The sequence below is a fragment of the Protomyctophum bolini genome (genome assembly GCF_963924005.1).
Source record: "Protomyctophum bolini genome assembly, chromosome: 5".
NCBI classification, from domain to species: domain Eukaryota; kingdom Metazoa; phylum Chordata; class Actinopteri; order Myctophiformes; family Myctophidae; genus Protomyctophum; species Protomyctophum bolini.
In genome coordinates, this window is record NC_137866.1 from 32,582,843 (window position 1) to 32,727,021 (window position 144,179).

The 144,179-nt window shown below is 40.1% G+C and overlaps 3 protein-coding genes across 3 annotated transcripts in view; 1 reads left to right on the forward strand and 2 right to left on the reverse strand.

Moving 5' to 3' along the window:
• LOC308315066 (transmembrane protein 26) overlaps positions 1-4,140 on the reverse strand; it is a gene marked incomplete at both ends in the record, with an annotated part of 8,176 nt that extends 4,036 nt beyond the window's left edge. Inside the window, one exon of the mRNA XM_080762894.1 lies at positions 3,947-4,140. Within this exon, the coding sequence (XP_080619020.1) occupies positions 3,947-4,140 (194 nt within the window). The remainder of the gene's footprint in view (positions 1-3,946) is intronic.
• A 5,878-nt stretch (positions 4,141-10,018) lies between these two features.
• gabrd (gamma-aminobutyric acid type A receptor subunit delta) lies at positions 10,019-31,260 on the reverse strand (the record flags this gene model as incomplete). The annotated part of the gene is made up of 9 exons (XM_080763874.1): positions 10,019-11,235; positions 12,360-12,574; positions 13,552-13,707; positions 14,102-14,239; positions 15,144-15,226; positions 15,619-15,839; positions 17,099-17,166; positions 20,479-20,594; positions 31,190-31,260. The coding sequence occupies 9 exons, from the start codon at positions 31,258-31,260 to the stop codon at positions 10,909-10,911; spliced, it is 1,395 nt and encodes a 464-aa protein (XP_080620000.1). The 3' UTR covers positions 10,019-10,908.
• Positions 31,261-36,015: 4,755 nt separating this feature from the next.
• On the forward strand, positions 36,016-99,129 carry cfap74 (cilia and flagella associated protein 74; the record flags this gene model as incomplete). The annotated part of the gene is made up of 41 exons (XM_080762895.1): positions 36,016-36,157; positions 36,861-36,936; positions 37,893-38,042; positions 40,033-40,131; positions 40,736-40,840; positions 41,535-41,708; positions 42,112-42,222; positions 42,519-42,621; positions 42,960-43,117; positions 43,292-43,517; positions 44,462-44,604; positions 45,615-45,705; positions 48,174-48,359; positions 48,682-48,800; positions 54,295-54,361; positions 54,828-54,917; positions 55,192-55,422; positions 55,948-56,071; positions 57,158-57,214; positions 58,210-58,304; positions 61,571-61,693; positions 61,819-61,940; positions 68,837-68,965; positions 77,956-78,043; positions 80,147-80,320; positions 82,031-82,164; positions 82,638-82,914; positions 84,856-84,999; positions 86,825-86,982; positions 88,489-88,716; positions 90,447-90,614; positions 91,077-91,186; positions 91,315-91,370; positions 91,647-91,766; positions 92,264-92,428; positions 93,200-93,323; positions 95,438-95,592; positions 96,369-96,501; positions 97,312-97,445; positions 98,060-98,194; positions 98,995-99,129. 41 exons carry the CDS (start codon positions 36,016-36,018, stop codon positions 99,127-99,129), a joined length of 5,559 nt encoding a protein of 1,852 aa, XP_080619021.1.
• Positions 99,130-144,179: the final 45,050 nt, after the last annotated feature.

A 144,179-nucleotide genomic window follows, 5' to 3' on the forward strand; every position in this document is an offset into this window, starting at 1 on the left:
ATCATATATGCAAATCCCTCTTGACAGCGCAAAGCCTTCTCCATGAAGAGAGAACTTCAAAGTAAAGACTCGGAGAGGGAGAGGGAGGGAAAGAGAGAGAGAGAGAGAGATAGAGAGAGAGAGAGGGAGAGAGATGAAAAAGGCTTGTGTCAAAATGCTCCCTGCATGTGTGAGTGAGGCAGGCCAAGCCGCAACCAAATGATTCTGACAGAGGAACCGTTGCTTTCCGAATGAGCTCTGGCGTCACACTGCTGTACCTTTTTGAAGTATATGTAATGACGGTTGACCTCAGTTCATGTTTATTCCTCTAAACGTCCCAGGGGCAGAAATATCACGGACCTGGCTGTTACAAATAATATTAAAAAAATACTAGAGCCAGTAGGTATTTCCTCCAAGAAAGGATGAGACTCAGACAGACAGAGAGACAAAGAGAGAGAGATGTAACGGAGGCGATATGGTGCAACGTAAGCAGACAGAGAGACATAGAGCGCAATAACATTTCAAAGGACTAGCTTTGGTGTTGATGGGGAGAGGGAGGCGGGAGAGAGAGAGAGATGTTTTTCTTTGGCTGAGAACATAAAGCGCCTCACAGCTCACACAGAATCTGCCTCTCACCATCTTGGACGGGCAGTTGTAAATTGCTCTTCCCGTTACAACTTACAAGGTCAGAAGTTATTTACTTGCCTCGCAAAAAATGTTTACGTGGAGGACTGCTACTCCTCAATCCTTCCTTCGCCAGCCATGTTTATGAGACAACAGCGTGACTCGCTCTTGTTGGTTGGTTTCTGTCTTATTTTCCTTTATTTTTTTTATCTGTCAGCCCAGCAACAATTTTTCATTCATCCCATATAGGGACAGGAGAGGGACAGGAGAGGGAACCATTAATTGAACAAGCTCATCTGTGTTGTCAAATTATTGTTACATTTTGCTTTGAATTACCTCAGTCTTCTTGTCACACGTTTTTAATATAGCTGAAAATGAGTTATGCCTTGGAGGGTGTGCGTCTCACAGTGTATACAGAAAAGTATCAGTGTTAAAGGGACACTTCACCCCTTTTGCAACCAGATCTTATTTTAATGATGTTTGGGAGACAAGAAACACTTCCCTGTGTCTAAGTGTTTTTAGAAGTTTTAGTATTTCCAAGTGTCCATGATGTCATGGACACTGGCCTCACTTACTTCCTGGACTACATGTTGTCTCAGTAAGACAGCCCTCCCCCTATCCACAAGGAGGAGCAGTGCACCAAAGCATTACGATACTTTGAAATACTAAAATGTCTAAAAACACATATTACCCACATAAAAACCCCAGGAAAGTGTTTATTGTTTCCCAAACATACCGGTAACTAAAATAAGATCTGGTTGCAAAAGGGGTGAAGTGGCCCTTTAATGTATAACATACGACGAATTAGACCATTCCTCACACACGTCAACCCAGCTCCTAATACAGACAACAGTCTTGTCAAAACTTGACTATTGTAACTCCCTCCTTACTGGCCTACCAGTATGCGTACTTAAAGGTAGAGTAAGTGATTTCACTTAATTCAAATATCACTTATTTTTTTGTTTTGTTGTGATAATCCTCTCTACTATAGAGTGTGCTGACCATATAAGGAGTTCCTCCCTGTCCCCAGTTAACCCCTGGGGGTCAAAAAACCTTAGGTTTCGTTTTTTACTCTCTATCCTGATTGGACGAAGGCTTAGGTCCCACAGCCAAAAACGAAACCTAAGGTTTTTTGAGTGAAATCACTTACTCTACCTTTAAGCCTATCCAACTGATCCAAAATGCTGCAGCTCGCTTGGTCTTCAACCAGCCAAAATTCTCACATGTCTCCCCCCTTCTCCGCTCCCTCCATTGGCTCCCGGTTGCTGCCCACACAGAATACAAAACTCTGATGCTGGCATTCAAAGCAACCAAAGGTATGGCTTCCCCATATCTTGAAAGTCTGATCGAACCCTACAAACCCTCCCGCGCACTCAGATCAACCAACGCAGGGAAGCTGGAAGTACTTTCACTAAAAACGCCGGGACAACGCTCCACACGTCCCAAACTCTTCTCCCTTCTGGCTCCAAAACTATGAAATGCACTTCCCATTGCAATCAGAACTGCAGCCTCACTCCCAACCTTCCGCCGTAGTCTGAAAACCCACCTCTTCAGACTCCATCATGGCCCGTAACACTTGCCCTAGCCCCGACATTTTTATGCAGACTTAGATAGCATTTTATGTTGACTTATAGCATTTTTAAGTATACATGCATACAGGTAGTTCCAAAATATTCTAGATTACGTCATAATAGCTACTTTTTATGTATGTTCTTGCTTAATGTAAATCGCTCTGGATTAAGAGCGTCTGCTAAATGCCTAAATTGTAATGTATTCATTGGTATAACTCTGAGAGTGTAATATATGTAATGTAATGTAACCACATCAGAGTTGGATTAATACTGAGGATCTTCCCCCCTGTGGTTAAACTCAGTGTCCGCCTTGAGATTTGGAGCTCGGGGGTTCAACTTCAATCCCCTCTCCAAAGACTATAAAAATGGTACGCAATGCCTCCATGCTTGGCACACAGCATCAAGGGTTGGATTGGGGGCAAGTCCCTGTGACATACTATAGCGTCATGTCCAGGGGGCGAACTCAAGCTGCCTCACGCTATACAGCCTATAGGGGCCACATATATTGCTCAGGAGCCATTTGGTTCCTATGAAGGCTACTCATTGAAACAGCTGTTTCCCTGATGGACATTCCGCTACAAACATGACCAGCCTTGACATCATAATAGACATGCTTTCAAATGCTTCTGCCTACCCATCTGTAATTCCGAAGCTCTGAAAAAACTGATAATGGAAAACATACGAGTCAAGGCCTATAGCTAGTTTGCTGCTTGGCAGAAATGGCAATTCAAAAAAACATGTTTTGATTCAGCTCCTTCCTGAAATGCTGAACGAAGTTTTCTCAGCTATTATGGCTATAAGTAAGTATCCACCAAGGTGTTCTTTTCCCCCCAGAATAGAATGTATAGCCTATTTAGAATTTGTGTCAATACGAGGACCATGTACGCTATGCTGGAAACGCCAGTGTGACGTGAATATTCCGTTTTATATCTGGTGATATTTTCTGTGAGCATTTTTAGAAGGCTTGAGACCCCTTACTTGGTCACAGAACAGACCCCTTTCCCAGCGGTAATAATAACATTACTTGTGGGTGTGTTTCATTTAGATGTGACTGTCATGACATGATTTCCTTCATGCTTGCCCATAGAAACTCCTAAATGATTTAACCCATTCTGGACGGGAACCCCTTTTGGTGTTTTAAGCATTACGTTATACTTTAGCTGTTGTAAAATAACAGCTCTACAAGCTCATAGTGCGGCACCGAGTGCTGCGCTACGAGCTTATAGATCTGCTATTTTTGAAAATTCGTGAAAATATGGCGTAAAGCTTTGAATGTATATTCTTTCAGAGCGAATGTTTTAAACTCAAATATTTGCTTCAGGGGGGGTCCCTGGAACAACATATTTTGAGATGAGGGTCGACGGCCAATTACATATATTTCTGGGGGTCCTTGACATGAAAATGTTTGAGAACCACTGACAGTTTTTCAGAAAACTGTCAGGATTTAGAAGACATTTGTATAGAATCGTCCTCAGGTCTAAAACAACGCGTCACGCTGCGACACGTTGTGAGCTTGTAGATCGGCTATTTTCAGCAAATGTAAAAACAGTCATTATGACGGCATCGAGGCCCGCCAAAATACATTTCAGTCGACTAAATCAACTACATTTAGTCGACTAAAATCTCATGATATTTAGTCGACTAAAACTAGACTAATACTAAAACATTCCAGGTGACTAAAATGTGACTAAAACTAACTGAAAACTATTCAAGAGGCTTATATGACTAAAACTAAAATCGCTGCCAAAAACAACTCTGATGCTCTGTTATACCATTTCCACTCGGCGTTCCGAGTGCACCTGAGCGTGACGGCCATCTCCACGCCCAGCAGGGCCACGCCCGTTAGCAGCAGCCAATAGAGAGGCTCGCCCTTGACAGCCACCACCCGCCACACCGTCACCATGCCGTGCACGGCAAACAGGAAGCGGCTGAGGAGAGCCAGCAGGATGTTCAGGATACGGCACATTTCGATCTGTCCCAACAGTGAGCAGGCCTGTGTGGGGAAGATATAAAGGGCTGTCATTCTTTGTTTACATCTAGAATTATGATTTATCTCTTTGATCCGTGCTGTTGATTCTGATCGAGGTTTCACAATTACATGTTAGAGACAGTCGCACTCTAGCCCGACAGATTGATGCTCTATGCTTTACTTTGACAGCTTCACTGCACGTGCTCGAAGATCTAGCAGATCTACAAGCTCACAACGCATCTGTGATTCAGCAGATGAAGGTTCCTTGATGTCTTGTAATCATGAGATTGTTTCCCTGCTCACTGAGCTAGTCTACCACTCTATTGTTTTTTTATTTTGTATCTTATCGCATACCCCATGGGCGATGAAAGGACAGAGATGGTGATAAGCTTGAGCATGTTGAGTTGGCTGCCTTATCTTTCCTATGGCAGCTGGTCAATCAGCGCAGTTATTTTATTGTACATGAGACACTTTGGAATTATTTATATTTTATTTATTTCAAGTATTAAACTTGTAAAAATGATTGCACTAGGAAAAATATTAGTCCTCTTGCTTAGGTTAGTACATGATCTGTATGTGATCAGCTTGAATTAACGGAAAAGAGTTCAGTTGCAGTCTGTGCGTATCAAACACCACAAATACTGAATGGGAACACCTTGAACTCCTCAATGCATAGACAATTAGGTGATGATGCTATGGACTCCATCACTCTCCTGTTGGTGAGATAGGATATTAACAATCTGTTTTTTTGGTTAATACTACTTGGTTAATTTGACTTTAATTATGTAAATCTACTTCAATGAAGAATGAAGCAAGCAGACCTTTCATCTCAATGATTTATGCTGAATTTGATTTCCATTTCTCTGCATTTTAACATTGAGTGAGAGGCTGTTGTTCTTAGATGGGCCATATCCCAGATCGTGGGAATTCATTCTTACATAAGGTGGTACTCTAGGTGGGGGTCCGGGGCCCCCCAGGGGTCCTTGGGGATTTTCAGGGGGTCCCTGTAGTAGGATGGTTTATACAGACAGCATCACCATCATTTCAACAACTTAATCCATGATTTATACGCTGGCTATTCAAGAATAGCAGATGTACAAGCTCACGATGTGTCACTTCGTGCCATGCTGCGAGCTTGTACATCTGCTATTTTTGAGCATTAGTGCGTGGCCAAACAACAATTTGGGAGTCCTTGACCCCCACATTGTTTGAGAACCAATGCTATAGGCCTACCTATATACAGTAGGCTCTGTGCATTCATATTCACAAATGTAAAAAAATAGCAGACATACATACAAGCTTGTATTATAGGGATATTATATGGATGTTAATAGTAAATCTATTAATCACCGTTAATAAATTAGTCAATTAAACTTAACAGTTAATAACTAATCAAATGAATGCTTTTGCATGTGATGTGTGATTCTATTCCTCATACAAAGATGCCATTGCCTGGCCCTGTATCGCAAATGGTCAAATAACTATTTGATTAAGGAATATAATATGCCCGGCTTTTGTATACTTTCTGCAAAGTATAGATTTTTATGTTAGACATTGAGGGAAATGAAGATTCTCAGATTTTTTTAAGCTTATCAAAACGTATCTATCAATTAATGCATTAATCGATAATTCCCATCCCTAGTAGCTTGTATAGATCTGCTATTTTTGAATCGCCAACGGTAAAATCTAAAAGGACCTGGTTGGGCAACCAATTAGGCTCTCCAATTAGGCCCAATCTCAGTGCAGGATGAAAATCCCCTGTCATAAGGCTTTTTCAGAGCAGAGCAGATCGTTCTTGCCCGGGGGGACAGCTTTATTCCCTAATTGGTTGAAAAGAGCTTGCTGCTTAAATCAAGACCAAGGTTGTTATTTTAAAAATGAACCTTTTGGAAGAAGAGACTGAACTGAAAATTATGATCCAAGTTACAGTAATATAAAAACAAATAATCTCTCACAACCACACGTTGAGCAAGAGAAGAAAGGGAATGAAATTGTTTAAATACCGGTATCTGGAAAGTAGGCTATTAAAATGTTTCTTATTATTTGGACAATGGTTGCCGTCAAAATACTAAGGTATACATTTAGATGTTTTGTGTAAGAATCAAGTGTTTGTGTGATTTTAGATATACAGTAGCCTACATTAATATGCTGCAAGGGGAATTTTAAATTAAACTTAATTTAATTATTAAATAATTTTACATAATGTTGCCATACAACATGTGGAAGTGAGTAAAGTGACAGGCCGAGAGAAAATTGAAAAAAAAAGAAAAAGGAAAAAAAGGACAAATCATATACAGTACAGTAGTGCATTATAGCCCGGGTCCATCCTTATTATATATTTGTCATTTACCATTAAAGTGATGCCAGACAGCGAGAGTCTCGTTCAGCACAGCTGGCGAATCAGAAAGACAACATTCACCCAGCCGGAACATTGTGAGTGAAGCATATGTACTCTGCCAGTACTGATTAGTCAGGCACTGCTACTGTAATGATTCATACAGTATGTATACAGTAGCCTATGTATACGTTGCTTGCCATAAACATCAGATCTGCAAGCTCACAATGTGTTGTAATGTGACGTGTCGTGAGCTTATAGAGTGTCCATTTTCGCGCAACCATCACGTGACAAATTATACAACCGCATTTAGTCATCTCTGCCCGTCAGAGCCAATATGGACTGCACCGGCAAATCAAAAGGAATAAAACAACGCTCTATATACTGTATAGGCTACGTTTGATCGCTTGACATTTTGTTCCTTCAATTTGAAATGTTTTTCATTCCAGGTTTAAAGTTAGCATTAATGATCCGTGCTGTAACCGTTCTTGAAGTTTGTCGCAGTCGCTAGAAATCCAACTCAAGCCCCTACAATAATGAATCTAAAAGCCTTTAATAACGCCAAGGCCTTTAACAGACTATATTTCAAACAGAGTAACACGTTGGAGCACATTATTAATTTAGTAAATTTACTGATTGCACTTACAGAGGTAAAAGCCAGATGCTTAGTTGAATGACCCTTTTATATCTCCCAAAAGTTCCCAGCTGTCTTTGGGGATGGAGTTGATCAAAGCGGGGTCACGGTCCCATGCATGCGTATGTGTGTCTCTTTATGAAGTGACCACTGGTTCTGAGTGAGGAACCTCCAACCTGACCGCCGAGTCCTGACTGTGCAGGGTAACCCCATTGGATGAGTAGGCACTGCAAAAGTCACTGTGTGTGTGTGTGTGTGCGTGCGTGTCCATGCCTATCCATGCAGTGTGCGTGATCATGACCTTCTTTGCTTGTGTAGTTTTACATACACCATTGGGGGGGGTGTATAAGTGTCGGAAGATGTACTGTACTGTGTAGAAGCGGAACTGTGTGTGTGCTTCCATGCGTGTGTGAGTGCGTGCGTGCGCACGCATGCACGTTTGTGTGTGTGTGTGTGTGTGTCCGTGCCCGGCCGCGCGGTGCCATTGGAAGTGAAGGCCCGGTGGATAACGTGTGTGTGTGTGTGTGTGTGTGTCCGTGCGGTGCCATTGGAAGTGAAGGCCCGTTGGATAACGTTTCCTGCCCCTGCTCCCACATCTTCATCCTCATCCGTCATGATGTCATCTCTCCTGGCCCAGAACAAAGTTATCTCCCTGGTCCTGCCATGGGGCCACGTTCAAAGAGCTCTCAACCCTGCCCTTTTTCCCACCCATGCCTGGTCTGCTTCTGCACTGCTTGGCCTGATAAGAGCCTCGACGCTCCCCCACAGTCCCCCAGCCCACACACACCAAGCAACACGGTGCAGCCAGGCAGGCGGGCACGCGGCCCCGCAGCACCCCTCGCTTGAAGGCTTTGGGCTTGTAAATGTGTGGCTATTGAGGCTTTTGAAATTGGATGCTGTGTTTGTTGATGTCAGGACTGTCCAGGGACTGTTGGGTTTATGTTCCTGGTTGGCAATATATTGTAGTAAGCTTCTTAACTTTTTGAAGAGTGCCTTGGTTTTTCTTTTGTATTGTTGATGCTTCGATCCCCCATTCCCCCCCTTTTTTGGACCAAAGCAGCACCTTCCAACAACTTTGCTTCACTCTTTTTCAGCCTATCTTCATATAACTAAGTTGGCAGCCTTTCTTTACTTACTGTGTCTCAGAGGAGGGGCATGGAAGTTCAGAAAAAGTGCCAAACAGTGACATCATTGGTAGGCAGGTTTGGTATAAAACATTTTATTAATGCAAGAACAATGGCCTCGGGACTTCCGATAGGCGGCTGACTAAGATGGCAGCATAAACTGTAGCTCATTACAACATGTAAGAACAATGGCCTCAATTCAGCATGCTAACTTTATGGGGAGAGACAGGCTGTAGTTTATATTGGCTTGGGATCCCAATCGATTATGTCACTGGTAGACAGTGGTGGAAAGTAACTAAGCACTTTTACTTAAGTACTGTACTTAAGTAACATTTTGAGCTATTTGTACTTTACTTGAGTATTTCCAATTTCCAATACTTTTACTTCTACTCCAGAGCCACAATTTCTACTTTTACTCCACTACAATTATTTGAAAACTTTAGTTACTAGTTACTACTTTGGAGATTTTAATTTTGATTAGAAAACATCCATTAACCACTTCAACCCTATACATTTGATTAGAAAACATCCATTAACCACTTCAACCCTATACATTTCGGATCTACAAGCTCTGCGACGCGTTGTGAGCTTGTGCATCTGCTATTTTCAATAGATTTTGTACACAATTGAACTTGTAAAATGGCACATTCTGCACAATGAGTACTTTTACTTTTAGTACTTTAAGTAGTGATGCCGATGCTTTTGTACTTTTACTCAAGTACATATTCAATTCCGTACTTTTACTAGTAGTTCTAAATGGCAGTATTGTTACTTTTACAAGTAAAACAATTGAGCACTTTTTTCACCACTGCTGGTAGACAGGTTTCTGGACTGGCCACAGCTCATGAGATGAGAGTGAAAGACACCGGTGTGGGCAGACATTTTGAACGCTGTAGCCCACCTCCTTTTCTGTTTATTGTAATAAGCTTAATTGTGATGTTGGTTTGAAATATAACATGTTAACTAGTTTCAAAGAACGTTTAATTGGTGGTGGTGGGGGGACTATTTTAAGTCAGCTGAAACCATCATTTTACCATTTGCCACTAAGACACGGACAGGAAACATTAGATCCTATTAAGAATGTATAAATTAACATTTCCACATGGTTTTAGTCTGTGGGAGTGGGTCAACTTAAATTATTCAGAATCCTAGAAATTTGTGAATTTCTTAAAATGTAGTTTCTGTAGCAACATAGTCGATTCCTGGAGAAACCCATTTACAGCTGCAATAAATACATTTGCTCTAATATCCATATCTTTGCATAGACCAATACATCAATCTGCAGTCGTACTGAACATTTGTGAGAAATGTTTTGATTACATTATAGCAGTGCTATAGAGGATCTTAACTTTCAGTTTAATCATGACAAACAACTAATTAAAGATAAAGCATTTCCATCCAGCCGAGAGTGAGACACGCGCGCACGCACACGGGCAGTGGAGAAAGTCTTTTAATAGCCAGGAAACAGGCAGAACTGGCAAAGGAGATAAGACAATCCACTCTGCATCCTAAATGAAAAAAATGTATTGGAAAAATGGGTGGAGGACAAAAGGCGAGGGGTGAGTGAGGTATCATACAACCGTGTTGCTCGCAGATGACTGATTTTCATCTAAATAACTTACTTGTCTCCCTGCGTTGAACATCAGATACTGTATGTACGGTGAGCAAGTATTAAAGTATAAATCAGCCATCAGCCATGCAGAATAGACCCAGGCCCACCTATAGCCCCAATTATAGATTACAGTCCCAACCTGGGCCCCAGGGGTGAGGATATTGCAATTGGGCCCCCAAACAATTGGCAAAACACTACAATTTTAATAATAATATAACATTAATATAAAATAAATGTACGTTTAAAAAAAAAAACCTTGGAAAAAACAGTTTTCTTTGTGACACCGATGAATAGTAATTTAAAGTATTCTACGTTAGTCCCATTGATCCAAGCGAGAACACAATCGATTTATCGATTATTAAAACACACATGCTCCGAAAATGCACAGCTAATGTTAATTAACAGCTGTCGGATGGGTGGGCCTGATGGGTGGGCCGCATGTACGCTTTCCAGAATTCCAAGTGGGCCGCTGATCCAGAAAAGTTTGGAAACTGCAGAGTTGAGCCAACTATACACAGCAGGTTTGAACACAGATAAAGTGTCATTATACTGTATGTGTTCAAAGTGGTGTGTCTGAGGTGGTGAGTCTCTTTACAGTAGGTGTGTGTGTAGTGTGATGGAGTCGGGATGGTGTCCCGCAACTGTCTGTGCATGAGCTGTACAGTAGTTGTTGGTGTCTGCGTTGTTGCGGATTGGCTGATGAGAGCTTCCAAGCTGATACAGTGAACCTGAAAATCACCATTCAAGTAGAGTACAATTATGTATTTGTACTTGGAAGAGGTGCCCATATGTTTAATCTGATGCCCTCCTGTCCATATTAGCTTTATCTTCTATAATACTTCCTTTAATTACCATATTCATAAGCCATAGCATATACTTCATTTCTCTTGAAGCTTTCTTTTTAATGTTCTTTTTTTTCCGAGGCCAGAGTTTTGATCTCCCACAGTTCCAGGATTCAAAGCGGAACCGTTCGTTCCGCCCTCATTTCCTTTGTTCCCTACATGTATATACAGCCATGAGCGCTGGCCATTTGCAGATAGTCCTCCACATGGTTTCCCGCTCACATGGTGTAGGCCACCCAGTAGATCACATTCACCACGGCGAACGTGAGGGGGAACATGGCCCTGGCGTAGACGTCGATGGTGTCGGCGTCGATGGGCTTGCACGCGCAATTGGAGCAGCACTTCTTCTTCTCCTCCTCGCTCTCCTCCGTCTGCCTGGAGGTCCGCCTCCTTCGCGATGGCTCCGCCCCCTCCTCGCCGCCGCCCTCCCCCGGGGGCTGGCCGCCGCCGCGGCAGTGGCGGTTGGAGATCACGACACCCTGGTTCATGCCGGTGACCGACAGGGAGAAGAGCACCATGGCCTGCTTGCCGTTCTTCACTATGGACTGGAGGAGGACGAGAGGGAGAGAGAGGTATGCCATGGTTTGCATTAGCGTGTGGGATAGGTTCAGTGGTGGAAGAAGTACTAAAGGTTTTGCTTAAGTAAAAGTATCAATACTGCGATATAGAACTACTCTGTTACAAGCAAAAGTCCGGAATTCAAAATGTACTTGAGTAAAAGTACAAAAGTATTGACATCAAAATGTACTTAAAGTACCAAAGGTAAAAGTAAGAAATGTCTCATGCATTTCAAGTTTTCAAATGCATCAAAATCTTTAACATAATTGCAGATCTACGAGCTTGTAGATCGGCTATTTTCAAATGGCCAACATTTAGTACTTAATATTTGCTTTGTAATAATAATAATCAAAATCTAACTAGTAACTATAGTAACTCAATTTTTCAAATAATTGTATAGTGGACTAAAAGTACAATATTTGAATCTGAGATGTAGAAGTAAAAGTATTGTAAATTTGAAATACGCCAGTAAAGTAAAAGTACCTCAGAATGTTACTTAAGTACAGCACTTGAGATAAATGTACTTAGTTACTTTACAGCACTGGATAGGTTGAGGTGTGGGTCAGACCTCTCTGCCTACTATATAGCAAAAGGCTGATGCACACCTCAAAAGGCTGATGACAGGTGCGTAGGGCAATAGAGTATAATGAAAAGGGTATCTTTGAAAGACAAAGAAGTGCACACTGAGCACACTGTCAGACACTTGCCAAAAGAAAATTGCTCTTTATTAGGTCGATGTTTCGGTCACTTAGACCTTCATTAGGACAGACAATTGCCTACTATAACATCATAGACCCACAGCCTCATGAACCCACATCCACGCTCATTTGGCTGCCCGCATAAAACTATTTATATCCAGGTATGAATATTAAAGGTCAAAGTCACAACTCTTTGCTATAGCTTCCTCTAGTAACATTATCCTAAGGACCGTGCAAAAAGGCAATATCCAGTCTAATATCGTGATATGGATATAATATTCATACTAGGGATGTCCCGATCACGTTTTCTTTGCCCCGAACCAACTCCAATCATTTGAAAATGACGTGATCGGCCCCAATTTAAAAAAACATATTTGATAGTTGCAGCCGGGGCTGAAAAATGTTCTCCTCACCTCAGATTTCATCTCTCTCCTCTCCTTCAACTTGGCCTTCTCTTTGAGTCTGTAGTCGGCGTTGTAGTGAGCGAAGGCGTACTCGATGAGAGCGGCGAACACGAAGATGTAACAGATCCAGAAGTAGACGTCGAGAGCCTTGATAGCGGACGCCCGAGGCAGGGAGGAGCGCGCACTCACCATCAGCGTGGTCATGGTAAGAACCGTGGTGATCCCTGCAAAGTGGTGGGGAAAAAGTACTATTTTGTTACTTAAGTAAAACCATCAACACTGCAATGTACTGTCCGGAATTCAAAATGTACTTGAGTAAAAGTACAAAAGTATTGGTATCAAAATGTACTTCGCATCATGACACATTGCAAGCTTGTAGATTGGCTATTTTCAAATGGCCAAAATGTGTATAGGGCTGAAGTGGTTAATGTGTGTTTTGTATTAATCAAAATCTACAAAGTAACTAGTAACTAAAGTTTTCAAATATTTGTAGTGGAGTAAAAGTACCATATTTGTCTCTGAAATGTACTGGAGTAGAAGTATAAAGAACTGAAATTTTTCATGCTCAGCCTCAAGTATACCTCAAAAAAAATTGGACCATTGGTCAGTGGTGGAAAAAGTATTCACTTGGTTATTTTTTTAATTTACTACGTATCAATACTGCAATGTTGAAATACTCTGTTACAAGTGAAACATTTACCTGAGTAATAGCAAAAAGTATTTGGTATCAAAATGTACTTTAAGTACCGAAAGTAGAACGCACTGGTTATGCAGAAGGTCTCGTTTCACAAGTTGTATAAAATGTACAAAGATCTTTTGAAAATATGTGTGAGCATTGTGAGCTTGAAATGGCCGTAATGTATATAGAGCTGAAGTGGGTTAATGTCTGTTTTGTAATAATAATCCAAATCTCCAAAAGTACAGTAAAGTTTTCAAATATTTCTAGTGGAGGAAAAGTACCCCTGGAACCCTCCCAAGGACCCCTGGGGCTTTCAGAACCACTGCCATTGACAATCATTGTACAGTGCAGGGATCAGGATGATGACTCCAGCATCAAATGTATGCATAATTCATAGCCTATAGAATACTAAATTAGGTAAAAGGTACTGTAAAGGGTAGGGAAGTTTTGGGGGCCGATGGATTTAATCCACACGATGGACAGGGACATAAATTCTGTCTTTGGTGAAACGGCACTCATCACCTAAGGACACCCGAGCTGGGACTGCTGTCTGGCTGATCCAAAAGGACACCCAGGACATGGCAACCAATAATATAGAGGGCATGTATGACTGGATGATGTAAACGCCTCGATTCCGTCTCAGCTCGAAACGAAGGCTCAGCCTGGGGAAACGTCCCGCTGCATGGGGGAAACAGAAGACAGAAAAGCACCATTACTTTTCTGTACAATGACCACTTTGTATCCATTTCACAATGTCTCACTTATGGAAAATCCAACTGTAGTTCAAAGGTTTTGGCAAGCCACTTTACTGCTCCTACTGACAAAATAACATTATTTATATGCTGTATATACTTCAAGTGTAGTTATTTTAAGAATGATGTCCTGTCATCTTCTTTGTATTAGGAAGTATTCTAATGATGCATGGCCTTTGCGTACATTATTATAACCACACAGATGGCTTCAAAAACTATTCGGAGGTCTTTGTGCTCCACTTCTCATTTTTCTCAATGCACATCCAAGAGACTTTCAAGATGGCTGCTCCAACAATAACTTGCGGAAAAGAATATCTCACCAGACTTGAAGTTCATCATCTCTGTGACAAAGCTATAGTCAATGATGGTGAACTGGGAGAGCTCCAGTTTGTCCAGGCCGTGAATATGCTTCTGACTTTCCGACCAGTGATACACAATGTCCTCGGACGAATAACCATCTGGAACAAACAAACACAGCCAGACATTTTAGTACCAGTGCATGATGCGTCCTGTAAAAATGTATATTATGCTCCCAGGTCTGCTTGTGTGCTTTGACGCAGTCATTTTTTATCTTTGCATGGAGGGACAGCTGAGCTTGTAACACGGCTCATTATTCTGTGTGATTTTCACTGCAGACCGTTTTTCTTCTCATCCAGAATGTCAGTGGCCCATTTAACAGCGAGTGGGCTGAATATATTTACATTGAGATGACCTCTACAATAACACAGTATGATATTTGTCTCCGCCAGACCGAAGGCTATGTTTTGCCCCCTGTCTGTCCGTCTGTGCGTTTGTGTGTCCGTGTATCCGTCCTTCCGTCCGTCCGTATCCATCTGTGTGTCCGTGTATCCATCATTCCGTCTGTGAACATTAAACTGTGCACATACACTCCCTTGCATGATAGAGCAGAACCTCTGATACCAATTGACATGTTATAGTGCCACCAGGAGGCTGATTTTGGCTAAACACATGTTTTGATATTAGTCCTACAGAAACATCACGCAAATCGGTACACAGTATCTCAATAGCCATGTGATGAAGAAGGATCTGTTTTCATATTCCATCTATGACTGGCTAAGATTGGCATCTAAAGTTTTTAACAAAATGCCTCAAAACATGAATGCAGTGTGTTTGTGCAATAACTTAATCAACATCAATCCCTCAACTTTCCACTCGCCTCTATGACGACTGAATTTCGAACATTGCTGGCCCACCCATTGCTGACCTGGCGGAGACCTGTGCTCAGCTGTACCTTTTCTAGTTTACACATCAAAATAACCGCTACAATAACACCTTATCTGCGTATGATGGCCGCTATCAAGTAGTAAGATTATGTCCAGAGGAAAGTATGACCACACTCACAGCTTTCCAGGTCCAGCGTGCACTCCTGTTCATCCATGGGGTACTTAGTCAGGTCCATGTCACACGCCACCGTTGAAGTGATTCTACAACCGAGAGGGGGGGAGTAGTTAAACAACAGCCGATGCATTCCATTAAAGGAGAATGCGAGTGCCGCCCTACGAGCTTGTAGATCTGCGATTTTTTTTAAATTGCGCAAATATGGCGCAAATCTTTTAATATATATTCTTTCACAGTGAATGTTTTTAACTAAAATCTTTGCTTTTGGTGGGGGGGTCCCTGGAACAACATATTTTCAGATGGGGTCTGCCCCTCGCCCTCTAGAACTCTTCAGTTCCCTCCCTCCCTTTCTGCCATTGTTTCTCTCTCTCTCTCTCTCTCTCTCTCTCTCTCTCTCTCTCTCTCTCTTTCTATCTCTCGCTCTCTCTACTCTCTCTCTCTCTCTCTCTCCCTCCCCCATGCCTGTGGCACCCCCTACCGGCTGCTGTAGAGGATGACCCCGTCAGGCTGCAGGCGGATCAGCTTGTTCTCCACGGTGACGTCGTGGAACCAGGCCGACTTGGCGTTGACGATGAACGTGTCGGGCAGCCAGAGCTTGTCCACAAAGCGGCTGTCCAGGCCCAGAGTCTTGTTGGTGTGGTTGTAGGACAGGCGGTCGTCACGCCAGCTCTGGCGCAGGAACACGGTCATGGTGTAGTCCTGCATGCCAGACGGCCAAAAATAAAGGAACACACGCACGTACACACACACACGCGCGCGCGTGCACGCATGCAGACAGACACAAGCATGACAAGGACATGGTGTGTTCATTCACATTGAATGTGAACGCGCACACACACACAGACACACAGACACACACAGAGAGAGAGATAGACCACACGCCGGGATACAGTTGAGCCAAGGACATTTCTATGGGCATTTTGAACACATTGAAGAGATCAGAGATGATGCGGTCTGGTTGGCTACACATTTAGATCCTGGATCAAAGTCAACACAACAGGATAGATAGGCCATACTATATGTTTCTGTCAGCAGGCCAACACACGTTGCATCCATAATCACCGGGATTAAAGGGCAAAGCCAGCCTACACCAGAATGGATTTATACAGACTCAGACAGTGTGGATCTGCAGGGGCTTGCATTTTCTCTAAGAGCTCAAACAGAGACGTGACAGTCTCTTGACGAGGTACGGACGGTAATCACGACAAATCCCAGAGTTGTCGTCCCACTGATAATGGGACACTGATATTAGGGCCAGTGACAATATAGCCAGAACAATTTCACGCGAATATGGACACATGCTCTGCTCCATAAGTGCTCAAACTACTGAAATAAAACTCATTCGGTCAGAACCACTTAGATAAACATCATAAAATCTGTCTCTATTTCATGGTCAGTGGAGTTTTAGCTTCCATGGTGAACACTTAGGCATTGATTATCTGGTGCCTGACTTTAGGAATGAGATGACCATGATTACCTATTAACAATAATTGAAATTCTGTCTTTTTTTGTCTGATTTTCTCATTTTTTTCAGAAAGGAGGCACTTGTTTCTTATAAATATGAACTGAATACCCCCAACGCATATTCTGTAAAAGTGTCAAATTATTAATACAAAAAACTGAATTGATGTCTCACACAGGTCTGTCACTAAGCATGTTTCCAAATCCTCTAGACTCATACATCTGGGTTATGCTAATCTTTGATTTGCACCAATGCAGAATGCATGGGAGAAATATGGAGAATCTCTCTGTGACGAAAAGCTAAACTAAATCTTTTCAATAGATACAAAAAAGAAGCCTTTAAAAACAAGCCTTTAAAAACAATTTATAACTAAACAGACATTGAAAACAAACAAAAAACTAAAACTAAATAAAACAAATGAGAAATCCAAATCTATAATAATAATAATAACCCTGAAAAAGAGGACAGTACTGTACAACTCTACTGTATACGTTACCATGTTGGCCTCTGAGATGTGGTCAATACTGGCCACTTCGATAGCCATGGCCACGTTCACCGGAGGGCCTGCAGGAAGACAAGTGAGAAAAGAACACCCGACGACCCCCCCCCCCAAAAAAAACCTCCATTCTTTCCCCAACAGTGTTTCTCTACACATCACCAATTTCTATAGCTGCTGACCCCCCCAACCCAACACTCATGCAGCGCATATAGATTACGCATCATCCTTCTTACCCAATAACCATGCTATACAGTATGTCGACACAGCACTTCATGGACATTCACACATGTGACCTTGACCTCGAATGGAGTTTCATGGAGTGAGCGTATGCATGGCTTCCATACACACTACAGCTTGTTTTGGGTGTGTGTGTGTGTGTGTGTGTGTGTGTGCGTGCGTGTGCGTGCGATTTGCATGGATTGTGCCACTGCTATGAGATGCTTGAGGCAGAAATCTAGCAAGAGTAGATAGGAGGTCGGTGAAGCGTAGCAGAAAGGCTATTTATATTGAACATTAAGGAATCATACATTACCGTTCCCCCACCACAGCTCAACACTTATCCCATAACCATTTATGGCAAATCGTATTCTATAGCCCATTTATTGTGGGCGTAGAGGGCGAGGCAATTTGCAGTGTGTCGAAGCTGATTGGAAGTCGAGGTCAATGGAGCTGACTTTTAGAGGACGTTACGGGAGCCAACTTTCTCATCCCCTGATGCAATAACTGTCAAATTTGAACTGGTAACTCCTTTAGAAGACACAATAGACATTCATAATGGATTTGTATCATGCATTATTAACAAATTAAGGTTAAGTATTTATCATGAGAAATGATAACGGAGGGAATGTTTCAAGTCGTATTTTGTTTCAGTCTAATGCTTTTAGAATAACAATACCTCTTGTGATTGATGGCTAATATGGGATATGAGCCGGGTAAAGGGCCATTGTGCCAACTGATATGATTCCCTAATGGCCATGCATGAACAACCTTTTGTTCCGAACTTGTCATCCTAATGCTTAAATTATAGTCTGTCGTACAGGGATGTCGTGCGCCGAAAATAGGGCTATTGTCGGCACGCGCCACCACCGTACGACGAGTATAAAACATGGCTTGTATCACGGATATAGTTTCATAGAACATTAGCAGGAATGTCAGTTAAGGGACCATAGGATGTCTCATACAAAGCTGTGGCGTTTGGTGATATAGTTGCATTGCATCCCTGAACAGCATTTGTTTTCACCTTTGTTAAGCTGTGAGATTGAGAAATCTATTGCTGTGGACATTGGATGTTTCACATTCTGCAGCCATTCTTAACAAGGTCTCCATCACAGCACCGGAGCACCCCCCCCCCCCCCTGGCCCCTCCTTCTCCCCGGCACTTAAAAGGTGTCATTTATGTCAGTATTCCCTGCATGCACTCAATGGTGGAAATAGTATACGCATTCTTTACTTAAGTAAAAGTACAAAAGTATTGGTATCCAAATATACTTCAAGTACAAAAGTAGAAAGTACTTAATTTCACAAGTTTAAAAAAAAACGGGTCGTATCATAATCGGGGACTAGACTATTGGACATTAAATGTTCTTTTTCCACAAAAAATGAGGGTCGTCTTATAATCAGTCGTCTTATATTCGGGGACAATACAAGTAACTAAAAACTAGTTTCAAATAATTGTATAGTGGACTAAAAGTACAATATTTGCCTTCGATATGTAGTGGAGTAGAAGTAAAAGTACTGGAAATTGGAAATACTCAAGTAAAAAGACCTCAAAATTGTACTTAAGTGCAGTACAGAAACTTCCTTTCCACCACTGCATGCACTGAATCATTTGTGTGTACACTCATCTCGCTCAAATGCTCAGCGTGATTATTGAAGTACTTTACTGTAGCTTTTGTACTAGATATTTAAAGCTGCAATCCGGAACCTTATTTTAAAGATGCAAGAGTGCCGTGATTCTTTTCCCACATGATCATGAGGTATTATTATTATTTAAGGAGGAAGATTATTATTATTTTTTTTAAGTGTAAAGTATTTGTTAAGATATCGTTTTTGTGTGGACACGCCCACCAGTTTTGTGTGGACACGCCCACTCAAATAAAAATGTGACTCTTGTTGATACAGAGACAGGAGAGGAGAAAAAAAACGGATATTCTTTTGATCCAAAATGAGTTAATAGCACAATCACGCAGACTGATACCAGAGCATGTCTGAAATAAATGTCAGTTATTTTGCTCCCGATCCAATTCCGATACAGATTTTTCCCAATCCGTATTTTTTTAGAACACTTATGCCATATCACAATAGTACAATATCCAAAATCACAGACAATATCCAGTCCAATATCATGATATGGATATAATATTGATACTAGGGATGTCCCGATCAGGGTTTATTTTGCTCCCGATCCGATCATTTGAAAATGGTGTATCAGGCCCCGATCACCGATCACGTGATCAGATCGGGACAACCCTAGTCAGAGCTGTAAATCTGAAATAAATGCTTAAACATGTAGTTACAGTAGGTGTAATGTTAGAGACCACAGAAGTGAACCTTTCAAGCCTGTTTTCTCAACTCTCTGTTTTCTAGTAGTTTAGTAGGCCTACCGGTACTTAGTCACAGTTTTCTGTAAGACATTACTCTATAAGACATATCTCCAAAACTGGTGGGTCAAACTGAACAACTAATATGTCAATTTGAAGCTATGATTCCCTGCTTTCATATGACATGAAAAAACGAAACGAAGAAAAATCCAATGACTTACTGTGTGTCAAGCTTGGTCACAAATATTGATGTGACGCATTGTGAGCTTGTAGATCTATTTTCAAAAGATTCCTATACAAACTTGTGTGAAATGGGACATTCTGCATAACGAGTACTTTCTACTTTTGGTACTTTATTCTCATTTTGTAAATACTTTTGTACTTTTACTCAAGAACATTTTGAATTCCGGACATTTACTTGTAACAGAGTATTTCTACATTGCAGTATTGATACGTTTACTTATAAATGTACTTTTTCCATCATTGGGTGTATAGGACGCCTATAGGCCTACTGGTTGACAAGTAGTACTGCCCGGAGTGCATAATCACAATATCTCCCCCAGCCAAGCATCTTGAAAGAGCCGTAGAAAGACCCGGGTATGAATCTGTGGGATTGCAGCTTTAAATCAAACAAAACCCTGAGAAATTAAAGACATTCAGCCAGGCAGTGACATAATGTTCAGGCTTATGGAATTGAGGAGCGAGCGAGCGACAACTAAATCTTAAAGCTAACCCCATATACAGTCTGGGGCTTGAGAGTTTTATGCTAAGGATGGCTGTAAATGTGAGGGGGTGAAATGCAATCCAATGCCACGAAGCCGTAGATCTCATTACTCACCTCCTATCCCAGGGCGAAAATTTCTGGCATAGCCCTTCATTAACTCATCCAGATTAGGCAACCAGGATATTTCAATGTCTGTACCTACATAGTCCCCAATGTCACTCAGCATGGCCCTAAGGGAGACAAGTACACAGCAGACGGTGAGCCATTTTCATCCTCTCGCACACGGTGAGGGCCGCGGGGACAAAATCTGGAAGAAACTCCAGCACAGAGAGGACAGTGAGTAAACTATCAGCAGCAGCTGATAGTTTACAATTTAGGCATTTAGCAGACGCTCTTAATCCAGAGCGATTTACATTAAGCAAGAACAAAAAGGCATGGGAATACATCACATATATAAAATGCATTTATCATGAAACATGCGAAAGCTAAGAACGTAACTAGAACATATCATATAATGACACTATACAATATAAACTATATACTATACTATGCTATACATATGTACTATGAAGTGCTATAACTACATACAATGCAATTATTGTGCTGTCTACATGACATGCTATAAGTCTGTTTCAAATGCTATCTAAGTCTAAAAAGTGCTATCTAAGGGGGTAGGGTAAGTGCTATGGGACATGATTGAGTCTGAAAAGGTGGGTTTTCAGACTACGGCGGAGGATTTGGAGTGATGCTGCAGTTCTGATTGCAACGGGAAGTGCATTCCACAGTTTTGGGGCCAGAAGGGAGAAAGGTTTGGGACGTGTGGAGCATTGTCCCGGTGTTTTAGTGAAGGTACTTCCAGCTTTCCTGCGTTGGCTGATCCCCCATATCATGCTTGCAAGATATGGGGGAGCCATACCATAGTTTACATTTGAATACAGGAGATTGTCATATACCACATAAATAACGTTGTTCATGCAGCTATTGACAGTGGTGGAAAGTAACTAAGTAGGCTACTTTTTAGTACAATTTGGTGGTATTTGTACTGTACTTGAGTATTTCCCCATTCCCAATATTTTTACTTCTACTCCATACATTTCAGAGGCAAAAATTATACTTTTACTCCGCTACAATTATTTGAAAACTTTTGTAGTTACTTTGGATGATTTTGGAGATTTGAAGATTTTGGAGATTTGAATTTTGGTGATCGCGACGCATTGTGAGCTTTTAGATTGGCTAATTTCAAAAGATTGTGTACACACTTTTTTGTGAAATAGGACATTCTGCAATATAAGTAGCTACATTTTGATGATGATACTTTTGTACTTTTACTTGAGTACATTCTGAATATGGGACTTCTACTTGTAATGGAGTGCATCTACATTGCAGTATTTTATACTTATACAAATAACATTTGAGTACTTTTTCCACCACTGGCTATACTGTAGATCATACTGCACAACATCATTGTCATCATTGTACCCTATATATATATATATATATATATATATATATATATTCTTTGTGGGTTGTGTTTCTTCACCATCTCTGACACTGACAGATTGTTTGTCAGAGATGCTCCAGAAAGGCGAGGGGAACAAACTGGATCGATTTGTCTGACAGCTGATAAATCTACAGTAGGCCTAGACAGTACATCTCGCTGTGTCTTGAATGTGGTTTGGTTACAAACTAATACAAAGCAATGCATGTACCACCAGGGGGCAGTGTATAATAGTATATAATAGCAGTGTATAATATTATTTTTTAAGTTGCTGTATACAGTATATTTCATGCATTTATCCAGTAAATTAATTGCTTTGTCCACACTAGGTCAATTATTCTAGTGCACACACTATTTTACAAGTCAAGATTTAATCGCTTATCTTTAGATCAAATAAACAGATTTGTAAATGAAACTTTTACATTCATTAATTAAATCGTCATTAAAGGTCACAAAATGTTTCTTGTTAAAAGGTAAAATCACTATATTCTGATTGTAATCATTGCTAGTATAGAGTGTTTGTGCAGCAACAGAGGTCTCCCTGTCTCTCCAGCTCTTTAATAAACAGAAAATACATTTTCAGGTTGTTTTCTGCCAATCAGAGAGTAGCCCCTTTGCCACACAGGCGCAGGAACTGCGCCTTTCTAACAAAAGAAAATAACTTCAAACGGTCAGTGGTTTTGGTAACCTTGCTGTGCATGATGATGATGACATAGTAAAATCTTGAGTGATACTATATAGTAGAAAAACATACAGGAAAAACAACATGACATTTCCTCACTGAAACTGTTTTTGATTTTGCACAATTTGTAGCTGTATTTTTAGTATCATAATCACTGCTGTGACATGGATAGAGGGGGACGCTGAATTAATGTATTTATGAATCAATGTGTGACACTTTTCTTTCCCAACACTAATTTACAGTTGCTAATTCTGGGAAGAGCTGTTTCTTAAAGAATCTACAATAGGCCAGTGGTTCTCAAACAATCACCCCCAAACACGGCCACCCGGTTTGAAAGGTGTTTCGTGCCAGCTAGGGACCAGGGACATGCACACATAGACATCAAAGGGGGCTTCAGCCCCTGCCCTTTTACCCGTCTGTAAAACAATTAACCGCCCTTTCCAGACCACGAATGCAGCATTTACTATAGTGAAAGAAATGCAAATGGCACTCCTTTTCATGCCATGCCAGAAGCCAAGGCAGCATTCAGGAGAATTGCTTTTGAAATCCATGTTGTACACAGCATCTCCACTAGCTAAGGAGTGCTGGGTTGTGCCCTGAAAATAGCTGATCTGGCCTGGGCCATGGCTCAGTGGTCCAGGCACCTTGGCTGACAATCCAGTTCGGCAGTGTGCCGCGGGCTCGACTATCGATCCTGACGGCCTTTACTGCATGTCTTCCCCACATCATCTCTCTCCCCATTTCCTGTCAGCCTACTGTCTGTCCCTCCATAAAATATACAAAATAAAGGCGAAAGCCTTTGCTATTGAACTATTTTCACAATTTTCATCCAAAAGTGCCCTCTTACGGGATTTTGGCCCCTGCCCCTCTAACACTCTCTGCACGACTCCCATAAGAAATGATCTGTCAAGATTTGCTTCCCTATAAAAATATATATATATCCCACGATTTTGTAACCCATCCTTTCACTGTCGGTGTCCTCCTTTCAGTGTCAGTTATCGAATGTAATCCTGGGCTCTACACTCCCTCCGCCAGCCAGGGGGTTCCAGATCTACAAGATATAAAGACATACACACGAGCCCCCCCCCCCCCCCCCCCCCCCCCTGCTGTTCCGGTTGGGCTCTTTTTTTTCCTCCACCCACGCAGAAGGAATGCGTGGAAGAAGTGCCCTTTTTTATGCCCAGACCAACAACCCCCCCATACCCCCACCCAAAATATGCCGTGCTTCATTCTTATTTACACTTCCTCTGCCAACCTGTGGGGGGGGGGGGGGGGGGGCAGCGGACTGACCTCATGCTTCCTTCTATGCATGAGGAGTCCAAGCTGCTTCTTTTCACCTGACAGGGGAGAGTTTCCCTGGCCGGACGTAGCGCATGGAAGGAACACGTTATTCCGACCATTTCCTTTCTCCTCCATCAGGCGCCCCGGCTGGCCATGCAGGGGAGGTAGTTAGAGACCAGGATTACGGCATGTTTTTGTGAGGGTACCTACCCTAGGGGACATGGGGAGAACATGCAAACTCCACACAGAAAGGCCCTTTCGCTAACCCCGCCTCGGGTATGGGCACTGATGACACAGAGGAGGGAACACGCCCCCAGTGCCCACTACAAGTGTTTTGACAAAAGTGTTACTACTGCTCTTTCACATTCACTTCAAAGGCACATCAGAGACAAATGCAATGTATTTAAAAAACACTAACCGGGATTAAACATTTCATTGGTTGCCTGGGAGATTCAGTAAGCAGTCTCACTTTATGATACTCTCAAACTTTGCTCTGTTCAAAACAAGTGCACAAGTACATTGATACGATGCTCGTTCCAATTAATATTTTATTCTACTTCATTAGGCTGCATCTCCCGAGGCCTCGTTTTGTCAAGCATCTTGTTCTAGTGTTCTACAAAGGCAACACAAAAGACCCATCTCAGATTTACAATGTCTTTGGAAACAAGCTTAATTAGCGTTGTACGGTGACATCAATTTGCACCTGTTCAAAGGGAACATCAAACCTCCCTTGGTATGTTGCCTGACAAAGGCGGTCAGCAGAAAGAACTAATTAAAAACGTGCTTCCAACTATAGTAGGCCTACAATTTCTAAGTGGAACTACATCATGGATAAACAAACAACCATCCATCTGATTTAGGCTATACTACAAAGAACAATTTGAGAAATGTCTATATATAGGGCAAAGCAGTGGCGGCCATTTTTCCCATAGAGATATCTGAACATACATTATTTTAAGCCTGAAACCAAGCCATCCAGGCTAACTCCATGTTTCATTAAAAGGATCCCTGGCTAATAAGACAAATATGCCTTAATACATTATAATTGCTCTATAATTAAAATAAAAAATTTAAAACACCGTAAATATTGTATCTATTTTAGAAATAGTTAATCTTTCACTCAATAGGAACAACTCCCGTTGCATGAAGTTGATGTAATTTGTCCATGTGTGGTCCAGCCCTATGGAATAATGGAATGCACATGCTAATAACAAGTATAAAAAATATTGCTTTGATGCTCATTATGCTTAAGAAGTATTAAGCTGTTTTTTAATAGCATTTGCATTCCATACATTCCATAGAGCTAGACCCGTAGTTGTAGACGGCAATTATAATATATATACAAGGCATATTTGTCTTATTAGCCAGGGATCCTTTTAAAAAGTGCTTCTGACAAAACCAACTAACTCCATTGTCAAACTGTCTGCTGAAGCATGCAGCTACACTCCTCTCCCCTCTCATGCAAGTAGCCTACAGTATCTGACAATATAACGTCCCCCCACACAGAATCAAATGTTTGTTCATGAATCACCAAGAGCCTAGCCTGGGGTCCTATATGCTTTCTATGGCATAGGCAGCTCCCGGCAGGATCCGCCGGGCGAATGACGCAGCTGCACGGCATGAGAGTAATTGATTGGAGCGACAGAGAGAGACAGGAGTGTGTACGTGTACGGGAGTGCGTGTGTGCGTCAATTTAACAAAGGTGCAGACGATCAGAAATCGAGTGATCGAGGTTTGCGCTACTCTATGCCGAATTTAAGTGGACTTTTTTTTTCTTCTCCCTGGAAATAAAAACGTCTGGGTTTCCGAGGGGGAAATGAATGGACATCTGGGCATCGCTGTACCACTCACTGTTGTGACGAAAAGAGAGTTGAGCCAGAAGGTAAAGCACTCTCCTGCGCTGTACCGCACTGTTGTGACGAAAAGAGAGTTGAGCCAGAAGGCAAAGCTCTCTCTCTCTCTCTCTGTCTACCGAGCAATCTTCGTTCCTACTCTCACCTATGGTCAATTAAAGTGTGGTCATAAAGTGTGGGTCATGACCGAAAGAATAAGGTCGTGAATACAAGCGGTCGAAATTAGTTTTCTTTGACGGGTGGCTGGCAGCTCCCTTAGAGATAGGGTGAGAAGTTCAGTCACACGAGAGAGACTCGGAGTAGAGTTTCATGCTTCTTTGCCTGGAAAGGAGGCAGCTTAGGTGGTTCGGGTATCTGGTTAGGATGCCTCTCGGGCATCTCCCTAGGGAGGTCCTCGAGGCACGTCACACTGGGAGGAGACCCCGGGGAAGACCAAGGCGCAGTTGGAGGAAACACATCGACTCACTGGCCGACTCACATCTCGGGATCCCCCATGAGGAAGTCAATAATGTTGCTCTGGAGAGGGAAGTCTGGAACACTCTGGTAGAGCTGTTGCCCCCGTGACCCGACTACGGATAAGCGGTTGAAGATGGATAGATGGATGGAATGGACATCTGTAACTGTGGCACCACAAAATGCTGGCCACCACTACAATATCAATTTATACTCACACGATGTGTTGCTTGCCGACATGCAAGATTAGTTATTTTCGGCAAGTGACACCATTGTTCAATGGAGTATATAAATAGAGTTTATTTAGATATCTGATAGAGATGCAACATACTGGGTGTAGCATACTGTAGCCTACTGAGAAACTGTCAGTCACTCTGTAACACTTTCTATGAAACCCATGTGGTTGCACTGTCATGACGTGAGACGTGAGGAATCCACTGGGAGCTGAATTCCGTCTTACCATTTATATTGTAATGGCATGTGAAGCATGAGTCATCACAACAGCGACACAACAGTGTGTGGAGCATGACCAAAAGCTTCACTTTTCTATTGTGCAAAAGTTAACAAAAAGCAGGTTCACTTTGCTGGCAGAAAAGTCTCAGAGCGAGAATAATATAGTCTGTTGCCTATAGCAACCACAGTATTGTGTTATTCCGTAAGCACTCATAAATAGTCATCATGCTTTATCATTACACATTATGAAGCATCTTATATGTTGTTTTTTTACTGTGATATGGATTCCCCCATGAGTCTGAAATAAAGATTGAATTGATATAATTACTTATACAGTATATTGTCAATACTGTATGGTCCATTGTTTTGTGTGACCGCCCTGAGACTGGGAAGTCAGCTACGGTTCAATCTCTGGTCTTGTCATACTGTACCAAAGATTTTTTTAAGATTTGTTTTTGGCTTCTATTGATAGTATCAAGTGAAGACGGACAGGAAAGGCTACTCTAAGGTGGGCACCCACTGTCGTTAGAGGAACCTTCCGCCACTGGTGAACGGGACTCGAACACACGCTGACAACACACGCTGTCAGGCCTATATGTGGCATGCGTCTGGACCACTTGGCCAGCGGGCACCCTGGTCCCTGTACCAAAGAATATTAAAATTATACCCAATGCCTCCCTGCTTGAACACACACCAGGGTTGGATTGGCGGTACAACGGTGTGACATACTAGCGTCATGCCCAGTAGGTGTGTACTTGTACTACATCAAGCAGCCTCACATTATGGAAACAGAAGATAGGCTTCATATGAGCCACATAGGCTACAGTTCATGCTTTATAATCTGTTGTTCTAAGTGTCATGGATATTTATGAGTGCTTATGATTATAAAGCATTATGAGCAGATTGAAATGCATTTTAAGTATGCTTTGTTTGTACACATATAGAAAGTGTTACAAATTGGGCACAACGCTTGTGTTTTCAGAGTTATTTCTGGCCTCATGAGACAGTCCTACATGATATTGACTGAAATAATTATATTGCAGTGCTTACGGTGAACATTCTGGTTGCAATACATCAATTACAAAACACAGGAGCAGCGTTTTGTTTATTTTATTCCCAGCATTTCAATGATGTAGGTACTTTCAGTATGTAGTTTACAATGACAAAGGCCTACATTTATTTCTAGGTCAATGATTATCTACACTACAGCACCAGGGAACATTTGTTCATTGGTAGCTTCTTGCGATTAGGAAATTGCTGTATTACTCCAATTTCAATCATTTTGTGATGAATCACTGGCACAGATCTACTCTGAAGAGTGTTACCCACAACCCACTATAATAAAAGCTTCCTGCTGACAGTACAAATAAAACAAATGAGAACGCCTTAATGAGACTGCCTGATTTATACTTTGTCATACGACGGTGTATACTGAAAATAGCCAATCTACAAGCTCACTGGGTGTCACACAGCAGCATCTTTTGAGCTTGCAGATCAGCTATTTTCAGCATAAATAAAGCATGCACGCGCGCGCACACACACACACACACACACACACACACAAACACACGCGCGCACACACACACACACACACACCCCCCCCCCCCACACACACACACACCCACACACACACACACACACACCATGCACTTGACACCTACGCAGCGAAAGTGTTCATTTTACTCTCAGCATGTAACCAAATGGACCCATTGGTACAGTCTGATTTTCCACTTGATAGATTAACACAAAAGGTACAAAATGCAAAGTCTTGTGACTTTCTATTGGTAGGCTATACAACACCATGAAGTAGCCTATAGTTGCAGGATGTACTGGGTAGTCTGCTGGGTATAATTTGTTGATTGTGGTTCATGCCATTTACTCTGATCTCGAATGTGTATTTCTCTCTGGTCAAGAGCCAATGTTAAATGCCTATAGGGCCTACACATTGTAACATATTTATTATTTAAATAAAAATAGATTAGAGAGAGAGAGAGAGAATTAAGTAGGTTATATATTTAAAATTCAAATTTGATTTCTGATTCCAACAATTTCTGATTCTGTATTGTGTAGAGACGTGACATCCTCCACTTCATGCCCATTGTGTTTGACAGCATTTGATGCCACACCAAAGGTGATAATTCAATAATTAAATTAATTGAATACAATTAAGTTATACTGAAACAAATTTATATGAGCTTGCAACACAACAGAAATGTTTGATTAAACCTGATACATGCACTTGTCTTGTATGTGCAAGTAGCCGGCTATACTGTAGACATATTCATCCATTTGTATAACTGAGAGAGTATGAGAGTATACGTTACATGTAACCAATGGTTTGCCCTTAAACATCCAAGTCTGTGCATACATTTACCAATGTAACCATTGGTTACATCTATCTACTCAACCTCTACAGTTGAGTAGAGTCATTAACAAAATCAATACCCATCATACCCATCACTCCCTCTACTGGTGGATGACTGAAGGTACCGTTTTTGTCCAAAATGCACAAAGCTTAAAAGGGTTCACCCCTTGGCCTTTTCACCAGAAGCACTCTGTGGCATTTACTTTCCGCACATGCGGCTTTAGAAAATTAGGGATTAGTGGTATACAGGCTACAGTAGATGTCGGCTGCGCTGAGAATTGAAATAGAGCATGATGAGGCAAATGGAAGTTTACCACACCTACTTTATATAGTTGAATATAGCTACATTATATTCAGCCTTCAGGAGATGTTGTCCTTTGTTGTTGATGGGGGAAAAAGAACAGAACTTTCAAAAACCTATCGTTCGTATTGTTGGCTGTAAACACAAACACACACACACACACACACACACACACATTTACTTTGTTTTATATATATATATATATATATATATATATATATATATATATATATATATATATATATATATATATATATATATAACAAAGTAAGTCTGTCTATAGTGGCTTGAAATAAATTCAGCAGTAATAGAGGCCTACTATATATTGGGCACTATATAATTTGGCTATGAAAGACATTTTAAAAGCATTGAGCATGTTTTCATATACAATAGCAAGCTAATGGTTATTTTCCTTATCTGATAATGGGCCGCCCTCACCTCACTTCACCCAAAGATGTGCAATATCAGCTGGATTTGGATAACTCAAATGTCAGCCTAAACAGAAGCAGACCTCAACAACATTGCGTGTCATCTGTCACAGGCCTCCCATTGATAAAGCCAGTGACTTATCAGCCTACCAGCAATCACCCTTTGGCCTTTGCCCTTAAACATCCAATCCAAGTTTGTGCATATAGCAGCTTATGATCAGTGTACATCAGAAAAGCGGATTGTTCAGTCAACTGTAGCCTATACTGGTGTGGTGAATACAGTGCAGTATTCTCTTCATTAAATGAGACCTGATTATGCAACCGCGGCAAGAAGTGTCTATGCTAAATTGTGCATCGTCCATCACGATGATGGCATGCACACATAGCAGTTCAGAGTGTAAAGGCTCATACATAGTCTGGAATCTGGATTTTCGGTGGTGAGGTGACCACCGAACTACAACATGACGTCACGAGCCGCGGTGAAGAGCAAGCCACCGCTCCAGCCCTTCTCTCTGTTTTTACTCACCTCACCACCGAAAATCCAGACTATGAATAGGCCTTTACTAAACTGAACCGGAATTGACTCTGAACTTGGACAGCTTTTTTCTGTCTATTAGTCTATACACCTTAATCTCTTCACCAAAAAATAGACTATAGGCTACAAGCTCACCACATATGTCACACAACACAAACACTTAATTCGTGAGCTTGTAGATCTGCTATTTTACTATAATGTTCTCCCCAGAATACGGATTCTGGGGTACAAGACAAGTGGTTATAGTTCAACTCATGAGAGTATACAAATGGAATTGAGTTAGCCTATAAATGGCTAAATCAACTGAGGATGTTAGTGTGTATAGGGTGGGTGCATTAGGCCGATGCCACAGAAAGAAATGCATCAATATACCTAGAGATGAGATGGCACACCTGCATGGTCATCTAAAAAATAATTGCCTTAAAACCAAAGCATGTTGGCATTATGCAAATTAATCAGTAAACAATAGAAGAATAAAAAGTGTGAACACTCTTGAGAAGACATTAGAGATGGTTCGAAAACTGATCATGCATGGCAAAGCTGGATTGACTTGACTGATTTGTTTTGGCCTAAATTGAAAGCTCCTGCTAAACTTGAGCTAAATGACGCCATGCATGACATGACCTCGATTATAAAAACAATGCTAAATCCAACTTAAAAACGCAATTGGAAGAGAAATGCGCGTGTCGTGCCGCCCATCTCTCACATCGCACGCAGAGTGAGACAGCTATAGATGCTGGAATCGAAAACCATGGAAACAACTCACCTCCTGGAGAAATGCAAATGCTCTAATAAATAAATAAGTAAGCTAAATAAATACATCACAAAACCCATTAGGCTATATAGAATAGGCCTATATAGGCTATATTCTCTATAAGCTACAGAATACGGGTACCGAATTACAAAGAAAATATCCTTAATTAATAGGAAACAAACGGGGAGGGGGGTCATGGTATATGAACAATAAACTTCTCACCTTGTGAAAAGGTTCCCTCCGACATAAAGCAGGGCAACAAGGCTAGACAGGAGAAAAGTTACGACCTCCATATTCCACCCGCTCACCAAAAAAGTTTCCCGAAATCAGAAAGCTATTAAGCTAAAAAACCAAATGTTTTTTTCTTCTTCACAGCATCGTGTTCTTGTGATTCTGCGCTGCGACGAAGAAAGTAAACTGGTGCGGTGTACGTGGTGGTGATGATGATGATAATGATGATGGTGACGACCCATGTTCCGCGAGCTCCTTCAGGCGTACGCAAACTCCTCTCACACACCGACAAGTTTGCCGAGCCAGGCTCGTTTCGTTCACTCTCGCCTTCGCTGTGGCATCGTGCTGCGTGCGTGCACGTGTGTGTGTGTGTGTGTGTGTGTGTGTGTGTGTGAGAGAGAGAGAGAGAGAGAGAGAGAGAGAGAGAGAGAGGAGGGAGGGAGCTGGAGAGAGAGACTATAATCGCTGTGTTGCACTCGGTCTGCAGCAGTGTCAGATTAAATCGTCCAACAGTGTGTCTACAGCGTGTCTACAGTTGAACCATGCTATCACGAGTCACGACTATAGGCTACAGAAATACAAAAGATTACTTATTTTCTTCACATTTCAATCCTTGCCATTAACTCAAGTCTCTCAAATTGACAATATATTTTAAAGTAAAAGTAGACCATGGACAGCGGCTGAGAGCAGCCGTGCCTCCAGAACCGTGGAGAGCAACACAAGTTACACAACACATGCCACCAGCTTCATAGATTAGATAGACCTGCAGGAATGTATAAAATAAATAAATAAATAAATAAATAAATAAATAAATAAATAAATAAATAAAATAAAATAAACATTTAAAGAAAACATATTCCCTCATTCGGTTGATCTGGTGACTGTGAAGGTCATGTAGTAGACTACATTTCTTGAAGATCTTAATGTGAGGAAGGCACTTGCATGGCCATGGCCAGTGGAACTCCAACCTCCCCCATCAAACCAAACTTAGCTTCTTCTATGTAATGGTATAGAGTCTGTTCTCCTATATGGCATTTTAGTTTTAGTCATAGTCTCTTCAATAGTTTTCAATTAGTTTCAATCACATTTTAGTCAGCCGGAATGTTTTAGTGTTAGTCTAGTTTTAGTCGTCTAAATATCATACGATTTTAGTCGACTAAATCTACAGTTCAGTTAGTCGACTAAAATGTAGTTTTGTGGGCGTTGATGCCATCGTAATGACTGTTTTTACACTTGCTGAAAATAGCCGATCTATACAAGCTCACAACTCGTAGCGCTGCGATGCGTTGGGAGCTTGTAGATCGGCAATTCTCAGCATGCCACCAAGTGTAAAATTACTTATACTGGATCTCTTGTCCACTACTCCCCTTCCTAGCATTTTAGTCTAGTTTTTATTTGTCGACAAAATTGTCAATATATTTAGTCATAGTTTTAGTCATCATGGCTTAGTTTTTATGTAGTTTTTGTCAGTGAAAAAAGGCAGTCGACGAACATTTTTCGTCATAGTATTAGTCGACGAAAACAATACTGGTCGCACATTAACATGTGGATGCACTGAAGAACAACGCAGGAGCACAAAGCACCAACGAACTGGCCAGATGTACGCTTTGTCCATATTTATTTTACAGTCTATGATGGAGAACCAGGATGACTGGAAGCAACGAAGGAGGGCTCGTCTGAGGACGACCTAGAGAGAGATATTTCGCACATTATTTCCATACTACTCTAAACCATTCCGTGACCCATTGTGCCTTGTGGGTGGAAGCATTGACAGCATTGACCACTCCCATCAACACAGAAATGTTTCACCATAAAGACGATCACTCAGAATATCTTTGATTCGATTCTTTGGCCCAAAGGCCCAAACCACACCAATGATTTGCCATGCATGCAAGCAACTCCTTTTAACGGTTGTGAGTTGCATGGTAGTTGCATGCAACCATTATCCCCAATGGCAGTTTCAATTGCATTGGTGTGGCATGTCCTTAAAACAGTTTTGCATTGGTGTGATTTGGGCCTTATACGATCCAGGAAAATGCATACTGTACACCATTCCCCTTCACTGTACAGGTCAAACTTTCAGCCCTGTTCTCTAGCCACTTGTAGTGAATATGGTGTAGACCATTTATATACTTTTTCCCCATATCTCTAGGCCAGTGTCGATATGGACTTTGCACCACTGAACTGAATATGGATGAATCTTTTAACGAGGGGTTTATGCACTGCAACCCAAACATCCCTTTCTCTGTGTGGATTGTTGACTGGGCCAGTCTGTTCATTGACATCAATCACCAGAAGAAGAGTTGCTCTTCTATTTTTTCCCCCAAAGCATCTGTGTCATTTTATATTAATTATTATTAATTAATTATTATTTTGCAATTTAAAAAAAAATCTTCAAAGTGTGAGAATTATACTGATTTAGAAGGTACCAGTATTTAAATCTACACCTCTGGTGTCAATAATGGAATGATTATACACACACACACACACACCATAAAACATTTATATTATCTTGGGGTGAGATATCCTGTAAAGTGTTAAGAGACATCTTTCCTCAGTTCTGTATACATTTCTCATTCATGTTGTGTGGGGACTTGGCAGTACAGCATGTATCGTCAGAGTGCTGCACCTGCCCTGGTTTCTCTGCCTCACCCTGGGGAAGAAAAGGGATTTGACTCAGAATTAAAACCAACTGTCTCTGCCTCCCCCAAGGACCTTCTTCCATTAGAACTTGTCTTGAACTCCTCTGATATTAAGATACAACACAAACAATCTGCTGGATGGGAGATTCTCTCTCTCAGTGAACTGCCAGTGGATTTATCTGAGGTGTGGAATGGCAACTTTATTATTGATAACCCAGAGAATATGTCCAAGATAAGGAGAAAAGATGCTGCTGACAGCACAGCACCTGGCAAAATAGGAAACAGATGGCCATCTCTCTCTCTCTCTCTCTCTCTTGCTCTCGCTCAGTTCAATGGCTCACCAAGTAGCCTACATGAATTAACTTTGTTTTAAATATCTCCTATAATTACGCACGCACGCACACACGCACACACGCACACACACACACACACACACACACACACACACACACACACACACACACACACACACACACACACACACACACACACACACACACACACACACACACACACACACACACACACACAGAGAGAGAGACAGACAGAGGTATACTACACTCACCTTTAATTAGGTCATAGTCTTCGTGCTCCACATTATAACCCTTATGAGATGCCTTAATAGATATACAGTCTAACACAATGCCTTCATAAAGCATCCAGTAAAGGTTTAACTCTGGGACTGAATAAATGCATATGAACGGTTACAGTAGGAGGATTTGACCATGTAATTAGGACAGATGTCCTATTTTATTTAGTGAAATGGATACCGTCATATCTTGAGATTCCATATAACTCATGACTTTGCATAATTTCACACAGATTTGATCTCTTTTGCAGCAGCTTGAGGAAAAATGATGCTGAGCTTGGCTTGATTGATATCAGTGCGTGAAATACAATGATAAATGAAGGTAATTCCAAAGGTGACAACCGTGGGGGGAAAGGTCAAGGGGTCATTTGTTTTACTTACAGCTCCATTAGCTGCTTATTCTAACAATCTTACTTTTTTCCAAAAAACAAATAATTCACAATTAGGCTTGAAATTCAAGTAGTATCTATGGTGACCTGGTAGGCCTATTTGGTGGTGTCTCAATTGGATGCAGTCACTCAAAACAATACTTCTGTTTCTGCTTGAAGCCACAATGAATGCAATGGTTTATTTTTAATAATAATTTGTGTAAATGATGAGCCACGTGGGGAGAGAACATAAATTATAGCAATATACAATTGAATAAAATAGAATGCAGTCTTGAAGTCATACTGTTTCATTATTCAAATCAGAAGGCTATTAATTATATAATTGTTTATTTATCCATGTATTTATTTTCCAATCCTGTCCTTGGATCATGGCCAGTCCAGTAAAGATGATGATAATGTTCTTTTATCAATTAAATATATAAATTAAAACTAATATACCGGTAGCTCATTATTTTTTACTCTTTTTTATAATGTCATACAGACCGTTTGTTAGTCATTCCTCCATTAAACCATACATTCTGGTTTTAACCAGGGGGGCAGTCAGACGGATATTTTGTGAAGCCACTAAGGAAATGAAAGTTCATATAATGGCCTGTTGTGGCGCTGTCACTGGACCCAGAAAAACCCATAGCCCCATAGAAGTCCATGTATTTTGGCCCAACTTCACCTAGACTGTATTACCTTAATAAACATGGTCATGAATACTTTTTGCTTCCAGTCACTAGTTTAAAGTCACATTTCTAATGTCATAATATTCTTTTTGGAAAATTATGGTCCCATTTATAAAAAGAATGACCATAAAGTCGCGCATGTTCTGAGGGGCGTGGCTACCTGCAGTTTTAACCTGAAGAGAGTTGCCCCGCCCCCTCCTTCCCCTCGGTGTCCATGGCAACATAAAACAGTCTCGGCTACTCTTGAGCATGGCGGACTGACTGCTGCAGCGATAAAGTTTACATTCCGGTATTTTGTCAAGAACGTCGAGACAAGAAAACGGTAAGTAGTTTTGTGCTGAAGTTAAAACAGATAGCTAACTTTAAAGCATAATTCATAGGCCAATATACGTCGCACAACGCGGTGTCGCGCTGGTTGAAAAGATTACAAAACCACGCGTCGCTATGCAACACGTTGGAGATTTTAAGCATTCTCTAGTCAGTACAACGCCGCGTCGTGTACATTCATTTCAAATTAACTGTTAGCATGAACCTATCAATGCAGAAGGGAGGCATGCAGGCTGCAGGCAGACATGGAAACTTGGAAAGCCATTCAGAAGTGTCTGAAACCCAACCAGGAAACACCTGTACCTGGACTGATGATGATGATGAGGAGGAGGAAACTGGAGGTGAATAATCAACCCATGATGTGCTCAATTATGAATACTCCATACACTACAAACGTGTGTGTGTGTGTGTGTGTGTGTGTGTGTGTGTGTGTGTGTGTGTGTGTGTGTGTGTGTGTGTGTGTGTGTGTGCAATTATGTGTGTGTGTGTGTGTGTGTGAGATAATATATAATTTGACTTCTCTGCAATTTGAACAGTGACATAGGCCTACAGTATATTTTTTACTATAACAAATGCACATTTATGCTGTGGATTAGAACAAAACACAGCCCGTCACCGGGTGAAGTGCACAACATCTTCTGTGTGAACTCAGAGGCAGGGATAGCACAACATAGTTTCTGAACCTGAACTTGGTTCGCTCCTTCTTCAAACCAAATGTCTTTGTTGAAAATAGCAGATCTACAAGCTCACTTGTTGTGAGCTTCTCTCTTAATGTCCTATATATTGATTGCATGCTACGTTTTATAGAGCCCATCTTGCATTTGCTGCAGAAGTCCTTGTTGTGTCAAGCCCCTCCTGGTTTGTTTTTTTAGGGGCGATATCGGGGGAATTTTTGTCCCAACACAAACATTTAATACCATTGACAAAAACATTGCATAACACAAACATTGATGACGAAGGTGAGGACGCTAATTCTGATTTGGCTGGAATGAGATGATGTACGATGATAAGAGCGCCCCTAACTAAGATTATTTTATATTTCAGATGAAGGCATGGATGATAAGACCTTCGAGGACGAAGATGCAACCATTCCTGCTGATTTAGAATGGCTTGAAGATCTGTATGTACAGTATTTACCTGTGAATCATTATGACCATAATGTGCTATTTGATAGTTCTGTCATCATCTCTTAAATGTTCTCTTATAGAGCACCGAAGTCTGATGTCAATATCAGTAGAGGGCGCAAATGTACGGGTTCATGTACTTTTTATTTGCATTGTAATCCCCATAGGGGGATTTTAGATCGCCTCATATAACTGCATGTGTTTGAAACCGTTTCACTCATATGGATATGAAGAATCAACTGACTGAGAGAAAACGCTATTGTTACTGCTACTGAATTAGTTAAATTTTTCGCTATATATTAGTGACTGACTGTCGCAAACGATACAGAGGCACCTCCCTGACAATAACGCAGAGAGAGCTTGTTTATTTTTGGACCACAATGCTTATATGAAACGATTTTAAGATGACCCCATGTTATTCTCCATAGAGAAGCAGGTGACGTCAGGACTTCGGCGCTCTATAACATCCTTTGCATTATAGAAATGGGCATACTGATTAGACTAAACACCATTAATCACTATCATTAATAATAGTACAAACTAGGGCCATGGTGGCACAGTCTGTAATGCTGTCGCCTCACAGCTAGAAGGTCCTGGGTTCGATTCCCGCTGGGGGCGCTGGGGGGCAGGATGTAGCGCCCAGGATTACATTAGAATAGATAATTGACACTGGGTGAAAAAATGAGTTGCAAAATCATGGGACAAAAATTTTGATAAAGAATATAATAGTACAAGGTCTATTTCATGCCAAATCATTTGTCAGTATGTTATGTGTTACATACTGTACATTAATCATGCGTCCCATTTCAACAATCCAAGTTCCATTGTGCGGAGTGACTGACACCTCCGGGACCTGCAATCACATAATTGTATGCGCAGTATGTACAGTGTGACTCTGTTCTCACATTAACCATGCAACCCTTTCCAAATGGTTTTTGCATCTGCCCCGAAGGGATGACAGTGACGGTGACCTTGTGGTGGCGGACAGCGATGGTGGAGAGAGGAGTTACGCAGCGACAGCACGGATGTTCAAGCTGAGACGAAACCTGGACCAGCTGGACACTTTTCACCGGCAGAAGGAGCATGACGTGCTGAAAGTCAGGTCTGGTCTGGACATGGCAACCTGCAGAACTCTGGAGTTAACCCATTATTAAGACTTGAGTCTACAAAGGCCTTCATTCATTACTTAAAAAAATAGAAGATGTACAAGCTCACAGCGTTGCACAAAGTGAAACGCTGCTAACTTGTATCTGCTATTGTATGTGAAAATCTAATGACGGATGCTTTCCTGGTTTTAATGGGTTAAAAAAAACTTGAGTCTTTGCTAAAATGAACCTGAGTTGCAATTGGCTTTGGACCACTTTTTTTCCTTCTACACCAAATCTCTTAGCCAAATACTATTATATTTCGCAAATAGTCACAATGTGATGCGTTGTAAGCTTCTAGATGTGCTATTTTTACGTTCTCCTATGTGGATATTCTTAGTCTTTGATTCTGGGCACATCATAGTACTTAGGCAAACATTTGCGGAAAATAAAAGTTCTACATTATAGTACAAGGTATACATACAAGCTAACCATGTGCCGCATTGTGACACATTGTTCGATTAGATGAAAATGTAATGTAGATAGGCTGAATCTCAACGTTTCAAGACAGGTGCTTGCCAATTCAGCACTGTTCAACTTGCATACAGATAGTGTTGGAATCAGTTACTTGACTTGTAAATCTAATAGAGTCAACTTGGTTTATATCTGGAAAGATGATATCCCTGCTGTCGGGAAGAAACCTAACTCCAAAATGTTCATTTTTCAGGAAATTAAAAATATAAAATGTTCAATAAATTGAGAAAACCTTATATATATGTTTTTAAGCAAAGCAATGCAAGGTTTTATTTAGGAGGTTAAAATATTCAAGGTTTTATTTAGGAGGTTAAAACATTCAACATATTGTAATTTACAGAGACGGACAGTGCGTTCCAACATTTTCTCTGGCGACCAGGCTGGTGTGACAAAGCAGACGAGACCTATCCTTGATGTTCAAAGTTGTTTTTAAATGTTAATGAACCTCCTTGACAAGGCCCAGATCATTTCTCTCTCAAAATTACTTCAGCCGAGGGGAGAACATTTCCTATGTTCTGTCTGCCCACGTTTCTTCCCATTAACCCATTTAGTACATAATACGTCCTGAAACGTCATAAGGATTGGAACCGAGAGGTGCCTTAGACGTCTGTGGACGTCCAAACGACGTCCAAACGACACGGGGCGAGATAAGAATATTCAGAATTATTCCTATTTTTTTTTTTGGCATTTCGCTTTTCGCTTGCCGTATGCTAACGCTCTGTGCAACTATTAGCTTGTCATTGACTCATATCTCCTGATCCAGGGCGCTCTCCGTGGTGATGAATGGATCGATATGCTGGCGCTGCATTTCTGCTCCTCATCCGTCTCTCCCGCAAAATATGAACTCTTTTTGGAGCGTATATAAATATATTAAGATGATCGGAGATTGTGAGGTCACTTTGTCAGTCAACTTTTTTAAGAAAGTATTTCCGGTTCATGGCTTTCAAAATAAAAGCGATCACTACTCTGGCGATTACTCTGGCGCAAGCAACGCCTTTATTTTGATGCAGTTCCGGTACTAAATGTGTTTTAAGCACCCAATGGACCATGATGCAGACCATAGCATGGATGAAATGTTTCTGTGTTCTGACCATCAAAACATGACTCCTAAAGTGTCTTACCAATAAACAGTGTTTTCCCCGCATCGTAACTTTAGTTTTCCCTTTTCAGGGAAGGCCTTCATCCTGGGCACTTCATTAGACCCCCCCCACTGTTTGTGTGCGTGTGCGCATGTACTGTATGCGTGTGCGTGTGGGCATGTGTGCGTGCGTGTGTTGTGTGTCTGTGTGTGTCGGCCCAACCCCTTTTATGTCGTTCGATAACCATTGAAGGAATTCATTAGCCAGATGCCCTGAACTCGTCCCGGCACCGGTGGCCTTGAAAGTGTTCCCTCGGAAGGGATTTCAAACTGCGATGTTGTGCTGGCTCAACAGTGAGCCTTTTGACTTTGGCTTTGTGTGTTTTCTCTTCCAGAGAAGAGCTCAGAATCTGCCATCAGAACATTGCTGACTTGACGAAACAGAGGGACAAAGTTGAAGAAGAGATGGAGCGTCCGAGAGATGCAGATAGCAGGTTAAGCCCGAAACGAAAATAGCCGATCTACAATCGGCAGTGGTGCCAATGGCAGTGGTTCCCAAACTTTTTCATGTCAAGGACCCCCGAATTTACACTAATTAGCCCGCAGACCCCCATTTGAAAAGATATGCCACGGACCCCCATAAGAGAAGACTTTTACGGCTCTAGCAATGATTCTCAACCCGTATAATTTCAAGAACCCCCAGTTTGACATGCATACAGACCTCCATTTAATGGCATTTCATTACATCTCTGAGACTCCAATTTATATTGTAAAATCAATGTTAATTTAACTCTGAGAGTGTACAAATCGAACCAAGGGTCCATTTGGTTCCGTTTGTACACTCTCAAAGTTACAGACCCATAAGGGTCCATTTGGTTCCAAACTATCATGTAGCTGGGGACCCCCTGGAACTCCCTCAAGGACCCCTGGGAACCACTGACAATGGGACGTGTTGTGAGCTTGTAGATCGGCTATTTGCAGCTAATGCTTAGACTTGGTAAACCTAAGCCTTAGTTGTTCAGTCGTTCCGAACTTTCAAACGCTGCCAAACTGCTTATGAAACTACGCCAGCCAACCATCTGCCTGCACTGTTTGCAGCGCGGCGGTGTTCCGTCTACGAGCCCAACACAGGCGTCTGTGTGGAGAGCTGCAGAGAGAGGAGGAGGTGGAGGCCCGCGTCAGCACCGCTCTGAAGGAACATGAGTGAGTTTCACCAGACACGTTAATGGGGCTAAAGGTGTTACCGATGATACTAATTGAGGCTCTGTTCCATTTAGTGTGCAGTGGTTCTCAAACGTTTTTATTTCAAGGACCCCCATAATATATATAAAATGGAACCAAACTGATCCATTTTGTTCCTTTTTGTAGTATTTTGTGCACTCTCAGAGTTAAACAACCGTACAGGGCCATTTGGAACCCACTCAAGGACACTTTGAGACCCACTGGTGTAGCAGAGTGTTTCCAGTGAGTTTGAAATGCTGAGGAAGGCCTGCGTGCCGAAACTCGTTTGTTTCTCTAGGTGGGCTACATGTGTTTCATGACATAAAGAAACTCAAACTTTATGCAAGAGAGTGCGGATATTCCCTTTTTCCATTGATCTTCAAGAATCTGCACCCATCAGCTACAGAGACTATCAACTTGAGCGCGCTTTTTTAACGGTTTTGTTGTTTCCTTTGAGCCAACACACACACTAGCAGCACCCTGACTCTGTTTGACCAGAATGGAACAGAGCCTTCATTGGTATCAGCGGTAGCACCTGTGAAGGAAGTAAGGAAGGGGACCAAAAATGGCATGTGTGTGTGTGCACAATGTACATTTGCATAAATTCACACAATTGCATGTCTTAAATACACCATCTGCCTCATTAAGTCCCCCTCCCCCCTTCCTCCCCTGTCAGGCTGCACCTGTGCGAGGTGGAGGTGGAGCTCGGCAGGTTCTCCTCACTGCGACAGGAGGTGCAGGAGGAGGAGACAGCCTACGACACCCGGAAAGCCCAGCGGGCGGTGGCCCGGCTGCAGCAGGAGAACACCACCGTGCACAACCTGAAGATGAAGATGCAGCATTTCAAGGCGTAATGAAGCTATACTATAGATAACTACACTAAAGTATTATCTTATATCTTTGCCCTACTTTGTCATACTACAGTGTCGCACAAAAGTTGTTTGGAGCTTGTTCCCAAGTCTATACATACTTAAAAACTAAAATAATAATAACCCATTACACAACATATCAGGTTAAAGATTATCACAGTTCTGGCAGTGGTTTGCCTTGAGATAGGTCTTAAGGCATACTGTATGTGGGATACTCCCTTATTGCAAGTTGTAGGCTAACGATGCAAAGCATTAAATAGGCATAAATTACTTGTTCCTGTAAAACACAGATGCTTTTCTTTTTTGTTTCTACTCTTTTTAGGAGCTTATCACTGGTGATGACTTTTTTAAATCCTGAGATTAGCTGTGCGTGTGTGTTGACAGGAAACAGGCAGCCATGCAGAAGAAAGAGGAAGCTCAATGTCAGAAGAACATTGAACAGGCCCAGGCCAGTCGGAAGAGAGTTGACAAGTACCTGAGACAGACCATTAAAAGGTAACCATGCAGACTAGCCAGAAGCCAATTACCAGAATTATATATTACCAAATAAGGGTCCACTTGGTTCCATATGAAAATTCTCAGAGTTAAATTAACTGAGGACTTTATATAGTATTACTTGTTGCCTCGCTACAGTCAACATGGTGCACTGTATAGGCATAAATACTGTCAGCCCAATGCGTGCTTTTTTACAATGAGCATATCTTGGATGTATATGTTTTGACATGACATGTATTCCCGCTGTGTGTGTACTGTATGTGCTATGTGCTATATTTATTTCCTGTAACGTTCAGGTTGCATCAGCGACAGGCTGAAAAGGAGAGTCAGGGGGGAGAGCTAATGCTAAAGCGAATGCAGGCGGTGACGACATTGAAGGAGAATATAGCAGCCACACAAGTAAGCCAGCCTACACGGTGCAAAATAGCAAACACAAACGTCAACCAGTCAGTGTCCTACCTAAAACTACAGTCTGCCTTTCTCATATAGAAAGAGACCACCTGCAACAACTGCAGATTTGCTATATTGTATTAACCTACTACTCTACCTGATAGATTCGATAAAATCTCCATTAAAATGGGTTATGAAGCTTGCAGCTTTAGTGGGAGATGATGAACTTTTGGACACATCATCATAATAAGAGTTCAGCGGAACTTGCTGTGATTTTCTGTCAGTTTGCTGTGATTGTTTCGCGTGCCTGAACAAAGTCAAGATTTCAAATGGTGTGATTTCTCTAGGAGAGCTTGCGGGCTCAGCAGCACAGAGCCAAGGCACATGCCCAGAGGAAAGAGCAGGACAAGAGACAACTGAAAGCATCTCTGCAGGCTCAAGGCTTCAACAGTATCAGGCATATAGTCCAGCAGAAGAAACTGCAGGAGTTCCAGCGAAAGAAAGAGTGTGTGCTCCTCTACTCTCCTCTCCTTTGCTCTGCTCTCCCACGTTTCTTTTCGACACCCACTCCATGCATCATGCGTGTGGGTGTTTTCTCTCGTTGTGCGCTGAGCAAAACATGACCCTGATTCACTATAATGTGATATTGTTCCATTTATTTATTTATTTCCTTTCTCAGAGAATTCGAGGAGAGGCAGAAGTCAAAGAGGGTGGAGATTGTGGCCAAAATCCTTCAGGAGGATCAGCTGGCAGAGAGAAGCAAGAGGCGCCAGGCACTGCAGTGCCCCCGCATCCCTCCCTTGAACCTGGGGAGGGCTAGGGAGAAGGTCCTACACTACCTGAATCCTAAACCCCCACCACCAGCCACAGAGGAGAGGAGGACCAGAGGAGTGGTGGTGGAAAAAGTACTCAATACTGCAATGTAGAAATACGTTACAAATAAAATCCAGAATTCCAAATGTACTTGAGTGAAAGTACAAAAGTATTGGCATCAAAATGTACTTAAGTTACCAAAAGTAGAAAGCACTACTGTCCCATTTCAAGAGTTCAAAATGTATTAAAAAAAACACTAACACTAACTTTCAATAATTGAAAGGAGACTACACTAGAGTGACATACATTAGGATATTTGCTATTGTGATATGGCATAAGTGTTATATAAAAATATAAAGATCGGATCGGGAAAGATCGGTACCGGTATGTCTCAAAATCAAATGATCGGAATCGGATCAGGAGCAAGAAAACGTGATCGGGACATCCCTAGTACAAATACCTCAAAATTGTACATTGTAAAGTACAGTACTTAAGTACTTACTATACTTACTTTCCACCACTGCAGAGGAGTGGGTGGCTCATAATGTCTGAATTGATTTGCCCAAAGAACAACCTGCACAGAGACAGATGTTAGTGTCGATGCAAAATGTCAACTGTAATAAGAATACAGTACATATAAATTTAATTCTGAAAGTGTAAATTAACAAAGTTAGAGTTCAAGAGTTCAATGAGTTAGTTCACTATACTGTTACTGTACTAGTCTCCCACATAGAACTCCCAGTAGAGTACCGTTACTGTACTACTATGTTCTTACCCTTCTGTAATTTCCGAGGGGCGCTAGCCCCTCCAACGTCTGGCTTTGTGTGTGCCTTTATGTGGCAGCTAATTCTAGGGACTTTTTGTGTGTGCTTTATTCATGCCCCCTGTGACATCATGTGACAGCCACAGTGGGCGCCCCACTTCACACAAGTGTGATTTACGTAAACAAATAACTTAAAACAGCGTATGGTTTCCTTCCCCTTTCAATTATTTTTTAACACTCCGGACATTGCTGCTGTGTGTATCCGACCATCAGGAGAGAGAGTTGAGTGGCGATGGTGACTCTTCGTCGGATCTCTCTGACCAGGAAGGCGTGCAGGAACCCAGGGCCCAGGACGAGGAACTGGGTGGGGACCAAATCTTCGCTGAGCCTGAGTTTTTGGGCCTTTGGGATCAAACGTATGATAAGGTAAAAAATTAAATCTATGCTGCTTTCCACCAGTACACAATCCTTCCGTGCTAGCTCTTGAGATTGACCCATGAATGGTAAATGGTGCATTTATATAGTGCCTTTATCCAAGGCGCTTTACAGAGATTGTGCATTACATTCACCCATTCACACACACATTCACGCCTTTGTTTGCCTCGCTTGGCAGCAGGTTTGACTTTGAACCGGAAACATGACACATGACATGTGCATCCAGTTCAGCTGCTGAGCCAATCAAACAAAGCTGGTGATGGGTATGCCACCTTCTGAAAACCCTGGGACTAAAGTTATGCACAGAGCCTGTTAAAGCTATATTTCCACCCACTGTCGTCCATCTGGGCTATGAGATCTGAGCAACTACAGATTCCAAACCATGGGGTGAAAATGCAAAAAAGAACTTACTCCAAGTTGGGTGCAAATTGAGATCGATTGGTCAACCCACTGAAGAAAAATAAATGATTAGGATGGAAGGACTGACTGACAGTTTTTATAGCAGAATGTAGTTTGGCATTGGCACATCAATAGACTGACTAGACTACATGTTGTCTCAGTAAGACAGCCCTCCCCCTATCCACAAGGAGGAGCAGGGCACCAAAGCATTATGTGAATTGTATTCCAGGAAGGAAGTGAGCCCAGTGTCGATGACAACTGAGACACTGGGCTCACTGCTAAAATCTAAAATATCTAAAACCACATATTACACACATAAAGACCCCCAGGAAAGTGTTCAAAATCTTCTAAACGTGAAGTGTCCCTTTAAGTGTTAACAATAGTGACTACTGTATGTCATCTGTAATGTATTACACGTATGTATGCTTAATGCACCAATCCTTTAATGTACAAATGGAAGTAGTCCCATATTTAATGGGCCTTTGATATGATTCTTTCTGGCAATGAAATATTCATACGATGCAAAGGAGCTTCTCTAGTTCCATTAGAGAGGAGCACAGGCTCTCTCTTTCTGTCCTCCCATACACTTAAGATCTGCGGTGACAGGCGTCACTTCTAATTGTGCCGGTGCCATCGAGGACTCCGAAGGAGCGCGGCACTACAGCTCAGACCTCTACTCTAGTGTGAAGTCAAGTGGAAAAGGATCTTTCCTCCTACGCACAGGAAAATACATGTTTTTTTTAAATCTCTTTAAAAGGCTATTATGATTCCATGAGGAACCATCACCGACTAAAGAACCGTTTTATTTAGTGAATGGTTCGTGTATGGTTCTATATCTATAGTATAGATTTAACAGAGTAACATAATTATATGTTCTTTGAGGAACCACAAATGATTCCTCAAATAACTCTTTTTATCGTACTTTGAGGCAACTTTAACCACTTAAACAATGTCTTAATGGGCAGACATTCGCTGAAGTACAACCTTAGAACGCATGGTGTTGTGAGCTTGTAGATTTGCTATTTTTGACAAAGACAAAAAAGGTTTGGACCAAGTACAGACTCCTGGGAGACACCTGACAATTAATTTTAGTCAAAGTCAAAGTGGTTAAGGGTTCTTTCTAAAACCAAATATTTAAAACCATTTTCTAAGGTTTTTTCTAACCATTTAGAGTACACCATGGTCCTCATTCACAACGGCGTTTACGCTCATAACGTTACGTAACGCTAGCGGAAAGGCATTTACGTGGATTTCCCACATTAATTTGGAATTCATGGAAATGGCCGTGAACTTGACACTCACGTAGGTTGGTCAGAAACTCCAAATCCTACGGGACCTCTTTAGGTGGCGGAGAAAGCATACACTTGCGTATAGATTTATTCAGAAGGCTTTAGTCTTCATGCTGAATCAATAAATTGTTCCCAAATCTCAGATAAAATATGTAGGCATGTGTCCCCAACATATTGGTCGATCTTGCACTTGCACTTGTATGCCTAAATGCATGCATTCTAGGCAAGTTAGCCTAGAGTCCCAAACAGAAACTGCCCTGCAGGCACGACACCTTTTTATTTATTTATTAGAATATTTCTATCATGCGCGATTGGGGCTGCTCACTCGGCAGCATTCTACTGTGCAACGGTTGTGAGCTTGTAGATCGGCTCTTGCGGACTCGCGCTGCATGTTAAAAAACAAACTCACAATTATAATAAGAACATAGGCTAAGCTTATCTGCATTCTGCACTGTACGAATCCAACATTGTTTAGTGTAGTAATGCCTGCAGTAGGCGGCAGGCCTATTGAAATTGTTTTTTTACGGAGCTCCTTGAGTCAGTTGACTGTCGGTGTGTGTGTGTGTGGGGGGGGGGGGCAGACAGCAGCGTGCTGCCGATCCGATTCACATTGGAAAATGTACACTTTTTTTAGAAAATAAATCTTCCTCCTTATGTAACAATTAGACCTGATGATCATGTTTAGGGTGGAAAACTCCATCTTAAATACAGATATTTCAAGGAATATCACTTATCCTACCTTTAATAACTAAATGACCAAACCTGACTATTGGTATGCAGGTTTCCGAACTGTTCACAGCTCTTCTCTAGGACACAAAGTGAATAGATGGAAACGGTGTAATGAACACTTGCCAATTTGAATATAGGATTCATCATTAATTCCCTGCGGACTCTTTATATAAGCCTTTATGTGTTCCAATGTTCGATGGCAAACTCATAATTAAGTAATTATTCATTAAAATGCCATGATCATGCAGGCAGGCAGCCCTATAGCGCGACACTGTCATTGCAGACAATCACATTCTCAAATCGACACAGGGGGAAATGATACAAAATCAGGCAGATGAGAGTCATATGGATGAAGTTGTGGGGGTGGATTCTGTTAAGGATGATTTGTTGCTTTATGTGGATATGTTATTTTGTAGCAGAGTGTGTTGAAGGCAGGATTGTGGAGCTTGGTTCTACCTGGATCATTATTGTAAGTAGGCAACTAGTACACAGCCGAGACCTGCGTGGGCAGTGTGTTCCTAGGGTCATCTGCTTGGAGAAAAAACCTTTACTGCACTGCATCATAATGTTGGGAACAGCTGTGTAGACACAGATTATGTCTAAAGAGAAAGAAAACAAAGTGTTCATGGCAGTGCATATAAACATTTTGTGTATTATGTATTATTATTTTTTATTACCGGTATACTGCATAGAATATTTAATTGCTGTTGAGAGTTTATTAATGAAATTACACAATGCTTTGGTAACTTTGTATTTAATCGCCCAGAGGCGGCCTAGAATTGAGCTCTCTACGACCAATTATGTGTACATTATGATTTTCATACACACTCTCTTTCAATGATTTTTATTTGGTTTTCAATTATTTTCATGCACACTCAATAAAAAGGACAACCCAGAGGTGTGCATATACTGTGCAGTAGTTCAAATGCAACCCGTCTCATCCTTGTACAAGGAATATTTCAGAAGTTATGCATGACAATGTGTTAAATCAATAATTTGCCTGGTTGACCAAATTGGTCCGATTTTGAGTTGGGGCTCTATGAAGTTTCAGGGCCTTGCCTTGTGATTCATTTGTTGACTTCATGAGTCAAGTTACTGTATAATAAACGTGAAAATGACATTAACATCTCCAGGTCCAATCAAAGAGGAGCCTAGATGCAGAGGCTCTGACTAGGCTGCCCCAGAAAGCAGCAGAGAAGCAGCACGTGCCTTCCGTGCCAGTACCCGCTGGGAATCTCACTATGCCTGCTAAAAAAGTTTGTGGGAAAGCGATGAAAGGGCCACCATTCATCAGTAAACCTGACGTGATCATTTTCAAGGTACTACAACAGCACTTTTCTTTTCTTTTCTTTTCTTTTTTAAATTTATACATTTATAATTACTTGTTTATACTTATTATTAGCAATGTGTCAATTTGTGCACACTCCTTTTACACCACAAACAAACGTGAAATATCAATAACCCCAATTTATTTTGTCCCAAGTATTACCTTTTTTGTCTATTCGAAATGCTTTTTTTCCCCTCCACAACATAAAGACAGGCAAAGAAAACCAATCCCTCTCGCCTTCCCCGTTCCCCCAACTTTTCTTTAGCCTTTTGTTTATCGATCATAATAGCTACTGTCACTCAATTAAATCACAGGACTTTGAGGTGGGGAAAACATACAGAAAGAAGGTTCTCCTGACTAACATCACCTACGCCACAAACTACTGCAAGCTTCTGGGACTCTCCACCCAACTTATGGATTTTATCACTATCAGGTAAGTAGCTGCAGGTGGACTTAAAGGACCACTTCACCACTTTTCAACCTATCTTCATATAATAGGTCCTCACTAATAATCATGATAAGATTTTTTTCCTACTCAGTCTGTGTCTCATAGGAGGGCTGTGGGCAGTTTAGAAACCGTCTTCCAGTGACATCATCATTAGGCAGATTTCTTTTTTTATACAAGATTATTGTACAAAAATGTTTACATTTTCATTATCGTGAGAACGATGGCTTCCATTTTCGCATTGCAACTTTTCAGGACTAGAAAGCCTGCAGTTTCTATTAGCTTGTATTCCCCATCGATGATGTCACTGGAAGACTGTTTCTGAACTGCCCACAGCTCCTCCTATGAGACACAGACCGAGTAGAAAGGTTTTGGTCCATTTTTTCATGATTATTAGTGAGGACCTATTATATGAAAATAGGTTGAAAAGTGGTGAAGTGAGGTTTTGTACCAAAAATAGCATATTGTGTGAGATCGGCTGGTTTGGTGTAGACGACGGAAAAAGTGGTCAGTTGTGCAGTACTGTTTTACTAAGAATTGAAAAGGGACACCCTGCACTATACTGTTGATGGTGTGTAAGTAGCAATGTCTGAAATGAAAGTACAACTCATAGGGAAGGGCATGGCCATTAAGCTATTTTAATTAACAAGGCTGTATTATGTATTTTTAAAGAAAAATTACACCTCATACTATAGTATCCCCCTAAGCCAAACCATTTTCTAAAAGAGTGACTAGCTGTCTAAAGTAATATGGAATTAGTTAGCAACAGATTCAAGTTTATTGTTTAGTTCACTAAAATGTGACATTTTGTGACAACAGCATCTTTTGCTGGAATTGATAAATGTTCAATGAAAAGTTAATAGAGGGTACAGCACGTTGGGAAGTCAGTCGTGTTTGAGAGAAGAAGCCTAGCTGTCCTACATTATGTAGGCTACATACTGTATGGATACCAGCTTGGAGCACCACACTCTCAGTTCCTCTCAGTGAGTTGGTCCATAGGGGTCACTGCAATGAGTCAGGCCACAAGAGTGATGAGGCAGACCATCTCAGGGCTCTTCTATTCTCCGTTTGAAGCCTGACAAGTTGAAAATACCAGATCTACAGGCTTGCAACACATTGTATTGAGACAAAAACTAGCTTTTGCTATCCTATAGCAGACATGAGCCCGTCCCCATGCCTGCCAGCAGCCCACAGCCAGAGCAAGCGATGTGGGTGTTAGTGTACCACAGGTCACTCGCAATATATCAGTTTCTGCATGTTAGCTTCATGCCAATTGACACGGTTACCACGGTCCTCTCTCTTCCCCATTGCTCGCCTCATCTCGTCTCTTTCGCTCTGCCTGACCGTGCCAATTGTCTCCCATTTATTCATTCCCATCCCCATTAGCTGCCTGCCACCAAAATAGCCGCTACTTTTCCTGGGGTACACAACAAACATATACCGGTATATATAAACACAACACAATAAAACCATGCAGGGGTGCAAGGGGAGACTAGCTGTCGCTGTCCAGCCTCAGTAGGGACTGTCTGAACGCATCAATCTCCACCGCTCTTGTCCGCGCACTCTCGCAAATTCACAATTTCACATTCACTCTTTTAACCACATAAAACCTCTATACTTTCTTAACTAATAGTTGGTAGAACACGTCAGGTTATGACATGTGCTATAGGCTTGTAGATCTGCTATTACTGCTAAATATAAATCCTGGAGGAGGGATGCTAGGGTTCAACTGGTTAGGTACACCCTCCCACACACAGCCCATGCACCCTTTCATTCTGGCTCTGAATCTGAACATGAATCTTAACATGTATTGCATGTACAGTAGGCACCACCAGAAACTCTAGAGAGTTCATATCACACTGAGAAAATTACACTCTCAGAGGTAAATAGGCACTCAGGATATTACAGTGTACGTTCTAGTCAAGTCTCTTTCTCTTTCTCTTTCTCTTTCTCTTCTCTCTCTCTCTCTCTCTCTCTCTCTCTCTCTCTCTCTCTCTCTCTCTCTCTCTCTCTCTCTCTCTCTCTCTCTCTCTCTCTCTCTCTCTCTCCTGCCACCAGGCTCACCGAAATCTCCCACATGTTTCTGAAGTGTCACACTTCATTATTTCCTGACCTGAATCAGAATCAGAGGAGCACTGTAACCTACTGTATTCTACACAGTGAACATCCCGAGTGTCAATTTTACTCAGAGTGTACGGATGTAACCAAATGGGTTGCAAATTTGGCTACATTAACTCTAAGGATTTTTAGGGTTCTTCACTATCAGAAAAGCAACTCTTAATGACATACCTTAACTACAGTATTATTATGAACTATTATGCAACCATGTCGTGCACATAATAATCCCAGCACTTCACACTCCGAATATCACATGATTAAAACCAGTCGTGACCAACGGCAAAGTCTTCACGGCTCACACATCCAATAAGCAACATTTGCACAGCAGCAGCAGAGAGAGAGAGAGAGAGAGAGAGAGAGGGAGAGAGAGAGGGAGAGAGAGATGTGAACCAGGGAACATGCTAGGCTTTTTTTCCCTTTTTTTTTTCTCCACAGAAGCCCATGGTTCCCTGTACGCCCCCTGAAATTCTAAAAATGGCTTCCAACACCCAACCTCCTCTCCCCGCAGCATACAGTAGCAGCACACGTTGCCAGAACGGACTCTCTGACTGCTTTTTTCGTCTTCACTGCTGGGACACACTGCCAGGTGCATGATGATGGCCCAATGGCCCAGGCTTTGAACACCTTTGAAACCAATAATGCGTCGCACCTGTCACAAACATGTGCAAAGCGAGTTCAGTCAGGACACTTGGTGCAGTTGCTGGCGGCTGTCCAATTGTCCACACACTCATTCACATTCTCAGTCCGCTCTATTTAATCTGGAAGTTTGCACTGCTTGCTTTGCTACTGTCATGCTGCTGCTGCTCTCACCACGGCTCAGACACTGCTGCTCACCCGCCACCACCCCAGCTACCACCTGTTGTGTTGGACCTGCTGTTTATGTACGGGGGATTCAGAGTCCCTATGGTTGGGACTGATGTGCTTTATCGGAGTACATCAAAAGTACATCCAATTCAATTCCAAATCATAATAAATATATTGCTCATTTTATATTCATGAGTTGTCCTGAACTATATTAATGGCAAGTATTTCCTACAGCAAGTCCAAATATTTGAACTATTCGCTTAAACATGGATTTCACAGAAATGTGAACTTATTGTGTCACAGCAGCTAGATGCGCAAAAATGCAGAATGCCACCACAGTGTTCATATTTTGGTGATTCATGATCACAATGTGCTCAGAAGTCACTGTGAGCGTCGGGGTGTTATAGCTCTGCTGAACTGAATAATAAACTTCACATTAGTGCACATTAGTTTACTGTGGCAGAGGAAGCAGTCTGCAGGATGCACAGTATAATAGCATAGAATAGTCGTATAATTTACTGTAGCTGGTCTGCTGCACTGGAAACGTGGCCTGGTTTGCAGCTAAAAATACAGCACACCGCCACGTTGTTCCAAACATGGCCTCACTCCTTGTTCAAACTTGAACCACTAGTTGTTTTCTTTCATATTGCTTGTCTCTATCTCAGTCTCCCCAAAAATACCAGAAATTGGGGAAAGTAATTCAGTCACAGCTCAGAGCTTATTTTATTTCACAAATAGCCAACACTGTAATTGTTTTCTGGGTTGCACTAGAAATAGTTGTTGTTTTGGATGGTCAAATATCTATGGGGTCCATCAATGAGCTTTGTCATGCTAGTCGAAGTATACTTGTAGTAAACATATTCCTAGTCTGCAGTCCTAGGCTATTCACATGCAACGTTTCTGGGAAAATGGCACAACTTCACCCTTTAGCAAGGTGCACAAAATAAGTTTGGCACAAAAAACGATGGTCTACTTCATTGGGGTTGTCAAAAGGCACATTTACTGTAAATGGACAGACTGATGACTGAAAATTAACCATCAAGAATGCCTCTCATCAGTACCTCTTTGTTATTGGCCTAATCTATAAACAATTAAAGATGAGATGTGGTGATTCATTAAAATGTATAGCAATAGCATTGATTAGTTACAGTACATGTTCTGTGATACACTCCTTCAGAGAATGAGATGTTGCACCAGTGTAGATTTCACCCCATGGACACCATCTATACAAAAAATGTGGTTAGCATGTGATACAATTATTAATTATTATTATTACTATTAATAGCAGAGAGTGAGGATTAGCAATGGGAATTTCAGTCTCTTCCATTGTAATTTCCATCAATGATTGCCAAACAGAAAACACAGCAACCGTGCAACTTAATGGTTCTCAATGTGGGGTCCGGACTCCGGGGGGTAGCCAGCTACATGATTGTTTGCGAACGCATGCCTTAATTTTACTCTGTACAAATGGAACGAAATTGACCTGCAGCAGACCCATAAGCCAGGGTCCATTTGGTACACAGTTAAATTAACACGGAGGATGTGACATTCAGTTCTAAGAGGCATAATTATCAAACTGGTGCTCATTGACATTAAAAAGCTTGAGAATCACTCCAGTGCATAGCTGTTTCCAAATGGTGCTTCTTGTTGTGTTTTGGTAGCTCATTATTTGACTGAATTCTGAGCCTCCCTGCTTCCTTGTCTTCCTCACTATCGATCTTCTTCGACCTTCTTTGTCTGTTTGAAGCTGAACCGCTTCAGGGCTTCATCGGGGTCAGAGCTGGCATCATCTGTGGGATACAAATGTTGCTTTGAACATTTATGATGGGTCTTTCTTAACTCTCTCTGAACTTTTTGTTTCAGTTATAGAATAATATTAAACATACAGTATTTCATATTTAACACATTTACTGCGGGATTAATCGATAAGAAAACCCTGTTTCCTGCCGATGTTTTTCACTAACCTTTGAATAATCACCCGATTGTGAACGTAGCTCCATTGCATGAACGTGCGCCTTAAAATAGCGCGGTCGCTTGTCCTAATGTCGGATAATATTCCACAATCGCCATCGACAACAGCCGCTCCGTGCCGCCATTGTCCATAGCATTGCATTGGAGACTCGATTACCCAGCAGCCCCAGGAGCGAGCGTCAGTTGTTTTTGTCCCGGTCACGTGATCCCAAATGTGTGACGTGTCACAAAGTATCGGCGGAAAACCTTGTATGCCTTAACAGTTATCAAAATCGGCCAATAAAACATAACTCTGGAAACTCGTGGTCGGCAGGGAACGAGGTCTTTATCAATAATGTCGGGAAAACTGTGAGACACACTAAGCAGTATAACTGTAATGAGCCGTATTAGCCCTCGGTTCTGGTTTTCTTTGCAGTGCAATTTGAGCATCAGCTTGACCGTTCACCCGGTCCTTTCCCCCAGAGTTTGTCCTAGTTGTCCTGGAGAATCTCTCTTTGTTCCATGTTGCATACAGCAGCACATAGTGTTGTAACTTGTGTGCATAACTTGTGTGTGTAACTTTTCTCAACTTCTCTCCTTTGCATTTCAGCTTTGAGCCCCCTGGCTCTGTCCCGGCTGGAATGTCCTGTGACATGCACGCAAGTTTCCAGCCCACGGTTTGTCAAATCAACAATTTATTTTTTAGACTATATGCTGTTTACTCTAAGTCCTCCTGGATCTACACATTTTGGATGAAAAACACAGTGACCATTTTGCTCTTTCACCATAATTAACACAGCATTTTAGCCCCGCTAGCGTCTGTAAGTCGGTCGGCTTTTCAAATGCAATCTAAGTTTAGGAGAGTGGCACATGTGTGCCGACCTCATTTACATGGCAGGTATTAACAAACTGGGTTAAGCGCAGGAAACACCATGCACTGTTCTTTTTTGCACCAACTTATTTGTATCAGTCACACTGGATCTACTTTCTTAGTAGATCCAGGCCAATATACAGTACCACCATGTCCATTATCTAAACAAATACCGCCATCATGCGAGCCAAAACATTTTGATAGTAAATTCCAGGTGAGCGTAACGTGTCAACCCATAACTCTCCCACTGTTCCAACATTTGATCCCCGCAGATCAACGAGGATCTGGAGGGAGAGGTCCACTTTGCATCAGCCACCGGCCCCTTCTCCGTGGCCATCAGATGCACTACAAAGAAATGTGACGTGAGTATCGGTGCCGCTTCGATCAGGGGAGCGCAGCAGAGAGGAATAACTTCAGCTGAAGAGAGGCTGCCGGACAGTCTGACTCGGGCAGAATCTGTGAAGCTTTAATGCATAGCGCAGAACTTTGTATTCGGGAACACTTTGACCCACTTCGATTGTGTTCCTGTGTGCACTGCATGCTGTTGAACCCATTTAGTTGAAACAGTGTTGTGCGGCATTCAATGCATAAATACTTTTCCTAAACTGCTACTATTTCTGCCCCCCCTTTCCCCAGCTGGAGACTGATAACCACCTCATAGACTTTGGGATGCACGTGGTCGGCCAGACTATTTCACGGACCATCACCTTGACCAACAGGGGAGCCCTGGGTACTCTGTTCAGCCTGGGCCCCTCTGCACGTCTCAGGGCCGATGGCAGCGGGGCAGAGGCTCCTCCGGTGCAGGCGTCTATCAGCAGCACACAGCAGCAGGTCAGTGAGGCTGAGGCCCAGTCGTCTCTATCACACGTACTGGTTCCCAAGCACTGGCTCGGGAGTCTCGGGACCCGTTTGTGGGTCGCAGGGGGCACATTTTTATGGGTACGTTTATTTGTTTTCATTTCCTATATTTAGTTTTTAATTATTATTATTTTGAAAGATTTTCAAAAAAACAAAAATAAAACCCCACATAAATCAAAAGTCAGTGATTTTCTTTTCAGTCATTTCATGAAGACATAAATGAAAAATCTATGAAATTCCATAAATTAGAAAACAAATATTTAAGAAGTTGTGAAATTGCTGATCTACAAGCGACATGGTGTGAGCTTGTAGATCGGCAAACATCTAACCACTGGTCTATCGGCACACAGCAGCAGGTCACTGAGCCAGTCTGTGCTTCTGAATTACGATGCTGAACAGGCTGTTCAGTAGGGGACCCGAGGGCAGTCGTTAGAACAAAAAAGAATATTTACACAACGCAACGTGTGATGAATGAACATTTGCCTTTTGTATCTGTGTATTTGAATGCCATAATGTGTTTGTTTTTGCTTACAGGAGACGTGTAGTCAACACCTGTCACCTGAGAACCAGCAGAGTCCTTCGTCCAAAAGCGCCGGAGAGCTGCATTCAAAACCAAACAGTCAGGAACTCTCCATGGCCTCACAGCAGGAGCAGTCGGGTAAAGCATGCACACGTGCGCTCTCTCTCTTTCTCTCACACGCACACACAGGGTCATTTACCTCTGCTGGTGTTAGTGAAGGCATTCTTGTTAATTGTATTGAGAAGCAATGCACAAAGATGCATTTTTTGTACATGGCAGCATTTGCTGTAATTGCTTGCATTTTAGATAAAGGTGTACTGTAAACGGTCTCCATGCAGTCGGAGTGAAATTAATTGCTATTCAGTTATTCCTATTCTGGTTGCTCGCTCGCATAACAGATCGACAATATTTGAACTTGTAGCATGCGTGGGCGGGTAACTACAACGCAAAGCTTAGACCAAAGTTTCAGGCATTTTAATGCCTGAAAGCTGTGTGGCATTTCACTCAACGACTTATTTCCAACAATTGAAAAGTGTGGAGATGGCATCCTGTTAATTAGACAGACTTCATCAGTCCACTCAGCACTTTCCACTGATGCCTAGATAAGTATGTTGTTCTTGGGCCCTGTAGCAATGGCTGTCCTCCACTGTCTTCTGTCCTTTGTCTGTAGAGGCTTCATCGTTTACGTCACCGAAATTACATTAGTTGTCACTACTGTACTACTGTACAAGATAATGTTGGAAGGAATAGCTCTGCTACACATACAATATACAGTTAAACACCAAGCAAATCCCACTGTACTGGCTCCAAAGATGATCTGACAAGTGTAGTGGTCAAGAACCGACTTTGGAAAGGGAATAGAAACATATAATATACAGTAATTTTGTTCAACAAATACACTCCTTTGTGATGCAACACACAATGCAAACATTCAACCTTTTTTTTGTCACATCACAAGTTTACAAAAGTAAAGTGGGTGAAATATTTTTGTACAAGCTACACAAATTGAAATTACTATAAATAATACTCGGGGGCGGGAGGGACCTCAAAACAAAACCGTTTCAAATGTAATTGTGTAGTGTGCAAGTGTGCAAGTAAAGACATCACATACTGTAGCAGCAGATATCAGATATGAAATGTGTGGGGATGGTTGTATTCACAGTCATATACTGTATATAGCCGTGTAATGGGGGCGTGTAAGACTGACACGTTGACGGGGCTCAGCGCCTGTTCAACAGCCTGACAGGCTGTCAGCCATGGCTGTGTGGAAATTCAACCGCAGTCAGTTTTGTTCAGCATTTGATGCTTGGGTATCGCCTGCCTGACAGTATAGCAGCGTGAACAGATTGTGGCTGGGCTGGTGATTGTCGTTGATGATCCGCTTAGCCTTGGCTACACGCCGTTTGGCATTACATGTCCTAGAGGGAGGGAAGCTCACCTCCGACGATGTGCTGGTCCGTCTGCACCACCCTCTGTAGGGCACTCTGTAGTTCCCAAACCAGGCGGTGCAGCTTGTCAGGATGCTGTCGACAGTGCTGCTCTCGGGAGCTCACAGTGAATTTCTTTGGCTGCCTGAGCAGTGGTGGAAAAAGTACTCTCAAAATAAGTTCAAAATGTAGTTGAGTAAAAGTACAAAAGTATCTGCATCAAAATTTTAATGGAGGTGTACTGGTGGATCAGCTAGGTACCACCATGTAAGTAAAATGCCCTCAGGTAGATTCCTGGATCTGGGCCCACATGGCATCTGATTCCTCGTCCATTCCCTGGCTCTCCTGTCAGATTAAAACCATGCTCTGTATACAGAATACATGTATGAACATGATGAATGCGTTCGCAAGTGTTGTTGCCTAGTAAGTGTAGTGTCTGTACTGTCCCTGTTCTGCGGTGAACATACGATGAAAATAGCACATGTGCAAGCTCACAATGCACCATGACGAGCCGATGTGAGCTTGTACATTGTCTATTTTCTAGTGTAGACTAGAGAAAAAAACGAGAGGGGGCCCCGGTATAGAGACCTGGGGGACCCCTGGCAACATAGTATAGGGTTTCACATTAAGTGGTTAATCAGAAGCAAAGCCTCTATTGACTCAACATGACACACAACTGTTTTGTGTGTGTGTGTGTGTGTGTGTGTGCACGTGTGTGTGTGTGTGTGTGTGTGTGTGTGTGTGTGTGTGTGTGTGTGTGTGTGTGTGTGTGTGTGTGTGTGTGTGTGTGTGTGTGTGTGTGTGTGTGTGTGCACGTGTGTGTGTGCACGCGTGTGTGTGCGTACCCAGCCGCGACTGAGGCTCCGGATCCAGAAGCGCCTGCTGATGTTTCCACAGAGCAGATGGAACCTGTGTCAGACGCCAGTGACATCACCATAGGACAGGTACACAGAGGGAATCCATCAGCTTGTCAGCTTACTGCCCCGCTTGCTTTTATTTTTCTCTTGCAGCCTTCCAGTTAATCTTCTTTTACTGACAAGTTGCTACTGTGTGCGTGTGCAGCAGTGTTGTTTTTGGCAGCAAATTTCAATTTTAGTTTAGTCATTGTCTTTGGAATTAAACTTCATTTAGTTTTTGTCATATTTTAGTCACCTGGAATGTCTTAGTGTTAGTCTAGCTTTAGTCGACTAAGTTCTTATGGTGTTTAGTCTCGATCTACAATTGATTTAGTCGACTAAAATGTATTTTGGCGGGCCTTGATGCCGTTGTAATGGCTGATTTAACACTTGCTGAAAATAGTCGATCTACAAGATCTAATAGATTGGCTATTTTCAGCATGCAACCGAGTGTAAAATGACTTGTACTGGATCTCTTATCCACTAGTCCTTCCTAACATTTTAGTCTAGTTTTTATTTGTTGACGAAATGATCAATATATTTAGTAATAGTTTTAGTCATCATGGCTTAGTTTTCATTTAGTTTCCATTTAGTTTTCGTCAGTGAAAAAAGGTAGTCGAGGTAAGATTTTTGTCATAGTATTAGTCGACGAAATCAACACTGGTGTGAAGTTTGTGAACTATAAGCCGCACAAATCACAATCTGGATGGCATCGTCCCTGCGTTGCTTTGAGGACATGTCAACCAGTGTGGTGATGGTCTTACACATCATCCAATGTTGATTTCGTCGACTAAAAGTAGACTAACACTAAAACATTTCAGATGACTAAAATATGACGTTTTATTCCAAAGACTATGACTAAACTGAAATCAAAATGTGCTGCCAAAATCAACACTGACATCATCTGCTTTGAATATGGAATTGAAATATTTCAATATTTATACATCCTTTATGAGTACAAAGATATTCACACGAGCATTATACAGTAACTACGAGAATCACTGAAATAAATTAATTTTTACATGCATAGAATATTTGCTACAACTTAAACATTGTGCATACCCGTCACATTCGTCACAATGTGACAGCTTTGTTCTGTGACGATGACACACTGTTGACCACACTTAAAAGAAAAAGAAACACATTTAATCAACAATCACAATCAAAGATTTAAAGTTATTGCACAGAATGTTCAACTTTTATGCCATGCCTATAATAGGGACACAAGGGTTAAGCATATTCAGTGTTGGGCAACATTACTCAAGAGAGTAATGTTACTTATTACATATTACTCAAAAAAGTAATAATATTATACAGTATTACTTATTACTTGGAATCAAGAGTAATCTAATATATTTCATATTACTTTTACTTGTTACTGGGTAAAGTAATAATATTACAGTGATATAGTACTAGTAACTTATTACTGCCCAACATTGAGTATTAGCCTATACTTAACGGAAAGGGACAGCATTGTCACGTTTAGAGTAACACAGGTTACTGTAAATACAATGCAACATGTATGGTATGTTGCATTGTTGTACAGTATCTCCACAGTGAAATCCATTTGTAACTGAGAGTGTACACATTTTGTACACGCATCAGAGTTAAAAATGAACACTGAGGCTTTGACTCGGTACGGAGAGGGAACGAACAATGTGTGGGCCTAAACGTCCCAATTTCCATATCGGAGAAACCAATGGCATTTAGCGACAAACATTAGTGGCATGTCTAGCCCATCTAGACCTGAGGACGCGTCTGTGTCGGCTTAGCTTTTAAACGCTTTTAACCATTACTTTATACTTTAGCTGTTGAAAAATAGCAGATCTATACAAGCTCATAGCTGCTATTTTTGAAAGATCGTGAAATTGTGTCACAAATCTTTGAATATATATTCTTTCACAGCACGTTTTATCTTTGCTTCTGAGGGGTCCCTCAAACAACATTATGTTCTGATGGGGGTCCATGGCCAAATACATATAATATTTGGGGTCCTAGACATGAAATAGTTTGAGAACCATTGACATAGAAACAGGTTTTTTTGTGGTCTCAGGTCTTAATGGACTAGAATGTCTTTCTGCAGCACACACACACACACACACACACACACACTCACACCAGTTCTGCTCTGGTTTGATCACTTATGTCATGTCTGCCCGGCGGCCCGGGTGAGGTTCTGGAGACGTTCTGGGCTCATTACGCCTCTGTGGAGGGTAATGGTGCGTTGCCTCTCCCTCTGCGATCCGCACGTGTGCGTGTGCGCGCGTGTGTGCATGCGTGCTGGCGCACTTATGGCTCCTATGCTGAATTTGTTATTTTGACTGATTCTTTCACATGGTGTACATATGAAGGCTGGCCTGTTAAACGCTGGATTACCAGACGAGTCTTAATGGCCCTGAAATGTGGAGTGTGTTATGTTGATCGTTGGTATTTTCCACTTCATTCCTGTGCATTAATTTCGGGAGATATACAACTATTGCTTGCATATTGCCTTAGCGTCATGTCATTCGCTGGCCGGGTGTCGCATCCCAAAACATTTGACATAAATCAAAATCAGTCAAGAAATAATAATGGAAACTTAACGCATTCTCACTCCCAATTTCATCATGTTTCGACGCTTGCTCAGGTATAGTTGACGATGACGGATCATAATTGATCCTCCTCACCCCAATCGGATGCTGCTGAGTTGGCAGAAGCAGGCTTCGCATAGAGTGAGGCTTTCGCCTTACTCCGGTGCACTTCATGGGGCTTTCACCTCACTTGGGCGCACCTTGAGCACCTCAAGCCCGCTTTGATGGCGTGCCTGCCTTCTTTTCAAAGTGTTTTAATTGTCTTTTTAACTTGTTTTTAATTAATTCCATCTTTAGTCACGTGACAGCACAGACTACCCTGACTACCAGGGCTAACAAACCATCGCTGGCTGGTTAGTGAGCCCGAGCCAGAGCCCCTGATTGTCCCAGGTACGATTCCAGGCCAGGCCAGAAATGTGTCTGTGTCCCTGGGCCTGAGAGACTCTTAACCCCTGATTACTCCCTGAGCGCTGTAGATGTTGTTAGTTCCTAGTTGTTATAGGATGCAGACAATACACATACTGTATACAGTGACAAAAAACACCCCAAGGAGTGGGGACTATTCTATTTTACCCTGCAAAGGTAGTATCCAGTACAATAAAACTATCTGTCCAAAGGTCCATACGTGACGAGTTGGGATTGAGAATGTGTTGCAAATGCAGTTTACAAGCTTCCAATATAAAACAGATATATTTGCATTTACACTAACTGTTTCACTATTGCTGTGTTTCATTGGATACACAGGTGCGAGAGGGGAACATTGGAGCCTTTGACAGTGTTAAGCTGGAAGTTGTGTTCACACCAACCATTCCAGGGGAGGCCAAGCTGGACTTCCACATCAACTTCTCTGACCCAACCAGTAAACCAGTAGGATTTCATGAATGCCCCCACACCAAGCCCATTATAGATGCTGGATATGGCTTCGGTATAGTAATATCCTACTGTATCAGTACTGTTTTCATTTGTCTGAAACGTGACTCTTCCATTCACAGATACCTATCAGGGTGAGAGGCGTGGCTCTCAGTGTGCCTGTATGGGTGGTTAAGCCCTGCATTGACCTGAAGATCTGCATGTATGACCGACTCTACCAAGACAGCATCATGGTGCAAAGCAGGTGAGTCTCATATCCAGAGAACACCGCTTTTTTTTCCCGGGGCGAAGCTCATTCTGATGGTCAAAAATCTTGTACGGGCCAATCATGTTTTATTCATGATTTCATCTTCTCTTTGCTGAGTACAGAAAAATGAATGAATCCTGGTAGTTTGTCCAAAGCATTTCGTTTTACTGGTCTTGCGAGTATAGGAAAGTTTTGAGCAGAGACTTAAAACTCTCAACGGAGGGGGCAGATCTGACAGCGAGAGGAATGCTGTTCCATAGTGTAGGAGCTGAGAGGAATGCTGTTCCATAGTGTAGGAGCTGAGAGGAATGCTGTTCCATAGTGTAGGAGCTGAGAGGAATGCTGTTCCATAGTGTAGGAGCTGAGAGGAATGCTGTTCCATAGTGTAGGAGCTGAGAGGAATGCTGTTCCATAGTGTAGGAGCTGAGAGGAATGCTGTTCCATAGTGTAGGAGCTGAGAGGAATGCTGTTCCATAGTGTAGGAGCTGAGAGGAATGCTGTTCCATAGTGTAGGAGCTGAGAGGAATGCTGTTCCATAGTGTAGGAGCAGATCTGACAGCGAGAGGAATGCTGTTCCATAGTGTAGGAGTTGTGTAGTTCCATAGTGTAGGAGTTGTGTAGTTCCATAGTGTAGGAGTTGTGTAGTTCCATAGTGTAGGTGTAGGAGCTGTGTAGTTCCATAGTGTAGGAGTTGTGTAGTTCCATAGTGTAGGAGCTGTGTAGTTCCATAGTGTAGGAGTTGTGTAGTTCCATAGTGTAGGAGCTGTGTAGTTCCATAGTGTAGGAGTTGTGTAGTTCCATAGTGTAGGAGCTGTGTAGTTCCATAGTGTATAGGAGTTGTGTAGTTCCATAGTGTAGGAGCTGTGTAGTTCCATAGTGTAGGAGTTGTGTAGTTCCATAGTGTAGGAGCTGTGTAGTTCCATAGTGTAGGAGTTGTGTAGTTCCATAGTGTAGGAGCTGTGTAGTTCCATAGTGTAGGAGTTGTGTAGTTCCATAGTGTAGGAGCTGTGTAGTTCCATAGTGTAGGAGCTGTGTAGTTCCATAGTGTATAGGAGTTGTGTAGTTCCATAGTGTAGGAGCTGTGTAGTTCCATAGTGTAGGAGTTGTGTAGTTCCATAGTGTAGGAGCTGTGTAGTTCCATAGTGTATAGGAGTTGTGTAGTTCCATAGTGTAGGAGCTGTGTAGTTCCATAGTGTAGGAGCTGTGTAGTTCCATAGTGTAGGAGCTGCGACAGCAAAGGCTCGGTCGCCCCTGAGCTTCTTCTTTGTCGCTGGAATTTCTAGGAGGCGTCTGTCTGCTGACCTGAGGGTCCTAATGGAGGAGGGATATAATAGGAGGTCAGAGATGTAGGAGGCGGCCAGTCCGTTTAGTGCTTTGTATGTAAAGAGACTTAACTTATTGATAGATAAAAAATATATATGGACGACTAGAGTACCATGTCATTAGAGTACTGACGGCCCATTGTTCCAAAGTACCAATGGTCTTTGGAAAAACCTGAATCCCCCACCCACCCCTTTTCCCCTCACTGTATATGTTTTTTTCCCCCTTTTTACCTCCTCTATGATGATTTCCTGTTTTTGGCTATACAATCAATACACTAATCAATCAATCAATAGCACTAATTTAAAACCGGTCTGATGCAGGACACGCAACTCTGAAAAGGTCGGACTTCACACACCGAATGCCAATCTGAGCCTCACTAAATGAATGAGGAAGTATATGCAGGGACGATGAGTGAACCAAAACAAAGTCCTCCCCCGTCACCAAACACCAACATGCATTCCGTCGGTGACTCACTGGCTTGGTCATGGTGTGATTGGTGCATATTCTTGGATGACAAAATTCTGGAAGATGAAACATTTGCATTCATAGGGTTTATGGAATAATTGGGCCTAAGATGGCGCAAATGAAGAAGAAAAAAATACTGTAAAGCTCATTTTAGCTATATTTTTTGGAGGAGAAACATGTTGACATTTATTGAATAGAGATGATTTCGTTTTTCAGGATTTAAACCACACCATGGGACACTATGTGGACAGCGACTTTAACGTCTGTTCATGGCCGCTAAGCAGCTCTGATTACCAGATAGTGTGTTGGCTTTTAATTGTTAGAAAGAATTATGCCAGTATGTAACATTACAAAGCCCGAGACAGCATTTATTCTAAATAACAATGTCAACTTCCTGTTGATTTTAGTATTTGAAGATTCGAGAATGAGAATGACAAGCTCAAAAACGACATGTCCCGGTGATACATAAAAAGGAGAATTCCATGCTAGCATGCTTTCTTACCTTTATTTGTAGTTGTTACGTCCCCACCAAAGAGGTCCAGGTGTTATTTTGTGCAAAAGCTCATTATTATTTCCCCTACCATAAGCCCCCAATGAATTTAATTTAATTGCATTGAATTGAATGGGGCATTGGGGTGTTGTGCTAATTCGCTTATTTCCATCGCTCAAGAATCTTTTTTTTGTATACTGTCCTCTCTTCATAATGTAAATGGTATCCCAAGTGCATGGAATGCTATCCCCTAGCATGGAATTCACGTTTAATTTATACTCTGTCAATGCACAACAGAGCATTGGAATTGGATGGACAGTATTTTGTCCATTGTTTTGGCCATGCTTGGCAATATAATTGAGATGCCAGTTGGCATTGAGGAATGCATTGCTGACGGTGACACACTGTACCAACCCATCTGCTAAACGTGACACCGAACGTCCCTCACATGCTGCCAAAAAGAAGACACTTTCACTGGAAAAACAGCTCATGGAAATTGCTTCAATGTGACAGAGACAGCTTACTCTTGAGCGATCCACGAATAAAACTCGGCTCCTCGTCCAGATAAAGAGCAGCATATTGAAACATTATTCTGTCAAAATTGTGTGTTGAAAACTTTACAGTAGGCTGTTAGGTGGCACCTAACCTAACTAAAATGCATGAGGGTCACAGGGACCAAACGCCTGTAAGCCAGGTCCACAGAACCCTGAAATCCTCTTTGCTTCATACATAGGATTGAACAAAAGCAAATCCTTTTTGATTATGAATGTGATACATTATGATGCGCGCGGGGGGTTAAGAAGCCACTGCTTCATCGTCCAGTGAGCCTCTGTGTCACGTCACAGAGAGAGAGAGGGGGGGGGGGTGGCTGGTGGTGGGGGATTTGTGACAAACGCCATCTGGTGTGCCAGCACACTATAGTGTGTTTGACAATGTGACTATGACTGTCAGTGTGTGTGTGAACGGAAGCTTATTTTAGACACCAAAAACTAGCAACGCTCGCATTGGTGCGAGCTACACTAATGTCATTCTAATGTCACTAAATGTCATTCCGCTGTCAGTGGATTCAAGAAACATAGAAGCTGTCCTCAACACCCAGCCATTCACTTCTGCTTGTGAGCCTCATAAATACGAGTGGGCAGATTCATTGTACTTTATTTCAACACCGTTTTCAAAAGTTTTTTTTTAAAACATCCTTGGACTGGCAGGCTGGCAGGGGTTGCAGTGGGCCAAGAGGTATAGAACGATGGTGAACGGTGTTAAATCCCCAGGCGCTTCTGTCTGCCTGTCCTTGAGCAAGACGCTCCCGATGATAGTCCCTGGTCCCTTGCACGATGGTCACGTTGGTCCCTTTTTTTCCTCTGTCGTCAGAGAGCGAATGGGTGAATAATGCTAGCTTTGGATAAAGGTGCTATATAAATGTAACATTTATTCCAACACCGTTTATATGTTTATAAACCTCAACTTGAAACTGCTGGAAATTCCCGTGAACACTGTCTGCATGCAAACAGAATTAAATCAACCCGCTTTTCTTTCTTTGCACACAACCTCCTGTCTTGAATACCGTAGCATGAACTCAGAACTGAGGAACAACACTGAGTTGATGAATAAGATCTTGTTTTTGCTAACTGCACAAAATAATGTGTGCCTAAACCTCTCTAAAACAATTTATTGTTTTGTAAAAACAATAACAACAAAACGGTAATTTATATTTTGTTTTACAATTGGTGTCGTGCACCGAAAATAGCCGCAACACATCATGATGCATTGTGAGCTAATAGATCTGCTATTTTTCGGCATGCGGCACAATTGTACAAACATCTTCTTGTAGCAATCTGAAGCAGTGCATGATTTCACCTACCCTTTGCACTAAATCATAATGATGATTATATTAACGATAATGAGTGTCATTCAGAAGTATAACTGAGCAAAGATCTCTGTGTTAATTGCAATGGCCTTTTATTAAAACCCAACCAGTGTGTAGCACAAGTATAAAACTCATATAATCTTTATATGCTTTGCATGACCGCCGCTTGAAGAAGGAAAAACAAAGAGGATGAGATCAGCAGAGCGACCCCTCTAATTAGCATGTCTAATTCCTAGTTGATTATGGGCTTATGAATATTCCTCAGAGAGCGGTTTGAAGGTTAATGTTTGGCCAAAATATAAATGGTGTTTTAACGTCCCCAGTCACCCCCACACCTCCCTGATTGTCCCTGAGAAGTCCTTGCCTTGGGTAACCGAAACCATCTGGTTGACCCTGATATTCAAAGTGGGTCACTTAATTTAAGTGGTGAATTGAGAAACAGAGGGACCTCACGCTTTTTTGCACTGTCAGTCAATTTGGCTGAGGGGAACGGCTCGCTCATCATTCACTCACCTTTGTAGTCGGCACCAGTGACCCAGAGAAATACACGGCAAGATCCACAGAGTTCAATTAGCACTCTGTGTTTTACTTTTTGGGATGTAGCAGTAACACTAAATTATGTTTTCATTGAATGTGTTTATTGTGTGTGCGTGCACTCGTGCGTCCGTGTATGCACATAATATACGCCTGCCAATTCCCAAGGTGAAGTGCCATTTATATCACCTACTCTAACTGAGGCTTCTCGCTAAAGGCTGAAACCATCTGTTGGAACTCCCAGAAATTAGGTCACCTACATGATGAGAACCTGGTGTGCGAGACAATTCGTGTGAGGCAATTCATGTACGTGTCACTCAAACGCAAAATCAGCAGACTTTGTCCATGATGAATGTCTTAACTGTAATAAGAGGGGGGTGCGGGGGGGCTCCCTACAAGCCCCTTTGGGTTACCAAAACTTGCTGGGTTATCTTGCTAGAACATATAATTAACACACATACCTGATTGCTACTGTTGTTTTGTCAGGGTACAGTGTGTCAGCAAGTGTCAAAACCTCAGGTCCTTTTTTTATGATGGATTACAGAACTGAGTTAAGGGCAGAATCACACTATAATAACTATAAAATTTGACCTAACTATAATGATGATGTAAGCATCCACACTGATGAACAATAATGTTGAACGTGAGTGATTTCCTTTTTGTTGAACATGAGGTCTAGCAATTCTGATGGATGTCGATTGGCTGTGAGTGTTTCTATCATTCAGCAAGTCACATACTAAACATTGTTCGCCAATGTTGTCTTCACAGTTGCGGTGTGGACTCTGCAATCCACGTTAGAATGACCACATGGTCTTGGGGGAGTTGGCACAGAGCTATTGAAAACATGTTGTTCTGTATGACAGGGATAGCACAGGGCCGATGAAACCACACTTTCTGTATGACAGGGATAGCACCATAGAGTATTAAAAGGATAGAGACTGATATGGCGCGAAGCACCCGGAAGGACCGTCTACTTCCGCCTTTTTTCGCCGATTCAGCATTTGTGCACCAAATTTTGGTGCATCCGAGCGCTCAATGTTAAAGCCCAGCTGCACGGGGTTTCCTCGTCATTAATCCACGGGTCCGCCTGCAGTCCTTCCTCTTACCACTAGGGCCCCGTGCTTCAACGTTGGAAAGCCTCACTGGCCCCTTGGATAGCACAGGGCCGATGAAACCACACTTTCTGTATGACAGGGCTAATATGACACAGAGCTAATGAAACCACACATTTTATAGGACAACGTGGCATAGAGGTTAACCGAAAATGACACGGATTCTGTGTCATTTTTTATTTGAGATAAAAAAGCATTATGCTATGCTCATCACGCGTAATTCCCTGGAACAACATATTTTGAGATGGGGGTCATGGGGAAATACTTACCATTGTGGGGGTTCTTCACATGAAAGAAAGAGAACCACAGATTTTTTTTTCTTGATGGGTTAACGAAACTACATGTTCTGTATGGCGGGTCTAACGTAGCACAGAGCTAACGAAACCACATGTTCTGTATGACAGGGCTAACGTAGCACAGAGATAACGAAACCACATGTTCTGTATGACAGGGCTAACGTGGCACAGAGCTAACAAAACCACATGTTCTGTATGACAGGGCTAACGTAGCACAGAGATAACAAAACCACATGTTCTGTATGACAGGGCTAACGTAGCACAGAGATAACAAAACCACATGTTCTGTATGACAGGGCTAACGTAGCAGTGTAGCACAGCGATAACGAAACCACATGTTCTGTATGACAGGGCTAACGTAGCACAGAGATAACGAAACCACATGTTCTGTATGACAGGGCTAACGTGGCACAGAGCTAACGAAATACACCACATGTTCTGTATGACAGGGCTAACGTAGCACAGAGATAACGAAATAAACCACATGTTCTGTATGACAGGGCTAACGTAGCACAGAGATAACGAAAGAAACCACATGTTCTGTATGACAGGGCTAACGTAGCACAGAGATAACGAAATAAACCACATGTTCTGTATGACAGGGCTAACGTAGCACAGAGATAACGAAAGAAACCACATGTTCTGTATGACAGGGCTAACGTAGCACAGAGATAACGAAAGAAACCACATGTTCTGTATGACAGGGCTAACGTAGCACAGAGATAACGAAAGAAACCACATGTTCTGTATGGCGGGTCTAACGTAGCACAGAGCTAACGAAAGAAACCACATGTTCTGTATGACAGGGCTAACGTGGCAATGGCGCTGACGTTTGACGTGTGTCCAGAAATGCGGAAACACATGGAGATCCTGCCGAAGACTGGCTTCATTCAGGCCAAATCCATCTTCAATGCTCAACTCAAGTTCCTGCCCAGGTAAGTAAAAGGAAACACACAACACACACACACATGTGAGCGCACACACACACACACACACACACACACACACACACACACGCACATGTGGGCGCACAGCCCAATCACTGGAGCATATAATCTCATTTTACACTGTAAGCTTGTTATGATTCTATAAACCTTTTATAAAAGTACAAAATGTTCCCCTCAAGTGGATTGATTGCACACAGTCTACCAGCATTTAGAAAAGGGATGGTACACTATAAAAACTGTGGGACGATATGATAACCAATAATAATCAATACAAATATCTGCTGGAGAAAAAAACTAGTTTTATCTATTGTCATCCTCAGTGTCTGTATGATGAGAATGAGCACACTTTTTATTGTGGGCTCACTGCAGCAGTGTGTGGGCGCCCCTCACTTCACACGTGTGATTTTTGAGTAGCGCTAGCCCCTCCAATGCATGGCTTTTTGCAATGACGTCATATAGCCATCACGTTTAATGTTTGTTCAGGGTATGTTCTGCCAGCCAAGTCTATGGACTTTAAAGGATCACTTCACCACTTTTCAACCTATCTTCATATTATAGGTCCTCACTAATAATCATGATAAAATGGCGCATTTTTTTCCTACTCGGTCTGTGTCGGTCCTCCAGTGACATCATTGATGGGGAATATGAGCTAATAGAAACTGCAGGCTCTCTAGTCCTGAAAAGTTCAATTCGAAAATGGAAGCCATCATTCTCACAATAATAAAAATCTAAACATTTTTGTAAAGAAATCTTGTTTAAAAAAAGATCTGCCTATGATGATGTCACTGGAGGACGGTTTCTAAACTGCCCACAGCCGTCCTATGAGACACAGACTGAGTAGAAAACAATTGTGCCATTTTATCATGATTATTAGTGAGGACTTATTATATGAAGATAGGTTGAAAAGTGGTCCTTTAATGTTTGTTCAGGGCAGTAAATGGCAACGTAAGTCATCTGGCTGATATATAAATACTGCCCTCACTGCGCCCCTCACATCACATAAGTGTGATTTAAAAAAAAAAACGTTCAATGTTAAGTGGGGTTTAGTTCAGAGGAAGCAATCTGATTGCATCCAAGGTTGTCGGTTGGATGCATACTGGCCTTTATTTATTCCCAGATACAAACTCTTTCACTGGTCACTTGTCCAGTGTGGATTCTCTGGTGATTCTTCAGATGACCTGACTGTCTGAAACTCTTGTCACAATGTTTACAGTGAAAAGGGTTTTCTCCAGTGTGGATACGCTGGTGTACCTTCAGATCAGTTGACAGACTGAAACTCTTGTTACAATCTTTACACAGGAAAGGTTTTTCTCCATTGTGGACACGCTGGTGACTGACTAGGTCACTGCTTGAAACTCCTTCCACACGGCTTACAGTGGTGAGGTCTTTCTCCACTAGTGTGCATACGCTGGTGGCACTTCAGAGAATTTTGGTAACGGAAACTCTTGACACACATTTCACAGGGGAACGGCTTTTCTGCACTGTGGATACGATGGTGTACCTTCAGATTACTCATTTTACTGAAACGCTTGTCACAGTGTTCACAGTGATAAGGTCTTTCTCCACTGTGGATACGGTGGTGTCTCGTCAGTTCACCTGACACTCTGAAACTCTTGTCACAGTGTTTACAGTGATATGGTCTCTCTCCAGTGTGGATACGCTGGTGTCTCTTTAGGTAACATAAAGCACTGAAACTCTTGTCACACTGATTACAGACATGGGGTTTCCAACTTTCCATCAGTGTCGGTCGACTGATGAGTCTTCACTTCTCCTGGCTGAGTTAAAGTCTTGGTAACCTTTGATGACAGTAAGATCTTGGTTGGTCTTCGTTGTCTTCTTGTTTCTGGCTGCTTAGAGAGATGTTGATCGTCCGATATTCTGCTGAGTGGATCTGGCCATTGCTCTGAATTTGGCAGTCCAGGTCATTATGGCTCATCTTTGTGTATTCGTGAAGGTGGACCTGAGACGTTAAGCTACATGGACACTCCGTAAAGCTGACCTGAGTCTGGGGAGACCTCATTTCTTACAAGAGCAGTGCTTTATCCTCAGAAAGGCTGCAATACGCATGGACTGTGGTGGGATTGAGTCTAGGTGTTTTGCAGGCTACTTTTCGCTTGCTCACTCAGTCACTCAGTCACTCACTCAGTCACTCACTCACTCACTCACTCGCTCGCTCACTCTAATAAAAAACGTCTTACATTTAAAAACAAAATGGTTTTAAATTTAAAGTTAAAGTTACATTTTCACACTATGTATAGGCTGACTAGAATTCAGGGCTGATTTCACACACAATACAATTACCATGCATGAATAAAAACACCCCTTTGTTCAGGCGACGCTGCAGTTTGTGCATGTTGGCACAATCGTATAATGTTTCAAATGTCACGTACAGGGGCCACCGGGTATCCAAATAGACCTTTGCGGTTCTGTAACTGAGTGTACAAATGGTACCAAATAGACGCTTACAGGTCTATCTTTCCAGTTTGTGGATCCACTGAGCCACCTGTGTACTTACCATTACAGTACAACCACTGTGCTGTGTTCAATTGGGGAACTGTTTTACCATTACAGTACAACCACTGTGCTGTGTTCAATTGGGGAACTGTTTTGTTCACAGCACAGATGACTTGAGTGGCTTACAGTATGGCTACACTACCAACGAACACGCAGGAAGAGGCCCTGAATTATGTCAAATTGTCAGTTGTCCATTACCTTACATAAGGTTTCTTCACGCACACGCACACACACACGCACACGCATGCACACGCGCACGAACAAACGCAAAACATACTGTACTCTTATCTCTCCCTATGCCTTCGGCCTGGTGGAGACAAAAAGTACAGTACTCAATTAAAAGTTTTGTCATTTTCTTTTACAGTGCATGACAAAAGTAAACAGCCAGCGTTCAGCCATAATAATCTGCCTGAGTGAATCAGCTGGGGGTTTTAAAAGGGAGGATTAGAACAGAACATTACCATTGCCGTTGAGATGGTGCAGCGTGCTGCCTCCAAGCCCTCCTCCTTGTCTCACACACTTACTGTTGTTCTTCGTCTCTCCTGCCACTCTACTCTCTCTTGTCTCGCACTCTCACTCTCTCTTTTCCCCCTCTCACCTTCCTGTTATGTCTGCTCCATTTTCGGATCCATTTCTACTTCAGTTTTCCACACATCGTCTGACTACTTCTATAAACTCCTTCTGTGCAGATCCCTTTTTCATTTACTGTCTTTGCCGCTCATCTTGAAAGACCCGTCATCCCACCGCCCGACCATAATTTGCTCATGGCGTGTATGTTGGCCCTGGCATCGCTGCTTACATAACCTGGGACACAAAGCCTAGTTTCCACGACTGTTCTTTAAAACACCCTTAAGCTCCCCCAAAGAGCGTCCTCCGCTCAAACAGGAAATCCGTTCTGCAACAAATGAGGAGGGGAGGGGGAGAAATACAAGATGAGTTTCAGCATGATGTAAGTATTCACGCAATAAGCAACACATGGATGGAGGAAAGGAAAACAGTGCCAGCTCTTCCATGGCAGAGCATGCCGAGAAAACTATGGGATGGATTCCCAAAATCCTCATCACTGCGCTCTCACTCTCTCGCCTTCATCTCATTTCACAGTCACATACATTAAATGACTCACATATAGCTTCTGTTATGGCAGGTGCTCGTTTCCTGCCCCCACTTCCCCTGGGCAATAAAGGAGGACGTGTCTCAGTCCCTAACTCGCATGGAGGAACCACCATTGAACTGCACGACTTTTAAAATGGACCTAAAACATGATTATCAAGTATTATTGAAGGGCGCCAGCCCCTCCTATATACAGGTTTAATGTTTGCCAGGTTCAAAACCATGAATTGGTGTTTTAACCCATTTTGGGCGGGAACCCCTTTTGGTGTTTTAAACATTGTTATAATTTAGCTATTGAAAAATAGCAGATCTACAAGCTTGTAGGTCTGCTATTTTTGAAAAATCGTGAAAATGTGCCTCAAATTTGGAATATGTTTTTTCTGAACAAACGTTTTTAACTCAAATCTTTGCTTCTGGGGAGGTCCCTGTAACTACATATTTTCAGATGGGGGTCGGAGGCCAATTACAGATCATTTTTGGGGTCCTTGACATGAACTATTGAGTGATATAGGCCTAGAAACATATAGGTATTTCAGAAAACTGTCAGGATTTAGAAGACATTTTTTTCAGGCCTAAATGGGTTAATACAGAAGACAGGTGAACACGAACAACTTAAAACAGACTGAAACAGGTGACAGGATACGGGTCTATTAACCACTTCCAATAATATGACATATAAGATTACAGTTTTATGAGCTGGGGGCGTGGGGTATGTCCTATAGCAATTTTAAGCATGTTAAGAAGCGCTTTCGACACCCCGTGGAGTGCGCAAAACGGCCTTGAATTAGTCATGGGAGTGTTTAAGGCGTGTTTGAGAGTTACCCATTCAACATGTCCGTACTATTTTCTTTACCAGTCAGCTGATGTCACATACGGAATGCGCACTTTGGGGATCGTTATATTACATTTCTTCAGGCTGGCACCATAGAAGACATGACATATGACTTTGTCACATTTGGGTTAATTATTCCTATTGCATGCTGTCACCTTTATGCCTCAAAATAAGTTGTTTCTATTGAGAAACACCAGTAAAATTATATTTTAATTTAAATTATAATTATATTATATTTGAAATGAGTAATGAGTTGAATGCGAGGTGCGTATGCCCGTGATGGTATGGTCTTCGCTCGTAGCATTTTATTGAAGAAGAGTTGGATCGGGTGTGATACAGCGTATGAAAGCAAACTTCCCAAGGATTATAAAGATGTTATTATTTTTTTTAAGGTTGAGAAATGAAAGAATTATGGCCCTTTCTAATCTCAACATTTCACAAAAGAAAGACGCATATCCAAAGAGCTGTTGCCATGTCTCATAGAAACAAGTAAATAGGTCTATAAAAATAATCCCAAAATAAGCGCATATAACAGGGGTCTGTAACCTATTTTAAATGAAGTGCCATGTTTTGATTTTCTAGATAGTGAGTCTGCCATATCCAGATTAATTTGAATGACACCACATTAAAATAAAAAACATATTTTGATTGCCGCTAAAGTGTAAAATCAAACATTGCTTTTTGCGTTTATGAGGTGGACAGACCCACGTCTAATCGTTATGCGCTGAGTGTTTGTAGGTCAAGGGGCTTAACCCATTCTGACCTGAGATCAGATTCATACGAGGTTTCCACTGGACAACACACTGGTCTGATTAACCCATTCTGACCTGAGATCAGATTCTAAAAATGTCAGTCGTTCTTCGATTTAAAAAAAATAGCAGACCTACAAGCTCGTAGCGCGCCACTCGGTGGCGCGCTATGAGCTTGTAGATCTGCTATTTTTCAATAGCTAAAGCATAACATGATGCTAACACCAAAATGGGTGCCCGGTCAGAATGGGTTAATAGCAAATTGCGCAAAGCGAAAATAATTAACATATGGACACTCCCACAATGCTAAAATATTCAGGAACGCCATATGCCATACGTGTGTGCGTTCAACACGGGACGATATGGCTTCTATAATACCATTGTGCGCAGAGCGAGGCCAATATAGGCCAATTTATGTATTACCCCATTGTAAAACGGAAGTGGTTAATAGACGCCACGACTCAACAAGGACTGACTGGGGAACAAGACTGATAAACACATGATGGTTGATTACAAAATGAGACACAGCTGGAGCAAACAAACATAGAACCATGAAAACTAGACCAGGGAACAATACATAGAAATACAAGACCTAGACTGTACAATAAATGACAAAAGTCTGTGACTGTGACAGTTTTTAGTTCAATGTTTGTTTTAAATATGCCATAGACAATGAAGGGAATATTTACGTCATCTTGTCCCTAACACAAACATTAAATGCCATTAACAATAAAGAGAATTTAATGTTTGTGTTGGACGGTACCGTTTGTTTTACATCACCTAATCAACATGAGTTAGACTTTAATATATTACCGCCCCTCACTTCACACAGGTGTGATTCTTATTATATAAGGAGGAAGATATATATATTTTTAAGCGTACAGTATTTGTTAAAATGTCGTTTTCATGTGGACAGTTGGACACGCCCACCAGTTCATTAAGTATGCCTTGTTTGCCTGGTGGGTGGTGAACTGAAGCCGCACCCACAGCTGTTGTTGTATGATAAAGGGGGAGGGGTTAGGGGCGGGCGGGCGGGGGTGTTATTGTCACGATATCACTGTTTTTTTTCATTGGCACGTTTGACTGTCGAGGCTTCAGCCTCCAGGAAGAAACCCTAAATAGTACAAAGGGAAGACATCATTGAACAATTTAGACAAAGAGCTATGGGTATGCTTCTGTATACCCATAGTATTGTCCTGTCTGCTTTGTAATCCATTAGCTGGTTCACTCAGGGTAAATGGTTCTTTACACCAGGAGCTACCTCCTCTTCGCCCATAACCCATTATACAGACATGCATACATGACCCTATTCAACCTAAGCCAGTAAGTAGGTGAAGCAAAATATCCCATGTTGTGACACAGTTCTATATCATATTAAAGGCCAGAGCAACATTGGGTTTATTTTCCAGTGAATTGGATTCTTCCAGCTAACGAATGGTTTTAGGTGTAATCTGTGGAGAGGCGGTCCTGCCAGTCATCTCTGGCTGGTAAAAGGGAGATTACATGGGGGTGATTTACTACAGATTACAGTGAACAACACTGCCGGTATTGTGACTATGAAAGTACACTGCTGAAATGGCTGTTGGCAAATGTAACCTAAACTTTCACTGACTTGTGAGCAAACTAAAAACCTAAAAATTGTTTTGTTAGCGTTGTATTTTCGGGTATTTGTGGTGAGGTCATTTTTTTCTTTATATAGTCTATCTTTCTTTCTTTTTCTTTACCCACCCATTTCCTATAATGAGAAATCCTTAAGCCTCTTAATCCGTTTGGTAATCCTTTTCATAATGACTGTTTTAATGTGCAAGTGAAAGCCAAGCAGGGGTCCAACACGTAAGTGGAAAAGATCTTTACAAATGTACAGTTATACCTTTTTATCAGGTAAAAGAAACACGCAGGTGGTCAAGTGGGCAGTTTGTGCTCAAACGTTCACATCCAGGACATTGTTCTCATTCGCTGTTTGAGATGGTTTCATCTCCTTCCATCAGGGGATCTTCATGTTACTGCTTCTCGGACTTACTTAAGATTTTAAGGAGACACGCAAATGTATCGAGGGATTTTGCCATGTCTTACTTAAATGTATTTAATGATTTATACTTTAGTTTACACAAAAAAATGCATTGTGTCGTTTCGGGTCTTCCAACACAATACAGTATGCTAATCCTTTTGACACTACGCATTTAAAATTTTAAACAATTATGTTCCACTGCTTTTTGAATTGTAATATTGAAAAGACTTTTGGATAATCTGGCCACAGAGAAGAGTGTGCAGCACAAGGCAATCTTTGTAGGGCGCCAGCAGACTTTGGAACCTCATCCATCTGCAGATCTCTCCCCAGCATATGGGCCTGGTGAGGGTGACGTCCCACCAGGCTTTTCCACTCTGCCATGCCAAGCTAATTCAAGAGTGACTCTCCAGCAGCGATTCTATTAGCAGGCAAAACAAGAGTGCTTCTTTAAATACACCCTGTGTGCTCATTGGTCAAGCTATTCCACAACATGGGGGAGGGGGGTATCACCTCCGCTGCATTGTGTAAAATGGAGATATTGAATTTCATAAATGCAGTTGAATTTCATGAATGCATTTGATGTGACCTTTTCACACTTGCGTTTAACGGTTAATGGCCTTACAGCTTAAGTGCTGGTTGACATCACGTCTGTGCATCGATGGGGGGTGACAATTTATGAAACAAACCCGTTCTTGGTATCTGACAAAGATTAGCTGCGGTGAAGACTCAGTCCTAGAGCTTTATTATCATTTGAAAGAAAAAAAGAACAATCCTGTCATGTGGAAAACCCTCTTTACTTGCCTTGAAACCCCTCTTTAAGTGCTAGCCACTGACATTCACGTCATTGGCTCTCGTGCCTTCAAGCAGAATTAACGGTGTTTGAGAAACAGAAGAGAAGTTGATAGGAAAAAAGACAGAGGAAAAGCAATAAATGCAGAGGGAAAAGTCAATCTGTGAGTGAGGGGTACGTGGGTTGAGAAAGGAAGGGAAAAGGACATAGAGGGTGAGAGGAGTGGGATTTATCTGAGCTCAGTTTCCACGTTGAGCTTGAGCTGACATCTGACCACTGTTTTTTTTCCCCATGCTAATCAAGTCTTGGTTTGTGTTGAAATGTACATAAATACATCTGTCCTCACGAGAGCAGTGCTCCACGCAACCAGTATTGACTGGCTACTGTTTTACATAAGCTCGTGCTTGACTGCTGGGCCTCTTTGAATTGTAGGCTACTTTCGTCTCTCGTCGCCATGGCTACAGCCTACAGGATTGCGGAGGCACGACTCTTCTTTAGCTCTCACTTGCCTTCCCTGGCGATCAGATCCCACAGCCGTGGGTTAAAATAAAATGATGGGCGTCCGGTCTTTATACTGTATCTCTCCTGTATAGCGTGACAGTCGCTTGTGGCTTTTATGTGTTAAATGTGATTTATTAAAATAATTGCCAGGTCTCAGAACCACCCTCATCACCTTCCCAGGGTGAGCGGAACTTGCCCACAGAATCTAAATAACTCTGAGGCAGTTACTACACTCGTGAGGTTGATTCATACTTAATTGCGCTCTGGTACCACACAGCAGATCTACAAGCTCACCACTTGAGCTTGTATTGATGTATTTATTTTCGGTGCACCACACATTAAATGGCACATATAGCCAAGTACAAATCCAGCCATCATTACGCGTGTAGAAAGAGTACAAAGATTAACTGACACACACCTGATGTGAAACGACTACTGTGCATTCTAAAGCCCAACTCTCTGCTTCCTTTGTAGATGCTCCTTGACTGAGGATGCGAACGTGTTTTTTGATGCCAATACGGGGGTCTTGGAGGTCCCAGTGACTGTGCACGTAGCAGACCAGGTTTGTATTGGACTGAACTGTCATATATATATATATATATATATATTATCTGGCGATACAGCAGCTTGTGTCCTACTTTGTCCCTATCAGAAGATGGGGGAAGATAGGCTCTGAAGGTTGTAACCTATTTTACTTGTGACAAGCTAAAATTATCTCAAACCCCCTGAAGGCCCAGTTATTCCATGGACGCTAATGAGCCAAGCATAAAGGTTATCAGACATTGTTCTGCTGAAAATGTCCCCAGAATCTATTACCCATATACAGTATATAGCCGATTATGTGGAACTCACGAGGAGATCATTTTCACTTTCCTCGTCTTCGGTGTATACATCTCAACGAACATGGAGTCACATTTCCCCACCCCACGAATCCAGCCTGCATATTTAAAAGAATAATAGAATATGAGTGCAGTCAACTCCCGACAGCGGGTCAAGTGAGAGATAAAGTGGTTGCATCCGGGACTGAATTCCTTCACGTTGCAAGTCTTTGGTTTAAATACAGGAGCCAAGCTGCCTGCTGGACCTTGGTGCAGTATGTATGCCAGTCCTCTTTTTCCATTTCTGGCTGACAGTCACGGCTCGCTATCCCAAGCCATCTCCTCTCCCTGCAAACCCCCCTCCCACCCCCACTCAAACTGACAGGGCAGTGGAGAGGAGGAGGTAAGGGCTCCGACCAAAGTGCCAAATACGGGGCCAGGATATGCTCCTGCGGCGCCCTAAAGCTGTTGCCCCCCCAGCCCCAGGCCCTGAGCTCCTGGCATCAGACCATGCCCGCTCAAACGCAGTCACACACGCCCCCACACACGTTCGCCTAAAGCCCAATTTTATGCTCCGCCGTGCGACCGTGTCGCGTGCAGAAAGCAGCGGACCTACAAGATCACAATGCCGTCGTATCTGCGATGCATTGTGAGCTTGTAGGTCAGGTATTTTCCACTTGCGTCACCGCTGTGCGACTGTGTATGAGTCAGGCCTAAAAGTGAGCGACTCTCTGCGTGTATCCTTGACTCGCACAAACGCTGTCGTATGGCCGCCAGACCCCATGCTGGCCAGGGAGGGAAGCAGTGCTGCAGAGAGCTGGACCAGATAAACAAGGTCATGTGCTGCTATAGACGCGGCTCAAGAGGATGTTATCGGAAACAGGAACAGGATGGAATGCTGCTTCATCCAAAGATAACTTTGTTTTTCTACACAGTGAAGCGCATAAAACTGAATGCATATTGCACACCATACTGTTATGTCACGCATATAATTATCAAATGTGCCCTACTATTTAAACATAAATAGTACTAATATGAAGATAAGAATTTCTGTTCAACAGCACTGATAATTAATATCTGTTCAAGAGAATGCAATCACTTTCGATTCCTATTTTCTCTGCTGTCGGGAAGAAACCACCTAACTCCAAAATTCATTTTTCAGGAAATGAAAAATATATATTTTTCAGGAGATGAAGAAAACCTTATATTTGTAAAACAATGCATCAAATTTGGTATTATGACTTTGGTATTGTGACTTTATATATAGAGTCACATGAGAGGTGGTGGTGTTAGCTGCTTTAGCAGGATCCAGTGGAATTAAGAGGTTTTTGTCTGAAGCGCTTTTAAATATTTTGTATTAGTTCAATATTGTTTAACCAAAGTGTTCAATAGCATTGGTTTATAAAAAGAAAAAGAAAAAAGCAGAGTTAAGTGGTTTCCTCCCGACACCGACGATATCTGATTCCAGAACGACAGTATTGTTTATTAAATAACAGAACAAACTGATGAAAAAATGATTTTTTTTTGTGTGTGAATATGTTGAGACAAAAATAAGGTCAGATAGGAGTATTTTTGCAAAGCTAGCCAATATTTTTTTTGGACACATCAATGTATCGCATCTAGCAAGCAGGCTCCTCACTGCTAATTAATCAGTGTGTAGCTCCAAGTGTACAAATGTAACCAAATGGACCCACCACAGGTCAATTTGGTTCCATTTGTACCCTCTCGGAGTTAGAATAGCACTTTAGGATTTAATAAATATATGCATGGAATGTATCCATGAGTCCTTGATGTGAGAAAGGCATGGAGGTGTGTTTTCATCACTGTGATGTGATCCCATACTGTAGGTGCGGCCTGTGGTGTTTACGGTCCACGCAGTCATCACCTCCTCGGACCTCCAGTTTGACCGTGCCGAGGTAGATTTCGGTTGCTGCTCCATTCACCAGTCGGTCCGGACGAGCGTCTGTCTCACAAACCTCTCCCTGCTACCTCAGGACTTTGGCTTCTTGGGGACTCCAGAGGTACTGAATGTTTTCAACCAGTGGTCCGGGGACCACCAGTGGGCCTTGAGGGGGTTCCAGGTGGGACCCAGCTAAATGAAAACCCAGCTAAATGAATCCAAATGGACCCAGGAGGGTCCATTTGGTTTCATTTTACGCTCTCAAGAGTTAAATTAATGTTAAACATCTGCATTACTTTTTTTATAAGAAGTCTACACAATTCAACGTTTGCCTGTTATCTCTCCTAATGTACCAACATCAATACAGCATGGAATTGTGGACAAAATCTTATGCAACGATAACAAAATATTCTTTAGTTTTGGGTCTACGAGGCTAAATCTCATCAAATGGTGGTCCGTGGCTGAAATACCCAATACATAAATGGGCCTTGGCATGAAAAAGGTTGAAAACCACTGGTTTAGGGGAAGTACACAGTAACACCATCTGTGTGCAAATAGTTTGTACACTCTCTTACTTACTTACTTACTTACTTACTAGTATTAGTTCATATAAATAGATAAATGAACAAAGCTGGAGGAATTCACCGGGGGAACCGCAATATTGTTATTTTGCCCAGGGTGTATGATTTTCATAGGTTAAGTTCATTAAGCATCCATAATGCTGCAATGAAATTGCAATGGATGTTTCCTGATACTTAAACATATGGTCTGTGCAACGATGTCGCCCACACACTTCATATTCAATCATTTCTTTAGAAGCGCTCTGAGACAGTGGTTCTCAAATGGATGTAGATGAACCCCTATGGGTACACTAAGGTACTACAGTGAATCTGAACATTATCACAGGTTTTTATGTTTTGCAGGTGTAAATAATTGGATGAAATTTATTTGTATGCAAGGCAAGCTCCATGAGAAAAAGAAGAGGGGGGGGGGGGGGCAGGAAAAGCAAGGAAATCACTGGTCAGCTCAGGAGAGGGACAAATGTAAGATCAAGTGAATCAAAGTGAAAGTGGTAAATGGGAGGATTTAATTGACTGTTGTTTAATGAAAGAACATAGACAAATTGTGTGTGAACCTGCAGATCTGAAGTGTTAATTGAAATCTTTACTAGCACAGCTGTTATTAAATAGAAATCATGAAAACTGGACTATTAACTGAAATGTTATGGGCACCGTCTAAAAAGATATATGGCATATCCTTGCTGTCGGGAAGAAAGCACTTTGCTTTAGCAGACGGGTTGAGGGTCCAATGGAGTTAAGAGGTGTCCAAAGCCTTTTTTACTACTTTCTGTTGGTTCAATATTTCCAAAACAACAAAAAGGGTGTTAAAAAAGAAAAAACCTAAAAAAAGGAGTTGGGTGGTTTCCTCCCGACAGAAACTAAATTATGCTAATCATGGTTTTCCCTTCCCCAATTAAAAATAATAATAAAAACGATGTTGATTAATGGGGCTATTTGGATTCAGATGTCAGGGAAAGGGCGTATACTGAAGCCAGAAACATTTCAGAATCACTGCTCTCAAAGCTACCCATTCGGCATCTGACAAAAATATTTTCCTCGTCATGGACATGGGGCACTTTTGGCAGTGAGACAATCCCATCTTTATTGCACTTCACCCATGCTCTTCTCCTCTGAGACTGTCCATTTTATTTGCCGTTGAACCTTAATAGCCTTGTCTTAACCTATGCTCTTGAAGTCTAATCTGTCCCCGTTGAGATCTATTTATAACCAGCCATCAGAATGAGGTTTGTTGTTGTTGTCCCACACTCTAGTTTATTGAGGTTCAGCCCAATGATGGCTTTGGCACTCTGCTTCCACAAGAGACTGTAGAGATGGATCTGATTTTCAGTGCCAGGAAGGCTGAGGACTACCGCTTTCAGCTCAACTGTAAATCTGGAATTAACAGGTAATCGTATGTCTGTCTCTCTTTGACAATAACACATTATTGATTACAGACAAGCATTTATGCATTTATGCATTAAGGGGAATGGAACCCTAGTACAATCTTGTAGTTTTGTTTCCTTGTACCGATTAAAAACTCCCTAAGGGGTCAAAACACAGCTGCCGCTGCGCCCGCTAGTACATTTTTTGTAATGTACTATTTCCAATACTTTTACTTCTACTCCACTACTTCTCAAGAGGCACATATTGTACTTTTACTCCACAAAAATTATTTGAAAACTTTAATTACTTGAAATGGGACATTCTGCATAATGAGTACTTTAACTTTTCGTAAGTTTTTATGACAATACATTTGTACTTTTACTAAAGTACATTGAATGAATCATGGTGTACTTACTATAAGGTCTGCAGCCCAGCTGTGACGATGTCACCTGCGAATCTAACCGTTCCTTATTGTCGTTATTGTCGTGTCACCAGGGATTTCCCGATATCGTGCAGAGGAACGGGCTTGAATCCACCGCTGACACTGTCCCATTCGCTGGTTGAGTTCAGAGCCACGGCGCTGGGCGACCGCTCCACCGCTGTCCTCTACGTCCTCAACTCCAACGCCAGGCCGGACTTGGGCCGGACGCTGCCTCCTCGGGTAGACGGAGAGGCCTTCGCCACCGTAGGAACCAGGTTGTTCGCCTTTTCCCTGCCCGAGGGTTCTCCGATCGCCATCTCTCCTTCTTCCGGACACGTGCTGCCAGGAGAGGTACAGTATACTGGAACAGCTGTCCTTATGACTGATCCCTGTAGAAGGCCTACTGTAAATGGGTCAAGGTTTTTCCCATGCTGCAATATACTGGATCCTTAAGGGTCCATTGCAGAGAAGACATTTTCAATATGTACTTATTGTACCCTGCCAACGAAGTTGCTAACCAATTAATTTGAGTAATGAAAATTGGTTATTAATTAATAACTTCATTTACTCAATAAGCTATTATGGTTGTTTTGTCAGTTAAGTGTGAATAAAATGGTAACATGTTACTTTAAAACAAAGCATCAATCATAAATGTATGCTATTGAACACCCTTTACGTCTGTGTGTTGGTTAAAAAATATTGAACCAATGGAAATTATTAAAAAGTGCTTCGGTGAACTCCATTGGATCCTCAAACTATCTGCCAAACCAGCTAACTCCACCTGTTTAGCCATCTCAATTATCTTTTCATGAATCAGTGCTAAAAAATATTGAACCAATTAAATGTATTAAAAAGCACTTGGATGTTTTTTCATTTCCTGTTTTCTTCCAGACAGCAGAGAGATATGAAATATTACTTTGAACGTTGACATTGTCAACTAAACAAAGAATACATAAATCATCTACTTTGAGAGGAAGACATGAATCATCGCTGCTTCGTGACTGTACTTCCCTCCCTAGTGTGACACTGCACAGTCTAGTCTCATTATACCAATAATGCAGCCATTTTAACCCATTTAGGCCTGAAAAATTATCTGTATTTGGCCGCCGACCCCCATAAGAAAACATGTTGTGGTCACCCAGAAGCAAAGATTTGAGTTAAAAACATTCGCTCTGAAAGAATATATATTCAAAGATTTGTGCCATTTGCGCAATTTTTCAAAAATAGCAAATCTACAAGCTATGAGCTTTTAGATCTGCTATTTTTCAATCGCTAAAGCATAACATAATGCTTAAAACACCAAAAGGGGTTACCGCCCCAAAATGGGTTAATATGCATAATAAATACTATTGATACTATGTGGTAATCATTGATGGTTCCATTAAATTTACGTGTGTGTAATCTGCATTTACATGGATTACATGGAGTTTACGTGGAGTCATGTTTCCTTTGTTTTGTGTTGACGACATCAGACCAGACAAAAAGAGTTTAAATATTGGTCATATATTGTTGGGGTGTTCATTAGTTATTAACATGATCACAAATCTGAAAATAATTAAATTGGTATTAATCTGTGTTAATAATCACGCAATACATACACTGATTATGACATTATTCTAACGTCACATGCAGTTGGATTATAGCTTTAATTTAAATGTAATAATCTAAGATCAGATCATTACTGTCCATGTTAAGCTTAGCCAGTAATAAAACCATTTGTTACACAGCTGATCTGAGAGCAGCAGCGTAGTGTGGTGATAAAAGTGAACCATACTGTATGTGTCTAGTGATGGGTGTACTAGCCAGCCTGTAGCCTTCAAATCAGCTGTATTAATTAACTTGTTGTGCCCAAGGCACAGAAATGGGCAAATCAAAATCTCAGGCCGTTGCTTGCACATCGGCTATTTTTTGAGGGGCGCTAGCTCCTCCTATGTCCAGCTTTTAGTGTGTGTCCACAAACTTTGTCCTACACAAATTCCCATTGACAATGAATGGACAATTTTACGTCGTAGTGTAAACTCAAACATTGATATGTTAGTTATAGGAGGCTTTCAACTCTCAATTGTCAGTAAGAAGTCGGCGATGATGATGTACGATGATTCATAAGACCGCCCCTCACTTCACACAGGTGTGATTTTTATTTTATTTGTTACTGTCATGCCAGGTTAAAAGAATAATAGCCTCAATATCAGGTTATAATGGTTGGTCATTATTGTTATAGTGTCCTGTTCTCTGAATATATTTTGTGATCCAGAGATTTAGCAGAGCTTTTTGTCCCTACTCCCTGTGCAGAGATGTCTGGTCCAGGTGACATTTAGTCCCACCCTGTCAGAGAGCCAGATCAGAGACGAGGCGGCGCGTCTCCTTTGCCAGTCGCTCCAGCAGCACGACTCTGAGATGACCTGCACAGAGTCAGGAGTAGCCGCTGAACAAGAGGTATGGGGGCAGTACAACAACACGTTATGGCCGCTGAACAAGAGGTATGGGGGCAGTACAACAACACGTTATGGCCAGTGGGGGCAGTACAACAACACGTTATGGCCAAAGCCCTCACACGTTCTGCATCAGAAGTGTGATGCTCTCTTTACCAGTGAAACTTTATTTTATCCGTACAGTGCGTCCAACTAGTGTTGATTTCGTCAACTAAAACTATAATGACAAAATGTTCGTCGACTTTTCACTGAGGAAAACTGAATAAAAACATAATAACTAATAAACTAAGCCATGATTAAAACTATGACTACATTTGACAAGTTCGTCAACAAATAAAAAGTTAAAACTAGACTAAAATGTTAGGGAGGGACTAGTGGAGAAGATATCTAGTAGAACTAAAAGTCATTTTGTGCTTGGGAACAAAGCGGAGATCCGGGCACACTTAAGATTAAAAAGGAGGAAAACTTTATTCAACCGACATGTTTCAACCTATACCCCCTTTCTGAAACCAGCCCCTCGCCACTCGCCCTATACACACTTGCCCTCGATATGCGCATTCACGCGAGGCTGTGCCATATTAAGTGTCGTCCGAAACCAAGCAGCCTTGAGTGGAAGTTGCTTATAAAGCCCTCAAGAGCGAGTCTGTGCCGATCTAGACTCGATTGCCTTGTGCAGCCCTGCTCTCTGTCCGCATGGAAACCGCGACCTACAAATGGAAGTACCACCACAAATAAATGATAAATAAACTCCTCCTAAACAATCTTCATCTGATGCAGAATAGACAACGCTCCAACTGATGTTCACAAGGGCTCTTTATTTACCCCACCGTGAAAAACTATAAATGAAACCACACAAACAAAACAACTTTTAACACAATGATTTATAAACACCATGGATGTGACTGTCATATTATGACAGTACAGTCAATACAGTCACGCTGTATTTCCTTTTTCCATATTAATGTCACATGAATGTCACACAAACATACACGATGCAATTAAATATAACTGTACAAACAAAATAACGGGTAACACAATTGCATGATGGTAACCATGGCAACGAATGGTGTCTGTTTCCTGTTTCTGCACAAGGAGGGCGAGTGTATTTCCAAACAGTTTTTTATACCCAGCACCCTAATCAAGGGAACTTGATTCAGCTGGAGGGGCACTTCCTGACGAGGGAACCTCCCGAGGGACTGGTTTCAGAAAGGGCAATATGGTCTTCATCAGGGCTGCCCTGCCACTTAACCTCAAGTGTGCCCAGATCTCCGCTTTGTTCTATAGATGTGTTATCCCTATTGATCCCAGGAGCACCTTTTCACAATTTTTACATTTTTTTTATACCTGCACACCTCCTGAGCACCTGGTTGCTTCCTTGCCTCATTTTGTGCTTGGTTGTGCTCTGAAAATAGTCGATCTACAAGCTCACAATTGCGGCAACTTGATGGCCATTATGACACCATCAAGGTGCTGTCAAAATACAGTGTAGTCGACTAAATCAACTGTAGATTTAGTCGACTAAAATATTACGATATTAACACTAAAACATTCCAGGTGACTAAATGTGACTAAAACTAAATGAAATAAAAAGACTTCAAAAAACTATGACTAAACTGAATAAAAATTTGCTGACACAGTTGTGGCATTGTAGGCCTATGATATTTTCTTTTTTAATGAAAGGGAGAGAAAATAGGGACACCAGGGTTAATGTGGTTAACCCTAATTCATTTATTCCTCCTCGTAGGACCTTGTTGAACTGATTGTCAGCTGACAGCTGTCATTATTTGTAGTGAATATGATGATATTACAGTTTGTTTGTGTGTTGTCAGATTAAACAAGAACTCGTAGGGGAAGCCAGCAAAGGAAAGAAGGTGTCACGGCCACAACCCAAACAGGCTATGAACCCAAAGAACAGCAAGGCTTCAATCGGCAGCCCCAAGACTGACACGCCTTTCAAATTCCCCACTCCTGCTGACATAGAGACTGGGTAAGATGCTGTTTTTTTACAGCCTGGGTAAGATGCTGTTTCCTTAGCAGTTTTTACCGTGGAATTCTTAAACAAAAAAACAACAAAAACTATTTGAGTGGTGCTAGCCACTCCTTTGTGTGTCTGTATGTATGTATGTCTGTCCCTGTGTCGGAGCACGGACAGCTAATACCATTGGATGGCACTGTTGAGCAGCGTCACACACACGCAGGGCGGTGTACAATACAGTACAGTAAATCATTTCATTTCTGCGGGCATGGCCTCAGGAATATCAGCACTGGATTCTCCACCCTTTATCGATGAATCTAACATGGTTAAAATGGAGTTTGAAGTTACAATGGGTTTGTATAGGAAGGGGGTGGGGCAGCAAAATGTATATCAAATATCTAAATACTGAATCGAGAAACTTAAAAACTCTCTGGGTTGTTCACATAAGCCTAAAAAAGAAACGCTTACGCGTTTCGACTATGAGCCTTCATCAGAGCATGAGCAAGCTGAGTCTATCATCGATGCTCAAGCTAGTCCTCTAGTCCAGCTGGTTTTCTCATTGGCTGATGTATCTGCACACCGCAAATATGTCTGGGCAGAAACGAACGACTCAGAACACAATAGTTCCGCCTTAGAGAATGCTGGTTTCTACCTAAACTACTGCGCTGAAACGGACACAGAGGCAGTTATAGCGGACCCCCGCACATAATAATAATGCAGCTGGTAATTAATTGATTTAATCAATTATTGTTTTTAAGTGAAATATTCAAAATATCCAAAAGCATTTACATGAGTGCACTGTATTATCATGTACTGTTATCTTAGAGCAATATTGCTTTCCTCAGCCTCCCTAAAAGCGTTTCTCTGTTGAGAAGTAGAAGTAGTCTAAAGTCAATTAGTTACTTGGTAGAAGTTAATGCATTGTGGCGAGATATGAGCCATTGCGCACTTTGCTCCCGATGCTAACATGAATTCATCAATATTTCCATTTCTTTGGATTTGGACTGATTATGCAATGCACAGTGTTCTCTCCTGGGCATCGCCAAGTACAGCTACTTTGCATGTAATATTTAACATGCACGCACGCGAGCGCACACACACACACACACACACACACACACACACACACACACACACACACACACACACACACAGTATATCATCCCTTTTGGGCAAAAACCTTGCATCTCCATGTTTCATTATATATTTCCAGAAATGAATATTGAATACCATATTTTATACCTTGTGTTATATGACAGTGTCACGCAAAGCACACGGGCGTGTGCGTGAGTGCGCGCATGCGCGTACGTTTATGTGTAAACTTAGAAGAAAAAAGTAGAACACAAGGTCTGAACACAGCATTAGATTTATTGAGCAATGTTTCATTGTTCAGACCTTCATCAGGCATGCTTATGTGTACAAAATGTAAACAAATGACCCGTAATGAGGCTCTTACTGTGTAGATCTGGCATGTGTTGATTTTGTTTCGTTGTTTTAACCCCGACTCCATTTCTATAGGTCAGAGGAGTACGAACTGGGCCGGGCCTCTGCGCTTCACTCGTTTTCATCGTGCTACAGCAGTCACACTGTACCCTGCTTTGTGGCAGACCCTCCGGCCGCCGACCACCCGCAGGCTGAGCCAACATGGAGGTGGTATTATCTCTTCAGCTTTCCTTTCCACACCTCCTCTCCTGTGCTCTATTCCCTCGTAACATCACATTCACAGTCGGCGGCAGTGGCTCAGGGGTAGAGTGGCTGGATGGTTAACTGCAAGGTTGCCAGTTCGAACCCGGGCTCCCCCAGAGTTGGTGTCGAAGTGTCCTTGAGCAAGACACTGAACCGCTAATTGCTCCTGATGTGCTGGTTGGTGCCTTCCATGGTTTCCGCCGCCATCGGTGTTTGAATGTGTGTGTGAATGGGTGAATGTAATGCATCTATAAAAAACAAAATGTAGGAAACAAAAAAATAAGGGGACGCATAAAACTGTGTCCGCGACCCAATGTTTGGGAAACAGTGCTCTGAAATATGTTTGTAGTCAAACAATGTGTTTTAACTAGCGCGTTAATCGAGATTAATTAACTACAGAAAAATGAATCGCAATTAACTACAGATAAATTAATCGCACCTTTTTGTTTCCCCCATAATAAAGTTGTTTTTATTTGTTTTCTCATGCCCAGCCATGTAAAGCACATTTGAGTATTCATATACACACTGAGACACTTTATATAGGCACTTGCTGTCTACCTATCACCTGCCTATATATCACTGTTGGAATCAAACGCATTTTTCTATTGAGTTGTGTGCACTGGAAATAATAAAAAGTCCCCCCATTCTGTGTTGCCTATAGAACTGAAGGTCTGAAAAAAACAGTAACATTATGAAGTACATTTTTCTTTTGTGATGTCACTGAGATGTACCTCTCTCAGACCTCCAGTTCTAAGCAACACAGAATGGGGGGGACTTTATTATATTCACAACTCTAAGGTATATTAATGACAGTAAAATGTTGAAAATGAGTGGAATCCCGTAGTCACTATTCACTGGGATACCAAAAACATTTGAAAAAAAAGGTTTCTCACTGTTCTCGGGTTAAATATTGATATGCGATTAAAATGCGATTAATCGAGATTAATTAACTACAAAGCCTCGGATTAATTAGATTTTTTTTTAATCGAGTCCCAGCTCTAGTTTTAACGGTGAATTCACACCAGCAGCTGCGAGAGAATGTCTGTAGTATGAACAATCTTCAAATTCAATGAACTTGCTTTGACCGAGCCGAGGTATGAATGCCATTGTAAGTAAGTGAGTTGTGCTCCAGTGAGAGCTCAGTGTTCCGAACAGATCAAAGCTGTACCCCAGGTGTGTTGCTCACAGTATGAGCAGGAGAATGCTTGTCTCTGGCAGAGACTGTTTGTAAAGGATTTATGCATTTTAGGCATGAAATAGATCAGGGGTGGGCAACTTTGATGATGGAGAGGGCCACTATATTTCCAGGGGCCACATTGCATATTGTTGCTGTTGGGCAGAAACAACCTCTTATCTCCATATTTAACTTTTTTGTAAATGAATGCCGTACTTCAAATCATTCTAGTATCTAGTATGTCACAAAAAAGGTATCAAAAATAGTTTATCTACAAGCTCAAAATGTGTTTCATCGCGACAATTTGAGCTTGTATATGAGCTATTTTTGCTATTTTTAAATTGGAATCCAGAATTTATTTTGATATTTTAAAATTGGTATCCTGAAAAGTATTATTATTATTTTTTTTCATTTCAAATGTATTTAGTTAGGTTGAATGTTTGGAATTGGAACAACTGAAATCAATATATCAGTATACCAATATTAACCTGTGGGCCACATTAAGTGAAGGTGGAGGCCGCAGTTGCTATGAAATAGACCATGCAGTTGCTCAACCTTGATGCATTTCACACATGTGATAATAACTCTATTAACAATATCCGCTGTTTCCATACAGTAGTCGGTGTTTGTGGTGTCAAATGCATACACCTAGTCCACGAGTACTTCAGAGTACAGAGCGCTTAAATTCTGATTGGCTTGCCGCTATGTGTCACCGCACATGCGACAGCATCAAGTTGAACTTTCTCAACTTTGACACTTTGCTATTTGATGGCCGCGCCCTCTGGTGCAGTGGGGAAGCTCATCTCCGTATAGTAGACAATGTACTGAACTTCACCAGTTCATCAGAACGTGTTAGCTAACGTCCGTTGCTGATGTGAATTCACCCGTAACCCAATCCGGGTTTTATGCTTCTCAAGTATGCTTTTAAAGTGACGGTACACTATTAACCGGTTAACTGTTTCTTTAATATTATTTTATACTTAATTTATACTCTCTCATATGACAAAATATAAATCATAATCAAAACACTGTTGTTACAGATACATGGAATAAATAACAAGCAATCTTTTGGAAAGCTAACACAGAGAACACTGAGGCTGCAAACTGGAATATGCTCACATATTATACACTGAACTAACTAAGGACAGTGATTATGCAAATGCACTGTTATGACAAGACACAGGTGTACATATCGATGGTTTCAATGTTTGACACCATCCTTCATGTCTTTGTGTTGTTGCTTCAGTCCACTGAATACGCTGTACCTGGAGCTGCGTTGTGCTGCCCTACAGCCCCATCTAGTGGTGACATCAAATAATGGACAGTCCACTGTAAACTTCCATCAAGTAGCAGTGGGTCAGTCATTTTGAAGTGTTTATTTTAGCCCATAGGTTCATCATATGACATGTGTTACTGTGTTCAGACCACACACTTTGTACTCTTTGCATATATCTTTTTTTTTTTAAATACATTTCTTTTCTTAGGACATAAAGTGATCAAGCAGTTTACAGTGAAGAATATTTCCAAGGAATGTTTGGATGTATCCTTTTTTTTCAGGTTACTGAAGTAGCCATTACTGATTACGACTGAGTATTAAAGAAAATAACAGGGTCTGAATTCATGCACATGATTTCTTATACTTATACATTTTGAATTCCAGACTTTTGCTTGTAACGGCGTAGTTCTACATTGGAGTATCGATACTTTTACCTACGTAAAACAATTGAGTATTTTTTCCACCACTGGTTACTGCATTGGTTGTAATGATTTAGCTATGTCTACGTATGCTTTTCCTTGACCTCCGACCTTTGCCCAGCTGAGGTCATCAGTGCTGGACCTCAGTGGTCCGTTCTCGTTGCTCAACGCTCTTAGATGCTTTGGTCCTGGAGAGGTTCATAACCTTTTATTGGCATTCAGTCCCGACCAAGACAAGAAGGTGAGATGAAATGATGACATTCATTATATGCACAACACAAAACACACAATAATGGCCTGTTTGATGAGTGGGTTGAGGCACAGTCTGGTAATCGGGTCACCAATTCGACCCCCGTAATAGTTGTGTTAATTTTGTCACTTTTTTTGTCACGTTTTTTCACTGGGGGAAACTGAATTTTGTTTTACACTATCACATAATGAATGTTCTTATTTGGTCATAATAACAGCCACTTTAATACTGAATGTCTCCAGGTTTTCTTCAGAATATGTACAAATATTTACTATGACACTGTGGCACACTGGCACAGTAGTCTAGTACTAGTGGTTCTCAAATGTCTTATTTTCAAATGTTTTATTTGCCAGACCTGTTATGGTCATTCAGGGCTATCTATTCATGCGTTTCTAACATTATTGTGCACTCATTTTATACAGTATGTCCGTGGCAAAAATGGAATGTTGACAAAAATGTTGGTGGTGACCCCTGCTCCTCCCTCCCAGTACCGTGAGACTCTGGACATACACGTCCAGTGTCCCAGGAGGACGACGCTGGCTGTGACGCTGTGTGGGGAGGGGGTGCAGTCTAACGTTGCCTGCTCGCCCATCGGAGACCTCCTCGACCTGGGCTATGTGCTGGAGCAGGAGAGCGCCTCGCGTGTCCTCAAGGTCGGTGGTGGAAAAAGTACTCAAATGTTTTACTTAAGTAAATGTATAAATGCTATAATATAGAAAGATTCCGTTACAAGTAAATGTCCGAAATTCTAAATGTACTTAAGTAAAAGTACAAAAGTATTGGCATGAAAATGTACTTAAAGTACTAAATATATAAGTACTCATTATGCAGCATGTCCCATTTTTATATTTTCAAATCTTTTGTAAAACAAACAGATTTACAAGCTCACAATGCATCGTGACGCATTGTGAGTTTGTAGATCTATCAAATGGCCGAAAATGTACAAAGGGCTGAAGTGAGTAATGTATTGTAATAATAATCAAAATCTACTAACTATTTCTCAAAAGTAGGCCAGTAGCCTGACAATGCTTCTATTAGAACACAACAGAATTCACTTATAATGGAATTAGGCTGGCTTTATACAGTGAAATTACTTTCACGTACATGAATGCTTGAATTTCTCCAAACTAGTTAGGATAGCAAATAAACATCAAGCTTGTAGATCTGCTTAAAAGCATGAAAACTTTAGAAACCACCTCTGAATGTGGCTCAAGTCACATTGGAAAAAAATCTGATTCCATGTGACCTGTATGTGAACTGTCTGCATTTAGACCTTTTTAAACAAATCAGATTTCAATCTGGATGTGGCACAGATCTGATTCAGGCTAGATTTGGCTCACTGCCAGTGTAAATGGGGCCTTAATATGACTCGAACCTTAGTGGCAGGATTCCAATATTCATCCTGGTCTCTTCTTCTCGTCCAGTTGCAGAACAGCTCGTGTGTGGCGGTGGGTTTCAGAGTACTGCTGGCCAGCATGGCTGTGCCCAGGCCTCAGAGTGGAGCCGACAGCTTGCTCAGCAGTTACCCACACACACGGACCACTGTGGGTAAGGCCTGACCTCAACAAGGACAATTAAGCCTGAGTTGCATATCGTGTCGCACACCAGAAACAGACGGTCGACTACAAGCACACAACATGTTCCAGTACAGCGCGTTGTGAGCTTATAGATTGGCTGTTTTTGGTGCGCAACACCTTTGTGCAACCGTCTCTGACTAATTCCCAAAGAAGATTGTTTCTTTTTCTTTTTAAGAATACATCCACACAGAATACAAATATTACATGAGTGATAAAGCTTAAGCAACACAATTGTTTTATTCGGAAATAGGTTGGAAATAGGTTGACTTTTCACCACAAATAAATGCATCAACCTGTATGGATGAGGCATCAACTATATGCCCAGCTTTCTGGGTTTGATTGGCTGATCACCCCATAGCGATGATTTGATTGGCTGAGAAAAGTACATATTGAAGATAAAAGTGAGGGCAGAAAAGTGATGATTTGATTGGCTGAGCATAGTATGTGATGATGTATGATCATAAGAGTGCCCCCTCACTTCACACGCTTGTGATTTTTAAATTTTCCCCACACCTCCCTTCCACCCATCCCCATGAGGCCAGACATACTGTGCAAACAACAATATATATTACCAGTGGTGGAAAATAACGAAGTACAATTACTTCGTTACTGTACTTAAGTACAAGTTTGGAGAATTTGTACTTTTATTGACTACTTTTCTTTTGCTGTATTTTTACTTTTACTTCGTTACATTTACAAGGAAAAAATCGTACTTTTAATGCGCTATATTTAAAATCGGACACCTCGTTACTCGCTACAAATTAAATAATAAAATCTTATATTTGTCGTACTGGAGGAATGCGCAGTTGAGAATTGAACAGGGCTGCTCCACTCTCAGATAATAGGGGGCGGAGTTGTGTTCTGCTGCCTGGCCTGCTTTGAAGACGGCAAGACGCACACACTGTGTTGTTTTGTCACACGCATTCAACATGGATGCATTAAACATGCCTTAATATTTAGCGGAAAACCAACCAATAAGTCCCTATCCGACACAAATTAACTAATCTTTCTCAGCCGTCACTGGAGCGCGCATCTAGCTACTGCATGATGATCATGCACGCTGACAGACAGCAGACACTGTCCCAACTCCTAACACAAACACTGAGGGAACTTGTTGTTGTACACACATAATGTGCCACGAAAAATAGCTTCCAATAGCTTAGTTGGTTATTATCGCTTCGAGGAGGTACGTGTCCATAATATCGCCACGAACGGCCAACAAAAGACATCTCTCTTCCACAGTGAATGAAGCCTAATTTATTCTTCGCCGTACAAAGTGTTCCGTGCTGAAAATAGCTGATATACAAGCTCACAACTCGTCGCGTCCGGACACGTTGTGAGCTTGTAGATCAACCAACCCCAGCATGCGGAGATGCAGGCTCTGAGAACGTTCAGAAACTTTTGCCTTCACAATAAAAGCATGCAAAAGCCCATATAGAGAAGGATAAATAATTCGGTGACATTTCACATTGCAAAAGAGCAATTTTTGTAAAATGTAAAAAATATATAAAAATTAAAGCAAAAAAACAACGAAAAAGAACTATAAAAAATTTGGAATGATGAACTATGAACGGAACTAGTTCATTTTAAAAATGTTGAACTGTGAACTGAACTATAGTTCCTAAAAAAAAAGAACTTTCCCAACACGATGTATGCTGTTGGGGGTTCTGTATTTTCAGTATTTTTTGGAATAAAGCCACTTTTGACAGGATGACAATTTTGGAAATTCATTTCTTTGTATTCATTTTGAAAATAATTTTGTATTTTGTACTTTGTACTTTGTACTTGTACTTTGTAATTTTTACTTTTATACTTAAGTACATTTTACGCCGGGTAAATTTTTGTACTTAAGTACATTTTATTTGAGGTACTTTTATACTTTTACTTAAGTAACTTTCTTAATGGGCACTTTGTACTTTTACTTAAGTAATTTTCAAGTAGAGAATCAGTATTTTACTTAAGTAAAATATTTTTGTACTTTTTCCACCACTGTATATTACACATGTATAAATAAATCCAATAAGCTATATGAATAGCTTGATGTGAAATATGATACAAGGTTTGTTCCATGTTGACCTGTACCAGGAACCCAGAACTACAGTGGGCTCAGTGTGTTCAGTGCGAGTCCCATGAAAGGCTCCATAGCTCCAGGACAGAGCCAGGACATCGTGGTCACCTTCCAGCCTGATCACCCATCCATCCACTACTCTGACAGGCTCACTGTGGAGCTCAGCAACAAGGTCACTAGAACACACATACACTGAGCACATTCACTATTTTGGGCATGCTAACAGGCAAAAAAACCAACCTTTTGAAAACATTTTAACCCATTCTGGGCGGGAACCAGAGGCGGAAGGTTCTTATAACGGCAGTGGGTTCATGCAGCCACGCCCCCCCCCGGTTTTCGGTTGGTACTTTATTTACAGTTTGTTAATGTAAAGGTAAAGGTATGTGACTACGTGCATGACAACATGACCACTGGGGAAGGGAAATTTCAGTGGACAGTGGGTGCATATACTGCATATTGATATATTTTGCCAAAATGCCAGTGGGTTCATTTGCGCCTCTGAACCCACGGAGTTTCCGCCCCTGGCGGGAACCCCTGTACTTTAGCTATTGAAAAATAGCAGATCTACAAGCTCATAGCGCGAGTGCCGCGCTACGAGCTTGTATGAAAAATCGTGAAAATGCGGCACAAATCTTTGAATATATATTCTTTCAGAGCAAACGTTTTAACTCAAATATTTGCTTCTGGGAGGTACCCCACTGGAACTACATATTTTCAGATGGGGGTTGGCGGCGAATTACATATATATTCGGGGGTCCTTGACATGAAAATGTTTGAGAACCACTGACATAGAAACATGAGGTTTTCAGAAAACTGTCATGATTTAGAAGACATTTTGTAGAAATCTCAGGTCTAAAGAGAATGTCCACAATGCGTTGTGTTTGTGTGCCCATATATACACAGAGCCAGACTTACCCTAACCCTCAGCCATTAATTGTCATTGAACAGAGTATAGCGTGTGTGATGGACCTGAAGGGTGCTGCCTGCTCCCACACCATGTATGTGTGTGGAGGAGACACGCTGGCAGTGAACATTGAATCTCTGCTGCCCCTCATAGGAGACCGGAGGACTGAATTCACAGGTAGTCACAGCTGGCAACTCCCAACCTTTTTGCCCTTCTCTGTCTTTATTTCTCTTGCTTGCTAGATGGTCTGCACAAGCACATTATCTCTCTTTTATTTGTGTCTTAATCATTCATAGTATAGTCCATACTTAGATTACTCATGACTTTAATGATGTAACGGTGGGACAAGTGTTAAAAATAATACATTATTCATCGTAGAGATGCTGGATATCAGATCTGAAGAATGTGGGAAACAGAATATCTACATTAACATCACGATTCATCCATCCAATATTGAAGCTAGTACCATATCCTAAACCTACTTCTCTATCTGGGCAAATCTTTCATTTTTATCACATATAGCTTTGATATCCTTTGAAAATGCAATGGTATATCCAGCTGAAATACAATGCTGTGGCACGTTGTGCGCTTGTAGACGGCTATTTTCGGTATGCGACACAAAGGACATCCAAGTAATAACACTGATCATTTGAGCCGCTTTGTAAATGGTAAATGGTGCATTTATATAGCGCTTTTATCGAAAGCGCTTTACATAGATTGTGCATCACATTCACCCATCGATGCTGGAGGAAACCATGCAAGGCACCAACCTGCACATCGGGAGCAATTAGGGGTTCAGCATCTTGCTCAAGGACACATCGACACTAACTCTGGGGGAGCCCAGGATCGAACTTGCAACCTCACGGCTCCCATCCGGCTGCTCTACCGGCCACTCTACCCCTGAGCCACTGCCGCTTTGTTTACTTAAACCAGACATGTCGTGGCAGTAACTGCATCTTTCTCCTCTGTGCTTGTGTGGCGTGCTAGACTCGGAGAGGTCAGAGAAGCCCATCGTACCTGTGCTCCTGACTCTGAGGGCGGTCTACGGTGAGGGGTCCATGAGACCCGCTGTCAGAGAACTGGAGGTGGGCTGCATCCGCTCCACACATCCTGGTAAAAAGGTACAGTAAGTAAGGGATCAACAGACACAAAACAGTCTATTCTCAGTAGACATTTGGCTAAAATATCCAGGCAGAACTACCGGTAACTATATCGGGGTATCCAGAGAACTCGGCAGTTTTCCAACTCGCCGCGATTTAGTGCATTTTTGTTTTACTTCACATTCATTTAAATTGCATTGAATTGAGAGATAGAGAGGATAGTTGTTTAGAGTTAACATTAGAGAAATGCTAAAAGTTTAAACACCAAAGTACCGAAACAATGTAATTCATTAGTAACATTCACATTCACATACTCACCTTTTTATCATCATCTACTGTAGCTGACCATTTAATTGCACAAAATAATTTGATCACTTTGGAAATGAACTATAACATCTGTGAGTTTGACATACTACACTGATGAAGACAGAATGTTAGCAGAATTTTCGCCGCGGCGACTTGTTAAACTGGCAAGTTTCTCCGGTATTCATATCGGGCTGAAACCATTCGTACAAAGCTCATAAAATATATTTTTTCCAACCCAATAACGCCGGCGTGCAACATTTCTTTCAGTTATCACACGCATGTCAGAAGTCTACTTTAGTGGATGGCTATGTCTGTTTGTCTGTCCGTAGAATGGAGAGTTTCTTTGGGACAACTTGTTGAACTTACAGCAGCAAGGCTTCTCCGTGGAGCCCAGCAGAGGCACAGTGGAGCCCGGCCAAAGACGCACCATCACTGTCACATGGTCTCCACACTGTGGCCATAAGGTATCATTGTGGATTAGATACTTTTCAAACCTCCATAGGCCGGGGGCACACCTTAGCGCACATCCGTGGACAGACGAAGCTGATGCCCGATGTCATTCCGGCTTTTTAGACAGCTGGTGGATGGAAAAGAAGCTCCACCTCCACAGATTCCCGGAAACGCTCTCCTCCGCGTCAGTCAGCCGCGGGGGTGGAGCTTCTTTTCCATCCACCAGCTGTCTAAAAAGCCGGAATGACGTCGGGCATCAGCTTCGTCTGTCCTCGGCTGTGCGCTAAGGTGTGCCTGCGCCAAGGGGCCAGCTAAGCACTCCAATGTTGAAGCGCTGGGCCCTAGTGGTAAGAGGAAGGACTGCAGGCGGACCCGTGGATTCTTGACGAGGAAACCCCGTGCAACCGAGCGCTCAATGTTAAAGCCCAGCTGCACTTCCGCATTTGGACACCAAAATTTGGTGTCCAAATGCTGAATCAGCGAAAAAATGCGGAAATAGACGGTACTTCCGGCAGCCTTCCGGGTGCTTCAAAACGCCACTGAGCAACTTCCACTGACATGAATACCGGAGGGGGCGGAGCTTCGCGCCAGTTCAGTCTCTATCCTTTTAATACTCTATGGCCTGCGCTGATGTCTGAAGTGAGAGTGCACTGCTTGGTTGATTCTAAATAGTAGGAAAATAGCATACTGTGTGTCTTAGTATATGATTTTGGGCATGGCCAATGTTTTTGCATACAAAGTGTGTGTGTGTGTGTGTGTGTGTGTGTGTGTGTGTGTGTGTGTGTGTGGTGTGTGTGGTGTGTGTACTTTTCAGCCCAATGAGGTGACTCAGGTATGTGCACTGCTCACTCTGAGGGGGGATGAGACAGAAGTTTTCAACATCACATTGCTGGCTCTGTCCTGCATGGCTCCTACAGAACGTCAGTCAGTGAAAGACCAACACAAATAAATAACATCAAATATATATATTATATGTATATATGTATGATTTGTACTTATTTATTACATTTGTATTCTGATTCTTACCATGTACAGGTAGATACACAATTGTCATTAAATTAAATTGTTTGGCTGGCTAGGCTTGTTTCTTGTTTCACTACCCCAGGTAATGTGCTATATTTTGGAAAATGGTCACGGTAATGATGTGGTGAAGGTGAAATGTACAGTAGCATACTCAAATACTGAGTCACTGCAATTTGTATTTTTTCCTTTACTGAAGTATTTTCAATTTTCAATACTTCTAATTCTACTCCACTACATCTCAGAGGCAATATTGTCACTACAATTATTTGAAAACTTACTAGTTACTTTGCAGATTACACAACATAAATTAACCACTTTAGCCCTATTTTCAGAATATTTTAATCTGAAAACATTTTGATGCCAATTTTTGGGCACTTATTCAATTCACAGAACTTTTGAAAACGTACAAAGTTGTACGATGATGTCACTGATGGATGGGTTTCTGAACTGCCTGCAGCCCTCCTATGAGACACAGACCAACTAGGGAAAGAATGATGGTATTTTATCATGAACATTAGTGAGGACATATTATATGAAGACAGGTTGAAAAGTAGTGAAGTGGTCCTTCAAGGCATCTATTGTCATATAAATAATTAAGATAAACAATTAAATTGTCTTTTTTACTATAACATTGGGAGGAATATATACATTACATTTCTGTTCAGCTTTTAGGGTTTGTAAACAAGCTTAGATTTCCACATTTCATTTGAGAACCTTTGACAGCAGCTGCTGCAATGTTTCCCAACAAGATGAGTGGTCTGTCTTTGCACCTCTACTGCAACAGGTCTTAAACACCACAACACTATTAAATGTCCTAGACTAGAAGTACACAGCCATAGATCACTGACATGCCCTCCTGTGTCTGAAATGTATGCAATATCATATGACAGCATTCTAAGGTTAAAGGTCCCTTACTTTAACTAAATGTCCATGATGTCAGATCATTACACTCACTCAGAAACTTGTTGAAATGTCACTCTCTTCCCCTCCAGAGTCCAGTCCAGTGTGTTAGTTGACCAGCCACAGTCCATCTTGTTGTTATTAATGTCAGCTCAAATAAAATGTAAGTATGCCTATAGAGCGTCGCAGTCCCGCCCCATTTCATGACGACGCCAGGCCCAGGAAATAATTCCCAATGCATTTTCCCCATAAAAAAAGGTATTTATTTAAAGACCTTATAAGCATCGTACAAAGCCAACTCGAGTTGTGACATGACAAAAAACACAATATTTTGGACCAAAGAAAAACAAAGAAAGTGTTCTTCTTTCTAATTAATTGTTTGTTGTCAGGATTTGTCACGACAAGAGTTGGCTTTGTACGAGGCTTAAAAGGTCTTTAAATAGATACTTTTTGAAATGTTTGAGGAAAATGAACAGAGAATCATTTCCTGGGCCCTGGTAGGGGGCGGGACTGCGACGCTCTGTCGTTTTTATGGTTTTTACCAAATATTTTTACACTATTTTACAAAGTTGATAGTATTGATAAATAGCTCAAGATAAGCATGTGCAAGACAACGTGCAGAAAAGTCAAGTGTAAAAATATTTAAGAAGAGAGATGTAACACGGATGGCTACAATTCGAAACTGGCCTCTGTAAAAGCTGAATTTTTATCTGTATTGTACTATGTTTTTGTATGGACGTGGTGTTGGGTGCCTGCCCATATGCACACATGGCATCAACGCATGGTGTTGTGTGCAGGCGCCCTGCACTTTGTCCTTCTTTTATCTGTTGTACTATGTTTTTGTATGGATGTGGTGATGGGTGCCTGCACATGTGCACACATGGCATCAACGCATGGTGTTGTGTGCAGGCGCCCTACACTCTGTCTTTCTTTTTCTTTTACCCCCCCCTTTTCCCCTCACTGTATGTATTTTTTCCCTTTTTGCTTCCTATATGATGAATTCCTGTTCTGTTCTTTAACTACATAGAAGTGTCTATTTGTTTGTCTCTAAATGTTTTGATGAATTGAGCAATGTGGACCCTGTTGTAAACAAGTTTTTGATTGATTGAAAGACAGAGTGTAGGGCGCCTGCACACAACACCATGCGTTGATGCCATGTGTGCATATGTGCAGGCACCCAACACCACGTCCATACAAAAACATAGTACAATCCATAGTACAAAGACAGAGTGTAGGGCGCCTGCACACAACACCATGCGTTGATGCCATGTGTGCATATGTGCAGGCATCCAACACCACGTCCATACAAAAACATAGTACAATCCAGATAAAGATTCAGCTTTTACAGAGGCCAGTTTCGAATTGCAGCCATCCGTAGGTGCCCTTTGAGAGCAGTTTTGAAGGAGCCAAGGGATTCACATGTCTTAATGACTGTTGGTAGGGCGTTCCACATTTTGGTCGCATAGGAGCGAAAATAATTTAGCCCCTTGTTTGTGCCGAATCTGGGTTGTACATGGTTTGTTGCACTCCCTCTGGTGTTGTGGGTGTGGACTTCGTTTACATTAAGGAAGTATTTAGACAGGTACATGGGTATCTTGGTGGTGTATCTAATCTTGTGGACCAGACCCATTGCAAGATGCTGTACTCTGTCGTCGACCCTAAGCCATCCCAGCCTGTCAAAGTGGGCAGGGGTGAGGTGGGTTCGGGGGGTGAGGCCAAGGCCTGCTATTAGCCTACTAGCCACGCAAGTTACACGAACGTCGCCATTCGTCGCCCAATAGCAAATCTACAAGATCACAGCGCGTTGCGAAAGCAACTCTTTGTGAGCTTTCAGATCTGCTGTTTAGGGCCAACGTCACTGTCGTGCAACAAGTTTTCCTAGGAGCAGCAGCAAGAGGCTGTTTCGACTCAGAGGAGGATGTTTTGTTGTTATTATGAACCAATCTGTATTAAAAAACAAAACAAAAGACTCGGGAGGATGACTTTAAGACTTATAGATGGTCACGTTTCTTCTGTAACGTTAAATACAATTATGAAATGATTTAATAAAAAAAAAAGAATTTTTTTTTTAATAAATAAATATTTCCCGATATTTTTTTCCCGATCCCGATCTTTTGAAAATGACGTGATCGGGCCCGATCGATCGGGAGGCCGATCGATCGGTGCATCCCTAGCTATAACCCATCGTTTTTGTCATTTCGTCATTTTTTTTAATCCTCAAAAATGATGAAAAACGGCGCGCTATAGTATGCCGTACGATATGGGCTATATCCCATGGTCCAAAATGATGAGAAACGAGGCTAACTTTTTTTTTCAAAATTTAAAAAAACATGGGCTATAACCCATCGTTTTTGTCATTTCGTCATTTTTTTAAAATCCTCAAAAATGATGAAAAACGGCGCGCTATAGTATGCCGTACGATATGGGCTATAGCCCATGGTCCAAAATTATGAGAAACGAGGCTAACTTTTTTTTTCAAAATTTCAAAAAACATGGGCTATAACCCATCGTTTTTGTCATTTCGTCATTTTTTTTAATCCTCAAAAATGATGAAAAACGGCGCGCTATAGTATGCCGTACGATATGGTCTATATCCCATGGTCCAAAATGATGAGAAACGAGGCTAACTTTTTTTTTCAAAATTTAAAAAAACATGGGCTATAACCCATCGTTTTTGTCATTTCGTCATTTTTTTTAAATCCTCAAAAATGATGAAAAACGGCGCGCTATAGTATGCCGTACGATATGGGCTATAGCCCATGGTCCAAAATGATGAGAAACGAGGCTAACTTTTTTTTTCAAAATTTCAAAAAACATGGGCTATAACCCATCGTTTTTGTCATTTCGTAATTTTTTTCAAATCCTCAAAAATGATGAAAAACGGCGCGCTATAGTATGCCGTACGATATGGGCTATAGCCCATGGTCCAAAATGATGAGAAACGAGGCTAACTTTTTTTTCAAAATTTCAAAAAACATGGGCTATAACCCATCGTTTTTGTCATTTCGTCATTTTTTTTAAATCCTCAAAAATGATGAAAAACGGCGCGCTATAGTATGCCGTACGATATGGGCTATAGCCCATGGTCCAAAATGATGAGAAACGAGGCTAACTTTTTTTTTCAAAATTTAAAAAAACATGGGCTATAACCCATCGTTTTTGTCATTTCGTCATTTTTTTTGAATCCTCAAAAATGATGAAAAACGGCGCGCTATAGTATGCCGTACGATATGGGCTATATCCCATGGTCCAAAATGATGAGAAACGAGGCTAACTTTTTTTTTCAAAATTTCAAAAAACATGGGCTATAACCCATCGTTTTTGTCATTTCGTCATTTTTTTAAAATCCTCAAAAATGATGAAAAACGGCGCGCTATAGTATGCCGTACGATATGGGCTATAGCCCATGGTCCAAAATTATGAGAAACGAGGCTAACTTTTTTTTTCAAAATTTCAAAAAACATGGGCTATAACCCATCGTTTTTGTCATTTTGTCATTTTTTTCAAATCCTCAAAAATGATGAAAAACGGCGCGCTATAGTATGCCGTACGATATGGGCTATAGCCCATGGTCCAAAATGATGAGAAACGAGGCTAACTTTTTTTTTCAAAATTTCAAAAAACATGGGCTATAACCCATCGTTTTTGTCATTTCGTCATTTTTTTAAAATCCTCAAAAATGATGAAAAACGGCGCGCTATAGTATGCCGTACGATATGGGCTATAGCCCATGGTCCAAAATGATGAGAAACGAGGCTAACTTTTTTTTTTGAAATTTCAAAAAACATGGGCTATAACCCATCGTTTTTGTCATTTCGTAATTTTTTTCAAATCCTCAAAAATGATGAAAAACGGCGCGCTATAGTATGCCGTACGATATGGGCTATATCCCATGGTCCAAAATGATGAGAAACGAGGCTAACTTTTTTTTTCAAAATTTCAAAAAACATGGGCTATAACCCATCGTTTTTGTCATTTTTTTTAAATCCTCAAAAATGATGAAAAACGGTGCGCTATAGTATGCCGTACGATATGGGCTATAGCCCATGGTCCAAAATGATGAGAAACGAGGCTAACTTTTTTTTTTGAAATTTCAAAAAACATGGGCTATAACCCATCGTTTTTGTCATTTCGTCATTTTTTTAAAATCCTCAAAAATGATGAAAAACGGCGCGCTATAGTATGCCGTACGATATGGGCTATAGCCCATGGTCCAAAATGATGAGAAACGAGGCTAACTTTTTTTTTCAAAATTTCAAAAAACATGGGCTATAACCCATCGTTTTTGTCATTTCGTCATTTTTTTCAAATCCTCAAAAATGATGAAAAACGGCGCGCTATAATATGCCGTACGATATGGGCTATAGCCCATGGTCCAAAATGATGAGAAACGAGGCTAACCTTTTTTTCCAAAATTTCAAAAAACATGGGCTATAACCCATCGTTTTTGTCATTTCGTCATTTTTTTTAAATCCTCAAAAATGATGAAAAACGGCGCGCTATAGTATGCCGTACGATATGGGCTATATCCCATGGTCCAAAATGATGAGAAACGAGGCTAACTTTTTTTTTCAAAATTTCAAAAAACATGGGCTATAACCCATCGTTTTTGTCATTTCGTCATTTTTTTTTAATCCTCAAAAATGATGAAAAACGGCGCGCTATAGTATGCCGTACGATATGGGCTATAGCCCATGGTCCAAAATGATGAGAAACGAGGCTAACTTTTTTTCCCAAAATTTCAAAAAACATGGGCTATAACCCATCGTTTTTGTCATTTCGTCATTTTTTTCAAATCCTCAAAAATGATGAAAAACGGCGCGCTATAGTATGCCGTACGATATGGGCTATAGCCCATGGTCCAAAATGATGAGAAACGAGGCTAACTTTTTTTTTCAAAATTTCAAAAAACATGGGCTATAACCCATCGTTTTTGTCATTTCGTAATTTTTTTCAAATCCTCAAAAATGATGAAAAACGGCGCGCTATAGTATGCCGTACGATATGGGCTATAGCCCATGGTCCAAAATGATGAGAAACGAGGCTAACTTTTTTTTCAAAATTTCAAAAAACATGGGCTATAACCCATCGTTTTTGTCATTTCGTCATTTTTTTTAAATCCTCAAAAATGATGAAAAACGGCGCGCTATAGTATGCCGTACGATATGGGCTATAGCCCATGGTCCAAAATGATGAGAAACGAGGCTAACTTTTTTTTTCAAAATTTAAAAAAACATGGGCTATAACCCATCGTTTTTGTCATTTCGTCATTTTTTTTGAATCCTCAAAAATGATGAAAAACGGCGCGCTATAGTATGCCGTACGATATGGGCTATATCCCATGGTCCAAAATGATGAGAAACGAGGCTAACTTTTTTTTTCAAAATTTCAAAAAACATGGGCTATAACCCATCGTTTTTGTCATTTCGTCATTTTTTTTAAATCCTCAAAAATGATGAAAAACGGCGCGCTATAGTATGCCGTACGATATGGGCTATAGCCCATGGTCCAAAATGATGAGAAACGAGGCTAACTTTTTTTTTCAAAATTTCAAAAAACATGGGCTATAACCCATCGTTTTTGTCATTTCGTAATTTTTTTCAAATCCTCAAAAATGATGAAAAACGGCGCGCTATAGTATGCCGTACGATATGGGCTATAGCCCATGGTCCAAAATGATGAGAAACGAGGCTAACTTTTTTTTCAAAATTTCAAAAAACATGGGCTATAACCCATCGTTTTTGTCATTTCGTCATTTTTTTTAAATCCTCAAAAATGATGAAAAACGGCGCGCTATAGTATGCCGTACGATATGGGCTATAGCCCATGGTCCAAAATGATGAGAAACGAGGCTAACTTTTTTTTTCGAAATTTAAAAAAACATGGGCTATAACCCATCGTTTTTGTCATTTCGTCATTTTTTTTGAATCCTCAAAAATGATGAAAAACGGCGCGCTATAGTATGCCGTACGATATGGGCTATATCCCATGGTCCAAAATGATGAGAAACGAGGCTAACTTTTTTTTTCAAAATTTCAAAAAACATGGGCTATAACCCATCGTTTTTGTCATTTCGTCATTTTTTTCAAATCCTCAAAAATGATGAAAAACGGCGCGCTATAGTATGCCGTACGATATGGGCTATAGCCCATGGTCCAAAATTATGAGAAACGAGTTAACTTTTTTTTTCAAAATTTCAAAAAACATGGGCTATAACCCATCGTTTTTGTCATTTCGTCATTTTTTTAAAATCCTCAAAAATGATGAAAAACGGCGCGCTATAGTATGCCGTACGATATGGGCTATAGCCCATGGTCCAAAATGATGAGAAACGAGGCTAACTTTTTTTTTCAAAATTTCAAAAAACATGGGCTATAACCCATCGTTTTTGTCATTTCGTCATTTTTTTCAAATCCTCAAAAATGATGAAAAACGGCGCGCTATAATATGCCGTACGATATGGGCTATAGCCCATGGTCCAAAATGATGAGAAACGAGGCTAACCTTTTTTTTCAAAATTTCAAAAAACATGGGCTATAACCCATCGTTTTTGTCATTTCGTCATTTTTTTTAAATCCTCAAAAATGATGAAAAACGGCGCGCTATAGTATGCCGTACGATATGGGCTATATCCCATGGTCCAAAATGATGAGAAACGAGGCTAACTTTTTTTTTCAAAATTTCAAAAAACATGGGCTATAACCCATCGTTTTTGTCATTTCGTCATTTTTTTCAAATCCTCAAAAATGATGAAAAACGGCGCGCTATAGTATGCCGTACGATATGGGCTATAGCCCATGGTCCAAAATGATGAGAAACGAGGCTAACTTTTTTTCCCAAAATTTCAAAAAACATGGGCTATAACCCATCGTTTTTGTCATTTCGTCATTTTTTTCAAATCCTCAAAAATGATGAAAAACGGCGCGCTATAGTATGCCGTACGATATGGGCTATAGCCCATGGTCCAAAATGATGAGAAACGAGGCTAACTTTTTTTTTCAAAATTTCAAAAAACATGGGCTATAACCCATCGTTTTTGTCATTTTGTCATTTTTTTCAAATCCTCAAAAATGATGAAAAACGGTGCGCTATAGTATGCCGTACGATATGGGCTATAGCCCATGGTCCAAAATGATGAGAAACGAGGCTAACTTTTTTTTCCGAAATTTCAAAAAACATGGGCTATAACCCATCGTTTTTGTAATTTCGTCATTTTTTTTAAATCCTCAAAAATGATGAAAAACGGCACGCTATAGTATGCCGTACGATATGGGCTATAGCCCATGGTCCAAAATGATGAGAAACGAGGCTACCGGTAACTTTTTTTTTCAAAATATCAAAAAACTTGGGCTATAACCCATCGTTTTTGTCATTTCGTCATTTTTTTCAAATCCTCAAAAATGATGAAAAACGGTGCGCTATAGTATGCCGTACGATATGGGCTATAGCCCATGGTCCAAAATGATGAGAAACGAGGCTAACTTTTTTTTTTCAAAATTTCAAAAAACATGGGCTATAACCCATCGTTTTTGTCATTTTGTCATTTTTTTCAAATCCTCAAAAATGATGAAAAACGGTGCGCTATAGTATGCCGTACGATATGGGCTATAGCCCATGGTCCAAAATGATGAGAAACGAGGCTAACTTTTTTTTTCGAAATTTCAAAAAACATGGGCTATAACCCATCGTTTTTGTCATTTCGTCATTTTTTTCAAATCCTCAAAAATGATGAAAAACGGCGCGCTATAGTATGCCGTACGATATGGGCTATAGCCCATGGTCCAAAATGATGAGAAACGAGGCTAACCTTTTTTTTCAAAATTTCAAAAAACATGGGCTATAACCCATCGTTTTTGTCATTTCGTCATTTTGTTTAAATCCTCAAAAATGATGAAAAACGGCGCGCTATAGTATGCCGTACGATATGGGCTATATCCCATGGTCCAAAATGATGAGAAACGAGGCTAACTTTTTTTTTCAAATTTTCAAAAAACATGGGCTATAACCCATCGTTTTTGTCATTTCGTCATTTTTTTCAAATCCTCAAAAATGATGAAAAACGGCGCGCTATAGTATGCCGTACGATATGGGCTATAGCCCATGGTCCAAAATGATGAGAAACGAGGCTAACTTTTTTTTTCAAAATTTCAAAAAACATGGGCTATAACCCATCGTTTTTGTCATTTCGTCATTTTTTTTAAATCCTCAAAAATGATGAAAAACGGCGCGCTATAGTATGCCGTACGATATGGGCTATATCCCATGGTCCAAAATGATGAGAAACGAGGCTAACTTTTTTTTTCAAAATTTCAAAAAACATGGGCTATAACCCATCGTTTTTGTCATTTCGTCATTTTTTTTAAATCCTCAAAAATGATGAAAAACGGAGCGCTATAGTATGCCGTACGATATGGGCTATAGCCCATGGTCCAAAATGATGAGAAACGAGGCTAACTTTTTTTTTCAAAATTTCAAAAAACATGGGCTATAACCCATCGTTTTTGTCATTTCGTCATTTTTTTCAAATCCTCAAAAATGATGAAAAACGGCGCGCTATAGTATGCCGTACGATATGGGCTATAGCCCATGGTCCAAAATGATGAGAAACGAGGCTAACTTTTTTTTTTGAAATTTCAAAAAACATGGGCTATAACCCATCGTTTTTGTCATTTCGTAATTTTTTTCAAATCCTCAAAAATGATGAAAAACGGCGCGCTATAGTATGCCGTACGATATGGGCTATAGCCCATGGTCCAAAATGATGAGAAACGAGGCTAACTTTTTTTTTCAAAATTTCAAAAAACATGGGCTATAACCCATCGTTTTTGTCATTTCGTCATTTTTTTTAAATCCTCAAAAATGATGAAAAACGGCGCGCTATAGTATGCCGTACGATATGGGCTATATCCCATGGTCCAAAATGATGAGAAAAGAGGCTAACTTTTTTTTTCAAAATTTCAAAAAACATGGGCTATAACCCATCGTTTTTGTCATTTCGTCATTTTTTTCAAATCCTCAAAAATGATGAAAAACGGCGCGCTATAGTATGCCGTACGATATGGGCTATATCCCATGGTCCAAAATGATGAGAAACGAGGCTAACTTTTTTTTTCAAAATTTCAAAAAACATGGGCTATAACCCATCGTTTTTGTCATTTCGTCATTTTTTTCAAATCCTCAAAAATGATGAAAAACGGTGCGCTATAGTATGCCGTACGATATGGGCTATAGCCCATGGTCCAAAATGATGAGAAACGAGGCTAACTTTTTTTTTTCAAAATTTCAAAAAACATGGGCTATAACCCATCGTTTTTGTCATTTCGTCATTTTTTTCAAATCCTCAAAAATGATGAAAAACGGCGCGCTATAGTATGCCGTACGATATGGGCTATATCCCATGGTCCAAAATGATGAGAAACGAGGCTAACTTTGTTTTTCAAATTTTCAAAAAACATGGGCTATAACCCATCGTTTTTGTCATTTCGTCATTTTTTTCAAATCCTCAAAAATGATGAAAAACGGCGCGCTATAGTATGCCGTACGATATGGGCTATAGCCCATGGTCCAAAATGATGAGAAACGAGGCTAACTTTTTTTTTCAAAATTTCAAAAAACATGGGCTATAACCCATCGTTTTTGTCATTTCGTCATTTTTTTTAAATCCTCAAAAATGATGAAAAACGGCGCCCTATAGTATGCCGTACGATATGGGCTATATCCCATGGTCCAAAATGATGATAAACGAGGCTAACTTTTTTTTTCAAAATTTCAAAAAACATGGGCTATAACCCATCGTTTTTGTCATTTCGTCATTTTTTTTAAATCCTCAAAAATGATGAAAAACGGCGCGCTATAGTATGCCGTACGATATGGGCTATAGCCCATGGTCCAAAATGATGAGAAACGAGGCTAACTTTTTTTTTCAAAATTTCAAAAAACATGGGCTATAACCCATCGTTTTTGTCATTTCGTCATTTTTTTCAAATCCTCAAAAATGATGAAAAACGGCGCGCTATAGTATGCCGTACGATATGGGCTATAGCCCATGGTCCAAAATGATGAGAAACGAGGCTAACTTTTTTTTTTGAAATTTCAAAAAACATGGGCTATAACCCATCGTTTTTGTCATTTCGTCATTTTTTTCAAATCCTCAAAAATGATGAAAAACGGCGCGCTATAGTATGCCGTACGATATGGGCTATAGCCCATGGTCCAAAATGATGAGAAACGAGGCTAACTTTTTTTTTCAAAATTTCAAAAAACATGGGCTATAACCCATCGTTTTTGTCATTTCGTCATTTTTTTTAAATCCTCAAAAATGATGAAAAACGGCGCGCTATAGTATGCCGTACGATATGGGCTATATCCCATGGTCCAAAATGATGATAAACGAGGCTAACTTTTTTTTTCAAAATTTCAAAAAACATGGGCTATAACCCATCGTTTTTGTCATTTCGTCATTTTTTTTAAATCCTCAAAAATGATGAAAAACGGCGCGCTATAGTATGCCGTACGATATGGGCTATAGCCCATGGTCCAAAATGATGAGAAACGAGGCTAACTTTTTTTTTCAAAATTTCAAAAAACATGGGCTATAACCCATCGTTTTTGTCATTTCGTCATTTTTTTCAAATCCTCAAAAATGATGAAAAACGGCGCGCTATAGTATGCCGTACGATATGGGCTATAGCCCATGGTCCAAAATGATGAGAAACGAGGCTAACTTTTTTTTTTGAAATTTCAAAAAACATGGGCTATAACCCATCGTTTTTGTCATTTCGTCATTTTTTTCAAATCCTCAAAAATGATGAAAAACGGCGCGCTATAGTATGCCGTACGATATGGGCTATAGCCCATGGTCCAAAATGATGAGAAACGAGGCTAACTTTTTTTTTCAAAATTTCAAAAAACATGGGCTATAACCCATCGTTTTTGTCATTTCGTCATTTTTTTTAAATCCTCAAAAATGATGAAAAACGGCGCGCTATAGTATGCCGTACGATATGGGCTTTAGCCCATGGTCCAAAATGATGAGAAACGAGGCTAACCTTTTTTTTTGAAATTTCAAAAAACATGGGCTATAACCCATCGTTTTTGTCATTTCGTAATTTTTTTCAAATCCTCAAAAATGATGAAAAACGGCGCGCTATAGTATGCCGTACGATATGGGCTATAGCCCATGGTCCAAAATGATGAGAAACGAGGCTAACTTTTTTTTTCAAAATTTCAAAAAACATGGGCTATAACCCATCGTTTTTGTCATTTCGTCATTTTTTTTAAATCCTCAAAAATGATGAAAAACGGCGCGCTATAGTATGCCGTACGATATGGGCTATATCCCATGGTCCAAAATGATGAGAAACGAGGCTAACTTTTTTTTTCAAAATTTCAAAAAACATGGGCTATAACCCATCGTTTTTGTCATTTCGTCATTTTTTTTAAATCCTCAAAAATGATGAAAAACGGCGCGCTATAGTATGCCGTACGATATGGGCTATAGCCCATGGTCCAAAATGATGAGAAACGAGGCTAACTTTTTTTTTTGAAATTTCAAAAAACATGGGCTATAACCCATCGTTTTTGTCATTTCGTAATTTTTTTCAAATCCTCAAAAATGATGAAAAACGGCGCGCTATAGTATGCCGTACGATATGGGCTATAGCCCATGGTCCAAAATGATGAGAAACGAGGCTAACTTTTTTTTTCAAAATTTCAAAAAACATGGGCTATAACCCATCGTTTTTGTCATTTCGTCATTTTTTTTAAATCCTCAAAAATGATGAAAAACGGCGCGCTATAGTATGCCGTACGATATGGGCTATATCCCATGGTCCAAAATGATGAGAAACGAGGCTAACTTTTCTTTTCAAAATTTCAAAAAACATGGGCTATAACCCAGCGTTTTTGTCATTTCGTCATTTTTTTCAAATCCTCAAAAATGATGAAAAACGGCGCGCTATAGTATGCCGTACGATATGGGCTATAGCCCATGGTCCAAAATGATGAGAAACGAGGCTAACTTTTTTTTTTGAAATTTCAAAAAACATGGGCTATAACCCATCGTTTTTGTCATTTCGTAATTTTTTTCAAATCCTCAAAAATGATGAAAAACGGCGCGCTATAGTATGCCGTACGATATGGGCTATAGCCCATGGTCCAAAATGATGAGAAACGAGGCTAACTTTTTTTTTCAAAATTTCAAAAAACATGGGCTATAACCCATCGTTTTTGTCATTTCGTCATTTTTTTTAAATCCTCAAAAATGATGAAAAACGGCGCGCTATAGTATGCCGTACGATATGGGCTATATCCCATGGTCCAAAATGATGAGAAACGAGGCTAACTTTTTTTTTCAAAATTTCAAAAACATGGGCTATAACCCATCGTTTTTGTCATTTCGTCATTTTTTTTAAATCCTCAAAAATGATGAAAAACGGCGCGCTATAGTATGCCGTACGATATGGGCTATAGCCCATGGTCCAAAATGATGAGAAACGAGGCTAACTTTTTTTTTTCAAAATTTCAAAAAACATGGGCTATAACCCATCGTTTTTGTCATTTCGTCATTTTTTTCAAATCCTCAAAAATGATGAAAAACGGTGCGCTATAGTATGCCGTACGATATGGGCTATAGCCCATGGTCCAAAATGATGAGAAACGAGGCTAACTTTTTTTTTTGAAATTTCAAAAAACATGGGCTATAACCCATCGTTTTTGTCATTTCGTATTTTTTTTCAAATCCTCAAAAATGATGAAAAACGGCGCGCTATAGTATGCCGTACGATATGGGCTATAGCCCATGGTCCAAAATGATGAGAAACGAGGCTAACTTTTTTTTTCAAAATTTCAAAAAACATGGGCTATAACCCATCGTTTTTGTCATTTCGTCATTTTTTTCAAATCCTCAAAAATGATGAAAAACGGCGCGCTATAGTATGCCGTACGATATGGGCTATAGCCCATGGTCCAAAATGATGAGAAACGAGGCTAACTTTTTTTTTTGAAATTTCAAAAAACATGGGCTATAACCCATCGTTTTTGTCATTTCGTCATTTTTTTCAAATCCTCAAAAATGATGAAAAACGGCGCGCTATAGTATGCCGTACGATATGGGCTATAGCCCATGGTCCAAAATGATGAGAAACGAGGCTAACTTTTTTTTTCAAAATTTCAAAAAACATGGGCTATAACCCATCGTTTTTGTCATTTCGTCATTTTTTTTAAATCCTCAAAAATGATGAAAAACGGCGCGCTATAGTATGCCGTACGATATGGGCTTTAGCCCATGGTCCAAAATGATGAGAAACGAGGCTAACCTTTTTTTTTGAAATTTCAAAAAACATGGGCTATAACCCATCGTTTTTGTCATTTCGTAATTTTTTTCAAATCCTCAAAAATGATGAAAAACGGCGCGCTATAGTATGCCGTACGATATGGGCTATAGCCCATGGTCCAAAATGATGAGAAACGAGGCTAACTTTTTTTTTCAAAATTTCAAAAAACATGGGCTATAACCCATCGTTTTTGTCATTTCGTCATTTTTTTTAAATCCTCAAAAATGATGAAAAACGGCGCGCTATAGTATGCCGTACGATATGGGCTATATCCCATGGTCCAAAATGATGAGAAACGAGGCTAACTTTTTTTTTCAAAATTTCAAAAAACATGGGCTATAACCCATCGTTTTTGTCATTTCGTCATTTTTTTTAAATCCTCAAAAATGATGAAAAACGGCGCGCTATAGTATGCCGTACGATATGGGCTATAGCCCATGGTCCAAAATGATGAGAAACGAGGCTAACTTTTTTTTTTGAAATTTCAAAAAACATGGGCTATAACCCATCGTTTTTGTCATTTCGTAATTTTTTTCAAATCCTCAAAAATGATGAAAAACGGCGCGCTATAGTATGCGGTACGATATGGGCTATAGCCCATGGTCCAAAATGATGAGAAACGAGGCTAACTTTTTTTTTCAAAATTTCAAAAAACATGGGCTATAACCCATCGTTTTTGTCATTTCGTCATTTTTTTTAAATCCTCAAAAATGATGAAAAACGGCGCGCTATAGTATGCCGTACGATATGGGCTATATCCCATGGTCCAAAATGATGAGAAACGAGGCTAACTTTTCTTTTCAAAATTTCAAAAAACATGGGCTATAACCCAGCGTTTTTGTCATTTCGTCATTTTTTTCAAATCCTCAAAAATGATGAAAAACGGCGCGCTATAGTATGCCGTACGATATGGGCTATAGCCCATGGTCCAAAATGATGAGAAACGAGGCTAACTTTTTTTTTTGAAATTTCAAAAAACATGGGCTATAACCCATCGTTTTTGTCATTTCGTAATTTTTTTCAAATCCTCAAAAATGATGAAAAACGGCGCGCTATAGTATGCCGTACGATATGGGCTATAGCCCATGGTCCAAAATGATGAGAAACGAGGCTAACTTTTTTTTTCAAAATTTCAAAAAACATGGGCTATAACCCATCGTTTTTGTCATTTCGTCATTTTTTTTAAATCCTCAAAAATGATGAAAAACGGCGCGCTATAGTATGCCGTACGATATGGGCTATAGCCCATGGTCCAAAATGATGAGAAACGAGGCTAACTTTTTTTTTTCAAAATTTCAAAAAACATGGGCTATAACCCATCGTTTTTGTCATTTCGTCATTTTTTTCAAATCCTCAAAAATGATGAAAAACGGCGCGCTATAGTATGCCGTACGATATGGGCTATAGCCCATGGTCCAAAATGATGAGAAACGAGGCTAACTTTTTTTTTTGAAATTTCAAAAAACATGGGCTATAACCCATCGTTTTTGTCATTTCGTAATTTTTTTCAAATCCTCAAAAATGATGAAAAACGGCGCGCTATAGTATGCCGTACGATATGGGCTATAGCCCATGGTCCAAAATGATGAGAAACGAGGCTAACTTTTTTTTTCAAAATTTCAAAAAACATGGGCTATAACCCATCGTTTTTGTCATTTCGTCATTTTTTTTAAATCCTCAAAAATGATGAAAAACGGCGCGCTATAGTATGCCGTACGATATGGGCTATATCCCATGGTCCAAAATGATGAGAAACGAGGCTAACTTTTTTTTTCAAAATTTCAAAAAACATGGGCTATAACCCATCGTTTTTGTCATTTCGTCATTTTTTTTAAATCCTCAAAAATGATGAAAAACGGCGCGCTATAGTATGCCGTACGATATGGGCTTTAGCCCATGGTCCAAAATGATGAGAAACGAGGCTAACTTTTCTTTTCAAAATTTCAAAAAACATGGGCTATAACCCATCGTTTTTGTCATTTCGTCATTTTTTTCAAATCCTCAAAAATGATGAAAAACGGCGCGCTATAGTATGCCGTACGATATGGGCTATAGCCCATGGTCCAAAATGATGAGAAACGAGGCTAACTTTTTTTTTCAAAATTTCAAAAAACATGGGCTATAACCCATCGTTTTTGTCATTTCGTCATTTTTTTTAAATCCTCAAAAATGATGAAAAACGGCGCGCTATAGCATGCCGTACGATATGGGCTATATCCCATGGTCCAAAATGATGAGAAACGAGGCTAACTTTTTTTTTCAAAATTTCAAAAACATGGGCTATAACCCATCGTTTTTGTCATTTCGTAATTTTTTTCAAATCCTCAAAAATGATGAAAAACGGCGCGCTATAGTATGCCGTACGATATGGGCTATAGCCCATGGTCCAAAATGATGAGAAACGAGGCTAACTTTTTTTTTCAAAATTTCAAAAAACATGGGCTATAACCCATCGTTTTTGTCATTTCGTCATTTTTTTTAAATCCTCAAAAATGATGAAAAACGGCGCGCTATAGTATGCCGTACGATATGGGCTATATCCCATGGTCCAAAATGATGAGAAACGAGGCTAACTTTTTTTTTCAAAATTTCAAAAAACATGGGCTATAACCCATCGTTTTTGTCATTTCGTCATTTTTTTTAAATCCTCAAAAATGATGAAAAACGGCGCGCTATAGTATGCCGTACGATATGGGCTATAGCCCATGGTCCAAAATGATGAGAAACGAGGCTAACTTTTTTTTTTGAAATTTCAAAAAACATGGGCTATAACCCATCGTTTTTGTCATTTCGTAATTTTTTTCAAATCCTCAAAAATGATGAAAAACGGCGCGCTATAGTATGCCGTACGATATGGGCTATAGCCCATGGTCCAAAATGATGAGAAACGAGGCTAACTTTTTTTTTCAAAATTTCAAAAAACATGGGCTATAACCCATCGTTTTTGTCATTTCGTCATTTTTTTTAAATCCTCAAAAATGATGAAAAACGGCGCGCTATAGTATGCCGTACGATATGGGCTATATCCCATGGTCCAAAATGATGAGAAACGAGGCTAACTTTTCTTTTCAAAATTTCAAAAAACATGGGCTATAACCCAGCGTTTTTGTCATTTCGTCATTTTTTTCAAATCCTCAAAAATGATGAAAAACGGCGCGCTATAGTATGCCGTACGATATGGGCTATAGCCCATGGTCCAAAATGATGAGAAACGAGGCTAACTTTTTTTTTTGAAATTTCAAAAAACATGGGCTATAACCCATCGTTTTTGTCATTTCGTAATTTTTTTCAAATCCTCAAAAATGATGAAAAACGGCGCGCTATAGTATGCCGTACGATATGGGCTATAGCCCATGGTCCAAAATGATGAGAAACGAGGCTAACTTTTTTTTTCAAAATTTCAAAAAACATGGGCTATAACCCATCGTTTTTGTCATTTCGTCATTTTTTTTAAATCCTCAAAAATGATGAAAAACGGCGCGCTATAGTATGCCGTACGATATGGGCTATATCCCATGGTCCAAAATGATGAGAAACGAGGCTAACTTTTTTTTTCAAAATTTCAAAAACATGGGCTATAACCCATCGTTTTTGTCATTTCGTCATTTTTTTTTAATCCTCAAAAATGATGAAAAACGGCGCGCTATAGTATGCCGTACGATATGGGCTATAGCCCATGGTCCAAAATGATGAGAAACGAGGCTAACTTTTTTTTTTGAAATTTCAAAAAACATGGGCTATAACCCATCGTTTTTGTCATTTCGTCATTTTTTTCAAATCCTCAAAAATGATGAAAAACGGCGCGCTATAGTATGCCGTACGATATGGGCTATAGCCCATGGTCCAAAATGATGAGAAACGAGGCTAACTTTTTTTTTCAAAATTTCAAAAAACATGGGCTATAACCCATCGTTTTTGTCATTTCGTCATTTTTTTTAAATCCTCAAAAATGATGAAAAACGGCGCGCTATAGTATGCCGTACGATATGGGCTTTAGCCCATGGTCCAAAATGATGAGAAACGAGGCTAACCTTTTTTTTTGAAATTTCAAAAAACATGGGCTATAACCCATCGTTTTTGTCATTTCGTAATTTTTTTCAAATCCTCAAAAATGATGAAAAACGGCGCGCTATAGTATGCCGTACGATATGGGCTATAGCCCATGGTCCAAAATGATGAGAAACGAGGCTAACTTTTTTTTTCAAAATTTCAAAAAACATGGGCTATAACCCATCGTTTTTGTCATTTCGTCATTTTTTTTAAATCCTCAAAAATGATGAAAAACGGCGCGCTATAGTATGCCGTACGATATGGGCTATATCCCATGGTCCAAAATGATGAGAAACGAGGCTAACTTTTTTTTTCAAAATTTCAAAAAACATGGGCTATAACCCATCGTTTTTGTCATTTCGTCATTTTTTTTAAATCCTCAAAAATGATGAAAAACGGCGCGCTATAGTATGCCGTACGATATGGGCTATAGCCCATGGTCCAAAATGATGAGAAACGAGGCTAACTTTTCTTTTCAAAATTTCAAAAAACATGGGCTATAACCCAGCGTTTTTGTCATTTCGTCATTTTTTTCAAATCCTCAAAAATGATGAAAAACGGCGCGCTATAGTATGCCGTACGATATGGGCTATAGCCCATGGTCCAAAATGATGAGAAACGAGGCTAACTTTTTTTTTTGAAATTTCAAAAAACATGGGCTATAACCCATCGTTTTTGTCATTTCGTAATTTTTTTCAAATCCTCAAAAATGATGAAAAACGGCGCGCTATAGTATGCCGTACGATATGGGCTATAGCCCATGGTCCAAAATGATGAGAAACGAGGCTAACTTTTTTTTTCAAAATTTCAAAAAACATGGGCTATAACCCATCGTTTTTGTCATTTCGTCATTTTTTTTAAATCCTCAAAAATGATGAAAAACGGCGCGCTATAGTATGCCGTACGATATGGGCTATATCCCATGGTCCAAAATGATGAGAAACGAGGCTAACTTTTTTTTTCAAAATTTCAAAAACATGGGCTATAACCCATCGTTTTTGTCATTTCGTCATTTTTTTTTAATCCTCAAAAATGATGAAAAACGGCGCGCTATAGTATGCCGTACGATATGGGCTATAGCCCATGGTCCAAAATGATGAGAAACGAGGCTAACTTTTTTTTTTGAAATTTCAAAAAACATGGGCTATAACCCATCGTTTTTGTCATTTCGTCATTTTTTTCAAATCCTCAAAAATGATGAAAAACGGCGCGCTATAGTATGCCGTACGATATGGGCTATAGCCCATGGTCCAAAATGATGAGAAACGAGGCTAACTTTTTTTTTCAAAATTTCAAAAAACATGGGCTATAACCCATCGTTTTTGTCATTTCGTCATTTTTTTTAAATCCTCAAAAATGATGAAAAACGGCGCGCTATAGTATGCCGTACGATATGGGCTTTAGCCCATGGTCCAAAATGATGAGAAACGAGGCTAACCTTTTTTTTTGAAATTTCAAAAAACATGGGCTATAACCCATCGTTTTTGTCATTTCGTAATTTTTTTCAAATCCTCAAAAATGATGAAAAACGGCGCGCTATAGTATGCCGTACGATATGGGCTATAGCCCATGGTCCAAAATGATGAGAAACGAGGCTAACTTTTTTTTTCAAAATTTCAAAAAACATGGGCTATAACCCATCGTTTTTGTCATTTCGTCATTTTTTTTAAATCCTCAAAAATGATGAAAAACGGCGCGCTATAGTATGCCGTACGATATGGGCTATATCCCATGGTCCAAAATGATGAGAAACGAGGCTAACTTTTTTTTTCAAAATTTCAAAAAACATGGGCTATAACCCATCGTTTTTGTCATTTCGTCATTTTTTTTAAATCCTCAAAAATGATGAAAAACGGCGCGCTATAGTATGCCGTACGATATGGGCTATAGCCCATGGTCCAAAATGATGAGAAACGAGGCTAACTTTTTTTTTTGAAATTTCAAAAAACATGGGCTATAACCCATCGTTTTTGTCATTTCGTAATTTTTTTCAAATCCTCAAAAATGATGAAAAACGGCGCGCTATAGTATGCCGTACGATATGGGCTATAGCCCATGGTCCAAAATGATGAGAAACGAGGCTAACTTTTTTTTTCAAAATTTCAAAAAACATGGGCTATAACCCATCGTTTTTGTCATTTCGTCATTTTTTTTAAATCCTCAAAAATGATGAAAAACGGCGCGCTATAGTATGCCGTACGATATGGGCTATATCCCATGGTCCAAAATGATGAGAAACGAGGCTAACTTTTCTTTTCAAAATTTCAAAAAACATGGGCTATAACCCAGCGTTTTTGTCATTTCGTCATTTTTTTCAAATCCTCAAAAATGATGAAAAACGGCGCGCTATAGTATGCCGTACGATATGGGCTATAGCCCATGGTCCAAAATGATGAGAAACGAGGCTAACTTTTTTTTTTGAAATTTCAAAAAACATGGGCTATAACCCATCGTTTTTGTCATTTCGTAATTTTTTTCAAATCCTCAAAAATGATGAAAAACGGCGCGCTATAGTATGCCGTACGATATGGGCTATAGCCCATGGTCCAAAATGATGAGAAACGAGGCTAACTTTTTTTTTCAAAATTTCAAAAAACATGGGCTATAACCCATCGTTTTTGTCATTTCGTCATTTTTTTTAAATCCTCAAAAATGATGAAAAACGGCGCGCTATAGTATGCCGTACGATATGGGCTATATCCCATGGTCCAAAATGATGAGAAACGAGGCTAACTTTTTTTTTCAAAATTTCAAAAACATGGGCTATAACCCATCGTTTTTGTCATTTCGTCATTTTTTTTAAATCCTCAAAAATGATGAAAAACGGCGCGCTATAGTATGCCGTACGATATGGGCTATAGCCCATGGTCCAAAATGATGAGAAACGAGGCTAACTTTTTTTTTCAAAATTTCAAAAAACATGGGCTATAACCCATCGTTTTTGTCATTTCGTCATTTTTTTCAAATCCTCAAAAATGATGAAAAACGGCGCGCTATAGTATGCCGTACGATATGGGCTATAGCCCATGGTCCAAAATGATGAGAAACGAGGCTAACTTTTTTTTTTGAAATTTCAAAAAACATGGGCTATAACCCATCGTTTTTGTCATTTCGTAATTTTTTTCAAATCCTCAAAAATGATGAAAAACGGCGCGCTATAGTATGCCGTACGATATGGGCTATAGCCCATGGTCCAAAATGATGAGAAACGAGGCTAACTTTTTTTTTCAAAATTTCAAAAAACATGGGCTATAACCCATCGTTTTTGTCATTTCGTCATTTTTTTTAAATCCTCAAAAATGATGAAAAACGGCGCGCTATAGTATGCCGTACGATATGGGCTATATCCCATGGTCCAAAATGATGAGAAACGAGGCTAACTTTTTTTTTCAAAATTTCAAAAAACATGGGCTATAACCCATCGTTTTTGTCATTTCGTCATTTTTTTTAAATCCTCAAAAATGATGAAAAACGGCGCGCTATAGTATGCCGTACGATATGGGCTTTAGCCCATGGTCCAAAATGATGAGAAACGAGGCTAACTTTTCTTTTCAAAATTTCAAAAAACATGGGCTATAACCCATCGTTTTTGTCATTTCGTCATTTTTTTCAAATCCTCAAAAATGATGAAAAACGGCGCGCTATAGTATGCCGTACGATATGGGCTATAGCCCATGGTCCAAAATGATGAGAAACGAGGCTAACTTTTTTTTTTGAAATTTCAAAAAACATGGGCTATAACCCATCGTTTTTGTCATTTCGTAATTTTTTTCAAATCCTCAAAAATGATGAAAAACGGCGCGCTATAGTATGCCGTACGATATGGGCTATAGCCCATGGTCCAAAATGATGAGAAACGAGGCTAACTTTTTTTTTCAAAATTTCAAAAAACATGGGCTATAACCCATCGTTTTTGTCATTTCGTCATTTTTTTTAAATCCTCAAAAATGATGAAAAACGGCGCGCTATAGTATGCCGTACGATATGGGCTATATCCCATGGTCCAAAATGATGAGAAACGAGGCTAACTTTTCTTTTCAAAATTTCAAAAAACATGGGCTATAACCCAGCGTTTTTGTCATTTCGTCATTTTTTTCAAATCCTCAAAAATGATGAAAAACGGCGCGCTATAGTATGCCGTACGATATGGGCTATAGCCCATGGTCCAAAATGATGAGAAACGAGGCTAACTTTTTTTTTTGAAATTTCAAAAAACATGGGCTATAACCCATCGTTTTTGTCATTTCGTAATTTTTTTCAAATCCTCAAAAATGATGAAAAACGGCGCGCTATAGTATGCCGTACGATATGGGCTATAGCCCATGGTCCAAAATGATGAGAAACGAGGCTAACTTTTTTTTTCAAAATTTCAAAAAACATGGGCTATAACCCATCGTTTTTGTCATTTCGTCATTTTTTTCAAATCCTCAAAAATGATGAAAAACGGCGCGCTATAGTATGCCGTACGATATGGGCTATAGCCCATGGTCCAAAATGATGAGAAACGAGGCTAACTTTTTTTTTTTTAATTTAAAAAAACATGGGCTATAACCCATCGTTTTTGTCATTTCGTCATTTTTTTCAAATCCTCAAAAATGATGAAAAACGGCGCGCTATAGTATGCCGTACGATATGGGCTTTAGCCCATGGTCCAAAATGATGAGAAACGAGGCTAACCTTTTTTTTTGAAATTTCAAAAAACATGGGCTATAACCCATCGTTTTTGTCATTTCGTAATTTTTTTCAAATCCTCAAAAATGATGAAAAACGGCGCGCTATAGTATGCCGTACGATATGGGCTATAGCCCATGGTCCAAAATGATGAGAAACGAGGCTAACTTTTTTTTTCAAAATTTCAAAAAACATGGGCTATAACCCATCGTTTTTGTCATTTCGTCATTTTTTTTAAATCCTCAAAAATGATGAAAAACGGCGCGCTATAGTATGCCGTACGATATGGGCTATATCCCATGGTCCAAAATGATGAGAAACGAGGCTAACTTTTTTTTTCAAAATTTCAAAAAACATGGGCTATAACCCATCGTTTTTGTCATTTCGTCATTTTTTTTAAATCCTCAAAAATGATGAAAAACGGCGCGCTATAGTATGCCGTACGATATGGGCTATAGCCCATGGTCCAAAATGATGAGAAACGAGGCTAACTTTTTTTTTTGAAATTTAAAAAAACATGGGCTATAACCCATCGTTTTTGTCATTTCGTAATTTTTTTCAAATCCTCAAAAATGATGAAAAACGGCGCGCTATAGTATGCCGTACGATATGGGCTATAGCCCATGGTCCAAAATGATGAGAAACGAGGCTAACTTTTTTTTTCAAAATTTCAAAAAACATGGGCTATAACCCATCGTTTTTGTCATTTCGTCATTTTTTTTAAATCCTCAAAAATGATGAAAAACGGCGCGCTATAGTATGCCGTACGATATGGGCTATATCCCATGGTCCAAAATGATGAGAAACGAGGCTAACTTTTCTTTTCAAAATTTCAAAAAACATGGGCTATAACCCAGCGTTTTTGTCATTTCGTCATTTTTTTCAAATCCTCAAAAATGATGAAAAACGGCGCGCTATAGTATGCCGTACGATATGGGCTATAGCCCATGGTCCAAAATGATGAGAAACGAGGCTAACTTTTTTTTTTGAAATTTCAAAAAACATGGGCTATAACCCATCGTTTTTGTCATTTCGTAATTTTTTTCAAATCCTCAAAAATGATGAAAAACGGCGCGCTATAGTATGCCGTACGATATGGGCTATAGCCCATGGTCCAAAATGATGAGAAACGAGGCTAACTTTTTTTTTCAAAATTTCAAAAAACATGGGCTATAACCCATCGTTTTTGTCATTTCGTCATTTTTTTTAAATCCTCAAAAATGATGAAAAACGGCGCGCTATAGTATGCCGTACGATATGGGCTATATCCCATGGTCCAAAATGATGAGAAACGAGGCTAACTTTTTTTTTCAAAATTTCAAAAACATGGGCTATAACCCATCGTTTTTGTCATTTCGTCATTTTTTTTAAATCCTCAAAAATGATGAAAAACGGCGCGCTATAGTATGCCGTACGATATGGGCTATAGCCCATGGTCCAAAATGATGAGAAACGAGGCTAACTTTTTTTTTTCAAAATTTCAAAAAACATGGGCTATAACCCATCGTTTTTGTCATTTCGTCATTTTTTTCAAATCCTCAAAAATGATGAAAAACGGCGCGCTATAGTATGCCGTACGATATGGGCTATAGCCCATGGTCCAAAATGATGAGAAACGAGGCTAACTTTTTTTTTTGAAATTTCAAAAAACATGGGCTATAACCCATCGTTTTTGTCATTTCGTAATTTTTTTCAAATCCTCAAAAATGATGAAAAACGGCGCGCTATAGTATGCCGTACGATATGGGCTATAGCCCATGGTCCAAAATGATGAGAAACGAGGCTAACTTTTTTTTTCAAAATTTCAAAAAACATGGGCTATAACCCATCGTTTTTGTCATTTCGTCATTTTTTTTAAATCCTCAAAAATGATGAAAAACGGCGCGCTATAGTATGCCGTACGATATGGGCTATATCCCATGGTCCAAAATGATGAGAAACGAGGCTAACTTTTTTTTTCAAAATTTCAAAAAACATGGGCTATAACCCATCGTTTTTGTCATTTCGTCATTTTTTTTAAATCCTCAAAAATGATGAAAAACGGCGCGCTATAGTATGCCGTACGATATGGGCTTTAGCCCATGGTCCAAAATGATGAGAAACGAGGCTAACTTTTCTTTTCAAAATTTCAAAAAACATGGGCTATAACCCATCGTTTTTGTCATTTCGTCATTTTTTTCAAATCCTCAAAAATGATGAAAAACGGCGCGCTATAGTATGCCGTACGATATGGGCTATAGCCCATGGTCCAAAATGATGAGAAACGAGGCTAACTTTTTTTTTTGAAATTTCAAAAAACATGGGCTATAACCCATCGTTTTTGTCATTTCGTAATTTTTTTCAAATCCTCAAAAATGATGAAAAACGGCGCGCTATAGTATGCCGTACGATATGGGCTATAGCCCATGGTCCAAAATGATGAGAAACGAGGCTAACTTTTTTTTTCAAAATTTCAAAAAACATGGGCTATAACCCATCGTTTTTGTCATTTCGTCATTTTTTTTAAATCCTCAAAAATGATGAAAAACGGCGCGCTATAGTATGCCGTACGATATGGGCTATATCCCATGGTCCAAAATGATGAGAAACGAGGCTAACTTTTCTTTTCAAAATTTCAAAAAACATGGGCTATAACCCAGCGTTTTTGTCATTTCGTCATTTTTTTCAAATCCTCAAAAATGATGAAAAACGGCGCGCTATAGTATGCCGTACGATATGGGCTATAGCCCATGGTCCAAAATGATGAGAAACGAGGCTAACTTTTTTTTTTGAAATTTCAAAAAACATGGGCTATAACCCATCGTTTTTGTCATTTCGTAATTTTTTTCAAATCCTCAAAAATGATGAAAAACGGCGCGCTATAGTATGCCGTACGATATGGGCTATAGCCCATGGTCCAAAATGATGAGAAACGAGGCTAACTTTTTTTTTCAAAATTTCAAAAAACATGGGCTATAACCCATCGTTTTTGTCATTTCGTCATTTTTTTCAAATCCTCAAAAATGATGAAAAACGGCGCGCTATAGTATGCCGTACGATATGGGCTATAGCCCATGGTCCAAAATGATGAGAAACGAGGCTAACTTTTTTTTTTTTTATTTCAAAAAACATGGGCTATAACCCATCGTTTTTGTCATTTCGTAATTTTTTTCAAATCCTCAAAAATGATGAAAAACGGCGCGCTATAGTATGCCGTACGATATGGGCTATAGCCCATGGTCCAAAATGATGAGAAACGAGGCTAACTTTTTTTTTCAAAATTTCAAAAAACATGGGCTATAACCCATCGTTTTTGTCATTTCGTCATTTTTTTTAAATCCTCAAAAATGATGAAAAACGGCGCGCTATAGTATGCCGTACGATATGGGCTATATCCCATGGTCCAAAATGATGAGAAACGAGGCTAACTTTTTTTTTCAAAATTTCAAAAAACATGGGCTATAACCCATCGTTTTTGTCATTTCGTCATTTTTTTTAAATCCTCAAAAATGATGAAAAACGGCGCGCTATAGTATGCCGTACGATATGGGCTATATCCCATGGTCCAAAATGATGAGAAAAGAGGCTAACTTTTTTTTTCAAAATTTCAAAAAACATGGGCTATAACCCATCGTTTTTGTCATTTCGTCATTTTTTTCAAATCCTCAAAAATGATGAAAAACGGCGCGCTATAGTATGCCGTACGATATGGGCTATATCCCATGGTCCAAAATGATGAGAAACGAGGCTAACTTTTTTTTTCAAAATTTAAAAAAACATGGGCTATAACCCATCGTTTTTGTCATTTCGTCATTTTTTTCAAATCCTCAAAAATGATGAAAAACGGTGCGCTATAGTATGCCGTACGATATGGGCTATAGCCCATGGTCCAAAATGATGAGAAACGAGGCTAACTTTTTTTTTTCTAAATTTCAAAAAACATGGGCTATAACCCATCGTTTTTGTCATTTCGTCATTTTTTTCAAATCCTCAAAAATGATGAAAAACGGCGCGCTATAGTATGCCGTACGATATGGGCTATATCCCATGGTCCAAAATGATGAGAAACGAGGCTAACTTTTTTTTTCAAATTTTCAAAAAACATGGGCTATAACCCATCGTTTTTGTCATTTCGTCATTTTTTTCAAATCCTCAAAAATGATGAAAAACGGCGCGCTATAGTATGCCGTACGATATGGGCTATAGCCCATGGTCCAAAATGATGAGAAACGAGGCTAACTTTTTTTTTCAAAATTTCAAAAAACATGGGCTATAACCCATCGTTTTTGTCATTTCGTCATTTTTTTTAAATCCTCAAAAATGATGAAAAACGGCGCGCTATAGTATGCCGTACGATATGGGCTATATCCCATGGTCCAAAATGATGAGAAACGAGGCTAACTTTTTTTTTCAAAATTTCAAAAAACATGGGCTATAACCCATCGTTTTTGTCATTTCGTCATTTTTTTTAAATCCTCAAAAATGATGAAAAACGGCGCGCTATAGTATGCCGTACGATATGGGCTATAGCCCATGGTCCAAAATGATGAGAAACGAGGCTAACTTTTTTTTTCAAAATTTCAAAAAACATGGGCTATAACCCATCGTTTTTGTCATTTCGTCATTTTTTTCAAATCCTCAAAAATGATGAAAAACGGCGCGCTATAGTATGCCGTACGATATGGGCTATAGCCCATGGTCCAAAATGATGAGAAACGAGGCTAACTTTTTTTTTTGAAATTTCAAAAAACATGGGCTATAACCCATCGTTTTTGTCATTTCGTAATTTTTTTCAAATCCTCAAAAATGATGAAAAACGGCGCGCTATAGTATGCCGTACGATATGGGCTATAGCCCATGGTCCAAAATGATGAGAAACGAGGCTAACTTTTTTTTTCAAAATTTCAAAAAACATGGGCTATAACCCATCGTTTTTGTCATTTCGTCATTTTTTTTAAATCCTCAAAAATGATGAAAAACGGCGCGCTATAGTATGCCGTACGATATGGGCTATATCCCATGGTCCAAAATGATGAGAAACGAGGCTAACTTTTTTTTTCAAAATTTCAAAAAACATGGGCTATAACCCATCGTTTTTGTCATTTCGTCATTTTTTTCAAATCCTCAAAAATGATGAAAAACGGCGCGCTATAGTATGCCGTACGATATGGGCTATAGCCCATGGTCCAAAATGATGAGAAACGAGGCTAACTTTTTTTTTTGAAATTTCAAAAAACATGGGCTATAACCCATCGTTTTTGTCATTTCGTCATTTTTTTCAAATCCTCAAAAATGATGAAAAACGGCGCGCTATAGTATGCCGTACGATATGGGCTATAGCCCATGGTCCAAAATGATGAGAAACGAGGCTAACTTTTTTTTTCAAAATTTCAAAAAACATGGGCTATAACCCATCGTTTTTGTCATTTCGTCATTTTTTTTAAATCCTCAAAAATGATGAAAAACGGCGCGCTATAGTATGCCGTACGATATGGGCTTTAGCCCATGGTCCAAAATGATGAGAAACGAGGCTAACCTTTTTTTCAAAATTTCAAAAAACATGGGCTATAACCCATCGTTTTTGTCATTTCCTCATTTTTTTTAAATCCTCAAAAATGATGAAAAACGGCGCGCTATAGTATGCCGTACGATATGGGCTATATCCCATGGTCCAAAATGATGAGAAACGAGGCTAACTTTTTTTTTCAAATTTTCAAAAAACATGGGCTATAACCCATCGTTTTTGTCATTTCGTCATTTTTTTTAAATCCTCAAAAATGATGAAAAACGGCGCGCTATAGTATGCCGTACGATATGGGCTATATCCCATGGTCCAAAATGATGAGAAACGAGGCTAACTTTTTTTTTCAAAATTTCAAAAAACATGGGCTATAACCCATCGTTTTTGTCATTTCGTCATTTTTTTCAAATCCTCAAAAATGATGAAAAACGGCGCGCTATAGTATGCCGTACGATATGGGCTATAGCCCATGGTCCAAAATGATGAGAAACGAGGCTAACTTTTTTTTTTGAAATTTCAAAAAACATGGGCTATAACCCATCGTTTTTGTCATTTCGTCATTTTTTTCAAATCCTCAAAAATGATGAAAAACGGCGCGCTATAGTATGCCGTACGATATGGGCTATAGCCCATGGTCCAAAATGATGAGAAACGAGGCTAACTTTTTTTTTCAAAATTTCAAAAAACATGGGCTATAACCCATCGTTTTTGTCATTTCGTCATTTTTTTTAAATCCTCAAAAATGATGAAAAACGGCGCGCTATAGTATGCCGTACGATATGGGCTTTAGCCCATGGTCCAAAATGATGAGAAACGAGGCTAACCTTTTTTTCAAAATTTCAAAAAACATGGGCTATAACCCATCGTTTTTGTCATTTCCTCATTTTTTTTAAATCCTCAAAAATGATGAAAAACGGCGCGCTATAGTATGCCGTACGATATGGGCTATATCCCATGGTCCAAAATGATTAGAAACGAGGCTAACTTTTTTTTTCAAATTTTCAAAAAACATGGGCTATAACCCATCGTTTTTGTCATTTCGTCATTTTTTTTAAATCCTCAAAAATGATGAAAAACGGCGCGCTATAGTATGCCGTACGATATGGGCTTTAGCCCATGGTCCAAAATGATGAGAAACGAGGCTAACTTTTCTTTTCAAAATTTCAAAAAACATGGGCTATAACCCATCGTTTTTGTCATTTCGTCATTTTTTTCAAATCCTCAAAAATGATGAAAAACGGCGCGCTATAGTATGCCGTACGATATGGGCTATAGCCCATGGTCCAAAATGATGAGAAACGAGGCTAACTTTTTTTTTGAAATTTCAAAAAACATGGGCTATAACCCATCGTTTTTGTCATTTCGTAATTTTTTTCAAATCCTCAAAAATGATGAAAAACGGCGCGCTATAGTATGCCGTACGATATGGGCTATAGCCCATGGTCCAAAATGATGAGAAACGAGGCTAACTATTTTTTTCAAAATTTCAAAAAACATGGGCTATAACCCATCGTTTTTGTCATTTCGTCATTTTTTTTAAATCCTCAAAAATGATGAAAAACGGCGCGCTATAGTATGCCGTACGATATGGGCTATATCCCATGGTCCAAAATGATGAGAAACGAGGCTAACTTTTCTTTTCAAAATTTCAAAAAACATGGGCTATAACCCATCGTTTTTGTCATTTTGTCATTTTTTTCAAATCCTCAAAAATGATGAAAAACGGCGCGCTATAGTATGCCGTACGATATGGGCTATAGCCCATGGTCCAAAATGATGAGAAACGAGGCTAACTTTTTTTTTTGAAATTTCAAAAAACATGGGCTAAAACCCATCGTTTTTGTCATTTCGTAATTTTTTTCAAATCCTCAAAAATGATGAAAAACGGCGCGCTATAGTATGCCGTACGATATGGGCTATAGCCCATGGTCCAAAATGATGAGAAACGAGGCTAACTTTTTTTTTCAAAATTTCAAAAAACATGGGCTATAACCCATCGTTTTTGTCATTTCGTCATTTTTTTTAAATCCTCAAAAATGATGAAAAACGGCGCGCTATAGTATGCCGTACGATATGGGCTATATCCCATGGTCCAAAATGATGAGAAACGAGGCTAACTTTTTTTTCAAAATTTCAAAAAACATGGGCTATAACCCATCGTTTTTGTCATTTCGTCATTTTTTTTAAATCCTCAAAAATGATGAAAAACGGCGCGCTATAGTATGCCGTACGATATGGGCTATAGCCCATGGTCCAAAATGATGAGAAACGAGGCTAACTTTTTTTTTCAAAATTTCAAAAAACATGGGCTATAACCCATCGTTTTTGTCATTTCGTCATTTTTTTCAAATCCTCAAAAATGATGAAAAACGGCGCGCTATAGTATGCCGTACGATATGGGCTATAGCCCATGGTCCAAAATGATGAGAAACGAGGCTAACTTTTTTTTTTGAAATTTCAAAAAACATGGGCTATAACCCATCGTTTTTGTCATTTCGTAATTTTTTTCAAATCCTCAAAAATGATGAAAAACGGCACGCTATAGTATGCCGTACGATATGGGCTATAGCCCATGGTCCAAAATGATGAGAAACGAGGCTAACTTTTTTTTTCAAAATTTCAAAAAACATGGGCTATAACCCATCGTTTTTGTCATTTCGTCATTTTTTTTAAATCCTCAAAAATGATGAAAAACGGCGCGCTATAGTATGCCGTACGATATGGGCTATATCCCATGGTCCAAAATGATGAGAAACGAGGCTAACTTTTTTTTTCAAAATTTCAAAAAACATGGGCTATAACCCATCGTTTTTGTCATTTCGTCATTTTTTTCAAATCCTCAAAAATGATGAAAAACGGCGCGCTATAGTATGCCGTACGATATGGGCTATATCCCATGGTCCAAAATGATGAGAAACGAGGCTAACTTTTTTTTTTGAAATTTCAAAAAACATGGGCTATAACCCATCGTTTTTGTCATTTCGTAATTTTTTTCAAATCCTCAAAAAAGATGAAAAACGGCGCGCTATAGTATGCCGTACGATATGGGCTATAGCCCATGGTCCAAAATGATGAGAAACGAGGCTAACTTTTTTTTTCAAAATTTCAAAAAACATGGGCTATAACCCATCGTTTTTGTCATTTCGTCATTTTTTTTAAATCCTCAAAAATGATGAAAAACGGCGCGCTATAGTATGCCGTACGATATGGGCTATATCCCATGGTCCAAAATGATGAGAAACGAGGCTAACTTTTCTTTTCAAAATTTCAAAAAACATGGGCTATAACCCATCGTTTTTGTCATTTCGTCATTTTTTTCAAATCCTCAAAAATGATGAAAAACGGCGCGCTATAGTATGCCGTACGATATGGGCTATAGCCCATGGTCCAAAATGATGAGAAACGAGGCTAACTTTTTTTTTTGAAATTTCAAAAAACATGGGCTATAACCCATCGTTTTTGTCATTTCGTAATTTTTTTCAAATCCTCAAAAATGATGAAAAACGGCGCGCTATAGTATGCCGTACGATATGGGCTATAGCCCATGGTCCAAAATGATGAGAAACGAGGCTAACTTTTTTTTTCAAAATTTCAAAAAACATGGGATATAACCCATCGTTTTTGTCATTTCGTCATTTTTTTTAAATCCTCAAAAATGATGAAAAACGGCGCGCTATAGTATGCCGTACGATATGGGCTATATCCCATGGTCCAAAATGATGAGAAACGAGGCTAACTTTTTTTTTCAAAATTTCAAAAAACATGGGCTATAACCCATCGTTTTTGTCATTTCGTAATTTTTTTCAAATCCTCAAAAATGATGAAAAACGGCGCGCTATAGTATGCCGTACGATATGGGCTATAGCCCATGGTCCAAAATGATGAGAAACGAGGCTAACTTTTTTTTTCAAAATTTCAAAAAACATGGGCTATAACACATCGTTTTTGTCATTTCGTCATTTTTTTTAAATCCTCAAAAATGATGAAAAACGGCGCGCTATAGTATGCCGTACGATATGGGCTATATCCCATGGTCCAAAATGATGAGAAACGAGGCTAACTTTTTTTTTCAAAATTTCAAAAAACATGGGCTATAACCCATCGTTTTTGTCATTTCGTCATTTTTTTCAAATCCTCAAAAATGATGAAAAACGGCGCGCTATAGTATGCCGTACGATATGGGCTATATCCCATGGTCCAAAATGATGAGAAACGAGGCTAACGTTTTTTTTTGAAATTTCAAAAAACATGGGCTATAACCCATCGTTTTTGTCATTTCGTAATTTTTTTCAAATCCTCAAAAATGATGAAAAACGGCGCGCTATAGTATGCCGTACGATATGGGCTATAGCCCATGGTCCAAAATGATGAGAAACGAGGCTAACTTTTTTTTTCAAAATTTCAAAAAACATGGGCTATAACCCATCGTTTTTGTCATTTCGTCATTTTTTTTAAATCCTCAAAAATGATGAAAAACGGCGCGCTATAGTATGCCGTACGATATGGGCTATATCCCATGGTCCAAAATGATGAGAAACGAGGCTAACTTTTCTTTTCAAAATTTCAAAAAACATGGGCTATAACCCATCGTTTTTGTCATTTCGTCATTTTTTTCAAATCCTAAAAAATGATGAAAAACGGCGCGCTATAGTATGCCGTACGATATGGGCTATAGCCCATGGTCCAAAATGATGAGAAACGAGGCTAACTTTTTTTTTTGAAATTTCAAAAAACATGGGCTATAACCCATCGTTTTTGTCATTTCGTAATTTTTTTCAAATCCTCAAAAATGATGAAAAACGGCGCGCTATAGTATGCCGTACGATATGGGCTATAGCCCATGGTCCAAAATGATGAGAAACGAGGCTAACTTTTTTTTTCAAAATTTCAAAAAACATGGGATATAACCCATCGTTTTTGTCATTTCGTCATTTTTTTTAAATCCTCAAAAATGATGAAAAACGGCGCGCTATAGTATGCCGTACGATATGGGCTATATCCCATGGTCCAAAATGATGAGAAACGAGGCTAACTTTTTTTTTCAAAATTTCAAAAAACATGGGCTATAACCCATCGTTTTTGTCATTTCGTCATTTTTTTTAAATCCTCAAAAATGATGAAAAACGGCGCGCTATAGTATGCCGTACGATATGGGCTATAGCCCATGGTCCAAAATGATGAGAAACGAGGCTAACTTTTTTTTTCAAAATTTCAAAAAACATGGGCTATAACCCATCGTTTTTGTCATTTCGTCATTTTTTTCAAATCCTCAAAAATGATGAAAAACGGCGCGCTATAGTATGCCGTACGATATGGGCTATAGCCCATGGTCCAAAATGATGAGAAACGAGGCTAACTTTTTTTTTTGAAATTTCAAAAAACATGGGCTATAACCCATCGTTTTTGTCATTTCGTAATTTTTTTCAAATCCTCAAAAATGATGAAAAACGGCGCGCTATAGTATGCCGTACGATATGGGCTATAGCCCATGGTCCAAAATGATGAGAAACGAGGCTAACTTTTTTTTTCAAAATTTCAAAAAACATGGGCTATAACCCATCGTTTTTGTCATTTCGTCATTTTTTTTAAATCCTCAAAAATGATGAAAAACGGCGCGCTATAGTATGCCGTACGATATGGGCTATATCCCATGGTCCAAAATGATGAGAAACGAAGCTAACTTTTTTTTTCAAAATTTCAAAAAACATGGGCTATAACCCATCGTTTTTGTCATTTCGTCATTTTTTTCAAATCCTCAAAAATGATGAAAAACGGCGCGCTATAGTATGCCGTACGATATGGGCTATAGCCCATGGTCCAAAATGATGAGAAACGAGGCTAACTTTTTTTTTTGAAATTTCAAAAAACATGGGCTATAACCCATCGTTTTTGTCATTTCCTCATTTTTTTTAAATCCTCAAAAATGATGAAAAACGGCGCGCTATAGTATGCCGTACGATATGGGCTATAGCCCATGGTCCAAAATGATGAGAAACGAGGCTAACTTTTTTTTTCAAAATTTCAAAAAACATGGGCTATAACCCATCGTTTTTGTCATTTTGTCATTTTTTTTAAATCCTCAAAAATGATGAAAAACGGCGCGCTATAGTATGCCGTACGATATGGGCTATATCCCATGGTCCAAAATGATGAGAAACGAGGCTAACTTTTCTTTTCAAAATTTCAAAAAACATGGGCTATAACCCATCGTTTTTGTCATTTCGTCATTTTTTTAAAATCCTCAAAAATGATGAAAAACGGCGCGCTATAGTATGCCGTACGATATGGGCTATAGCCCATGGTCCAAAATGATGAGAAACGAGGCTAACTTTTTTTTTCAAAATTTCAAAAAACATGGGCTATAACCCATCGTTTTTGTCATTTTGTCATTTTTTTTAAATCCTCAAAAATGATGAAAAACGGCGCGCTATAGTATGCCGTACGATATGGGCTATATCCCATGGTCCAAAATGATGAGAAACGAGGCTAACTTTTTTTTTCAAAATTTCAAAAAACATGGGCTATAACCCATCGTTTTTGTCATTTCGTCATTTTTTTTAAATCCTCAAAAATGATGAAAAACGGCGCGCTATAGTATGCCGTACGATATGGGCTATAGCCCATGGTCCAAAATGATGAGAAACGAGGCTAACTTTTTTTTTCAAAATTTCAAAAAACATGGGCTATAACCCATCGTTTTTGTCATTTCGTCATTTTTTTCAAATCCTCAAAAATGATGAAAAACGGCGCGCTATAGTATGCCGTACGATATGGGCTATAGCCCATGGTCCAAAATGATGAGAAACGAGGCTAACTTTTTTTTTTGAAATTTCAAAAAACATGGGCTATAACCCATCGTTTTTGTCATTTCGTAATTTTTTTCAAATCCTCAAAAATGATGAAAAACGGCGCGCTATAGTATGCCGTACGATATGGGCTATAGCCCATGGTCCAAAATGATGAGAAACGAGGCTAACTTTTTTTTTCAAAATTTCAAAAAACATGGGCTATAACCCATCGTTTTTGTCATTTCGTCATTTTTTTTAAATCCTCAAAAATGATGAAAAACGGCGCGCTATAGTATGCCGTACGATATGGGCTATATCCCATGGTCCAAAATGATGAGAAACGAGGCTAACTTTTTTTTTCAAAATTTCAAAAAACATGGGCTATAACCCATCGTTTTTGTCATTTCGTCATTTTTTTCAAATCCTCAAAAATGATGAAAAACGGCGCGCTATAGTATGCCGTACGATATGGGCTATATCCCATGGTCCAAAATGATGAGAAACGAGGCTAACTTTTTTTTTTGAAATTTCAAAAAACATGGGCTATAACCCATCGTTTTTGTCATTTCGTAATTTTTTTCAAATCCTCAAAAATGATGAAAAACGGCGCGCTATAGTATGCCGTACGATATGGGCTATAGCCCATGGTCCAAAATGATGAGAAACGAGGCTAACTTTTTTTTTCAAAATTTCAAAAAACATGGGCTATAACCCATCGTTTTTGTCATTTCGTCATTTTTTTTAAATCCTCAAAAATGATGAAAAACGGCGCGCTATAGTATGCCGTACGATATGGGCTATATCCCATGGTCCAAAATGATGAGAAACGAGGCTAACTTTTTTTTTCAAAATTTCAAAAAACATGGGCTATAACCCATCGTTTTTGTCATTTCGTCATTTTTTTCAAATCCTCAAAAATGATGAAAAACGGCGCGCTATAGTATGCCGTACGATATGGGCTATATCCCATGGTCCAAAATGATGAGAAACGAGGCTAACTTTTTTTTTCAAAATTTCAAAAAACATGGGCTATAACCCATCGTTTTTGTCATTTCGTCATTTTTTTCAAATCCTCAAAAATGATGAAAAACGGCGCGCTATAGTATGCCGTACGATATGGGCTATAGCCCATGGTCCAAAATGATGAGAAACGAGGCTAACTTTTTTTTTTGAAATTTCAAAAAACATGGGCTATAACCCATCGTTTTTGTCATTTCGTAATTTTTTTCAAATCCTCAAAAATGATGAAAAACGGCGCGCTATAGTATGCCGTACGATATGGGCTATAGCCCATGGTCCAAAATGATGAGAAACGAGGCTAACTTTTTTTTTCAAAATTTCAAAAAACATGGGCTATAACCCATCGTTTTTGTCATTTCGTCATTTTTTTTAAATCCTCAAAAATGATAAAAACGGCGCGCTATAGTATGCCGTACGATATGGGCTATATCCCATGGTCCAAAATGATGAGAAACGAGGCTAACTTTTTTTTTCAAAATTTCAAAAAACATGGGCTATAACCCATCGTTTTTGTCATTTCGTCATTTTTTTCAAATCCTCAAAAATGATGAAAAACGGCGCGCTATAGTATGCCGTACGATATGGGCTATATCCCATGGTCCAAAATGATGAGAAACGAGGCTAACTTTTTTTTTGAAATTTCAAAAAACATGGGCTATAACCCATCGTTTTTGTCATTTCGTAATTTTTTTCAAATCCTCAAAAATGATGAAAAACGGCGCGCTATAGTATGCCGTACGATATGGGCTATAGCCCATGGTCCAAAATGATGAGAAACGAGGCTAACTTTTTTTTTCAAAATTTCAAAAAACATGGGCTATAACCCATCGTTTTTGTCATTTCGTCATTTTTTTTAAATCCTCAAAAATGATGAAAAACGGCGCGCTATAGTATGCCGTACGATATGGGCTATATCCCATGGTCCAAAATGATGAGAAACGAGGCTAACTTTTTTTTTCAAAATTTCAAAAAACATGGGCTATAACCCATCGTTTTTGTCATTTCGTCATTTTTTTCAAATCCTCAAAAATGATGAAAAACGGCGCGCTATAGTATGCCGTACGATATGGGCTATATCCCATGGTCCAAAATGATGAGAAACGAGGCTAACTTTTTTTTTTGAAATTTCAAAAAACATGGGCTATAACCCATCGTTTTTGTCATTTCGTAATTTTTTTCAAATCCTCAAAAATGATGAAAAACGGCGCGCTATAGTATGCCGTACGATATGGGCTATAGCCCATGGTCCAAAATGATGAGAAACGAGGCTAACTTTTTTTTTCAAAATTTCAAAAAACATGGGCTATAACCCATCGTTTTTGTCATTTCGTCATTTTTTTCAAATCCTCAAAAATGATGAAAAACGGCGCGCTATAGTATGCCGTACGATATGGGCTATAGCCCATGGTCCAAAATGATGAGAAACGAGGCTAACTTTTTTTTTCAAAATTTCAAAAAACATGGGCTATAACCCATCGTTTTTGTCATTTCGTCATTTTTTTTAAATCCTCAAAAATGATGAAAAACGGCGCGCTATAGTATGCCGTACGATATGGGCTATATCCCATGGTCCAAAATGATGAGAAACGAGGCTAACTTTTTTTTTCAAAATTTCAAAAAACATGGGCTATAACCCATCGTTTTTGTCATTTCGTCATTTTTTTCAAATCCTCAAAAATGATGAAAAACGGCGCGCTATAGTATGCCGTACGATATGGGCTATATCCCATGGTCCAAAATGATGAGAAACGAGGCTAACTTTTTTTTTTGAAATTTCAAAAAACATGGGCTATAACCCATCGTTTTTGTCATTTCGTAATTTTTTTCAAATCCTCAAAAATGATGAAAAACGGCGCGCTATAGTATGCCGTACGATATGGGCTATAGCCCATGGTCCAAAATGATGAGAAACGAGGCTAACTTTTTTTTTCAAAATTTCAAAAAACATGGGCTATAACCCATCGTTTTTGTCATTTCGTCATTTTTTTTAAATCCTCAAAAATGATGAAAAACGGCGCGCTATAGTATGCCGTACGATATGGGCTATATCCCATGGTCCAAAATGATGAGAAACGAGGCTAACTTTTTTTTTCAAAATTTCAAAAAACATGGGCTATAACCCATCGTTTTTGTCATTTCGTCATTTTTTTCAAATCCTCAAAAATGATGAAAAACGGCGCGCTATAGTATGCCGTACGATATGGGCTATATCCCATGGTCCAAAATGATGAGAAACGAGGCTAACTTTTTTTTTTGAAATTTCAAAAAACATGGGCTATAACCCATCGTTTTTGTCATTTCGTAATTTTTTTCAAATCCTCAAAAATGATGAAAAACGGCGCGCTATAGTATGCCGTACGATATGGGCTATAGCCCATGGTCCAAAATGATGAGAAACGAGGCTAACTTTTTTTTTCAAAATTTCAAAAAACATGGGCTATAACCCATCGTTTTTGTCATTTCGTCATTTTTTTAAAATCCTCAAAAATGATGAAAAACGGCGCGCTATAGTATGCCGTACGATATGGGCTATAGCCCATGGTCCAAAATGATGAGAAACGAGGCTAACTTTTTTTTTCAAAATTTCAAAAAACATGGGCTATAACCCATCGTTTTTGTCATTTTGTCATTTTTTTTAAATCCTCAAAAATGATGAAAAACGGCGCGCTATAGTATGCCGTACGATATGGGCTATATCCCATGGTCCAAAATGATGAGAAACGAGGCTAACTTTTTTTTTCAAAATTTCAAAAAACATGGGCTATAACCCATCGTTTTTGTCATTTCGTCATTTTTTTTAAATCCTCAAAAATGATGAAAAACGGCGCGCTATAGTATGCCGTACGATATGGGCTATAGCCCATGGTCCAAAATGATGAGAAACGAGGCTAACTTTTTTTTTCAAAATTTCAAAAAACATGGGCTATAACCCATCGTTTTTGTCATTTCGTCATTTTTTTCAAATCCTCAAAAATGATGAAAAACGGCGCGCTATAGTATGCCGTACGATATGGGCTATAGCCCATGGTCCAAAATGATGAGAAACGAGGCTAACTTTTTTTTTTGAAATTTCAAAAAACATGGGCTATAACCCATCGTTTTTGTCATTTCGTAATTTTTTTCAAATCCTCAAAAATGATGAAAAACGGCGCGCTATAGTATGCCGTACGATATGGGCTATAGCCCATGGTCCAAAATGATGAGAAACGAGGCTAACTTTTTTTTTCAAAATTTCAAAAAACATGGGCTATAACCCATCGTTTTTGTCATTTCGTCATTTTTTTTAAATCCTCAAAAATGATAAAAACGGCGCGCTATAGTATGCCGTACGATATGGGCTATATCCCATGGTCCAAAATGATGAGAAACGAGGCTAACTTTTTTTTTCAAAATTTCAAAAAACATGGGCTATAACCCATCGTTTTTGTCATTTCGTCATTTTTTTCAAATCCTCAAAAATGATGAAAAACGGCGCGCTATAGTATGCCGTACGATATGGGCTATATCCCATGGTCCAAAATGATGAGAAACGAGGCTAACTTTTTTTTTTGAAATTTCAAAAAACATGGGCTATAACCCATCGTTTTTGTCATTTCGTAATTTTTTTCAAATCCTCAAAAATGATGAAAAACGGCGCGCTATAGTATGCCGTACGATATGGGCTATAGCCCATGGTCCAAAATGATGAGAAACGAGGCTAACTTTTTTTTTCAAAATTTCAAAAAACATGGGCTATAACCCATCGTTTTTGTCATTTCGTCATTTTTTTTAAATCCTCAAAAATGATGAAAAACGGCGCGCTATAGTATGCCGTACGATATGGGCTATATCCCATGGTCCAAAATGATGAGAAACGAGGCTAACTTTTTTTTTCAAAATTTCAAAAAACATGGGCTATAACCCATCGTTTTTGTCATTTCGTCATTTTTTTCAAATCCTCAAAAATGATGAAAAACGGCGCGCTATAGTATGCCGTACGATATGGGCTATATCCCATGGTCCAAAATGATGAGAAACGAGGCTAACTTTTTTTTTTGAAATTTCAAAAAACATGGGCTATAACCCATCGTTTTTGTCATTTCGTAATTTTTTTCAAATCCTCAAAAATGATGAAAAACGGCGCGCTATAGTATGCCGTACGATATGGGCTATAGCCCATGGTCCAAAATGATGAGAAACGAGGCTAACTTTTTTTTTCAAAATTTCAAAAAACATGGGCTATAACCCATCGTTTTTGTCATTTCGTCATTTTTTTTAAATCCTCAAAAATGATGAAAAACGGCGCGCTATAGTATGCCGTACGATATGGGCTATATCCCATGGTCCAAAATGATGAGAAACGAGGCTAACTTTTCTTTTCAAAATTTCAAAAAACATGGGCTATAACCCATCGTTTTTGTCATTTCGTCATTTTTTTCAAATCCTCAAAAATGATGAAAAACGGCGCGCTATAGTATGCCGTACGATATGGGCTATAGCCCATGGTCCAAAATGATGAGAAACGAGGCTAACTTTTTTTTTTGAAATTTCAAAAAACATGGGCTATAACCCATCGTTTTTGTCATTTCGTAATTTTTTTCAAATCCTCAAAAATGATGAAAAACGGCGCGCTATAGTATGCCGTACGATATGGGCTATAGCCCATGGTCCAAAATTATGAGAAACGAGGCTAACTTTTTTTTTCAAAATTTCAAAAAACATGGGCTATAACCCATCGTTTTTGTCATTTCGTCATTTTTTTTAAATCCTCAAAAATGATGAAAAACGGCGCGCTATAGTATGCCGTACGATATGGGCTATATCCCATGGTCCAAAATGATGAGAAACGAGGCTAACTTTTTTTTTCAAAATTTCAAAAAACATGGGCTATAACCCATCGTTTTTGTCATTTCGTCATTTTTTTTAAATCCTCAAAAATGATGAAAAACGGCGCGCTATAGTATGCCGTACGATATGGGCTATAGCCCATGGTCCAAAATGATGAGAAACGAGGCTAACTTTTTTTTTCAAAATTTCAAAAAACATGGGCTATAACCCATCGTTTTTGTCATTTCGTCATTTTTTTCAAATCCTCAAAAATGATGAAAAACGGCGCGCTATAGTATGCCGTACGATATGGGCTATAGCCCATGGTCCAAAATGATGAGAAACGAGGCTAACTTTTTTTTTTTAAATTTCAAAAAACATGGGCTATAACCCATCGTTTTTGTCATTTCGTAATTTTTTTCAAATCCTCAAAAATGATGAAAAACGGCGCGCTATAGTATGCCGTACGATATGGGCTATAGCCCATGGTCCAAAATGATGAGAAACGAGGCTAACTTTTTTTTTCAAAATTTCAAAAAACATGGGCTATAACCCATCGTTTTTGTCATTTCGTCATTTTTTTTAAATCCTCAAAAATGATGAAAAACGGCGCGCTATAGTATGCCGTACGATATGGGCTATATCCCATGGTCCAAAATGATGAGAAACGAGGCTAACTTTTTTTTTCAAAATTTCAAAAAACATGGGCTATAACCCATCGTTTTTGTCATTTCGTAATTTTTTTCAAATCCTCAAAAATGATGAAAAACGGCGCGCTATAGTATGCCGTACGATATGGGCTATAGCCCATGGTCCAAAATGATGAGAAACAAGGCTAACTTTTTTTTTTGAAATTTCAAAAAACATGGGCTATAACCCATCGTTTTTGTCATTTCGTCATTTTTTTCAAATCCTCAAAAATGATGAAAAACGGCGCGCTATAGTATGCCGTACGATATGGGCTATAGCCCATGGTCCAAAATGATGAGAAACGAGGCTAACTTTTTTTTTTCAAAATTTCAAAAAACATGGGCTATAACCCATCGTTTTTGTCATTTCGTCATTTTTTTTAAATCCTCAAAAATGATGAAAAACGGCGCGCTATAGTATGCCGTACGATATGGGCTTTAGCCCATGGTCCAAAATGATGAGAAACGAGGCTAACCTTTTTTTCAAAATTTCAAAAAACATGGGCTATAACCCATCGTTTTTGTCATTTCCTCATTTTTTTTAAATCCTCAAAAATGATGAAAAACGGCGCGCTATAGTATGCCGTACGATATGGGCTATAGCCCATGGTCCAAAATGATGAGAAACGAGGCTAACTTTTTTTTTCAAAATTTCAAAAAACATGGGCTATAACCCATCGTTTTTGTCATTTCGTCATTTTTTTCAAATCCTCAAAAATGATGAAAAACGGCGCGCTATAGTATGCCGTACGATATGGGCTATAGCCCATGGTCCAAAATGATGAGAAACGAGGCTAACTTTTTTTTTTGAAATTTCAAAAAACATGGGCTATAACCCATCGTTTTTGTCATTTCGTAATTTTTTTCAAATCCTCAAAAATGATGAAAAACGGCGCGCTATAGTATGCCGTACGATATGGGCTATAGCCCATGGTCCAAAATGATGAGAAACGAGGCTAACTTTTTTTTTCAAAATTTCAAAAAACATGGGCTATAACCCATCGTTTTTGTCATTTCGTCATTTTTTTTAAATCCTCAAAAATGATGAAAAACGGCGCGCTATAGTATGCCGTACGATATGGGCTATATCCCATGGTCCAAAATGATGAGAAACGAGGCTAACTTTTTTTTTCAAAATTTCAAAAAACATGGGCTATAACCCATCGTTTTTGTCATTTCGTCATTTTTTTCAAATCCTCAAAAATGATGAAAAACGGCGCGCTATAGTATGCCGTACGATATGGGCTATATCCCATGGTCCAAAATGATGAGAAACGAGGCTAACTTTTTTTTTTGAAATTTCAAAAAACATGGGCTATAACCCATCGTTTTTGTCATTTCGTAATTTTTTTCAAATCCTCAAAAATGATGAAAAACGGCGCGCTATAGTATGCCGTACGATATGGGCTATAGCCCATGGTCCAAAATGATGAGAAACGAGGCTAACTTTTTTTTTCAAAATTTCAAAAAACATGGGCTATAACCCATCGTTTTTGTCATTTCGTCATTTTTTTTAAATCCTCAAAAATGATGAAAAACGGCGCGCTATAGTATGCCGTACGATATGGGCTATATCCCATGGTCCAAAATGATGAGAAACGAGGCTAACTTTTTTTTTCAAAATTTCAAAAAACATGGGCTATAACCCATCGTTTTTGTCATTTCGTCATTTTTTTCAAATCCTCAAAAATGATGAAAAACGGCGCGCTATAGTATGCCGTACGATATGGGCTATATCCCATGGTCCAAAATGATGAGAAACGAGGCTAACTTTTTTTTTTGAAATTTCAAAAAACATGGGCTATAACCCATCGTTTTTGTCATTTCGTAATTTTTTTCAAATCCTCAAAAATGATGAAAAACGGCGCGCTATAGTATGCCGTACGATATGGGCTATAGCCCATGGTCCAAAATGATGAGAAACGAGGCTAACTTTTTTTTTCAAAATTTCAAAAAACATGGGCTATAACCCATCGTTTTTGTCATTTCGTCATTTTTTTTAAATCCTCAAAAATGATGAAAAACGGCGCGCTATAGTATGCCGTACGATATGGGCTATATCCCATGGTCCAAAATGATGAGAAACGAGGCTAACTTTTCTTTTCAAAATTTCAAAAAACATGGGCTATAACCCATCGTTTTTGTCATTTCGTCATTTTTTTCAAATCCTCAAAAATGATGAAAAACGGCGCGCTATAGTATGCCGTACGATATGGGCTATAGCCCATGGTCCAAAATGATGAGAAACGAGGCTAACTTTTTTTTTTGAAATTTCAAAAAACATGGGCTATAACCCATCGTTTTTGTCATTTCGTAATTTTTTTCAAATCCTCAAAAATGATGAAAAACGGCGCGCTATAGTATGCCGTACGATATGGGCTATAGCCCATGGTCCAAAATTATGAGAAACGAGGCTAACTTTTTTTTTCAAAATTTCAAAAAACATGGGCTATAACCCATCGTTTTTGTCATTTCGTCATTTTTTTTAAATCCTCAAAAATGATGAAAAACGGCGCGCTATAGTATGCCGTACGATATGGGCTATATCCCATGGTCCAAAATGATGAGAAACGAGGCTAACTTTTTTTTTCAAAATTTCAAAAAACATGGGCTATAACCCATCGTTTTTGTCATTTCGTCATTTTTTTAAAATCCTCAAAAATGATGAAAAACGGCGCGCTATAGTATGCCGTACGATATGGGCTATAGCCCATGGTCCAAAATGATGAGAAACGAGGCTAACTTTTTTTTTCAAAATTTCAAAAAACATGGGCTATAACCCATCGTTTTTGTCATTTCGTCATTTTTTTCAAATCCTCAAAAATGATGAAAAACGGCGCGCTATAGTATGCCGTACGATATGGGCTATAGCCCATGGTCCAAAATGATGAGAAACGAGGCTAACTTTTTTTTTTTAAATTTCAAAAAACATGGGCTATAACCCATCGTTTTTGTCATTTCGTAATTTTTTTCAAATCCTCAAAAATGATGAAAAACGGCGCGCTATAGTATGCCGTACGATATGGGCTATAGCCCATGGTCCAAAATGATGAGAAACGAGGCTAACTTTTTTTTTCAAAATTTCAAAAAACATGGGCTATAACCCATCGTTTTTGTCATTTCGTCATTTTTTTTAAATCCTCAAAAATGATGAAAAACGGCGCGCTATAGTATGCCGTACGATATGGGCTATATCCCATGGTCCAAAATGATGAGAA